Below are 121,896 nucleotides of genomic sequence, written 5' to 3' on the forward strand. Positions count from 1 at the left end.
AGCAAATCCCAGCAGAGCTGGGAAGGGCAAGCTTACCTTGCCCATCTCTTGCCTGCCCAGGCCCAAGTCTCCTGGGAGCACTGCTGCTGCGAATGACTAATGGTAGGTGTCACAGGCTCTGCTGAGGAATGCCACTCTTGGGCCAGTCTGTGGTGCGCTGGTGCCTCAGTGAGAAATCTTCCAGGAGGAAATCTTTTTGCTTTTAGAAAAGAGATCCTCCTCAATGAGAAGGAGAGGTGGTGGGGGGCAGTCACCTCTGGAGGCACCATCTACACCTACAGAAAAGAGGAACAGCCAGGGAACATCTCTAACACTAGACAAAGCAGACCAAGGTCCCAGGCTAAGGGGCGTCTTCTCCCATGTCTGTCCTGGGCAAGCACACATGGCTCCCACAGATGTCCACGTACACAGACAGAACAGCATTCTGCAGTGCTCACCACACACTATGCTCCTCGTCTTCCTGGCAGCACCAGATCACCTGGCTGCATTTGGGCAGGTCCTCCTGGAGCAGCAGAGGGGCATGGCACGGCACATCTGCATCTTAGCAGCAGCAGCACAACAGGGGAGTGAGAGACAGGAACTAAATGAGCTAATTTCATTCTGAATACATGAGACTTGACAAGTCTATTAAAGGGCTGGAGCCTAATGTGTCTCATTATGAAAAATTAGTGCTGTCCTGTAAAAATACTGGAGACAGTGCATCACTTAAGGAAGGGATGTCTTGAGGATGCGGTCTTTTTTTAATAGGCCCTACATCATCAGGGACATACAAACCTCAGGAATGAGCCAAGGGGTTTTGGACCTGGGAGCTAGTACTTCTCAGGTCTGACACTTGTATGATACTTCAGTTTGCCCTTCTCTTTCTGCTCAAACAAGGAGAAGCTGGAATAGCCAATGGACCAAGGAAGGATTTGGTTTGCTTGTTGCAGCATCTCACTGAAAAATCCAGTGAGAAAAACAAAAGGCTTTATTTAAACAGAAACAAAATGTTGTAAATTTCAAAATAAAAATAAATCATAAACATATTTTATTGGTCCAATCCCATATTAAGTTAACTGAAATACGTTTTATTTCTTCCCTGGGTTATTCAAGATGCTGCCTAATCTTTCAATTTAGATCAGTGTTAATGTCATTTCAATAAATGAGGTATTTCTGTGGAAACAACATCAAAACTAATTTATTTTTTATCTTTATTTTTGCTAAAATTCCTTGCAAGAATTGGCCAAGATTATCCAATTTTGCCATCCCACCTCTTTCACTACTTGTTAAAGAGTTTTGTCTGGTTCTGTATGCAAGGTTGAACCTTCTCAAGGCTCTGGGAATTGAACAAAGATAAGAAAAAGGATGTTTCACTTTTTCTCTTCTCCAGCATTTGGGAAGGACCCAACACATCTCTGTCCCATCTAGCATCTTGCTAGGTTTGCTATGACCATGGACAAACAAGCATGTCAACCACATGGAGGTGAATGATCAATGGAAAGTCCTATTAAGTTAGGCATCTTTACTGGAGGAATGCACGGCCAAAAGAAAATTAGCTGCCCCTGCTGAAGCGTGATAAAGTCCTGCCAAGAGAGCTATGGCTATAGCACACAGAAGGGATGCAACACGTCATGCAGCAACAGAAGGGTGCTGGATTGGTCAACACCACCCAACATCAGATCTTCACATCTCAGGGATGTTCAAACACAGCATAGCACTGCATATTTTGCTGATTTCTACTATTATAATTAAAGCAAAAAGACTCTGTCTGCTAACTACCTCTCTAGGAACATTGTCTTCCAGACAGGCCAAGGAAAGAACATACATGACAGGTGTAGGAGCTCAGAGAAACCTAAGTGCTTTGTCTCACAGGATAAAATACAAACGAGCAATCTGAGCACCATCAAACCTGCTGTGAGGAAGAGAGAGAGAGGTAGGATCAAATCCCTTTAGACTATAAGCTCCCTGGAATTAGGCCACTTTAAGAAGAAAAGGGACCACAGTTTAAAGGATTCAGGTAATTTCCCATTTCTTGAGACAACTCTCTGACCTTTGCAAAAGAAACCACAAAGAACCCAGAACATAAAGGAATGAGACTTCTCTGTTGTTCCTTTTCTTTCATTCCTTCTCTCAGCTTTCTCTGTAGAAACAGGTAATTGAGCTGCCCTTTCTTGGAAAGATGCAGTTGTCTCTCAGTTCGAGCTTCATAATACAAGTGCCACTACTGTTACCACTGCCATGACTGGGAATCTGAATGGAGAATATAGCTGTGTGAGACTCAATATTATAAATAAATAAATAAATAAATAATTGCCTCCATGGTATGTTCTGGAGCAGAGTCAGAGAAGACCCAGGGGCTGGGCTCAGCAGTAAGCTAAACCTATTGAAGTCTTAATCCTAAATCCACTGAAACCTAAGACAAGTGCCCTAATGCAGATAGACAATGGGTAGCACAAGTTACTCCCTCTATTCAAATACTTTACAGCTACGTAGGCACGAAAAGGTCAGTGGTGTGTGTTTGAGTTCTCCTGGGAGCTGGTACCTTGTGTCCACTGATGGTCCACTTGGCTTTGAACCCAGGTGAGGAGGTGAGGCAAATCCATCTGCTGAGATGTGCTTTTCTGTCAGTCTGCCACAAGGATTTACACGCTTGGAAGAAAATCCAGACATAATGGCTAGTAACAAGAAGACTCGTACATGAGCCACAGGAAATGGGCAGAAGATGAGATGGGAAGGGGAATTAAAGAGCTTGCTTGCTATGGAAGGAAAGAATATATCTCATCCACACATGCACGGTGTGGCTGCAGGAGTACCTGTCATGTATACAGAAAAGAAGGTACTCCTTGTGGGACCCCTGTGCCTACATACACACAGCTTACAAACAGGTGAGTAAAAACACTCAGAGGGACACCCTAAGACTGTCTGTCTCTGTGTCTCATACACTGACAGCTCTTAGCAGAAACTCAGGTGTGCATAAAAACTTCTGTGACTGTGCAGTCATTTCCACAGATACAGCCAATTCCAGACGTGCAGACCTGCAACCACATGCAGAGCCATGCTACCCACACTCTGTGTCACTGATCCCACATATCAGCACACCCTCTCAGCAACATACTTAAGTTCCTCCTCCCAACACATTTCTTTGTCTTTTTTATAGGTTTATATAGAGATTTATGGCACTACAGCAACACAAATTCCCTGCCCTAGACAAGTTTCCATGCAGGCTCAGTAACAAACATCCACACATGACATTGGATCACAGCTGCAGATATTCCCAACGCTACTCTATGTGAATGTAGGTGGATGGGACACTCTTGTCCAGCCAAATGCAAACCAGACACAGGCATAGGAATACCTGCCTACCACAATACCTGCCACAGTGAATGATATATATGACCATGAACCATAGCCTCTTTGGTGAAGTTTGAAGGTCTCCCTGGTTCCCAGGATTTGATTCCTTCTCTTCAAGGTCCAGCTCCTTCATCTGCTTGGTGCTCTTCTGCACCTCCAAAAGCTCCCTCCCTCCTTCCCTCTGAAGCTCTCTTTGGAGAAGAATAATACAGCATACAGCGGACTGATGGCCTTCCCTTCATACCTGCCACTTGCCCACATGGGAACATTCACGTCTAGCTGCCATTGCAGCACAGTCCAAAAACAAACATTAAAAGGGAAATGAAAGGGACAAAAACTCTGGGGGAAAATCCCTCACTGGGTGCCAGGCAGATGAAATCAACAGCCTAACACCAAGTTTGAACTTGGCCCAGGGTGTTGTTTTGACAAACCAAACAATTAATTAACAACTATCTCCCCAGCAGATCTCTTCTCGCGGCACAGTATGTGAGGAACACACAGACCCATGTAAGGGCTCTATCGCCACCATTACATGCTGCAGAATAGCGTCTAATTAATTATAATGATGGCAAAGATTAGATCCAAATTCCCCTACACAGTGTGTACACAGCCCAAACAGACAAAATAAATCAGAGAGCCATACCCTAATCCACCAGCTTCAGAGGATTAAATAGGTGCATTCTAATCACAGGCTCAGAGCAGTCCCACTCAGTATGCACAGAGCTGCCCCCATATGCGGCCGTCTCTCTGAGAGATCCCAGGAAAGGCATCTCACTTCAGAAAGAAAAACATAATTTAGGCCTTTCCCACCTGCTGTCATTTGTGATCTCCTGGCTTGCTTTCCCTCCCCACGTTTTGGTCTGTGCATCACAGGCAAACACCAGGGGTAATAATTTATCACTCTTTAAGCCACTCCTGCAATTTCAGATGGGGAAGACATTAGTTTTCATTGCTCTGCTAGCATGCTGCTGAGCTGTGCTCCGTTGCTTAACAGTAGGTGCTCCATTCCAGGGGTGGCAGCATTTCAGACAGGAGGAGGGATGTTTTATTTTTATTTTTGTGATTGAAGTTCTGGAAGTAAAGATGCTTTCTTTTGCACAACTTCATTGACATGAGCTATATAAGAAGGCTGGGATTCTACTGCTCATAAAGCAAGTCAGTATGTTCTCTGTTCATCAAGGCTGATTTCCAAATTCCAGTGGAAAAAAAAAATAAACTACTTCTCAGAATATAATAAGAAAAAAAAAAAAAAAGCCCACAACAACACACATCTTTTCATGCAACAAGGGTAAAAATCATTAATTGTGTCACTAATCATCGGGTTAGCTCCACCCCTGGGGTGGCAGAGGCTGAATCAATCCTATTACACCTACTGTGAAACTGAGCTCTTATGCTAGCTAAGAATAGAATTGGGTGGTCCAGCCCATGAAAAACACTACAATTTGCAGAATGAAAAGCTTAATTAATACACATTTTTCCAAAGGAACAATTTTTTTCTGAAAAACACAACCGGAAATACAGTCATTTTTCCAATTCTCCAATCCAAACAACGCCTACTGACATTCCTTGAAACCAAACATTTTGTTCTGGAATGTTATACTGAATGCTTCAATAGCCCTTTTTCTCTCCTGTGCTAGAATTGATCTTCCATAATGTCTGGCTGCTCTCTGACTTTACCCTGCACCGTTTGGCTCACTCAGAGCAGATCTGCTGCATGCTATTGGAAACGTACTTCAGACAAGCAGACGGGTCCATGAAAAGAGCTGCATGCACAACGCATCCAAACTACACCTCCCATGAGGCACCACAGCTCCACAGGCAGGTGCCACTTGATGTCAAAGAAATGCACAGCAAAATGCTTTGATTCCTTTCAGCAAGTGCAAATGTTTGAACCAACCCAAGTCAAAACATTCTGTTCAGATTCTAACATTTTCAAGCTGTCAAACGTTGCTGTGTTTTGTGATTGTAAAGGAAACGGTGTTTTCCCTTGGAGAATCAATTCCATGGGAAATCTTATGCCTAGGAAGCTGCGGCAGCTAAAAGGCTTGATAGAGGCTCCTCTTCTCTTTCACATAGGGCACATCTTCACTGGAGGGGTAAGTTGCAGGAAGCACAGACATGCATGAGGTAGTTTGTTCTCACATGCAGTTGATATGAGTGCCAATAAAATTACAAGAGACCTATGCAAATCCATTTAAGAAGCTTTGTAAGTAAACTGATAGCCCATACTGGTAATCATGAAGCTCACCACTATTGACTTTAACTTAGCTTACTTTTATCCATCCTGAAATCATGCTTTTGGCTGCAACACAGACATGTCATTCACAGGCAGACTCTGTATCCAGTAAATAACAAGAAATAGTATCAAGAACTTCCTAAATGGGTGAGATAAGAACTTCCAGGGGAAGTTTTCTGAGAATACTTACCCCATGCATGACCTTAAGGAAGGGGTGGCAGAATAAGAGGATACTAAAGTAGGATGAAAAGTGAGCATGGATCCTTAGGGCTCCATAGCACACCAGAAAAATTCCATCCACCTCAGGAAAAAAAAAAAAAAAAAAAAAAAAAAAAAGAAACTAAATCCACATGGATGGTCTTGCATCTCTTCCCCTCTCTTTTTGCCTTTCTAAGATAAAAGGTATAATATAACCTTCCATCATTTCATCACAGCCTCACGCTGCAAGCCAATCAATACTTTTTATTATCACCTATTATCACAAAAGCTGTAACACTCTCTGATCCATCAAGTACGGAGCAAGGCCCCATTCCGCTTGGTGCTGTACACGCATGGAACAAAAAGATGGTCTTTGCCTAAAGGAAAAGATAAATATAAGGCAAGAGAGTGGGTGGCTGCAGACAGATGGGGAAGAAGGAAGCAATGAGACCATACACGCCACTGTTAACAGGCAGACCTCTGCACACTGGGTGCTTAACAGTTAGCTTGCTTTGGTCTGGGGTGGATTATTTTGGAGGGGAGGGAGGTAAGGGTAATGGAATATGTGCTACAATAGAGATGGATTTGAGGGTAGAACATGGCAGTGCCTTTGCAGATGGCAGAAGGGAGCAGGAAAGAAAGCAGGAGGATGCTTTCCTGGCAGATGTGTGACTGGTGGCAGCATGGAGAGGCAGAGCTGGTTGGGCAGGGAGATCATGATGGGCCTTGATCAAAAGGAAGCTCATTATGTTAGAAAGGGTCTGAGGAAGCCTGAATTGAGCAGAGCGAAGCAGCAGAGGGTAGATTTTACAGCAGTGTCCTCCAAAGTCCTTGTCAAGGTCCGAGCAAAATGTACTATGACACCCAGGGGAAGGGAGGGCTTAGCTGGGCCTGACTATCCCCAAATACTGTTTGGGAATGAAGAGAGATAAGCTGAACATTCAGAGGAGAATCTACTGTTTGTTCCTGAGGGACTGCTTATTTGTTTTTCACCAGGGGCTCCCGCCTTTTCATCAGCCTGAATCAACCCCATGATCCCAGCCCTAGGTTTCAGGGGAGCTGTGTGGGTCGAGAGCTGGCTATGCGGCTGAGGGCTGGATGTCAGGAGCATGGTCAGACCAGCCTGCAGTGACAGTCAGGGCTTGTGTGCAGACAGCAAGAAACAGCTTCTTCAGTGAGCACACTTAGCAGGGCAAAAAGAGGTGAGGGAGGCTGGTAGCTGACTGAATGGCTGTTAGCTGGCAGTAAGCACCGCTTGCGTCTAACACCAATAATCTTCCCATCAGGGTTGGGAAGGGATTGATGCTGCACAATGTCAGGAGCTGAAAGGTCAGGAAAACTCCAGCAAGCACCCCCTTCTCTGCTGCACTTCATGCAGGGCAGTAACGTTACCTTATCACCTCTGGAGAGCAGAGTGCAGAACTGCCTGGAGTGACAACTAAAAGGAGCGGAGGTCAGCCTGGTCTCGGCTGAGGGTGGCGATGCAGCCACGTGATGAAGTTGCAGCTCAGTCCCACACAACTTGTCTTCTCTCTGTTTCAGCCTGAAGCTGAAGCACGGAGAAACTCAGGAAAAGAAAAGTAAAGCAACGGGCAGGAAAAAAAAAAAAAAGAGTAAAGACAGGGCAGGTCTGAGATTTCATGCCAGAGCCTGGGGTGGATGAAGAAATACGGAGCTGGAGCTGCAAGCAGATGTGCAGGTAACAAGGACACTGGGTGAATCTGGGCACCATAAGCTCAGAAGTGAAGGAGATGAAGTTGAAATCAGGTTGGCAGGGTCTGCATGGAAGACTGGGACCAAAACACTAGCTGAGAGGTACAGGAGAGTAAGAGGGTGAGGGAAGAGACACTGTACACAAGTTATGCTGCAAGAAGAGAAAATGCCTTAATATCAAATTGGGGTAAGGATGGTGAAGAGGCCTTTTCTTCATAAAGGCAACTCTGAACAGGTAGTTCTTATCATGCCCTGTCCTTTCTGCCTCTGAAAGGCGCACAGCAAACAAAACCAGGACCAAACCCATGGCACAGAGGATTGTATTCTGAAATCTGAAATGCACTTTAAACAGCAGCTTTCTCAGAGCTTTTTCCTGGACTGAGCAGAAAAGCATTTGCTCTGCCTTTTTTTTAATTCTTTCCCTCTGCTTTTTTTTTTTTTTTTCTTTTTTTTTTTCCCTTTGTGAGGGAACACTGAAACCAGAAGGATCTCTGCGACACCAGGCCTGACCAAGCGTGGGGCAGAATCTGCTCATTCCAATTATCTGCCAGCCTAATCATAAAAACATCACGGTGCACGCTCCATATGTCATTTTTATTGAATTCATTCAGGAGTTTCTCGATTAATCTTTTATTATTCCTTTTCAAATCCCAAGGTTCCCATAACAGGGGCTGATCAGCTAAAGCAATTCTTGCACAGGCTGGAAACAGTGAGAATTATCTTGGCTCTCACATCCTTCTGTCACGTCACCAAAATTCCCTCTGGACTCTTCTTTGAGCACCTCCTGCCTGAAAAAGACCCTAGGCCCCCAGTGCCTCTTAGCCCCTTGGCCCTCATCCATCCAAGCAAGAGAATCTGACACATCCTGAGGGCCAGTGGTTATGTACAGTCTGAAGAGGACCCCACCTGAAGGGGGAGAAACGAACACTCTCACTCTGAATACCCCTGAAAACAAGAGGTCCACTCTCATGCTACCAGTTCCTGTGCAGCAGCCTGTCATAGTCCTCTTGCCCCATACAAAACTTGCATCATCTATTCCACCTCAATAAAAAAAGGCAACAAAGGAGTTTTACATCCGACTTGTAGACACCTGTGTCGTTCCCTTCAACTATGCAGGATGAGACCAAAAGGTACTGAGAGCTTCCCCAAGGAGCAGTGTTGCTGGGGAAAAATTTACTACTGGGAGAATAGTAACTAACCATTTATTATCTCTGGGGTAGGGTATTCCTGTCCCAGTAACTTGTTTGGCATCTTCATCACCACCTCATTAAAGCTTCAGCTCATTAATTAAATATTTAATACATTAAATGAGGTTCCTTCTGTACTGAGGAGCTGAGATCTTGTTGCTGGTATGCGTGATGCTGTGTATCCTCCTGGGAGGCTCCAATTTGCCATACTAATTGCACAGAGACTCTTCAAAAAGGCCTGCACTGAGTCTTTGGCTGCTAAGCAAATTGTACATTCTGCCTCAGCAGGAAAGGAGCCTTAGCTGGCAAAAGGCACAGAACAGCAACTTACCCTTCTTCATGGCCCCTGGCAGTCTGGAGAGCTCACCCATCTGACAGGACGCAGAGCGAGGCAGCAACTCCAAGACAGAAAATAACCTTCAGTCCTCATCTACACTGGCATGCAGGGCAAGATGCAGCAGCCCACAGCTTTGCTAAATCAAGCACAAGGCTTGCTAATTCAGGCTGTTAGGCGGGAACCTGTTAAGCTTTCTATTAGCATTTTTAAAAGGTCCTGCTACCATCCTAAACATTTCTGTTACCTTGGTTATGTTTCAGCTCAGCTGGCAGCTGACTGAATGCAGCAAAGATGGACAGAAGCCTCTGGTAAAAGTTCCACAAAGGGGAGTGTGAAAATAGGAAAGGGGGCAGGAATCTCCCAAAGCAGATGGGCTACTAGTGGAAAAGAGATTTAGACCAGCTGTAAAAAAACATATTGCTGCCCTACTTTGCCCTCATATACACTTTCTTGCCCCCAGCCTGCTGTCTACTTCCACCTCTGTCGTTATGGTGAGAAATCAACTATTCACGTGGCCAAGCTGTGATAGAGAGGGCTGATGTCTCTGGCAAGAGAGGGCAGAAAAGCTAATTATTTTTGTAAACCTTTGTTCGGCCCCTTCCCTTGCGTCTCTCTCACAAACCAAGCCCTGATCACACCTATATGGAAAAATTAACAGCCTTCTTTCTATTGGTATCCACACAAAGCTATAAAGATCCAAGTTCCTCATGGAAACTGCAATACCATAAACATGGTTTACCTTGTAGGCCCTTTTCCTACATTGATTGAGGGATGCATCATTTCTATACCGTGTGAACAGCATCATGTTGGTGTTCTGTTAGAAATCGAAGTAGCTATACTGAAATGTCTATGAAAAGTAGAGATTGAGACCCCAGGCCTCCAGCATCAGAAATGTGGATTTTGCAAGATAAAGAAATCCTCAGTGAACAGGTCATGAAAGGATCTGAAAGGAGCTTGGCTCTTCATGGGAAAAGATGGCATCTACATGTGTAAGATTTTTAAGGGCAATATCTGGCTATGAAGGTTAGGTAAGGAACATAGCAAGAAGGAGCTTAAAAGGGTTATTGGGCTTGAGTTTTCAGGTGGGATGGCTTCCCAGCAAGATGAAAATGTAACTGGATTACAGCTATTCTCTGGGAAGGAGAAGGGGATGGAGAAGGAATGGCAAAGAGAACGCATTAACTAGCTGAAGCAGTGAATACTGATAAAGAAAAAAGGAGGCATAACGTTGTCTGTGTCAGAACAGGCCACTTTGTAAAGAACAAAATCAGGCTGTTGGGACAGGACTGGCAAAGCATGGAGACAATGGTACAAGAGTTTTCCTCCCTCCAACTACCTGTAGCCTCAGAGCTTGTCTTGGCTGCAAGGCACATGCCCCAGACTAATTATTCTGCCCCTGCTCTTCAATCACCTTTTCCAAGCTGACATCAATCCAGCTATATTATCTCTGTCTTTCGTCCCCCATTGATGAGGGGTCTGAACTAGATGGAGGAGAGAAAAATATCACAGGATGTAGGTTACTGGGCAGTCCTCCCCAGATCACCCAGATCTCCAAAGAGGATCAACTTCCTGGAACAGAGAGGGCATGCATTTTAGGGCAGGAGATTCTCACTGGCTTCCTTCTGCCCTGTCACATTTTTCATTTCTTTTTTTTTTTTTTTTATATTCTTCTTTTTAACGTTGCAGTAAGAAAAGGAAAAGTAGCTCTATAAAAATAAAAAAAGCTGAGAAATGGGGAGAACATTAAAAACCGCTGGAGCGTTTGGGTAAAGAGAGAGAAGCGATTGTCCTTTGAGAATGGGAAGGCAGCGAGTGGAACACCCGTCGGAGAGACTGCCTGTGGCAGCAGAGGGCTGCTCTCCCTTGGGGTGAGATGTAAAAGGGGTGCTGTCGTGTCCCTTCTGGACACCAGAAAGGAAGCAGAGTGCTTGGGCACTGGGGAAGAACCACAACAACAGATAGAGTGGTTGAAGACATTCCTGCACAGCTAATAAAGCACCTCCATGGGGTTAGGTACCCTGTGGTCCTTCATAAATAATGTTTAGTACACTGACACTATACAACACTTGAAGGGCTATTCGGTCACGGGTAAGGACCATTAGTTACAAATGTAGGAAGTAAATCACATAGATGACACAGGCCTCATCCAAGGTCACGTTGCAGATCAGTGATGAAATCAGGGATCCAGCCCAAGTCTGCTGACTTTTGATCTCCTGCTCTGTGCATGGGAACAGGGAATGGAAAATACAGAGTCTCAGGAAGCACACCGCCTCTCACTAAACCCAAGTCCCAGGTACAGACAGCCCTACTGAAGCCAATACTATTACACTGTTTTGTTATGTTTTGTACAACTGAAAAGGAGTTGTGAGGAAAAAAGTCCTTCCTTAGCCCAAAAAACAAGCTGGGGGAGAAAAAGGCCTGTTGGTGGGGATAGGACTGGATAAAGGAAAGTTTACTCGTGAACCTTTGTAGGTGCTAACAAATGTCCATCAGTCTTTACAGTCCTCAATTTGGCCCCTTCCACATCGCTAAATTCACCTGAAACTATGCACACTTGAAAAATCTATGATGTCCAGCTGAACGTCTTTCTCCACTTACTTCAGAAAACATCATCTCCCATGACAGTCTAAGATTAATTTTCTTTGCAGAGAACATTTTTCTGTTAATTATTTTAGAAAGAAGCATTCTGATGCCACAGATCTTTCTCAAGTAAAACTCCTGGTGTAGTAGAGTCTAAATACATAGTCACGTATAGGCCCAATGGGTATGTCATGGACATGAATAGCAAGGTCAGCTGTAGTGGACTTTGGAGCAAGGTCTGGGTGTCTGGAATCACAGAACGAGATGTGTCTGAAGGCAGTGGCTAAATAAACCCATTACATGGAAATGACCACGTACCTAGATTTCTATTTGTCAAAGCCACTGTGATATGTACTGTCCAAAGCAATGGATTACTGGGGAAGGGGAGGTGAGGGTTTGCCAAAAACCACATATATTTTTTCCCTGCTAGCTCTAAAAAAAATAAATAGATGAGGTTTACAGCTCTTACCACTTTGGATTGACACATTCTATTTGCCTGGATCTAATATTTCTCATGCCCTTGCTGCTGATACTACTGCTGTGCACTAAAGCTGTAATAAGTTAGGTAAATCCCAGACTACTCTTAAACAAACACAAGCTCTGGGTTACGAGCATTTCATTCTCAGCCCTTTTTGGGGCAGAGAAGCAGGAAGGGAGTTTTCTTTGTTCCAGATCTTCTTTTCTGTAACACCAAGTTGCTTTGAAAGACTCTCCTCATCTGTTTTTATAGTCCAATTAACAATTCCATCTCTCTATGCTCCCTCTTCCCCAAAGATTCTTCTTTTTAAGGCTGTTTTTTCATAAAGAACGGGAGGCAAAATTTTCTCAAGGCATAACCCAATGAACTGACACTAGTGGAGAATTTAGTTGTACAGGATTTTAAGCCCATTAGATACCCAGCTCAAAGCCTTGGCTGGAGTGAAAAGCTATGCAGTCAGTGCCTGGGCTGAAATGACAGCCATGATACTTTCACATCAACAGTCCGCACTCGGCAATTTATTGCGTTTGGATGCAATTGCTGGCAATGACTTAACTGCCAGCATGGACACGACAAATCACTTTCAGCATCATGTCAGCCTTCTGTGATTAAATTGTGTATCTTAGATGGCCCGGTCTCATGGGATTGGGAAATAAGGACAGACAAAGCCAACCATGGGTGTTGCCAGGATCATATTCAGGAGAAAAATGGACAGGGCACAGCTTTGCACAGCCACAACCAGTCTTGTGGCCCATGACTTGGAGCATGATGTCGGGCAGAGCTAATGAAGGGGAACAGACCTGTCTGAGCCCTCTCCTTCAGCCCATGCAGGAAATTCACTCCTGAATGTTACAAGAGAGATTATCTGTTTGGTCGGGGTTGAGGGTATGCTGCCCTTTAATTTAGGGCAGTTCAAAACAAGAAAACTTGGGGAGGTGGAGGTTAAAGCCAGAAGCAGGGAGCTAGTGGGGAGTGCATTCTTGTGCTTGTGGGTCTGGACCAGGTGGGATCAGGAGGGAGGATGAGGAGGAACTGCCAGCTGAACGTGGAGACAGGCTCCAGGGACTCTGGCTTCCCTGCTCAGAGAATGAGAGCGAGGAGGGGTAGGAAACTCTTGCTGAGTGTGGACCAGGGCTCAGTCACGAGAAGAAAGATTAACTTACAACTCAGGGACTGACTAATGGCAGCAGCCAGTTCAATCAAGTCACTTCCAACACACAGTAACAGTATTTATCAAGTGCTTACAGGCTACCCTGAATCATAGTACCTAAATGCTTTCTACAGATGGTGGCAGATCATCACGGTTAGCCCTATGCTATTTTGCCCAATGTACCATCCACAGTACATTAGCTATCCCCCTGTACAGATGCCTATAGGGAAGGCAAAGCTGTGTGAAACTGCTAGAAAACACACTCTGCAACAGAAGGCTGGTTCAAACAAGTCTGGACTTCCCTTTTGTGTCCATAGACACCTGCTGCAATGGGCCATCCATGCAACGTCTTGCAAATCCAGAGTAAAACATGCTTTGCAAATAAACAGAACTTGTAAATTAATGAAAGATCAAGCAAAGATGGTGGAAGTAGGTGAGATTGCCAAAAGTAATCCCCCCTTCTTCTTTGCACAGACAGGATGTAGCTAAAGAAAGACAGAGGCTAATTCTCATCTCAGTTACCCAGGCACAAGCCTAAAGGCTGTCCATAGTCCTTCAGAAGGGCATTGGTATGAATGCAACAAAGACCTATCCAAAGGCTACTAGAAGGGAAACTAACTTTTACTCTTTAAATACTCTAAATATCAAAGAATAGTTGCAGCAAAAGCAGAAGCATGGTCTCAGGTAGACAACACAGAATTTCCTAGATTTTTGTATCAAACCTGCCCTTAGCAGTATCTCTAACAGTGTGCGTTAAACTAAGATCTGTGCCACAACATTTCCCATAGTTTGCCCAGCAGTTTTTTTTGCCCCTTCTGCTAAAAATTATGAATTCCCCACAATCCTCTTCATTTCGTTTTCATTGTGTATACTATGAGCATTTATCCCAAGGCGAGTGAAGGTGTGAGACAGAAAAGACCTCTACAAATAGTTGGGTTATTCGAAGATGCTGCCGTCTGCAGGACGTGCAGAGCTGGAGAACCCACAGGAGAAGTTGCCATGTTCTCAGACCTGCCAGTAAAACGGCTTGTGCGATCGTTCCCTAACACATGGCAGTTGAAACAAAGCAGATTAGAGCTGAGTGGGATCATTTTGATGGGCACTGCTTTGGCACGCTGCTCGCACTAACATTTGTGTGGCATGGCTGGCTGTAAAGGGTGAGCAACCTCTTCCACAGCTCCAGCTGGATCCAGAAAAGGACATGCACTCTCAATCAGACTAGGACTAATCTTCTTATTTCTAAAAAGAATCAGAGGCATCCTTTTGGCTTAATCCCTTCATCTTTCTAGCTACTTTTCTGTCTCCCAGGACATGCTGCTGCCAGTTGTCTGAGGAATGGTGATGCACTCCTGCAGCACAGGGGCAGGCTTACAGGAAAAGCCTCCAGATCGCCTGTCACAGTGCTGAAAGGCACAGAAGCTGCACAGAGAAATCCCATTCTGTCTTCCCCTACAGAGGTTATGGGGGCTTGAGTCAGCTGTTTAAACACAGTCATTGAGAGCCATGGGACAACATCCAGATGAACAGAAGCTATTGCTCTAGAAGGGCACAGGTGCCCTACAGGTCTTTGGTAGTCCACCAGCCTCACAAAGCTGTCTCAGACACCCTAGAACATCCCAAGCAGCACAGAGATCTAAGCAGGGGAGCAGAGATTACACTTTCCTAGGCAGAGACCTAGCACAACCGTAGTCAAATGGAAGAGGGAAGGCCACACAGCTTCATCCTCTGCAGCTGGTGCTGCACATGGCTCTGCTGAAGGCCCTGAAACATGGGCAGCTAGGCAAACCAGGCAAGGACAGAGCCACTGCATCACTACTGATACTATGCAATCATCTCTGATGATTACTTTCTACGAGTGCAATGGGAGAAAATTATTTCAGATCTTACTGCAGCAGATGACATCACCTTTTCTAGCTGTGAGGCCTTAATTTGATTGCCAAGAAAGAAAAATCAACCCTAATTTCACTCCTCCTTGTTCCGCCAGTTATTTATTCTCTCTCCCAAAGGACAATGACTTACCAATGCCTTCTTCACACTCACCCAACCAGAGGCAGGGAATAAGGACGCCAGTGCCATGTGAGGGGATCTGACCAATCTTCCTTCACCATGGTGATACCAAATGACAAATATACTTAGGAAATCCAATTAGTGGAGAAGCCACAGGTTGCAATTTGTTCATAAGCACCTCTCAGTGAACATGTTAGCAAATACACATGTAAAATTAAAGTTTGTTCAAGAGCAGATAAACAAGCTGCATTGATTAGACAGTCAGCTGTTAAAAGTTTGCTTGTCTCTCCCAGATTAGTCAAACGAGAGGATAGATAGACAAGCAGATAGGCTGACAGACAAACAGATAGATAAAATTGTTCCTGCAAACCTGAAGGTTGCATTTTCAGGGAGGCGGTTTGGGTGAAATCAATAAACCAATTTCTGGAAGCTGGAGTGCTGCTAGTAATTAGAAAAAGGCCTCTGCAGCCACCCCATGCTCAGCTGTGAGATCTCCCTTCATGGGTTTCAATGAGAGTGAAATTGAGTGACTTCAATAATTTCATGCCGGGTTATGGGAGGGAGGTGAGGAAGGGTGAGTTCCCAACCATCTAATAGGTCTCTAACAGCTCGATAATTGGCCCATCCCGTGGGTGATTAAGGATGAAAATAACTAATTTCCGCTCATCTTACAGACTAATCAGATCACCTCACCCCTATCATTTTCTCCTCTATTTAAAGAGACAGACTCTTTCTTTCTGGCATCAAAAGCTAGCAGGATGCAATCATTTAAGTTAGTAAGGAAGCTAGTTCAGACCAGGCTGGAGTTAGCGCGTTTAAGATACCAGCTCTTCGATTGGTCGCTCTGTAATAAGCCTTTTCGCTTCTGATTTCTGCTGCAGTGCTCCAGCCTCCTCACTTGCAGCATATGAATTCTGTTTCACGTACTGAGAGCTGCGCACTGCAGAATGGGAGGCATGGGCTCAGACCTGAACCCAAATCTGGGTGTCACGATGCTTGGGAATCCTCCCTCCTCTCGACTCTTCCTCGCCACCCTCTCAAGAGCTTGTAGCAGATAATTCCTTGTCAGAAAGGCCATCCTTCAGCACTGTTGCTGTCCCAGTCTTTCTGCATGCAGTAAGTTAGATATGAGCATCAAAGAAGTACTGAGGTCCTTCTTCACTAGAAAGATTTGGGCCTTCTTTTACCAGAGACCTTCATAGCTCTCGGGAAGGCCTCATGGAGACCTCAGAAAAGCACAAGCAGCTCCCTCAAGCACACACACCTCTTCCCCAGTGGGAAGCCTGCAGTATGCTGTATTGGTGAGCCCACAGATTTCAGTCTCCAAGCCCCTCTGCAGGGTGCCCTGGAACAGTCCAATCTCAGGAGGTTTCAGCATGGGGTAACCCATGCCACTAATCAAGAGGGAAGCAAGATTTTCTTTTTTTGCTGAAGAAAAGAGAAAGTTTGTCAGAGAGATGTAAAAAGCTAGCTGTTAGATTCCTCTTCCCTCTTCTTTTGCAGGCACATCTTTCATCACGCCTGCTATGGAACCAGAATTTCAAACTCTTCTCAGCAACAAGCCACTGATACACATGGAGCTCTACACATGTTTGCAAGAGATAAACAAGGTTGTAGGTACAACAAGACAAAACTTCCTACCCTTCATCCCACCCTCATCAAAAGCACAGCTGTGCTCAGGACATAACAATCCCATAGCAGAAATACTGCTGCTCTGCAATGCTGGATTTTTCAATCAGGAACAGGCCTGGACGTTAATGGCAAACATGCCCATGCAAGAACATCTCCTGCTGTCCTGAACTTCAGTCTGGGCTCCCGTGTGTTTACTACCACCCTCAGACAGCCCATCAGCACAGATGATGGTACAAGAGCCAGGGGCTGAAGACTGGATTCAGCTTTGCCAAGGCTGTTGTGCCCATGACAGCGTGCGAGAACATTTGTGGGTGCCCTCCAGGCAATTGTTTCAGGGATGCAGGGAACCACATGGCTGTGGAGCTGTCACCACCTGAATGAGGGAGAAACACGTGGATGAGGTTTTAAGCTTCTCATCTGAAAAACATGGCAAAAACACACCTCAAATCTACAGATCTGACAGAGGAAATCTCTCCTGCTCCTCCCAAGGGCTCCCGTGTCTCAGAGGCAGTGGAAAGGCCACTGCTGTTAATTATTTCACTGCTGCTTGATAACAGAAGAAAACAAAAGCACCATGTCAAGAGCTACAACATGGATTTCACCTTGGCACCTCAGCATGGCATTTGTAGTCCACAGGGGGAGCTTGGCAAAGTGTTTCCATTTTTATTTCCTTTCGGTTGTGTGTCCTGCCTGCAGCATTCACGTGAGCTTGAAAGACCACAGGCAGGCTGGGGCCCCTTGAATTAGCCATAGGGTTATTTCACCCTTCACAAACTAAGGCAAATTGAGCAAATTATTAATGACAAATATTTCACTCAATGAAATTTGAATCTTTTTTTTTTTTCTGCTCTGTCCCAGTTTGTAGAATATCCTTGTGCAAATGGCAATTTCCTTGAATCCACATGTTATTGGAATTTATATGAGAAATATCCACATTTGATCATGTATTTTGGTGGTAGAGTAGCCCCAGATATTCAGTTTGTGAGCTACAGTGCATAGTCCCAATTGGCCAGGTTTGTCACTTGGTAACTTCCTATTTATCCACTGGATGGGCTGATCAGCATTTCCAGTGAAAACCTGCTTGTGAGGTTTCCAAATAAATTTGCTCAGTTGCAAGTTCTTCCTGTGAGTCCTCAGGTTAAGTGACTTAGCAATTCACTGTTAGGTACTTCTTTCCATAAGTGATACCTAACACCCCTTGTGTTCTCAAACAGCGCATAGGAAGAAGGGTCTAGAGAAAGGGAAAGAAACTACGTGCTTAACGAGTCCATTTTGTATGCTGGAGGAGACGATTGAACATTATTATTATTATTTTAATGGCTTGCCAAACACCAGGGTGGAGTCAGCAGCAAGACAAGAAATGCAGGGAATCTCACGTTCTTTCAGGTTTTCTTGCAAATAACTCACACAGCTCCAGTCCTCTGTTAACACTTAGTATGTGATCAGAATTGTTCCTCATGCACAAAAAGCTTTTCTAGGAAGTCTTGTCATAGCAGGGTCTTCAGTGTATGCACAGAGACACATGCGGATGTGCCCTGTTGAATAAAGGCAGAGTGATGAATCAAGGCCTTCATTACTAATGTATGCATGTGTGCACAACACACACACACATGCAGGATGCATGGCTCTGTCCTGCCTGTTCTGCTACATCCTCCCATGGGAGTCATCACTGCAGCTGGGCTCGCATCCCTTCTCCAGCACAACACACCACATTCACTTACAGAATTGATTTGCCCTGAAAACCACTTCTCTCACATTTCTAAATCTCTTGGCGTAAAACCTGTTATTCTCTTGACATTAGGCTATTCAATACCTGTCACTTCCCCCCCTCAGAAAAAATTGACTTCCGAGTGACATTATATGATAAGCAGTTATATACTGAGACTTCTAACCAGATGGAGCCTTTCCATCACCAGAGACAACACGGAGCACGTGGGATAAATGCTCCCTGTCGCATAGTCCCTCTGCTCACTGCCTCACAGAAGGAGCTGCTCCTTGCCTTGCAAAGCCCTGGCGTTTGAACTGGCTTCACAGCTTTTAGGAACAGTGGACATCTGTGACAGTCCCACTCTTGGAAAGGCTGGTGCCCTCTAGGGCATACTCACGGCCAGACTCAAACCCTCTTGCTTCTGATAATAAGTCAGGACATATGCTGCTGTGGTTTCTCTCCCTGTTCCTGTTTCTTTTCATTGCTACTCTCAGACAATTACACTGTGGACCAGCTTGCTGGGAAGAAGACCTCTCTGTGACAGTGTACAGCTGGATTGACCTCTTCAATCCTTTTGCAGCAGTCTCTATGCAGGCTACACATCTGGATTCTTCCCTGCCAACGTTCCCATGCAGAGGCACACTCCATTCCTAGGTAAAGGTAGCACTCTCACACCCTTACTCTCTTGCTAGAACCTTCCAGAATGGATGGTAGGGAGCTGCCTGTAGATGTGGGCAGCTTCATTGGACAGCAAAACCAAACAAACAATGGTTTTCTTCACAGAAATAAAACAAACATCTTATAAAACCTTTCCCATGTAAACATACATTTCGGAGCCTGTTTCAGGATACCCATTCTCTTTTTTTTTTTCCCCCCTCTTCTGTCCCATTTTATCAATTTATTTGATACTTGTCAAGTTATTATATTAACATCAATGCATTTCAACCAATATTGTTGGACATAAATCTGTCTCTGCATCCTTTGGGGATGAAGCAAGATCCCTCAAGACTGTTCCCGACCTGGAAATGCATCCTTGGTGTATCTCACACTGAGGAAACCCTCACCTCTTTCCAAACAAAGGAGACGTCAATAATTCAACACAACAGAAAAATGCAGGTACCTCCAGACTGTAAAGCAATACAGAGCCATGCAACACACAAGTCTGGACTGAAAGCAAAGCAGAGTTAACACTTCTCTGAGAGTGAACATCAGAGAGATGTTGGCTACAGCCAAGACGTTAGGACTCAAACCTGAGTTTTCTGGTTAGTAGGTACAAGAGGTCCCATGATGTCACTCGTGCTTTGAAGCTGGTTGTAGGCACTTCTGTCAGCCTGCAGCCCTGTCCTGCAGTGCCAGGCTGGAGCACTTGTATTTAGAAGTCACCTCAGCCACCCCAGATCTCCCACACCATCTTGTGTTTTCACAGGAGTTACAGCACCCCTCAGATTCCTGATGGCCAATAATAACTATTAGTATTATAATACTGCACAAAACAAGGAAAACTAACTCATACTTTCTGCATCTTAAAGTAGAGTTTTCTGGGTTGTAAAAACAGCCCACCCAGCCAGTCGTTTGTCACGGAGCTTAGTTCTGCCATAAAATACTAATCAGCCTGAACAGTCACGTCCCCCCTGCGCCATATCTTTTTATGAGCACATTAACACGGTCGTTAGGGAGAGGGGACTCGTATGGACACAAACACGCACTGCCATCATTTATTTCCCCCTCAAACTCCATCCCCAGTGACTCTAATTCATTTGCAGGAGGCAGTTTTCCTTCCCCTCCACTGAGGTGGTTCCTTGTTCCCCCTGCCCCAGGCATGGGTTGCCCATCCCACCACGCTGTGGTGTCACCATGTTGCATCACTCGTCCCCACACACACAGACATCACAGGAACAGGTAGAGCCATCTCCTCCAAAAGCACAACTCATGTGCTATCTGCAATCTCTACAACGAGTCATGTCACCCCAGCTAAATGTAGGAAGGTGGATCACTAGATGTGGCTACCTTTTGTAGAGAGTACAGGCCTGGCAAAGATAGGATGCCTCTGTATGTGATAAAAATAATGCCTCTATATGTGATAAAAAGATAGAGCTGGGAAGAAAGTTTGGTAATTCAGATGCAATGATACAGGTCACTGCCACTCAAGCTAGGAGAGAACTAAAGTCAAATTCAGCAGTAGAAAGCTGAGCTCTAGAGGGCACCTTCATACACCCAGGCAGCGTGATGCAGAGTAAGGAAACAGAGCAAAGAACACAAAAATATTTGTCTCGTGGGCATACCCCCCGAGTGCCAAGGGAGACAGGGACCACCACACCTGCATTCATGGCATCCATGACAAAAGCACTGCAAACAGACCCCGGGTGTTACTGCATCCTGCTTGCTCAGTCCTCTTCTTACCAGAGCTAGCAGCATCCACTTGGGTGAAACAAGAACAAGGCAGTAGTAGCTTTAGTGCAAATGATTTCCTTTTTCCTAATTCTTTCTTTTTTCCCCATCAGTGAATCGTCCCCTCCTTCCATCTCCTATTCACTCTCTATCTCACTGTATGCAAACCACAATCCCTCTTTTCTTCTTTCTGCTTTATTTTCCTGAACACTCATTAACTACTCACAAAGGACCGTGCCTGGCGGATCGGAGCTGCAATTATCTCCTGGTTCTGACCCGTGTTCAACGGTCAGAGATTAGCATCAGCAATAATAATGGAGTGTGAGATGCAGGCAGCTGCATGCTGGGGATTTGACAAGTATCCAGGCTGCTGGAGCCAGTGCGAGGGGAAGGGAACCCATGCAGAGGGCTGTGTCCTCGGGAAGGTGGACAGTTTTGTGATGTCGGGGAAAATTCCAACACATCCCTCATGCCTGGGGTGGGAAAACACAGGTCTTCTTGCCCTCCCATACTCCAGACATAAATCCTGCTTCTGCTTCCACTCATTCTGGTGTGCCCAGGAACCAAAGGCAGGCTGGATATCTTCCCTGCTGCAATTACCCTCTGACTTTTTCAAACTTCACACATTTTATTCATTTGCAACATGCAGAAAACACCTGGAAAACAGATCACTAAGTCATGCACATTAGCACGGAAATATCTCCTAGAGCACTAAAATAAACAGTCCTGCCTTGTTCCACCCCCCAAAAAGGATGGGGAAAATATTAATCTGATTCTTCTACAGTGCCTCCCACTGGGGTCCCAGTGCACTTTCCATTCTTTCTGTCCACCCACTCATCTGTTTAAGACATCCATCTATCTCCCCTGTCCCAGCGCACCATACTGCAATTAAGATTCCATAGCAGGCTCAGTGTGGGTTTCCTTCTCATTTCTCTTAGTTTTTCAGTGGCTTTGTTTGCTAAATCGTATGGTTTTGTTTGTATACGGGTTTATGATTTCTTGTTTTCACTTACTGCAAGCAGACTGACAAACAGGCAAGTCCTGTAATATGCTTGGGAAAATGGTCGATCTTTGGCTCAGTCTATCTCCTCTATCTATCAACACTATTAGGGCTGTCTCTGTCACATCCTTAGCTGACCCTTTGTCAAAATAAGTCCAGGGTGTCAGAACTTCTCATGCAATGTTAAAATTTATCAGTTAATGTCTTCTGGATACTACACTATTTTTTCTTCAATGGGGAATTTGCGTACGAGATTCCTGAGTTCAGGGACATATGAATTCAAGACAAAACTTCATTTGTTTATCTATTTCAGAATGGCATTCTAAGTTTAGCTGACAGACAGGAAAAAAAAAAAAAAAAAAAAAAAAACAAACAAAAAACAATAGATGTAGGTACAGCTGTTAAAAGCCTGGCTCTGGACTTTGTTAATTCCCATTTCCACTTAAGGCACTTGATTCAGTCCTGACCTCACTTGAAATATCCAGTCTTCTAGAAAACTGGAACAGAATTTTCATCAGAGCAATCTTTTTCAAGAGACGACTTCAAATTCATCCTGCTCCTGGTTAGTTCAGAAATAACATAAGAATAAACCCTACCAGAGCACATCAGTGCTCTCTAAATCTGCTATCTGCTGACACCTGGACATTTGGAAGTGTAGTGATAATGAAAAGAAAAAAAAAAAAAGTTAATTTAAACTTTCTGAACCTCAAAACCTATTCAGTTTAAAACTTGGAAGGAGTTCAGATTCGATTTGTATTCTAGATGATTGAGCCCGTTCATCCTAAAAATACCCCTAAAAATATTTTACAGTTATAAGATATCCAAAAATAATGCAACAAAAATGCTCGGAAACAATTGCTTGGATTAGTCAAATGTATGCAATTCAAGTGGCCTCATACCCTCTTTTTGCTCATTGCTCTAATTATCAAATGATTTCTTCTTTACCGGCACAAGAACTTTCAGCAATTAAAGCTCTGTAGGCAAGTATTTACACCAGGAGCTCCTACCTGCTTGCTGCCATTAAGAAAGCAGCAATATTGTGAGTTTGCTGACCAGTCACTACTCTAGACTGAGAGAAAACAGAAAGTGCTATAGGAAAGTGCAGAAGGAAACAAACAACAAAAAAAGGCAAAGTAGCAGCATTCCACATTTCTAAACATACAGAATATGAGTTGAACAGTGTCAAATTCATAATCAATTCCAACCTGCCAATTTCAAAAGCAAAACAGGTTCAAGGAGATTTGTAGCAACATCCACAGCTTTCTGCCTGGAGGACACACATTGCAGGCCAACAGACAGAAGCAGCAAGATACATTTCATCATGCAAACTCTTTTTAGTTACTGTAGCGAAATTATTTATTGATCTTTTATTGCCCCCTTAGAAATGAGTGAATAAATGACCATCTCTCCTCTTGTCCTTACTCCTCAGAAGATCACCGGATTTTGTCACTGAATGGGCCAGGGAGATAACCCAAGGCCTTCACAAATATGCAACTTTCTATTTATATTAAGTCCAAGACACGCTGCTAGCGCTGAGTGGAAGCCTGCACTCCCACGCATTAGTTATTCCCATTTGGTATGCGAACAGAGAACGCTGCTTTGCAGGGCTGTCGATCCAGCATGAAGCTCACTTTGGAAAATTGTTTTTAAAGAAGAGAATGTCTGCATGGGGGGAGGGAGGAAGGTGGGGGGAATTAAATCCCCTGGTACTTTCGTTCATTATTTAAAGCAACTGTTATTTTCTCTCTCACTTTGGCTTTTGAGTTGGATATCCAAGAGACAAGATTTCTTCTACTAGGCACCACTGGGGGAAACAGAATGTGCGATCAGAGTTTCAGAGAACTTCTTTCCAGCATTTCAGGCAGGAAGCAGGTCCAGAGGAGATGGAACAAGCTGCAACAGGGAATCTGAAAAGACTTTGAAATGCTGCTCTGATCTCTGCTGGTTCAAACCTCACACGAGCCACTGCTTCAGGTGCCTATGCATCGCATCGAACACTACCAAATACAAAATACAACGAAGGAAAAGCTAGGGAGCGGGATCTGTTAATGGCAGGGAATTTATCGGGGCACATCCTGTCAAATGCCAAGAACCCTCTCAGGCAGTCACTGTAATAAGCATCCTACCAGCACACTCAGCTCCCCACATCTCTGACATGGCCTTCTTTCGGTTCAGCAGTGACTGCTCTGCCCAGGTCAGGACTCACCAGGCTGTGAAGTAGAAACATTGCAGAAGCCACTTCTGACAGTTTCAGGAAGAAGCTGATGGATACAAGCAACCCTGCTCCTCAGAGATCTTCAGGTGGTGCTGGGTCGGTAACTCTCCTCACTGACAAGCACAGACTGGGCTCAGACCTGAACTGAGGGCCTCAGAGTCAGCCCCGATGATACTTGGGTGCACTGTCTTAATTGGACTTTACAGCTGGTCCTGTCCCTGTAATGAACCAAACCAGTACCCATATACAGATATAATTCAAGGCTAAGATCCAGATTAAGTTTTATTGCTATTGCTATTTATTGCTATTCTTTTTAGACCAGCAATTACACAGGGATAACTCAGGCACCACAGAAAAGGCCATCAGATAAATGCAGACTGCATAACCCTGTATGCCTTGAAGAGACAGGGGAAAAAACAGTATATCATGGGATTTCAGGTCGGGAGTACTGCCATCAGAAAGCTGGAGGGAAGAACATTATTAATGAAGCACTTTCATTGAGCTACTTCGTAACTTTGGATGAGGTAAGCAGAGTCTGGAGGATATGTTAACTCCATGCACACACAGAATAGGCAAGCCTTGTGGCTGTTAATGGCTTTGTTAAATCATTTCTCTTAGTGAGTCTGTCGGTAATAAAGGATTGCTGCAACTTCCCTAATTTTTTAAGCTACTTTGAATCTTACATATGAAAAGTATTAAGTGCTGGCAATAGGTCTTTAAAATTAAGGTACTAAAAAGGTCAAAGTCATCAGCTTACTTTTTGTAATGAGGATTGAGCAACACTGGGATCTGAGGGTGCCTGATTAGTTGGACACTACCATTTTCTTATAGTCAAAGAAAGTTAGAACAGACAACATATTTTCTCTCCCAAATGTTTGTGGATGCATTAAGTTAATTCTGTTATAGCATAAAGTACCGTACTGCCAAACTGCAAGAGTAAAGGGATGCTGTATATTTAGGTCTGCAAGCAATATCAGCAGCACTAGTTTCTCTGTCCACTGACCCATTTCTCTTTCCCTCACTACTTTCCTACCCTATAAAAAACAGCAATTAAAATTGAGAAGGGATTCATAGAAGGAAGAAAAATCACAGTATGTGTCCCATTCTATCCCACCCCTCTTTGGCTAACCTCCCAACAAGAAGGCTATTTATACTAGCAGAATTTTTTCAGGACGTGGAAGAAGAGCTCTGTTATATCTCATCTACCCATCTGAAAGGCAACTTATCAGCTATCAAATCATAATAATTTTCAGATGCGGAGAGCGTTTAGAAGGCAAAGGTGAAAATCATGAGGTATCCTGGCAATCTGCATACATGCAGCCACATGAGCACCTGAGTTCTGGAGGTTAAAAGATAATATCCACCAAAGCGAGCATGAGCAATGAAAAACGTGAACAGAGCAGCTTGTATTTTGACCATCATCTCTTTCTTCAAAGAGTGCTTGAAGGAAGCAGAGATGTTCAGATGAACAGGCAAAGGAGACAACATCCACTCCAGCACACTGTCACTGAGCTACACCCATCCCAGACCTTGAGAAGGCAAATGCCCTTTTAGTGTGCTACACAAGATAATTAAAATACCAATAATTTTTCAGAGAACACTAAACCTAATCCCCCAAATCTATGGACTTTGACACCTTGGAAATCTAACTTCATTTGATTAACATGGGGAGTCCTTGTGGTTATTTACCACAAGGCAAAAAACCTTGCTTTGCAAGAACATCAATCCAGCCTGAAACTTATTGTGTTGAATGGAAAGGAAATCTGCATGGTGAAAAATCCAACAGCAAATCAAAGACCTCCTTAAGAAAGTTGACAGCAGGGGAAGGAAAGATGTAATTGTTCTAACTCAAGGCAGGGAATAGAATTGTCTATGGCAGGCAGAGGAAGGGAGAAATAAACACACTGGAGGAATAGTTCTATGAAAAGTACTCAAGCTTAGGTTTCAGAGTAAAACGAAAAAAGTCAATTAAGATGAGCAAAACATCTATATACTCCTTCAGGGGTTGTTCAGGCTGTCTCAAAATTCATATGGATACCACTACCCATCAAAGTTGATTTCACTTCTAAGCAGGACTGGAATTGCACAGGGCTTTCTATGTCAGTACCAAAATTTATCACAGATGTGTCTTCTACAGTCAGTGGACTGTATAACCTGTCTGATCATCTTCACAATCCTTGTAGCCACAGAGACATTCTCCTCTTGGGCCCAATGATCTTCTTTCTTTAAATTCTGATTAAGAATCTAATCCTTCTTGTAGCCTCCCAAGAAGTAAGTGTAAAAGTCTTTCCTCTTAAGCAACAACAGGTGGCAAAAATATCCTAATATGAAAAACAACATGTAAATACAAAAGAATTCTTCTGGTGAATACCATATTTCTCCCTTCACCTATAACACTGCTGGCTCCACTAGTCTCTGGAGGAAGACTTTTCTGTCCATGGCTGTACAAGCTTACGTCCCTCTTTTCCTCAAAGAGGAGGACGGGAGACTAAGGCCTAGCTCCTGTCATCAAGCAGCCTGGCTGAAGGGAACTGCCCTTTGGCAATGACAATCACAGCAGCTCTTCACAGAGGAGCTAGGGTGGTAAACTCAGACCTAGACATCTAAACTGTAGGAGTTTAAAGTCTAGATAGGTAAAGCTCAGCCTCTGTCTCCCATGATATATATTATCAGTTTCAAAAAAGTCAGGAATAGAGTTTATCTTTTGGAACCCAACTTCAGCAACACCCAAAGTACAACTTCCTAGAGCAGCACTGCAGCATCAAACTATCCTGAGTTTCAGACCAAATGTTTCATTTTCCTCCTTCAGAAAACTGTGCTACCACCAGAAAAATTGAAAATAAAAAAATAAAACACAAGTTTTGCAATGAGCTCTTGGAGAAAAACTAGTCTGACAGAAGTCAGCAGACATAAGGATTACTTCTGTACATCTTTATCCAGCATGTAAAGTACTGTATATACAAACACCCACCACAGAGGAGACAAATAAAAATTAAGGGTAATTAAAAAAATAAGATGAATTTTGCAGAAAATTTGAGACTATTAAAATATTCTTTCTAACATATTCAGAGAGCCTCTTACAGGAAGAAAAGGAATCGATGACCTGTGACTCATCTATACTTGTCTCTTCTTTTGCTGTGACTTATAGCTTGATAATAAGTGGAATTTTATTTTACTGAACTTCCCTTGAAGGGATCATTTGACTCAAGAGATCAAAGATGATTTCCCCCCCAAAATAGTCTGTGCGTGGGTAGATGTCTTTGCCCTGTTGATTATTGAGCCATCATCTTGATCAGATTGGAGATGACTTCTTTCAATGCTTTCCAAAGACAGGGAAGAATTTGACATCTCCTGTGTGAAGTCCACCTGGACAAAGGGGAAGAGCACCACAGCTTGTGGAAGTGTGAATCAAATGCAATCAGAACGTGACTGACCCATGCTGGTATTAAAATACCTACAGCAGAACCAAACAGTCCCTGCAAAAATGGGAAAATGCTCCAAGCCACATGTCAAAACATGCTTAAGTCAAGACTCCGAAATGAAGGCACAGGATGTCTCTTCCTTTTCAAGGCTATACACAGGTTTATAGGAGAAGCAAGACATACATGTAAGCTGGGTTCTCATAAGCCCTAGACTGATACAGTAACCACAGGGTCGCTCTCTTCCTCTACTGACTGAATTACAACATGTGTTGTTACTGCTGTTGTTAAAGCTGAGGAAATACTACAAAACAGTACCTGAAAACCTTCGTCTGAATAAGGCCGACCCAGCCTACTTCTTAGGATTCATGTGCCCATATTCTTCATTTATCTTCATTTCACACTGCTGTTCTTGCCAGATAAGTTGTCTCTGCCAGAAAGCTTTTGGAAAGAGAAAGTGTCATGAGAACCACTGCAATTATACATACAAACCCACACCAGCTGGGTCGGTGCAGCCATTTTGAAAACTTTTTTGCAGCTAGGACTGTGTATTCGCTTTTGTATACCTCTATTTTCATGCACGTCTTCTACTTTTCATTATTGACCAAAGGCTACTACTTTCTGCAAATTCACAACAGTTTTCTGGCAAATTACAGCAGTTTAAAAACAATCTCACCATGCAAATGCTGACTTCTGGTCCATTTTTGCATGGTGCTCCTTGACCTCTATATGGGGAGATAATGAAAAGCAGGTGGACGTGGCCTGGAGGAGGCTGCGACCCATGGAGAGCCCCTGCAGGAGCAGGCCCCAGGCCAGAGCTGCAGCCCACGAAGAGGAGCCCACGCAGGATCTGGGGGTCCCGTGCTGGAGCAGTTTGCTCCTGGGGAATGGACCCCATAATCCCGTTTCTCACCCTTCCCATTAAGGAGGGGGAGTGAGAGAGCACTGGTGGTGGAGCTCAGCTGCCCAGCTGGGTAAAACCCCAACATATGCAAGAGGAAATGAGAGAGGTGCAGCTCACAGCCTGAGCAGGGGCCAAATGGAGTCAGCGAGGCAGAAGCAAAGGGTGGAGGAAAGTTTCTGGCTGCACCAGGGTGAGCCTGTTCCACCAGGCCCCTCCATGTCATCCTTGCAGCAAACAAGCCCTGAGCCAGTTCTGGTCTGCTGACTTACAACATTTAGAGGTGTTCTTCTGGAGCGTGCTCTTGAGCATATCCACAGCATTATGCTGGCTCATCACGCAAAACCCTCCTGGATACTTTCACAAAACGGAAATTCAGGGATGAAAAAAAACAAACACAATGCTTTCAAAAGGAGTTGGAGCCTGATTTATGGCTTTATGTCCAACCCATGCTAGCTCAGTCCAGAGAGTCAGAGTTTCTCCAAGGAGAAGGTTATTTCAAAACCTCCTAAAATTTTCTGAGCCTTTTTTTCCTGGTGCCCTCTGCAACAGTCCCACAGTGAGATATTTGATAGCCAGCAGAAAGAGGAGTTCAGTCTGTCTGCATCAGCACAGGACATACACACAGCAGTGAGTTACAGATCAGGCTAGGTCAGAGAAGGTAGTGTGGGCTTGTCATCGCTAAAGCAATTTGCCCATCATGAAATGGCTTAAGGGCAGACTTTTTTATTTTTTTGTCCCCTATTACTCCACAACCTGGTACATCTGCCTTTGTTGTTCTACCTCTCCAAGATTTCATGCTACAAGCTTGGATGAGAAAGCCTACTAAGATCAGTCTTGCCACCCCTCCCAGCATGGCTGTCTTTCTCGTACCCTAACTGCGAGGAACTACAAGAGGAGACTTTTTTTCAGAATATTTGGGTATTGCAGTAGGATGTACCTTGCACAAAACATATCCTGAGACAGTCCTGGCTGCCAGTACAGCATGCTATCCTCACCTGCACACCTCCAGCCCTGTGCCACATCCACACAGACATTCCTGTAATTCTTCGAGGAACTATGACTTCTAGGACAATAAACTGGGTGCACCTGTGATCATCCCACAATTCCCCTAGCACTCCATCCCTCTGTCCCAACCAGGCATAGATGAAGTGCAGTGGTTTCAGAGCAGTACTTTAAAACCTCATGAGTCAAACCCTAGTATCCCTTAATATTTGATCCCAGCATGTAAGTGGTGCCTCATGCTGTTTCCCTCTGTGACCTCAATATCCAATTCCCGTTCCCCTTGGTTGCTTCACTTGCAAGAATAATGCCATCTGTGTTGAAGATAATACCCTGTAGCAACAACTCAGTACACTTGGTCACTGATTTCTTCCACCAAACCCCCTAGAAGGCAGAGCGAGGTGCCATGTGTAACCCACATGTTCAGCTAATACAAAATCTGTAACAGCAGTTCTTCTAAAACCTCAGACTAATCCTATTAACTCCTAGCAGCAGGTGCAAAGGGGTTGATACGCCCGGCCCTATGCCTCCCACAGGTACAGAGATGCACTTGGGGCTCTCATACCCTTAGAGACAAGCAAACAAATGTTCTCCCACACACAGACATGTTCACACACCCACCCCACGCAGCGCTCGCATGCAGTTCTGCTCGATAGTGTTTTACTGGAAGAGAGAAGCTGTACGTGCATTATTGTGGTGTAAAGAGAAAACAGAGTTCCAGGTCTCCATCAGAGGTAGGCACAGGCTTCTCAGAGCAAGGCTTCAAAGCACAGCTCTGATTTTATCTCCCATGTCCATTTGTCATTAGCATCAATTCCTGATTTGGTGCCATGTGGATAGCCTGATGTGATCTCTGTTCTCTCTTTTTTCCCTCGGGTTTAGGAACTGCTTTTTCTCATTACCTTTTTGTTGAAAAGTGTTTATCATGGCAGATAATCTGTGAAAAAGCTCCTTCTTGAAACTATTTGTCTTTTAGCTGTGGGAGTAGGAAGTGCCTCACAGTTTCATTCCCTCTTCTCATTTTCGAGTCGTTCTTCTCTCTCATGGTAGTGCACTCCAGCTCTGGGTGTCCAGCTGCACTTGTAGTCCATATTCTCGCAGGTGCAGCCAAAAATCAGTCTTGGATAAAACTTTTGGATGTAGGAGTGAAAAAGAGGGTGCACTCCTTTAGTTCAGGCTCCATGACTGCCCGTAGGACCAAGTCTGTTTGCTTTCACATGGTAGGTTTGATGTTGGCGGTGGCATGTGCCCTCATCCACATCAGTAGGCATCTTCTTTACTGTTTAAAGACAAGGGTAGCATGGTTAGGTGAGTGCGCAACACCCTATGGCAAAAGACATTGTGCTTTCACTCAGATTTGGGTTTTTAGCTTTTGACACTTTGGAGCACGGACCTGGCTGCCTTAAATCAAATTCCACCGCATGCAGTTGGCTCTTCTGCATTTTGATTAGAAGTGAGGAAGGAAATTATCCTGTTCTGTAGTTAATTTGGGGGGAGTCACTGTGTAATGCAGAGAAAAAGCAAGTGAGGTTCAGATTCTTCATCTCTTGAGAAACCTGAAGATTTTTTTTTCATCATAAGCTGGTGAGGAAAAAATTAATTTTATTCTCTTTCACAAGGAATGGAAATACTGATACTGAATGTTGACTTTTTTTTTTTTTTTAATTAAAAAAAGATTTCTGATGATCTCAAATTCAAAGCATTTAGTTTTCCTGAAGTAATATAAGTTGTTCTATTTTAAGGCATTTCAACAATGTCCCTCTAACACAGCTGTTTACAGGAATTAGCTGTGTGGTTGCTTCCTGGCCTGATTACGGCTCCGATAACACACTCCAAGGCACAGAGCTCACACAGGGTGCTGCCTCAACTGACCAGACAAAACTGACTGCATTGCCTTATGGGTATGCAGGCTTTTGGTTGAACCTAACATAGAGTGGAGAAAAGGGTGTTGGAAAGGGAATCTGTGAAAGCAATACACCTTAGGGAAATACAGCTTGGAATCAGTTCAGAACTAAACTGCATTTTTTTTTTCCCTGGGGGAAAAAGAAAAAAAATCTTTCTTGAGGAACATTTTCACACAGGTTTAGTATGGGGAACGCTGAGGAGGGAAGGGAACAGAAGGTGTATCTTGTGCAAATATATCATTATTGAATCCTACTGGTGCTGTAATAACAAGTGTAAGTTGTTATCTTTAAAATGAGCCCCACTGTAACCCTGCATGGCAGAGCAGACCCACAAGCCACGTTCTGTGCACAGATGCACAAGCAACATCGTGCTTCTACATGATCATACAGATCAGAGTTCACCTTGTGATAACTCAAACCTACACCACAGAAACCTGCAGAATTCACAGACACCTTGGCAAAACTGAAGAGCAGGAGTAACATATTCTGATGTCCTATACCACGTGCAGTCTTGCACAAAAGGTGCGTGCAGGGCTTGCAACACGTTTTCCTACATTTTCTTGGAATTGTCCTTGGACCAGAGACACTTACTCGTAGATTTGATCCCAAACACACACAGCCTTCCTTCCTGCCACTCACAAATCACCCTGGCTCCCTTGGGAGGGCAGATCGGGCAGCCCTGTCTCTGCTGAGACACAGGCTGCAGTTTGTGCCAACAAGGAGAGAAATCCCGCCAAAACCTTTACAACAGCCCTGGGCTCATTCACATTTTCTTCTGTGCCTGAGGGAAAAGGAAGGAGGGGAGAAGAAAAAAAAGAGAAAAAAACCATCTGTGAATTTATTGACTCTCCCTTAAGAATCTCTGGAGCTGTAAATTCCACCTTCATGGTGCTGGCTAATTAGGCATTTATTTAACTCTGTTGCTGTTTTTTTTTTTGTTTTTTTTTTTTTTAATGACTCACTGCTGTTGTTTGAAGTTCACTGTCTATTATTTGTAATAAAAACCTCTGTCATATCTTTGCCTCATTATTCCTAACAAATAGTGCATTTCCTGTCCCCCCTCTTCCCTCTCCCTCTCTCTCCCCCTCCTCTCTGCTCCCTGCCACCATCACCTCTCTGCCTGGCGCTCCTGGAGTTTCAAAGCCCAGCTGTTAGCATTTTGTCGGCAGAGTGCTTCTGAGAAACTTCTGTCACGGGCTCCAGCACAGCGGGGGCTGCTGAATAAAATATCAGCCCTTCAAAAGGGAATTAAGGCAGAGAACAAAAGCGGCAGGGAGAACAAGCTGATGAGGGGCCAGTTCTGCAGTCCCCTCCCGCCCAGCAGTTTGAAGGAGGGAGTCCTTTGGTGTCACTCTGCAGCAGTGACCTGCAGATGCACAGGACAGCTGTGGTGGGCACTTACTTGCTGATAACTGTCCTTGATGGGAGGGAAGAAGCGAAACATCCTTATTTCAGCAGTGTCAGAGTCCTGAGCACAGGTTTTACCTGCTCTCAACTACAGCTTGCAGGATCTGTCCCCAGTCACTGACTTCCTTGCACTTGCTGAAGCTTGGCTATAGAAGCATTTCTTACAGTCCAGGAAATTGCTTTAAAATACCCCCAATGTTTTATTCCAAGAAAGAGACAAACTTTCCCCAACCAATGAAAAAAAAAAAAAAAAAAAAAAAAAAAAAAAAAAAAAAAAAAAAAAAGGAAGCAAATTTATGCACTAAGTTCATACTGACAATTTCTATTTCTGTAAACATCACTCTTACCTTCAATCTTCAAGAACAAGAAGGAGATTTGGGCAATTAAAGGCCCATCAGCCTTACCTCAGTTTCTAGGAAAGTGATGGAGCAAACATTTCTGGAACCCAGGAACCCATTTCCAAACACATTAAGGACCAAAAAAAAAAAAGTGATTGGGCATAGTCAGCATGGATTTATGAAGGAGCAGTCGTACCTGACCAACCTCATAGCCTTCTACAATTAAATAATTAGTTCAGTAGATGATAAAAGAAAAGAGATATTTCTTATCTTGGCTTTAGATAACATTTTAAAACCATCTTCCATAATATCTTCATTGGCAAAATGATGAACTACAGGCTAAGTAAGTAGAAAGTGAGACTGAAAAGTGACTCAAATGCTGGGGCCAAAGGGTTGTGATCTTTGTGGGCACAAAGCCCAGCTGTAGACCAGTCATTAGAGGTGTACCCCAGAGGGACCAATAAAATTCAATTTCTTCATTAACGATCTAGACTACAGAGCAGAGTGCACCCTCAGCAAATTTGCAGAAGATACAAAATGAGGAGGAACGGCTGATATACCAGAAGGTTGCGCTACTTTCAGACAGACTCTGCCAGGCTGAAGAATTAGGTCAACGTGAACCTCAACAAGTTCAAGAAAGTGATTCCTGCACCAATACATGCTTGGGTCAACTGGTTGGAAACGAGCTCTGCATCTCCACAAGTCCCCAGCAGCGTACCTTTGCAGCAGTGGCAGTCAGCAGCCTCCTGTGATGAAGAACATTGCCAGCAGGTTAAGGGAAATGAGCTTTTCCTTCTAACCCACACTTAAGATATATCTGGGGTGCTGTGCTCTAATCTGGGCTCCCCAGTACAGTAAAGACACGGACATATGGGAATGAGTCCAGCAAAGGGCAACTAAGATGATTAAGGACTGGGAGCTTCTGATATATGAAGAGAGGCTGACAGAACTAGGATTGTTCAGCCTCAAGGAGGAAAGACTCAGGGTGAATCTCATCAATGTGTATAAATACCTGATGGCAGGCAGTAAAGAAGACAGACTCTAGTCAGTGGTACCCAGTGAATGGGTAAGAGGTGGTAGGTGCCAATTGAAATATAGGAAATTCCACTTCAACATAAGAATTTATTTTATGTATTTATTTACTGTGCAGGTCAAACACTGGAACAAGTCATTCAGAGAGCTTGTGGAGTCTTCAGCCTGGGGTCTATCCAAAACCCAGCTGGACACAGCCTCGAGCTACCTACTGTTTGTAACCATCTATTCAACAAGGGAGTTTGACTAGACAGTCTTTGGATCCTCCTTCCACTCTCAACAATCCTGTGTAACTTGAGGTTCTGAAATTTTTATGAAGTGTGGGTCAACAGTTTGATGAGAACTAGGAATCCAGAATTTTTCATTTAATGTAAAAATGACATATTTCTTCAACTTGGAATCAATCTGAATATGAGGAAATAAGCAAAATTCACCCCTTTAATCACAGCTTCTCTTTAAACATTTTGAAATGGAAAAGTGACTCAACTGAAACCATTAAAAGTCTGCTTTGCTTATGCTCTGCCCTTATGCAGCATTTTTGTCTTGAAGAAGGTATATTGTCTCACTTTTAAACCTTGGCCAGTGCAGCAGTGTTTCCACAGGGAAGGATATACACCCTTATTTGCTGCTGTGCTCTTTCAGGCACATTACAAATGCCCCATGCCACAGGATGCTTTCTGTCTCTCCAAGGAGAACAGTCTGCAAGTTAAGATATCTCATCATCAGTGGAGCTTTCTGCCATCAATCATGAAATTTTACTTTAGGTGCCTAGTCAGTCCTGTGCTTTCCAGGCTTTACAGCTCTCCAAACATCTTGACAGTTAGAGTAAACCCTTTTTTCATAACTTAACCAAGTTGTACGTGTTTAAGTCTCTCCTTGTAAATAAGGTCATGCCAGCCTTTAATTATGTTCTCATGCAGCACCCCGTTCAACCTTGTCAGACATTCTGGAAGTGAGGTGTCTAAACTGCAGTGCTGCATTTCAAAAGTGGCCACACTAGAGCAAAGTAAAGAAGGCTTTCCTCTCTGCTCCATGCCATGACACCTTCAGATATGATGTCCCAAACTGGAGCACTCTCAGATTTACTCCCTTACCAGCTTTCAGCATCAGCAGCTGTTTTTTTTTTTCCATGTGAAGTACGTGCATGTTTTGGATGGAAAAGGCACACTTTTTGTATAAATGTGTATGGACATTAAAATATATGTTTACATTCTTCTTACATTTGAAGAGAAGATTCAGAGAAGATTTTGAGCAAAACATTTCTGGAACTCATGTCCAGCTTACCCAGGTGTACTGGTTAAAGAGGAGTTTCAAATTTCACCATATCTCACTTCAATGTATTAAAAGTCCTATGACTTGCTCAGAAACAACATTTAGAATTCTATTGCTTTTTCTTAGAACCTTGAAAGCAAAACAACAAATAATTTTACTCAAAACTAAAAATGTACCCCGTCCCTAAATAAGACTGAAGATTTCCTCAGCTCCTCTCAAAGGACCTATAATTGTTTTAAAAAGAAGAGCACATTTTTTTTTTTTCAATCCTAGTTCTATACTGAGCCTTCATCAGTTACAGTGGCTCTTATTTACCATTAGATATCATTAAAGAAAACAAACTAGTGAGATGGTCTAGCTCCAATTAGTGAGTTTATACCAACTTTTCCACCATATCAAGTGCTGTCAATTTATCATTTGCATTACCACACCTAGTTTGGGGACATCCTGCCTCAAGTAAGACACATATCAATTGTAACTATTCCAGTAGAGAACAGGAATTATTGGAGGATTACATAATAGAACTATGAATAAAGATCAATACTGGGGCTTCTTCACCAGAAAAAGAGACAAGGGCAAGTCACAATGCCTCTTAAACTTCATTAAAAAGTAGAATTAAGTTTTTGTATGTTCATTGTAGAGTAAGCAAGAACCTACAGGATATGACTGCAGAAAGAGATTAGTTTTAAACCTTAGAAAAAGCTTTGTTGCTGAAGGATAGATGAATACTGAAGCTACTTAGCTGGAGATGGCACTGCAGATTCAAGTCTGCACAGTGAGTCACAGTGAGTCTGCACAGCAGAGTCAGCGTTTGAGCATGGTGGGATAGCAGATGACGATGCAACATTGCAGCAATGACATGAGACTTCAGAGGAGAGAATATCTTTGTTTTCAAACCAAACCTGATTTCACTCACACTACCTCCTTTAAAGAACTAACAGTGACTATAATATTGTCTCAGCTGTATGGCTCATTAATATGTGATTGACTTTTGTCTCCTTAACAGGGTGTTTTAAGGCGCCAGTCCTGTTCTTCATCTTCATGCCACCATTTCTTCATAACTTGAAAATTGTCCTTTTCATTCCTCCAAGACCTAGGGGTCCTGGCAAGCTGGAATTAGGTGGGCTTAGATGTGAGTGACCTGCTACTCCAGGTGACATCAACACATTCCACTTTTACAGCCCACCTTCTCCTGGTCATATTGGTCCTTCCACATGAAGTCAGTCACCTTTCTCCTTCATTCACATCCGTCGTGGCATATCTACTAGTTCTCTACCCATTTTTATTTATTCTTTGTTACCTTATTGTAGTTCCTCTGATTCTAACATAGGCAATGCATATTATTAGTGTTCTACTTCCCAGTTTCCCGTCCAACAACTAGGGAGGCCCACAGTGCAGACAATACAAAGCAAGCATCATTGTCTGGGACAAACTGAAAGAGTTCATCCCAGAAAGCAGAGGAGAACCTGTTTTGCAGGTAAAGAAGAAAAATGGCAGGAAGTAGAAGAAGAGTACCAATACAAGAGTCTCTCCTAAAATTAATCTGTAATATATCACAGCCCAAAGGCATTTTCACTCCTTTGTTTCTGGTTTAACGACACGAGAGCTGAAGAGCTACACAGGGTATTTTCCTTCAAAGAGGGCTAGCCAGAGCAACTCTGAATACCTAAGTACAAGATGTCAGCCTCACACAAATAGCTGGATGGGCATGCAGGGAACTCAGGCATGAAGTCTTGCCCCTGGACAATGCAGACAGCGTAGCTAGAGAGCAGCATTAGCAGACATGGCTCTATGGATAAATTTTTTAACTTGTTCTCCGGGACAGGTAAATAAGCAGGAAGTTGCATTTCTGCCTAAAAGAAATAAGTACAGCACTAAGGGACATAAACGTCAGGGCAATCCACAGCATAGTGAATGAATCCTTTTCTTACAGAGCTTTAACACATTGATGGGAAAGGCAGAGTGGAAAGACCATGCATTATTTCTGCCTATAGTCTAACATTACTTTTCAGCTTGATCCTTGGAGCTCTGGCATAAACCATTCCCAGAGCAATCTGAAAAAGCTGACTCAGAGAATCAAGCTTATTATCAATTTGTTTAATGCACTGTACCAGGATCTATGCCACCCCTGCAATAAACACTTTTCAAATGATAGGACAAGGGGGAGTGGTTTTAAACTAGGAGAGGAGAGATTTAGATTAGGTGTTAGGAGGAAATTCTTCACTCAGAGGGTGGTGAGGCACTGGCACAGGCTGCCCAGGGAAGCTGTGGATGCCCCATTCCTGGAGGTGTTCAAGGCCAGGTTGGATGAGGCCCTGGGCAACCTGATCTAGTGGGTGACATCCCTGCCCATGGCAGGGGGCTGGAACTGGATGATCTTTAAAGGTCCCTTCCAACCTGAGCCATTCTATGATTCTATGAAGTGTTCACAAATGGAAAAAGGCTCAAAATTGCCACTCTAATGATGATATTTCAATTGCTGATCAGGTCGGGATTCGGGAAGTTAAAACTTCAATTCCAACACATAGCCTGAGGCCATGGTATGTCTGAAGCACAGGTGTGACAGAATGGGCTCTCATAGTGCTTCACTGACTAATGGGATTAAGGGGTTTTCATTAAGTCAGTTTAGTTATAAGGCTTTCACCTTATTGCACTTGCATATAGAAAAGGTAAGCATTGCTCTATGACTTGATAGACTTGACTTAGAAAAGATTAAATGGAAAACTTCAAACTGTCTGCTGAAGTAATTCAGTATCAAAAGTCTCACTTGACCCCAAGAATACAGTAGTGGAGTTGTTTTAAATATTTATGTCCAAATCCAAGCACCAAAATTCCTTTCTGACCACTCTAGCTGTTTTCAAATGAAAGCTGTCCATCTCTAAAGTTCCTAACAGTCTGTCTATGAAGACTTTTGTTTTATGCCTGTAAGTACTCCAAATTATGAAAGGAGTAACCACCTCAAGGTAAATCAGGTCACAGGCAGAAATGTGGCAACTGAAATGGTTAAAAAACAGCCGGTGTAATCCCTCACTGGTCAGTCAAATGCTGGATTTTCTCCATTACACTAACTACACTAAGCTCCACATCTGATTTACCACCTGTAGCTAGTCTACCACTGGCAAAAATAATTCTAGAACTTCACAATGAGTTTGATGGTCAGACTACAAAAGACACCAAGTGCAAGAAACTACCTTGACAGTGGCTTATGTGGATGAGGAATTAGAGGATGCAAGTCTAAACCTCAGAGTACTGTCAGTTACTTGAGATCATTTCAAGCCCATGATTTCATTTCTTCATTGCACCAGAGGGGAGTGAACTAGCTATGAACATGAATGAAAAAGCCTCAGAGTGTCTCGAGGTACTTCATTAGGCAAATATAAGGGGGGGGGGCGGGTGGGGAGAATTTATTAACATACACCTTTCCCCCAGTGTACCTCCTCAAGTAAGGGGAAGGCCCTGTTGTAGCTACATAGCATGAAGTTTACACCTGCCACAGGAAAGATGTTCAGTTTGACAGCTGCAGCCTGACTAAGCATCTCACGCAGGTTGTTACTGAGCTACCAGCATTAAAAGAATATGATACCTTTTTCATTGTAGTCTCTGCCTACTGAAGCATTTGAGAGACACATTAGAATGCAGAAAGATGTACATGGAGAGAGCTTAATGTTATATTAGAAAGCACCAAGATGTCCTCAGGCAGTTATATCAGCAACTGTATATTATCACTACACATTTAAGGAAAAAACAGTAAGTACCTTTTGTCGCAATCCCCCATGGTCACAGCATTAGCTGTAGTTCCTAGCCAGAAGCTACCCAGACTATAAATTGTAACCCTACCACTGTCCTCCTTTACCCCATCCTTGGGCATCTTCAGTCTGATTTTTCTGGCACGTAGGTGGTAGGGCAATAGTCTTAAGCTACTCTGGAAGAGCACAAGTTTGAAAGTGTCAGCAGATGTTTTACTGAGCATCTTGAGCGAATTTCACAGTACATGGCTGTTACAATTTGCAGCAAAGTATTAAAACAGAATATGGAAGTATTTGGGAAAAAAAAAAAAAAAAAAAAAAAAAAAAAAAAAAAAACAGCTACGATGTACTGCAAGATCCAACTCAGCTGCTCTGCTTCCTGCACAGGAAGCTCCCTCTCTGTCACCTATTCCACACCCAACTGCTGTATGAAAGACCCCCCAGAACACAGATCTATGCCTTTGCAACAATATTAATTAGAGATCACCTCAAGAAGAGCCAAAGTCAGTATGTTATACCGCAGATAGAAGTCACACAGGATATTCCAAAGGATAATTTTATAAAGAAGACCGCCTCCTCCATGCCTGAAGAATTTTTTGTCGTCTCAGCAAGACGCTCTCCCTCTTTTCACAAGGACAAGGGCTGCCCATTTTAACTCTGTGTTCACTGGAACAACAGACATACGTCTCCGCTATAGAAGAGTTGTGCTGGATGGTATGTCATGCTCAGAGAGCTCTTAACCGCAGGGAAAAGGAAGATTAGCAGCTTCTATTGCCTGTGTCATCCCTTTCCTTCTATCCAGAAGATTTCTGAAGCATCACTCCAAACACTTCAGTTCAGCCATTTGATGTTTTCATCGAACTAGTATGGTCTTTTGGCTACTGCCCAGCTTCTCCGGGAAAATAACCCATGTCAAGGCACGGAGCAAAATATGGGACAGTTACTAGAGGAAAGAAGAAAGGCAGGAAAATAATCCTGGGATGCTTCTTCACATACAACCACTCCTTTTAGAAAGGTAACCGAAGAAAGCCATTGACAGCAGAGGTGAGAGGGAAGGAAAGCATATTTCAGTAAAGAGATTTATTAAGACCTGTCTTTTCTTTAACTGCAGCTGTACACAAGATTGACATATCCTGTAAGCTACCTTTGATGAAGTCCCTAGTCTTGCTGCAGCAATGCAAGGAAGGCCACTTCATCTGCAGTGCATTTACAGCTCTGGTTTACAGGATATTCTACTTTCATACCCCAGCCTAGGTTGCTAGCTTTCTCAGGTCAGTGTTTTACTAGCTTGTAGTTTGTCAGCTAGTGCCTGCAATATCCACTTCCTAACAACTCTTCCAAGATAAAAACAGAATAATAGAGCAGGATAGAATTTGGAAAGCAGATGACTCAAACCCTGACCCCAAATGGAAGACCTACAAGTATATTTCAATTACATTGGTCCGTAGATGAGCAGAGACTGTAAGTTCTGTGTATTGCCTCCAATACTAGCACCTTGGAGCGCATCATAGCCAGAACAGTCTTGGCACTGTGGCCACTGTATTGTCCCTGTCCAATGAAGACAACTTACAAATAGAAAGGAATAAATGAGAAGCTGGCACATGCAGGCCCCAAAGCCACTACCCATATTTTTCTTGAATGGCAATTTTGATTTAGAATTTAAGAACATCTTCTCAAGGTCAAAGTTATGGTACAATTTAAGGATCATAAAATTATAGGACTGGAAAGCCCCTCCTATCCTTCCTTAAGGAAGAAGAGACTGTCCTACCTTGGTTATTTCTACAGATCTTTATCTAACCACTTAAAAATAATTAAATGAGAATGATTCTACTGCCTTCTTGAGGCACCTACTTGAGTGCATTATTTGCCCTTTCTTCATACTCTCCTCACACTCACACAGCGTAGGTTACTCAGCATTCTCCCCAAGTGTCCTGTAAATAATCTCTATTATATTCCCATCCGTCTGTACGTTAATACTTCCCACGAGAAGCTGTCTTCACATTACTCCTTTTCCCTAGAACTCATTTCTCTGAAGCTGTTACAAAGACTTTGCAAAATGCTACAGACAAAGCCTCCGTAGAAGTATTCCCCTCCTTCCCTCTATATAAGCATAATTTTAATCTTTCCTTCAGGACTGTTTCTTCCCTCCCCCCCTTTCCCCTTTGAAGATGGAATGATCCTCTTGCCATTTGCAGATCATTTAATCCATCAGGTCTTCCCTAGCACTGCTGCTGAGAGAGTCATTCTCCATTTGTATTCATATATTTGATTTTTCCTTCCTAAGGGTAAATCTCTACACTTGTCTTGAATTCCATCTGTTTCATTTTGGACTGCATCTCCACTTGATCAAAATCATTTTGAATTCCAAATCAATCCTCCCAAGCCCTTGAAGTTTGTCCCAGCTAGACAAAGTAGTCTAAAGCCAACATGAAAGGAACAGAGTAAGGTTGCACTTCACTAGAAGTGATATCATCAGGCCTCAGGATAATCATAGAGTGTCACAATAACTAGTCACAGACAGCTTGAGTTGTGACAAAAAAGAATCATGATCAACAGTTAGTGGCAGCACATTTTGTTGCTGTTATAGGTAGAATTTCTTAATATTATTGTTACTAACTGAAAGGAAGTAGAGGCATTGCGTGAGGTGTCTGACACATGAAATGAGCCTTCTAACAGATCTAGAACTCAGCTTTCAACCCATGGGATAAAATGCTTTTGCAACCTCATGAAAAAATTTGCTTGGGTTTGATTTTAGAAGAGCCAGAGCTCCAGTGTCTGGATCTGAATTATGTTTCTACCCCCTGGAATGGTGGATTGTAGAGAAATCAGGGTACCAACATGAACATTTTGAAGTGCTTCCAGTTATTTCCATATCTGCTTGGGCACTAAAGCACTTTATGTAAATTATTCTTCATAGCTGCTCAAAGGAATGAAAGAACATGATCAGTTGTGGTCAAAGTGGAAGCTCCAGGTCACTGAAGGCAATCTACATGTATTTTTGGTTTGTTGCTACTTGCTCATTTGTCATGATTCAGAAAAGAGACAGCCCTTACTGTATAGAATAGGGTCCTCCCTACATGCAAGCCTATTGCAAGCTACCTGAAGTCCCTTTATTTTGCCACTTACTACCCTACCTCAATGCTTTAAGCACTAGCAAAAGTCACCATTCTGAATTACATGACTGGCCCCATCAAGATAGTATATGGCAAATGAAGCAACTTGAGCCATCTGTTACCTTTCTAAAGGCAGCTCTGGTCTGCTCCAGTGCTACAGAAATCCACAGGTACTTGTGTTATAACTTCGGCTTCTCACAGCATTACCTGGGACTCCACTTGCCTTTGCCTTCCCCCCCCCCCAGTCCCCCCTTTCCTACCTCTTAAGAGATAGCAGGGAGTCTGTATACAAATCATTTCATCTTCTTTGGGGAAAAAAAAAAAAAAAGGGTATGTTTACTGAAGAGAGTCTTACAACTTTTTTCACTGACCCAAAGCCCCATGCAATCTTTCCATGCCATATCACAGCATTGCTCCCAGTCTTTATTAACCATGAGAATATTTTTCCATTAAAAAAAAAAAAAAGTTCAAACCCTCAGACAAAGCTCCTCTTTCCTCCCCAGTACTTATGCTTTAACTACTTCCATTTTAGTTCTTGCACCCATATTCTGGTGCAGTATTGTATATGTCATTTTAGATGGAATGGACGTGACTAGAATTCATGTGTCCCTCCAAAAGAAGACACTTGAGTTTCTCCATTCTGTCACCATCCTCTGTGATAATATCAAATAGGCCTCCTCCACACAAGTTAAAATATAAATAACTCAGAGAACCATGGAAGTTTACCAATATAGGTCCTACCGCATTTCATTCTCAGAGGACATGATGTTTGAGTGAAAAAAACTGTATTACCCCACATCTGGTTTCAACTACAGAGGTTCAAGAAAATTCAGAGAAACTTCCTGGAAAGCTAAGATAAGCATACAGCTACAGATACCCTTCATCTTTTAACAGTGTGTGGTTTAAAAAGTCCCTGCACAGAATTGCCTACATCCAGCCTCAGCTGGTACCCTAAATATCAGAGCACAAGGCCTTTTGAAGCCACACCTTCACTACAGAGACTCGTGCTGGTGCCTCCCATTTTCTTACTGCCTCCAAAGTAAGCTTCTACCTCTCAGGAGGTCAGTGAGGTGTGCAGGGTTTCATAGTATCTGAGACACAGGCTGATGCACTACAGCGAAAGCAAACCTAGGAGGAAAGAAGCAGAAACAACTGAAGTGAATCCACACGGGCTATTAGCCCCACATTAATGCTTAAATAGTGCATTATTTCATCATTTGCCAAAGCTCAGGTGAGCTCTAACTTTCTGCAGATAACTCAGGAGGAACTAAAACTGTGGGGGGAGCTGGGATGGTTTTAGTCATTTGAAAAACCAATGTGAAAACTGCAAGGCCTGGATCAATAGACAGAAGTTCAAGGATATTCTTAAAGAGCCTATTTTAAAATCAGGAACTATCTCAGGCAGTTCTTATCCCAGAGCTCCGTAGAATTTCTCCACTGGAGTTCAGTGCACCTCTACTATGCCTTACAAGTGACTTAAGTGCACAGAACTTGTGCCCAGGGTTGTGACACTTACCCCCAGTTAAAAAAAAAAAAGGGCATGATGGGCATGATTACAGAAAGAGGTTGGAGGGCTTCTACTAAACACCATCAATTTCTACTTGGGTTTTATTTTCAACCAAAGCAGCAGGTCTTATGCAGGTGGAAGAGCTTATCAGACTTAGATAAATCTTATCAGTCCATTAACACCTGCTGGAAAGCAAAATTCACCAAAGCCAAAGTGTTAACAATTAAGCACTTTTCAGAAGAAACTTGCAGAGAGAAGCTTTTCCCAACTACCTGTAGTCTCAACATCCATAGAAGAGTAGGATCATCTATCCTTAACACCTCTCCTGTACAAGTCTTTCAAAAAGTTGTTATCTGAAATTATTATACTGTGCAACAGTGCCAATATTCTCGCTTCTCATATTGCTGTCTGCCACTAGGTGATTCTCATATCCCGTGGTCTCCAACCTTCTGCACAGGAGGGAGCAGAAATAAGCATTATCTGAGGGAATGTCTTGAAGCTTCAAGAGAGGAGGTTGGATATCAGGAAAAGTTTCTTTACTAAGAGGGTGCTTGAGTATTGGAACAGGCTCTCTGGGAAGTGGTCACAGCATCGAGCCTGATGAAATTCCGGAAGCATTTGGACAACGCTCTCAGACATATGGTCTGATTTTTGGGTGGTCCAGTGGGGAACCAGGAGTTGGACTTGATGATCCTGGTAGGTCCCTTCCAAATGAAGGGTTCCAAAAAGTCATGACTACAGATGCAAGTTCAAACACTCTCATGAGCATTCATCCCTTAATGTCTACTGACTTGGGAAGGATATAGAAAAAAGTAAAGTCTCTGGTGAGACTTTCAGGACACTCTCACTACAGAAGTCCAAGCCTCAGACTTGAAAAAAACTTCTCATTGCCATTTAAGTTTAGAAGTGCAGCTAAAAAAGATGAAGATTATTATACTGGATTTCTTTTACTTTTTTTTTTTTTAATATAACTTAAAAGGGCAAAAATCTATTTTAGTGCTTTCCTCAAGGAACATCATCTTTTATAACCTATTCCAATCCTAAATTACATGGAATATCAGAGTTAATAATATACTAGAAAAAAACTTCACCAATCTTTTCTTACCCAGAAAGTGGTTTCACCAGGATAGAGTGGGAATTGATACTGAACATTGGAATTATTTTATTCACTGGCATTATTTTTGATGGCTGGTCAACAGCTCTCACCATGCCTCTTGGTGAGCAGCAAGTCCAGGTTAGCGATGCAGCAAGTCCAGGTTAGCGATGGCACGTTCATCTCTCAAGAGACCAGAAAGCAGTGACCAACAGATGCACACTGGATTAGCACAGAAAGACAGCAATCAGCCCTTGTAAGACCTCATTTGAGTGGTGCCATCTGTCATCTCCTCGTAGTTCCCTTTGGTCACTAAGAAGGAGAGTAGAGCCAACTACAGCATCTCTCTTTCTCAAGGACCTGCTTTACACATATGCCCCTTTCCCTCAGCAATTTAGTTTTTCCTACTACTAGCCAACAAGCAATCAGGCTACATTCCTCTGGTAGGTTTCAAGAGAGGGAGTGTTAATTGCCTGCAGCTCTTCAGGACAGAGATTGTGTTCTTTTAGGGTAAGTCATACAACATAGGACTAGGAGTTTAACTACCAGCTGTAGCCAACAGCATATTGACTCTGCCAAGTCTGACATATGTTAAAGAAATCTCTCTCTCATCATCCCTGAAGTCTGCAGGTGCTGCCAATGCCTAGTAACAAAGGGTGAGGTGATTTCAGGCCTACCACAGCTGGTTCTAATGAAATTGTCTTACTTAATGACTTCTGGAGTAAGGGTTGGAAAGCTATCAGAAAAATGACAGTTTCTTGCCAAAAAAAAATCAAATTGTGTATGCAATATTATATCAGTTTTGACAGAAGAATACTTCTGTGGTTTAAAAGGGTGGGGGACAAGAATCATAACAGAAAAGCCAACATCCCAAGGATTGCACTTTGTGTTTCACAGCTACGTGCCCCTGCTCTACCAAATTCAGAACTAATGCATATAGTATGGAGGCACTGCCTGATGGCAAAAGTAAGCCCAGAGGTCTCTGCTTGGATGGTTTTATTTTGGTCAACTCCATCTTAAGGGGAAAACTCAGCTGCTTATCTGACCTTTCTGGAAATGGACATGGCCAGCAAGAGAGTTAGGTAGAGGTGTTAGTGTTTTTTGCCTCTTTTTTTTTTTTTATTGGTTTGTTTGTAAACCAGCAGTTTATTCTATTACTCTCCCATTTTAGAGACTTGAGATTATTTCATTGAAGTTGTGGGAATAATAAAGTGCTTTCTTGCACAGTTCCAATCACTAAACATTATATTTAATACTGCCTCCCTCCCAGGGGAATATTGAACCAGCTCCTTCCTGAATCAATATGAACTTCACAGGAAAGGAGGTCTCTGCTTCTCAAATTCTAGTTGGAAACCTGCTTGGGGCAGGAAGGGAAAGAACATATGACTAGCTGTAGTTCATTTTCAGTAAAGAACATAGTTTTTAGGAATTAAACCCTAAGTCCTTTTTTAAGGCTGGTTAGGAATACTGTCTAGCTGCAGCCACCACTAGAGTCACACAGATGGGTTAAAACAAAAGACACTGTATTTTAACTACTGAAAAGGTACCACAGAATTGGCATTATTTGGTTTAATCCACAAACCCTTATGGATGCTCCAGAGCTATATAAGTGTCTCCTTATGATGGAAACAGAATTGAATTTATTTATTTATTTTTGAGATAATGACATTCTGTTTTTATAGCATTAGCTACTAAATTGGATGTTTCCTCCAGATGTTCCACTTAGTGGCACCAGCTCTGTATTGAGATGTCTATAGAATGATTTCAAAGACTGAAGAACTCTCATGATTAGGCCTTAGTATCATGCTCCACAGGAGCATGTGAATAGCTATTATTAAACTCATTCAGTTCTTCATTACTAAAAGTCCTTATCGTTGTCATTCCCAGCCACCTGTGTTACCATACTGACATAGAGAAACCCTGTCACTTGGGTCATACCAGATGCCTGTCCCCTTGCATCCTGCCAAAGAGAAGAAACAATGCAGTGCAAGGCAGCTTGTATGGGACAGAACAGCATTGCATAGGCTGCTTCTGGAAGAGTCTAGAGCCACAGAGAGGCAACAAAAAGACTTATGCCAGCTTGAGACTTACGCCACTATGAGGCATGCTTGTGGTTTGCAAACTATAAGACATCCTTGTTCTTATCATCCTTACCTTAAAAAGCATCTATGTTGTTTGTTTGTTTTTTGTTTTGTTTCAAGTACAAAGGACATCTCCACAGAAGTTCCTCACAACATTTCTAATGTTCCTACTCTACAGATGTTCTAGCTGACATGGTACATAGTAGTCTCAGCAAGCATTTCAGTTCCTCTCCCTGGAAAGATATCTTTTCCTTTAAAGAGTCATTGTAAAATATTCCAGAGAAAAGAAAAACAAACAGACAAAAAAAAAAAAAAAAAAAAAAAAAAAAAAAAAAAAACAAAAAACAAGTCAAGACAACTGTGTGTCCTGCCTAACCTTTAGCTTATTCATACGGAAATGCTACCTTTTTTTTTTTTTGGTCCACCTAGATATCCTCACCTACCTCCATTTAAACCCAAAGAAGGTATCTTTTTCCTTACATGAGCGATCACTTTTGCTTATATGGCCATCTCCAATGTACAATTTGGCAACCTAAATGAGACTAGTACCTTGTCTTTGCATACCAAGAATCCTGCTGAAACTAGCCACTCATGCTCCTTCCACAGAGACGTCTACTTGTGGGAGGAAGAAGCAGCAACTCTGTTCTTTCAGAACAGGGAGCACAGGAAAAGCTAAAATTACTCATTGCAAGTATTTGTGCAGGGCTGGGAGATGCCAAACACTTTTTTATTGCTACCATCAATTCCATTCCTCCATGACAGGGGTATACATATCTATTTTGGCTTCCAGTGACCACAGCTGGTTTCTATCCTCTCACCCTAGGCTATTGAGTTCTTATCTTCAGAGAAACAGTGAGTTACATAACAGCAGCTGAGACCACCTTTTTTATTTTATTGTTATTTTTTGTGAGATTCTCAGGAGTCCCACCATTTAGGCAACATTATATGACAACATTCATTATCTTTCCAAGGTGAAAAAAGACACAGCCAAAGCCATCATCCCATGGTTTATAGGCTTTTGTTTTCAGCATAAATGAGTCTGGAGTCAAGCTTTGAACAAGTAATATGCTCAGCCAAAAGGTTAAGAGCCAGACCCACAAAGGAGACTCTTAAACACCTATTTTCACTATATCCTAAGGGACTTGACTTTGTCTACCTTTGATCCACATGGTCTAGGAAGAAGCAACAGGCATCAGCAAGTCTACTGTACTCACTCTTGTGCTATCTATCACGTGTTCTCCCCAACCCAACACTCAGAGAATGGCAAAGATGCCTCAACCATTTAAGCTAGTAGTGCCAGTCATCCAGCCATTGATAATGGCTTCATAGCATTTGAAGTGGTTAAATGTACAAGTCTAGCAGTCATGAAAAAAAGTTGTATTCTCTAGCTTAAAAAGCAGGAAAGATATATATATATATATATATATATATATATATATATATATAAATATAAACACACACCTTAACAGGAGGCTTAAAGCTCACTCAGTTTAAGAAGCTAACACCTCATTTCCATCCCATAGTCTAACATCTAAACAAGTAGTGTGATGGAGTGGTCTACCTTCTAGGTCACTTAATACATAGTGTATACTTAATACATAGAAGATGGAGCTGCTCAAGAAAGTCCAGGTGGAGAATCCTCAGTCAAAATGCTTCAGATTCCTACACGGTAACTGTAAGACAACAGCCAAGTTATCCACCTACTCCTTCGTGTTCCAAAGGGAGCACTTATAAGGCCACTTCAAATACCTAATTATATATATATTTTAAAAAGCAGTTACTGTTTCTCATTCAGGTTTCTGCAATCAAGTATCTTTATGCAGAGAGAAGGTTTGTTAGCGTCAACCCCAGGTTTCAGTTTTATCATTTCCATTATGAGAGCTCAGGGGAGATGCCTATAAAAGAATCGCAAAGGCTGCACTTACAACTACTGTGTGGTCAGACAGCAAGAATGGTTTTGGAAGCTTGTGCTTGTCCCAGCCCTGTCGTCCTTTCACCCAGAAAGGTCAAAAGTGGCTGCCCCATCATACCTGTGAGTTTTAACTGCTCATACATCATGCTTTAAAACCTACCTCTGTAGCGAGAGTGTAAGAGGGTTTTGTTTTGTTTTTTGGCAAAATAAAGAGTTCCAGATCATATTACAGTCCTGGATTGGAAAGAGGTCATTTTGTTGACCCTCCATGATTAAGCTGGTTTTACCACTGAGACTTCAGTAGCACAGAAACCTGTTACAAACCCTCACTTACCTACAGCGGAAACAGGGACTTAGTTTAGCAAGCTGACACACTACTCCAAGAGTCCCACTCTCTGCCTGTATGTTTTCTCCTCCTTCCAGCCATACAGCAATCTCAGGGACTTTCCTTATAATTTTCAGCTCACCTGCTTCTTATATAGGATCAATTGCATCTAGAGTAACTGGATGAGTGATAACCAGCTTTTGTTCCTAGCTGCTAGCACAATGCACATCCCATCAGCTACTCTTCTAAGAGATCAGGCAGGATCAAGCATTTGAGAAGCTTACAGCAACCAGAAGCCTAGCTGGTCTAACCAGACAGGGCTGCGTACCCGCACTGAATCAGAAGGCAGTACACAGACCTTGCAGAAGGAGCCAGATGCTCCTCAGCTTTGTTCACATGCATTACTGGCTCAGCCTTTCCCCATAGAAAAAGCAGCACAAGACCTGCAATGCTCAAGAAACAGGAAGAATAACAAGGGTAGAAAAAAAACCTGCGGCCCTCTGGGCCACAATTTTAGCAAACAACAGCCGTCTCGGTGGGCCAGACAATTCACACTAAGGAGCTAGCTGTCTTTCTTTCACACTGCCTTCACACCATTTTAAACTGTGGTGAATCAGGCCCCACAGGTACACCACGGAGAGCGCTAAGGGAGGGCAGTGATAGATTGCAAAAGCAAAGTTCTCTCAATTTTACACTCGGTCACCCAGCTTTATCTAGAGACAAGAGGAAATCTCATTCCATGTAATTCACTTACCCACAGCACTCAGAAGGGAAATCACTGCAATGCTGTTAGCGGGAAGGGCGAGAAGCACGCTTTTCCATCCGCAGCAAAGGAGGCGATGGTCTCCCAGCATAAACATATCTTTAAAGCTGTTAGAGGCCCTTAGGACCAAAGAAAAGAAGCAACAGAGCATCCTAAACATACCGCCCAAGGGAGTCCCTTTCCACTTTACTAGCTCCATCCTCTTCTTTCTGTCCAACAGCTCATAAAAAAGAAAGCCCTGCTTGCAGGGGAACGCTTTTATACTCTTAATTGAGCTGCAATTGGACATAACCAAGGCTTGTGTCCTGCCCTTTTCAGGGAAGACTACTACATCCTCCACGGGATGGACAGTTAAAAAATCAATTTGCACCTTGCAGCCACTCTCCCCATTTAAATTCTGTCAGCACCTGCTCTGCATTTATCCAATTTAGTTGTTCTGAGATTAGCAAATAGGCCTGGATTTAGGAAACTAAAGAAAAATAAACAGATTTCAGGATGGTAATAGAGGAGGCAGCATCTGAAAAATTCTCCCCAGTACCATTACTTGGAAAGAATAATAAAAAAATTTATGGCCCCCTCAAAAAAAACACAACACAGCAGCTAGATGAATGAATGCAGAGGGAAGGGAAAGGCCTGAATCACATAAAAGGTCAAGTTTTTTATTGCCTGATTACACAGTGCTGAGCAATAAAACATACGACTTGACAAATAATGCAAACGTTTCCTATAATCTTATATGCATGTATATGCAACATTTTTACATTCCTATCTAAATAGTACAGTTTGTGATCGTATCTCAAAAAGAACCTGTTGCAGACAGCACGTGAATGCATAGACGTTAAGTGTGAAACACAATATGTAAGGAACATCAGAGGCACTCAGTGTAAGAATTTGGGAGGTAACCTCACTACCACAGCCACACTTCTGCAGCCCCTCCAAGCCTCTTGTTGCTCCAGGGTCAAGGGGGTGCACAGAAAGGGATATAGTCACTGCACCTGGATGTTAGATGGTTTCAGTTTGAGATTCAGGGAAACAGCAGCAGAGCAGTGGCTTAAAACTTTAAAAGCTTGTGTGAGCAGAAGTCACATAAATAAAATAAAATAAAATAAAACAAAACAAAACAATTAAAATAGAGAAAGCCTAAGATAGCACAGAAGTCTGAGGAAGGTAAAGAAACTAGAAGCAGCAGCAGATCTGCAGAAGTTGTTCTTCTCACTCTCTTCACATCCACAGGTAAGAAACTCTAGCTACCATGATTGTTCCAGGATAACATTTACAATAAAATAAGCACAAAAAACCCTGCCACAGTGTAGATCAAATCTACAGCAAATCTACTATTTAGCTTAGAAATAGTGATCTAATCACATAGTGATTTGTTTATGTTGATGTACATAAACAAAGAGCACCAAAGCCAGCTCAGCTAGGTGCAAGTATGGAAAATAGAAAACGATTCTTGCCTACGTCGCTAACTAACAAAATAGTCTTGTGGTGTGTTTTAAGTTTCCAAGGTATCTCTGCCTACAAGAACCAGAGTCATGCTGTGAGGCAGAGCTATGCAGATGTCACAGAGGAGGCAGATGTTTTGATCTCTTCATCTGAGACCTCTTTTCTTTTTCTGCTATTTTAATGTAAAATAGAAGCACTTCAGATTGAAAGGGCATGGAAAAGTCAAATAAAAAGTCACTAGTTTAGTTATGTTTTCCAAAGGAAGGAAACAGAACAAATAAACAAATGACAGATAGGAAACAATGGGAATTGTTTTTTTAAAAAAGCTTTCTAGTTTTAGTTATCTGTGATATTGTTTGTTTATTTTGATAGTACATTTTGTCTTTGAACTGCCTGTCTTATGTGATTAAAATCTTCACCTCAGGGATCTACTATAGATTTTTTTTTTTTTTGCTTGGTGAGTGGGATTTACAAAACACTTTAACATTAACTCAGTTCTGCTCCCCCCTGAAGTCAGGAAGTGGCATTTTATCATCAGTGACAATTAAAATAAGAAGAAACCGATCTAGAGTACTTCTAAAAGTCACCTTCCCACGTTTTCCTTTGCTGATGCTTTGCACCTGTGAACGTGCCTGCACCAAACATGCTGGGTTGCTGAGGAATTTGGGACACAAAAATAACATTTGTGGCTCAGGCCCATGCTGAATAAAATAAATAAATAAATAAAAGCATTTCAAGGAAGAAAAAATGTAGGAATATTACGTAAACCTGAAAAAAGTGAGAGTTTTTGTTCAGCACTACAGAAAATGCCTCCCCATATGAAGAGCTAATGAAGCAATAGTCTGATCCAGGGCAAACTAGTTAAGGATAATAGGATAAAATGAATCCAGAAGACATTTAGTCTGAATGCTGGCAAGCCTCCCCCTCCATGAGCTTTGTAAGCTAGTTGTTTTTTTTACAAGAGGGAGTAAAACACATAAAGTTTTGTCCCATTTGACAGTTGCATCCAAAGAGAGTGGCACAACATTTGCTATCTGCAGTTACAATCCAACATCCCCAAACAACCCACCACAGAGTGTAGTAGCCTCAGAGTTGCTTTAAATTGTGCTGGCTGCTTGCAGAGGAGACACAATATTCAGCAGCACAAAATGTATGAATATTATGGGTGATGGCAAATTCCTTACTGTATGTCTTAGCAACCCGGTACGGAAAAGGGAAAGGATGTGCCCAAGTGCACTTACTGCAGTCTGAACTAGCTCCCAAGCCCACCCACATTTTTATTTTTTCCTGCACCCAGCAATAACCAGGGGATTTGGGTTTGTCAGGCTTTTGGTGTATCGGTGATGGCTGTGTGTCCGCAGCAGCAACAGAGCCCAGACACAGCACTGAGGCTCATTTCACAACGCGTCCTTGTGGTTGCAACAGGGCACCTATGAGGCTGCAGGGACAAGCTGCAAACACACCTCACCTCCCCTGCCAGGTGTCCAAGCCTGGGAATGAGGGTGGGGAAAAGCAGAAAGCATTGCCTGGCATTCCAAAGGAAAACCTGAGCACATCGGTGCCTCAGAAGGCACGGTCAGCACAGCCGAGCGCTCAGACATGCTGCTGAGAAGCGGGGTAAGGAGAGGGGGGAAAGGGATTGGGGAGATGTTTGCCAACGTCAAAAGCATCTCCCGGGCGTGCGAGTGTTTGTTTGCTTCTCTGCTGCAAGGAGAGCAGCCCCTGCCCCACCTCCCTCCCTCTGATCATGCAATATTCATCAGTTTCTTTTCCACTGCTGCCTGCGGATATGTGGGGCTCCGGCAGCAGCAGTAGTCATACATCCCTCCAGCACCTGAATGCCCAGCAGCACATTTACAGGAGGCAAAAGCTAAGGGCACTGGGGAAAGCCTAAACTTCCAGAGCATCCCTCATTTGCCTTGGGATTGCAGGCAGCAGTGCTGGAAAGGGCACAGATCTTGGCTCATTTACTCCTCATCTTTGTGAAGCAAAAGGCATGGGTTTTCCTGGGGGCTGCCAGCATGTGAGGTTTATCCTCGAGCTAATGCACAGCAAAGGCAGGGCACTTCAGTTTTGCCATGAGACAAGCTTGCTGAAGCCAGGTTCCTCCTTCTGCCTGGGGTCACCGAGCTGAAGTGGAAATGCTGTCTTTTCATTGCTGGTGTGCTCGTGTGCATTGTTACACCAGGGCTAAAACATCCTTTCACACAGCTATTTTTGACTCCATATGTGTGTGTGCATGTGCGTGTAGACACAAACGTAAACCTAGGGATTGCTCATCCTCTCCTGTTTCCTCCTCCCCATGGCATCTGTTTTCCCTCTTACCAAGGCAGGAAGATATTAATTTTTTGCTCTGCTAGTCAGAAGATTAGAACTATTAAGATGTATGCAGCATAACAGTGTTTATTTAGGGTTTCCTTTTTTTTTTTTTTTTTTTTAATCTGAAGGCCAAAGCGAACTTAATTTAATTGGTGGGAAGATAAAATAGGGCTGCATTTACAAACAGGTTATCTTTCTACTGTCAACTCATCTCGCCTGCTCTGTCAATTGGTTGAATTTAATTGTTCCAGGCCTCCCAGTCTTATAAAGACTCCCCTCATCCCAGTTACCCAGCCTCCGCATAATATATTCTCCTGGCAGGTGACTGTGGGTTTGTAGAAAAGTCTTGTAGGAGAGCATGATTTAAAAACAAAACAAAAAAGCAACACGTTAAGCAAAGCTGGAAAAGCCCAGGGCCAAACGGTTGCTCATACTGTACTAATATTTCACTTAGAAGTATAGCACACTCTCCATCTGCAGCTATCATGTCCTGAGACCTGTTATTTTTCCGAGAGCTGTACACAATTTTAAATGAAGAAGGGGAGAGCTGATGGGTTTTAAGACTGCATTTTCTCGCATGTCTGAGGCTAAGTCTGAGACTAAAGTCCAGACTTTTGTCTGAACTAAGGGGAAAACACGAGAAAGCTACACAGTTCAACTAGAAGCTGCTTTGAAAGCCATAACTCCCTCCCACATGTGTTTCCACCACAGCTGGGGCTGTATAGAGCCAAGCCTGCCCTGTTTCACAGGTAGGTTTTGCAGCCTGGCCTGAACTCTCTGCTGCAGCAGCTCCAAGCTTTCAGTGTGTAAGCCAGCAAATGCAAAGCTAATTCGAGTACAGCTGTAGGAGCTACAGCCATATCTTGATTAAAATTAGATTAGCCTACCCAACATTCGGTAGACTTCAGCCAACTTGCATGTGCTTTGGAGAGTTATTTCCCCAGTCTCGTTAGGAGAGCACTACCAACATTATCAGGTTTGTCCGTACTTTTCAAAGGTTTGTCCACATTTATAATGGCTGTACCCACGCTGTCCAAGGGGAGATGCAGCCTGGGCTGGCAAATGACTTCTTGAAATGAAATAAAATAACTCACCAAAGGGCTTGATAAGGCCTGGGTGCACTCATATGTATTAACATGCCAAACCGATCATTTGAACTGTATTTTAAGTGCACTGCAGTACACACAGTATAGGACAGAATAGCAGGACACTGGGAACTTTGCTCTCCTACTTGTACTGGTGTTTTAAAACCATCATAGTCTGCTTCTCAAATCTTGTTTTGGGCACTGGAATACACCCATGCTTACATCTCAGGTTGACCCAAACGTTAGAGGCTCCTGATCGGTGCTGTCTCCATACACAAAGCTTGAAGCTTGAGCAGTTCTCATGTTCCTTCCCTTCTTCTATCAACCCATTGCTACCACAAAGACAACAGATGTTCACAAGCAGGACCTTACCTAGCAGTGAGGAGTAAAGGCAATATTCAACATTTAAATGGGACTGGTGTGTGAGAGAGGTGTGAAAGCTGAAAAAAATCCTACGTGTTAGTGAATGTCAAATGTGATGGATAGAGCCTGAACTAGTCAAAGCAATTCCTACGAGTTCAGCAATACTCTGATTATGAGCATGCAATATCCTGATCTCTGTCTCTTTCCTTCACACTGAAATTAAGATGTATACTGAACTACTGCCTTCCTGCTCCGCCTGACTCACCTTACCTGGGATTATTTACCCCAAGAAATGTACCGGGAATCTGTTGTGACAGTTAAATTCCTCTTCTTCTCCCTTTTCTCTTTTTCTCTTTCTAATTAAAGTTAGCCTAAATGAGATCAGAGTCCTGCCTTGATTTCCCTGGTGGTTCAGCTATGTTGGAAGCACAATGCAGAGACCAGTGAGTCAATGGAAAGTGAAAAGAAACAATTCACCTTCCCTTTTCCCTACCATCCATCTCCCCACCCTCCTTTGCATGTGAAGAGGAAGCTACAGATCTCTCAAGAAATATGTTCAGTGTCTGAGTTGTTCTCCACATTATAAAAAAATGGTCAAAATCTAACTTGTATTAAGCAGGGAAGAAAGGAGAAAGTACAGAAGTAAACACAGGCCTCCAAAACATAGCTACTTTTATCATATAATTTCTCGTTTGCTGTAATGAACTTACAACGTTGCGCTAAAAATGAGAAAAACTGAGGATTCATTTCCATACTGGAGATGGAGAAGACATCAGAACATCATACTGCAGAGTGTTCCCTGCAGTGCAGAAGCTAATCCTCTCCTGTTGTAGGCAGCATGTTAGATAAACACCTTTCTCGATTGATCAAACATCGGCCTAAACACAGTTAGGTCATTTTGCCTCCATCCTAGCAAGAGCAGTCAAGACCTAATCATAACGGGGTTGGGACAGAGAGAAAGAGGGAGAAGCACTGCACAAGCTCAAGCTGTGGGAGCACTCACCAACCACTAATGGGGAGCACAGGCACTCCTCATGCCTCCACCTTTGTAAATACATGCCTCATCTACACCAGCTCGCTAGGCTGCTCCACAGCCCCGTTTCTCTAGTGGTTAGTCCATCTCCTCTAATTTTCTGCCCATTTTTATTCACAGCCAGTTTATACCCATTTGCTCTTGTGCCAACATTGTCTTTTAGCTTAAATAGCTCTTCTTCCCTCCTTGACGTTTATCCCCTTAACATGTTTATAGAGAATAATCATATCCCTTCACAGCCTTTGTTTTGTTAGACGAGTGGAGCACTTTTGTAGTCTCCTCACATAAGACAGGCCCTCCATCCTCCTGGACACCCCCATAGCTTTCTTCAGTATCCGTCCCTGCTGGAGCTTGTCTCGCCACGTGACTGCCTGGTGCTGAAGACGATGTTCCAGATAAGGCCTCAGCAAAGCCGTATACGAAGACATTAAAAATTCCCTGTCTGTCTCAGAAATCCTTCTCATCCTAAAATTGCATTTGCTGGTTTCTCACCTGCATCCCAGAGGCAGCTCACAGTTGTACTAGCTGATCGCAGGATGACTAATACCCTGGTCCTTTCCCCCTTCTGTCATTTCCAATTTATGCATTTATTTATTCTGGCACATAGCAGAAATTCTCATGTTAATCCCGAGAATATAACCTTTCACTGTGCTCTGTCTAATTTCCTGCTGTTTCTATTATCCTTAAGGTCACCCAGTACTTCCTTCACGATATCTCTTGTCTTGAAAGTGCCTCAGTTTTGTTTCATCAGCTAATTTCATCAGTGCACTCCTTCTTTGCAATTTTATTCCTAATCCCTGTCTTCTCCAGCCTTCAGTAGTAATTTCCCATGTGGTATCACCTTTCTGTAGTCCAAAATAAATTAGATTTGACATATTTTTTTTTTCTCTCTGGAAAGTTTTTTTACTTTCCCAAAGAAGGTACCTGCTTAGTTTGTAGGGCTATACTCTGGCAAACCTGGGCTGCATTCTGCCATCTTGCTTCCCTGCCTGTAAGTACTTTTACCTTCACACCTTCATTTGTATACATTAAAAATGGGCCTGCACAAATAGATATAGACTTCTGCACGCAATTAAAAAGAAGAATAATCTTAAAAGAACCAAAAATGTGAAAACAGACCAAAAACAGGCAAACAAAAATATATAATTTCAAGCTGAACCAGGATATTTCCAGGTTGTTATTATTATTATTATTATTATTATTATTATTATTATTATTGTTTTACTTGCTTGGTTGGTTGGCTTTTGTTTTTACGTTTTCATCTCACTGCAACCAAAAAATAATCTGAGAAACTCTTACTGTGGTCCAACCCAAATGATTAATTTCTTGTTCTCCTCTAAATTATACTGTACATTGTTAGCCTGACACCACTATAAAACCTTAGGAGTTTTACAAAAGGGCTCTTGAGAAGATAGACATTGCTCATCAAGAGGGCTGCTGGAGAAGGCCAGGGTTGAGGTGTGGGCATTGTTGGTTAGGAAAGGGAGGAGGGGGGCAGGTTATCTGCATACAGCAGGTATTTCTGCCTCCTTTGAGACAGTAGGAATCCACATGCTTCATATAAGCCAGGAGTTTGTTCTCACAAATAATGACTTGCATTAATAACGTTGTCAACCCCCAAGTGTTGGTGGCCTGTTTCCAGGTGCTAGTGGCTGAATTCAAAAGCCTGATTCACATAAGGCCAGGAAAATAAAAATCAAGAAGCTTATCAGAAGCTTTAGCAACCCTTTTCAGCAACCTCATTAAGCTAGCCAAAGGAAATATTTTAAATCCCTGCCACCACTGGAGACCTGTAAAATCAGCTGGACAACACAGAGGTGAATAGTCTACGGAGACCAAGTGCACAGGGCCTGATAGGGAGAAACCTGATGAAATGGCTTAGCCCTTAAACTAGTGCTACCATGCATTAAATTCTCTCTCCTAAATTGCAGGTGGGGACCCAGTGTACGTCACCCACTGGTGTACACACACTCCACGTGTGAGGCCATGATCCATTCAGCAATGAGGACTGTAAGGGAAACCTGCAGTGTAACATCTACTCTTGTGCATATTGCCAGCACAACCTCTCCCCAGCCTGCCCTCCTGAAGGTCCAAAGGCACTCCTCACCAGAAGAGGTGACTGATGAAAGATGATCCTGATCATCCATAAACAACATCTGGTACTGCTTTCTTTTACTCTGATGTTCTTTGGATCGTGTGATCATACTGTCTGTATGCAAGTCTCTCCTAATAACTGCCGTGTCTATTGGCCAGTTTCAATTCAGTTTGGCAGAGAATCACAAGTCTCAGAGATGTTTAGCTCTGAACAGCTTTGTGCCAAAAGCCAGGCAAGTAGAGGAAGACCTTTTAATGTCTTCATGGACAAAACAGGTCTCAAATGTGCTTGCCACTTAAAAAACACCAGAAGACACACTGGGACTCAATCTTAAGACACAGACCTGTAGAAAACTAAGCTCCTTTGGTTTTACTTTTCACAGAATTAAGGTTTGCATTAGACATTCAGGTCTCATCTGCTCTGGGAAGCTGAAGAAGTGGATGAATTACATCTTTATATGAGACAATAAAGCAAAATTAAAATGATGGCAATAAAGACAGAATTCTTGGGCAGGGGTTGGGCTCTGAACAAACCCCAAGTCATTATTCCTGCCCTTTTATACCTGTGTATAAGTATATTTCTATGCTGTGTGCCTTAGGACAGAGGGAAGTGCAGGAGCTACATAACAGACACTGATTTTTTATTTTTCACAAGCCATCATATAAAAGATGCATTGGGTTCCCACAGATGTTACTGCTGAGATACTGGATGAGAAAAGCCTGAAGAAGTTGCCGTAAGTTTGGTCACCAGACTACGGCTTTTGTGACACAGACTTTTCTCTCAGCCTGAAGTAAAGCCTAGTCTTAACTCTCAGCTTCAGCCTGTTTCTGTCCTCTGTACAGCCAGGAGGTACTTGAGAGACCCTTCTGTTGAAAGCAAGAAATGTCCCTGTACCCATGCTGTGAGCTATATGGCTGACTCCTGGAGTATCACACCATTGAACGAAAACAAATGGACCTTACGGTACCTAAACTCTACCCTGTGTTTTGCTAGTTGTTCTAGCCTTCATATAAACATCTTACTTTTCATACCCACTTTTTTTTTTTTCTTTTTTTTCCAAAACATGTATTGAGAAAATCACAGTTAATTTCAGAAGCTGTTTAACATCCTGATAACAGGAAAACCTTTTTTAAAGAGTTCACATCCATATCCTGCCACGCTTACAGTAAATATCCTTAAGGTTTTCTCTGCTAAAATGGGACAACGCTAGCTAGAACACCTCCAACATTTCTAAATATTTGCCCACACTAGCATATACATTGCTTTAATGTTGTAAAAGCAGAACAGCCCCTTAAGGCAGGCTCATTTCTATTTGCATACAAGTAACAATCCAGTTTGACTAAGCTACACATCTTTCCAGCACTTCCACATTAGTGTGCAACTGCATCCACACTAAGGGTGGCTGATAAAACAGCATAAAATCACTTTTCTAAATGAACAATTAGAAATGGACACAAAATTTGCATAGAGATAGCAAGCTAGGGAGAGATGAAACCCTTCTCCCCATTGGTTTCTCTTTGTACAGCAAGAAAATGAAAATTGGTGCTAATGTTTGTACAATTCCATAGGCATATGAAGCAGTACAAAAGTATTACCAAAAGGTCAGGTATCAGCATTAATGTTATGACATATAAATTAAAAAACAAACAAAGAAACAAAACAACACCAAAAAAAACCCACAACATTGTGGTTTCAGGTGCACCATTAGACAGGAGGGCCTTCATGAGTAACAAAGCAGAGATACTCATTGGAGTGAAGTTGGAGTCTGTCTCTATCCTGACAATTTCATTCCTTATTCAAAGCAATTGTTTCTGCCTCTTATTTGCATAAGCACTTTGCTCATTAACATGCTATAAAAGAAAAAATGAGCTGGGGGTGGGGAGAAGGACTGGGCCACTGATAGAATAAAAAACCTTTTAAACCAGGGAAGCAAGAAGGTCACATCAACCCTAGGATGATAAGAGCTGAGGTCAGCGAAGGCCATGGCACCTCACTGTCAAAACCACTCAGAAAAAGGAGATGGAGCTGATGCTCATTCCTCTCTCTTCTATATATGCACTTCTATCTCACCTCTCCAGTTCTCCTTTCCTCTCCCGCTCCCTCCCACCACTTTCTCTCCATGCTGCTGTGTCTTTTAAGCCAGAGGCTTATGGGCAAATTCTGCTTGCACCCCCGTTGGTTTCACAGAATCACCAAATGGTTTGGGTTGGAAGGGACCTTAAAGACCACCTAATTCCACACCCCCTGCCATGGGAAGGGAGACCTCTCACCACATCAGGTTGCTCAAAGCCCTGTGCAACCCTGGCCCCAGAGCTGAACGCAGTGCTCCAGGTCTGGTCTCACAAGGGCAGAGCAGAGGGGGAGAATCTCCTCTCTCACCCTGCTGCTTTCATTGAAAGCCTGGCTTTCTGGGCTGCAAGCGCACATAGCTGGCTCATATTGAGCTTCTCATCAACCAACACCCCCAGGTTCTTCTCCTCAGGGCTGTTCTCAATCCATTCTCAGCCCAGCCTGTATTTGTGCTTGGGATTGCCCTGACCAAGATACAGGGCCTTGCACTTGGCCTTGTTGAACTTCATGAGGTTCACACAGCCCCACTTCTCAGGCCTGCCCAGGTCCCTCTGGATGGCATCCCTTCCCTCCAGCGTGTCAACCACAACACACATATTGGTGTCATTGGCAAATTTGCTGAGGGTGCACTCAATCCCACTGTCCGTGTCACCAACAAAGATGTTAGACTGTGCCGGTCCTAATAGTGACCCCCTTGCGGAGCACTACTTGTTACTGATCTCCACCTGCACATCAAGCCATTGACCACAACACTTTGAATGTGACCATGCAGCCAGTTCCTTACCTACTGAATGGCCCATCTGTCAATTCCACGTATCTCCAATTTAGAGACAAGGATAAAACAGGGACAGTATCAATGGCTTTGCAAAAGGCTTCGCATCCAAGTAGATGAGGTGATTTTCATACACACAGTCCATTTTCATCTCCTACAGCAGATAAAGAATCAGCCTTCCATTTCTTTAATATTTTTTTTGTTGGTAACTGCCTTTGAGGGACAAGCCCAGACTGGTATAAAAACTATTACACCAGTTATACAAACAGGTGTAAAGTGGAGTTCAACAACCACCCCCAAAACGACCCCCCGGGGGCACTGAAAATGCAGTTTGGCCTGTGACAGCTGCTCAGCTATGGTATATGTTAAGATTCATGCTGGATTTGTGGTAAATATGGCAAGCATGCTCAAGAGGGTGGAAGTCAACAGAATCCTCTGCCCCCCATGCTGCAAAAAGGAGATGTGGACAGTTCATACCCACAGCTTGTGGGCACTGGCTTGAGAAAACATCTGTATTTCTCACTCTTGCTCCTTTCCACTGACTTTCTCTTACTACAAAAACAGTTTGCTGCTCACATGGTTTCAGCCCAGGAAATAACTCCATTTTCAGGCTGGCCAGACTCAAACTAAACAAGAAAGTAAATAATTAAAAAAAAAAAAAAAAAAAAAAAAAAAAAAGTGAACAGAAAAGTGGCATGTAGCGCTACACACTACATAGTGCCATAGATAATAAGGCTGAAAGACCACACCAAAAGGCTGAAAGACCATCATAAGACCACAGTCCTTTCTGTTGTTCTAACCATCCCCATAATACTCATACTTAAGAAAAAAACAAGAGATGAACACTGCAGCAATTAATGAGTTTGGCAAGAATCAAGGGAACATGGTGCCCGTCTTGATGGGTCACACATTTGTCCTAAACACAGCAATGACATTTCCCAACTTTATGTGCTGGAACAGAATATAACTGGTTCAGTGGTCACTGTGATCTATAAACTCTCTTTAACTCACAATAAAGAGTTCAGTTTGTTTAAAAAATAAATAATTAAATTAAATGGCCTTTACTGCTAATTACACAGGTATGAAATGATGAAACAATCTCCACTCACAGCAGCCTTTGCTTAACTCCACTCAGTTTTAGGTATGGTTACATCATGATGGCATCACTGAAGGAGTAGTAACAGCACACACACACATACCTATGCTAGCTTTCAGCAAAGATTGAAGCCAATGCAACATGGAGCTCACTGAGAACTGAGTCCCTGGAGAAATACCCAAGAGTTTAGAAGCTGGCACTGAATCCAGGTGCTGCGTTATGGTTGTTGGAACCAAAGACAGTATGCAGGGCAATCCACACAGCCACCGCATCTCTGTGGAAACACAGTATCTCTCCAGTTCTCTTAAACCAATGCAAGTTCTCGTGGCCTTGGGAACTGATGCTCACGTGGCTTAATTCAGCAAAGCTCCACTGCACTCAATCACGTTGCATAATTTGCAGCACAAACCCAGCCTGTGCTGGAGAGCCCAAACCAGATATTTATTGAGCAATATGGAGGAATGGTGTCATCCTACAGTAGACAGAGAATTACTTCATTTCTATAGGCAACATTATTATGCAAATAATCATTTTTGCTGTCATAAACTTGATAGATCAGGACATAAAATTTAGGACGTGATGAGCTTAGCATGCTATTTTCTGTAAGTGCAGGTGTAGCCATTGTGCCTGTGGTTTGTCAAGGCCATAAGAACAGTGCCCCTCAAGTCTCCATGAGAGATTCTCAGTAATATCCTGCAGCTTTGCTGTTTAGGTGCTGCCTCTTTGTTTTGTTTTGCAAAGGATCAGCAACATATTAGGCTCACAACAGCAGCCTTCAGGCAGCCTGTCACCGCAGAGCTGCTGAAGTTTAGGTGCAGACAGCTTTAAAGCTAAGAAAGTATTTTTATGGGGTGTTAATAGTCCCAAGCAGTTGACTTCCCCAGTGACCCAGGCAAGGTGCAGTAAATGAACTGAGTTGTTTTACTAGATACCACCAACTGTGATAGAGACAGTGTCTAAATCTTCAGAAGTGTTCGATTGGAAAGAAATCTTATTTGTCATGTAGTCAATAGCCCAGTGAAAGAACAGAGTGTTGTCCAGCAATATCCCCAGAGGTATCTGGCACATATAAGAGAGGCTAGGGATAAAAAAAAAAAAAAAAATAAACCCCAACTTGGATTTCCAGAATGCTAATCAGGTTGACATTTCATTGGAGGAAAACAGTAGTTTCTAGTTTTACCAATTTCCCAAGGCTGCTAAGAGACTCCAAACCTGTCAACTAACCAGGACTAATTGAGAGGTATGGTGTTGCAGAGGAACCATCTAAGCCTACGTTGGGCAGAAAAGCTACCGTAAAAAGAATTAGACAAACTCTCCAAGTGGAGCTAAACAATGTGTATTATTTGTTTGGTGGACTGAACATTGTGTGACATAGTCCATAAACAGTCAATATCTGGATGCTAGAAGAATGTCCCAAGCAAACGATTCATCTATATTAGCTTGTTTTTCATACACTTTCTAAAAAACCCTGGTACTAGCTACTGGCTTCTTTATCCTTGTGTGTGTTTGTGTGTGTCTGGTTGTTGTTGCTGTTTTATTTGAAGGTATTTTATTTTAAGAGCCCATGTTTCAAATTGTTCCATTTCAGGTCCTTAATTGTGCCTAAATGAATGATCATTGTTGTTCCTTCAAAAGATGCTTCCTTGACAATCTTGACAACTGTTTTATTGATAGATTATTATTGTGGCTCAAAAGTAATGACATCACTCTCTTTCATAGCTTTCTCAAATATCTGCATCAAGTCACAACAACTTACACAGCGACATTCCTAAGGGATAACAGCTTTAAAGTTTGTAGAGTTGGTACCTGCTTCCAAACAGCATTACACGAGTCAGCATCCAACACTTTCACATGCTGCTCCTGCCTCAGGGCTCTATAGATGGATACACTTCTGGGTAGAGGCAGACTGTAAAATTTTCCCACTACAGTGCTTAGAAAAGGCCGCTACATACTACTCTGTTCACTCAAACTGCAATTTCTACCAAAACTCTTGCCTAGACCTTCTCTCTCATTTTCCCTTGTGTCCTCTTCACTCTCCATTTGGGGGATGTCTGTAGCCAATGTGCAATGAAGGTTTGCTGCAGATCTCTGATGCCTCCCAACCACAGCCCCAAGGAAAAGGCAAACAGGTGTTTGTGAGAGTAGGGAGCAGATTTCACAGCAAAACATTCCCAACAGAGCTTATAGTCAGGGCCATGTGGGCATTTCACTAATTGATGGACTGGCAGCACTACAATGCTTCAAGCTATTAAAAAAAAAAATAATCACAATGCATGCTTGGACAGAAAGAAGGGGGGAAACTACAAGTGACAACAGAGCTGTGTGCAAAGGAGTTATAAAGAAAGGGATGAAGCTGTTGGACAGCACACTTGAAGAAAGGTCAGACAATGAAATAACATGAGGGGACAGACTGCTTTGCCCTCTTACTGAATATGGTGTGTCATCCTTTAAGTCTAAGCACAGGTATGCTACAATCACATACTTCCTCAGCATCACTCAGTACAAACATGGAAGCCAGAGAGAAGGAATCTGAGGAAATTTCCTGGAATCCTGCATAAGGGATTGAATTTAGCTTGGATGACTTGCCCTTCTTACTGAGAAAAAAAAAAAAAAAAAAAAAAAAAAGTTCTCTCAAGATATTAATTATTGACTGCTTACATAATATTATTGCCTTTCAGTACACACCAAAATCCCAAACCTGTCATGCTGCACAGCCTATGTACAATGAAAATCCCTTTCCCATCTCCATGAGACAAACTAGGGTGGGGAAAACTTACCACAACTTGTGGTGCAAGAGAGGTAATAAAGCTGGTCATGGAATTTTCTGTCTCTGGCATCTTCCCATGCCATTACCTATTTCTGTCTATGTGGTGGCAAACTCCAAGCCACAGTGAATAATTTTTCACCTCTTTACTCACTGAGCCATCAAGTTGAAGGAAATGCATAAGACTACGGAAAGCTTTCAGTTTATCTCTCCATTAATTCCTCTCTTTCGTTACCTTGCGCTATGAAGTTGACAGTGATGGGTTTAGTTTTGACCTACTGAGAGAAGGGCATAAGGTGGTGCTGAAGCACTATAGAGGATATGGTCCCTTCAGCTGACACATGGGGACTGGTCACTGGTATCCTCCTGCTCCAAATCCTGCACAGGAATAGCTTATTTAAGCTGTCTGACTTTGCTCTGAAGCAGATAAGGAATGCACATGAGCTGTGCTGCATAAACTCTGCAGTAACAGCTGGAAGCTCTTACTTTTCTAACCTTCTAGGGCAGACACATTAGAGACCTTCCTTTCACATTTTAAAAGCCTGGACTTTCAGCTGAGTGGTCCCAAATCTTGTGATGGCATGGGTTTAGCAAAGAAGTCTGTGGGAGCTTCCAATATAAACTGAAGCTATTTGCTCACCAACAGTGTATGATGTGCATTACACATGACAGACAGCAGGGCCTGGAGACACAGGACTATAAGAATCAGTAACAGCCCAGACATTGAAAAAGCATGCAGACCTCGAAGAAGTTAAAAAAAATATCCCACTGGTTCCATTTCTTTGTTCCCTGGGGGCATCTGCTCCATTTTTAATTTGTGGTGTGCTTTGTTGCTGACCAGAGGGTGCCACAAGGCATCCAAGACACTAATCTTTCTAATAAAATATTTCCTTCTGGACACAGAAAGTGCCAGCTGTTTAAAAAAGGGAGAGAAAGAGAGCAATCTCAAAATCAACTTGTGACTGAGAGGAATAGAAAGGTCAAGTTCCTCTCGGCATACCCAGTATTTGCTTTCATATTCACATATCATTGCCTCGCGTCAAGAATAAGAAGTGAAAAACTACTCTCACAGATCAGCGAGTGTCACCCCCCGTGAAAGAAGGTTCTGGGCCAAGACTCCAAGCCTGTGAGCCAAGACAATTGGGTTACCCAACTGCATCTGTCAGTGACTTGTAAATCACCTTCTCCGGCAGCCTCCTGAGGTCTCAAACTCCAAGACGGAGCTGGCAACGCTCCGCATGCTCAGAAGGCAAGTACTGGTTGCAAGAAGTGGAATCACAATCCCAAAGCGTCTTCAGCATCCAACTCCATCGTGCAACACGCAGAAAATCTGAGGCCTTTTATGGCTGTTCAGAAAAGGTGTGGCTAAAGCAGTGTCAGTCAACAAAAGAGACAGGAGAAATAGTGAAACGGTTAGAGAACAAGCCCCTGCCTGTCTCAAAGAAGAGGCTCTGTGAGGTATCTTAGTTTTGCTCAAGGTTTGCAATTTCAAACAGGAGCTGTGAGTAGCAACTTTTCTGGAAATTGGATCCAGAGTGCCTCAAATTAGCGATGTAATGCCTCCATCCACCTGCCACCTCTAAATGAAAATGTCAGCCTTAATTCAGGAACGGTTTTTAAATCCTTTGATGGAAGGGACTTGAAAAGCAGTGGGTATTATCACAAGCATTCAGAGCTGGTATCAGGCATGCGGCTATTTTATGAGAATTCGATGCCTTCCCCCATTCTCCCACCCTGGAAAGTTATAATGCATCTCTGGGGCAGGTTGATATTTGCACTTTGTTGACACCTAATAAATAATAATCCAAATATTTGCACACATGGAATATTTTGTGACATTATAGAGCTGACAGACCCTGACTATTCGGGATCTGCTTTGTGCACAGAACTCCCATTGGTTTCAAAGTGAGTGCGGAGTTCAGAACAGCTGTGGAGTAAGACCCATGACATTTATGTTTATGAAATAGGAGAGACCTTATCATTTGCTGGTTCTGTAGCCACAAAGCCGGAATAGCTGATGAGGGGCCTGTGCTGGTATCTTCGGTATAATCGCAATGTACACAGTTGAGGTGTCTTGGCGAGTAGTAAGTGAGCCAAGGAAAACAAAGGGGGATTAGCGAGGGGTGCTGCAGGGCAGGAGGGGTGGAACAGCAGAGCTGGGGGGCAGGAGTGGAAGCTGGCAGCATTGGATGGGGACCCCTGGGCTGGGAGATGGGGGGGACTGCGAGGCAGTGGGTGGTGCTGGAGGAGCCAGGTGAGGGGCTCTAGATGAAAACAGCAGGGCTGCTTTGTGGGGGGCACTGGCACAGCCAGCATAGGAACTTGCAGAGCTCGTATGCCATCTGCTGCTACGCTATTAACTGCTATTAGTCACCGAGCTTCATGAGCATGAAATTTCCTTAGTTGCTGAAAAGAAGGGAGAAAAGCCTAGAATGTGGCTTAACTTTGATTAAGCACCAACAAATTTGGGACAATTCAAACAAGAGGGATTTGGAGCATCTCATTGAAGCATGTTGCAAAATTCCCTCATTGCCCGGGGGAGGTACGCGCACCGAGCGCGCCCCATTGTACTTCCCCTTCCACAGCACTTTTGTCAGCAAGATAAGGAGAAAGTATTTGCATGTGGTTAGGAAAGGAGCTATGGATTTGCTAAACGGATTTGTATCCTGTTCGGTTAGAGTGATATGGTTCAGCACGTTCCAAAAAAGATGGAAGTAGACAGTAGTATGAATAGAAACAGCTTTCTCAATTACGCTAGTTAAGATAGATGTTGGTGGGCTTATTAATCCTCATGCTTCAGGGCTTTTGCCGATCAGCAGCGTGGGTCAGGAAGAAACATCTTACACCTTGTCATGGTGTAATGCTGCAGAATTAGAATTGATTTCTCCTTCTCGCACGCTACCTTTGGCTACTCACTGTGGTAGGACATGGAGCCTCTTGTGACCACACAAGGGAAGGTTCAGCTCCCAGAAATGCTCTGGAGGTACAAAGGCTACGTTAATGCGCACACAAAGACTAACTGAAAAAGGAACCATGAATTTTCTCCCTGTGAGCCAGACTGAAAGGTGGGAGCCATATGAAGGGTGGGAGCAGAAGCAACCTGACGTGACTGTCACCCGTCACCCAACCACAACACAGTGACATGGCTAAATTTAACAGCAGACCAGAGAACTAAGGGGTTTACAGGTAAAGGCTGAAGGCATAGCTTTGAGAAACGACTAACCTCTTTCTTCAGACAGAGGAATAAATAAAATGCATCCACCAAATTATTAGCTGTGAACAATTTGGTCGGTGTTATGGAGAACACAACATGTATAGCAGCTGCACTAGCCCACCTGGGTGCCAGGTGGAGAAAACTGAACATTTTGGTCTGGACTAAAGAGGTAAATCTGGACCCGGGGCTGTTTGAACTGGATCAAAGGCTCTGCAGCCATGTTGAGCCAGCCACAGAGCTGGTATAAATTCACTCTGTAAAAAAACAAATTTGTCCAGAACATTTTGACAGTGCAAGTTTGGGCCTTGTGAGATCAGCTACTGTCTTTCTGCACCTCCCTAGCTTCACAGTGGATTGAGTGTCATCTGCCCTTCTGTCATTGGCGTGCAGTCAGCATAAAAGCATAAATCCCTTAGAGCATCTGCATCGTATGCTCTAACTCAGCAGAGACATGTGTGTGCCACATCAAAATTGTGCTGGTGGGTGATTTGCCCAGACCAAGCTCCAGCACAGGCTGCTGTGACACAGGGACTCACATCCAGCCTCCCCCAGTCTTCTTCTGACTGAAAACTATAAGAGATCCAGTGACTCTTTGTACCTGTGTTGCCCACAGCATCCAGGTTGGGGTTTACCTTGTGCAGCAGTCAAGAGCACAACATCTTTGGCACAGGACAAGGCAACTGGGGATTCAGACTTTCCCCACTAACCACATCCGAGCTGAGGCACTGAAGGAGGCTCTTCTCCCTTCATGACCATACATTACAGCCATTGTTAGTCAGTCATTGTAAAGTGCTCTTGGAGCAGTGGCAGATGTCCTATTACACTGAGATAAGTAAGACACCTGGGTTCGTTACCACCTAATTAGGTTCTCCATGTGATTAACTACTTGTGCAGACAAAGAAACAAACTACCCAAATGAATGCCAACAGAAGACAAGCTGGCATGGCAGCAGCAGGCACCTGACAGGCACACAGAGATCTGCAACTCGCCTGGCTTCCTGATGGAGAATGAAGAATTTTTAGTAAAAGTTGAAAAACTGTAATCAGAAACTCTGACAGTATGTTTCGCCTGAGTCACTGTTCGGTCCTTTGTGACCCAAACCCACTGTTACTGCAGATACAGAATCCATCTTGATGCTACCTTCTGGCTCATCTGACGTACCTAAACCTTCATGCCTCCCCTGAAGGGTCTTCAGCCTCTCCCAGACTTCTTAGCACCACTCACCTTCAGAGCCACCTCCACCATCACACAGGGGATGCTTCTCCATATCTTTCTGTCCTTCACCTCCTCTCCTCAAAGCCTATGTTGTTCCTCTGCACTTTTGCCCTATAAGAAAAGCTTCAGCTGGGGAAGCCGCTTTGTCTAGTCCTGAGATTTGGCTGTTTTCCTCTTCTCCCCATTGTCTATACCCAGCAAGGTGACAAAGCCATCCTGCAAACCTGGCCATCTTCACTGAGAGCCTCCCCGCCTGCTAGAGCTGAGGCTGCAGTACGTCCCACGCAGGCCTGAAGGCAGCAGGCTGGATTTCCTCTCAAGCGCCTGATCCAGCCAAAACACGGATCCACATTCAAACTGTCTGAAGCCTCCAATCAATCAGTGAATTGCACTGAATGCCCTTAGGAAAAAAAGGATCTTTGATGAGGCTTTGCTGCTAGCAACCAATCCAAATCCATTAGCTTTCACATCTGGAGTTCCAACGAACAATAAAAATGAGCTTGATGGCCTCAATCTTGTCCTCATTTTTCAGCATCACAATAACCTGGCTCCACTAAACACAATTCAGCATGATTGGCTGCCTCTGCTCAGACTTCGGGGATACCCAGCACCACTATAGCTGCCAGAGAAGAGGGTCAGGGCAGAGGGTGTGCTGGGCAAACTCTCTGTGTGCACATATGCAGATTTGGGAAAGATGAGAAGAAACGGAATTGGAGAGGATGCTGCAGGGTAGGATCAGCAGTATTGGCAGAGCTTTATGATATAAATCCACTTAGAATTTTCTGGGTAATACATGAATATCTGTGCAGGACTATTGCTTTTAAAATTCAGCCACCTCTTGCTCAATTTTTGCCACTTCTTCAAGCATAATCGTTACTTTCTCCCTTGCAGCCATGACTGCTGTCTCCTCATGCCTACCCAAGCCTGCATCTCCACCCGCAGGCAATAAAGGGCCCTATTTGGCTGTAAGGAAAGAGGCACTGGCTCAGGGAGGAGAGCTCTGCCTCCCTGGATGCTCACAAGGAGGATCCAGCTTATTCCAGGTGATCCAAAATGCAAAGAGACAGCAGCACAGCGCAGGCTGAGGCTGGGATAATTGTGTGATTTGTGCTCGTGATGAGAACCATTCTGATGCCAGCCTGGGCCACGCACGCTTGGACTGGTCCCAGTGCTCCAAAGAGCCCAGCATGGCCCTGCAGCTGTCAAGCCAGTTGCCTGGCAGGCAGGCAAAGCCTGCAGTCTGGAGCAGTCTTCAGTGGGTTTCTCCAGGATCTTCCTATACCACTAGCAGTTGTTCTGATTTAGTTTTTTTTTTTTAGTTGCATTTCTGAGGTGATCTTAGTGGCAAAACAAGAAAATGGTGTGCTTGCCAAGAGCCTGATGGCAATTGGGTGAATGCACTTCCACTGCTGGGTGAGCAGCCGTCGCTGACCCAGAACTCAGCCAGTTTAGCTCAGCCCAATTTCCAATTATCCCTACCCACACAGACTCCCAAAGAGCTCTGCCCCTCTTGGGTGAAGCTCTCCAAGACCTCTGCCTCTCTTCCGTCTATCCACACTGCTGTCCTTGTCCAGGCTCCTTAACCCCACCCTTCTCTCCTTCTCTTCTGACAAAGAACGAGCCCAGGCTGAGACCTATGCATGAAACCATCTGCTAACGGGCAACCTAATAGCTGTTTAATGGGCCTGGTAAAGCTAATAGATTTGTAAAGAAAATATGAGTGACAGTAGCCAAAGAGAAGCACTCAGAAACAGGCAAAACTGGCAGGGTCTCTCCCACTTGGACTCAAGCAGCTGAAGCAGTGCCTGCAGCCAGGCAGGAGCTTCGCTGGCTTTCCAAAGCCGCCAGGCATTCCCAGGAAGGAGACTTTGTCTGAGCATGACATTGCCTGCCCAGCCTGCAAGGTCGCGTGAAGGATCCTTAAGTGGCTTGTAAACATCTCTGTCAGATGTTACCATCTCGGGAACGGAGCAGACTTGACAGGCAGGAGATCACAGCTGGATTCAGTGCTTTTAATATACTCACAGTGCAGAGAGAGGTCTGTTAAGGTCTCATCCCAGACTCCTCTCCCACAAACGCTGCTGAGCCTACCTATCAGAAGAAGCCAGATTTATTTGATCCTGACAGAATTTACACCTAAATCTTTGAGTACTTATTTGCCTTATGTGTAGCCAAAAGTTTTATTAGACATGCTAACCCCTGCTCAGCAAACAGACAATATATTTTGAAGGATACTGTATAGAGTTGACATATCAGATAAATTTCCCTTGCCACCCCTGTGCCCCCCTCTCCTTACACTGCCACCATGGAGTGACACCAGCCTGTGTCTCTCCAGGGCTCCTACAGAGGCTCTTATCATGCTGCCTGTGCACAGTTACCCAATCTGGAAATAAAAGCTGAGTTGAAACAAGTTGTCATGTTATCAGATCATCTCGCTGTTCTGGTGTCAGCCTTAGTGGCACCACCAAGATAGGCTGTGCATGGTCTTGACAGACTTTTCCACACCTCTGGATGATGTGTGGGGTCAGCGAGGAAGCCACACGGTCAGAGATGCGTGGGCTCGTGCATTCTGTGTAGGGCATGGGTATGGGCTATGAAATAAGGATACCATTCCTCGTGCTACGAGGCAGAAAAAAGCATCTTTCACTCCTTTTCATCATAACGTGAAATCTCTGAGAGACAGGTCCTGGCCCTCAGCAAGATCAGATTGATTGCCACATAGGGAATTATTGACAGGAGAGAAAAGAACCATCTCTCTTCTATCGCTGCATCCTAAAAGCTCACCAAGTCCTCATCCAGGAAGTGCAAGAGCACAGCAGTGGTGTGACAGATGTAACAGTTTGGCCCATTACTAACAAACAAGCACACCGAATGTGATCACATTTCCTTTTGTAGCTGAATTTAGCGAACTGTAATTGCCCTCTGGTTAAAATAACTCTTCACCATCTGAAGGAGCAAAAAGCACATGTTTAGTGCCTATAAAACCTGAGATTCGGGGTTGCTGGTGACTCCAGTGGATTATTTGGACCTGATTGCCTCTTAGTAGACCTGGAGGAGGGGTGAGACCCTTTGAGCTGCCATTAGAAATATTAAACGCAGGACCACAGCAACTCTACAGAGAGGAGCACAGAGGTTGTGCATGCATGGGAGACCATGTGCATGTCAATACTTGAGGTACACATGCTCCTCTATGCCCATACCACCCAGCCCTGAGCAGGTTTTGGCCTCTAGGCACCTCGGGTACACCCTTCTGGGATGGCATCAAGACCTTCAGCAGCAAAGGGGATCACAACCCCAAGTATGCCCTTTTCCCACGGAAAACTGGAGACTACCTTTGCCTTGGCAACCACGAAGAAGACTGGGATTCATAACTGTAGGAGCTCCCTGCAGCCAGGAGTTTGAATAATTCACTTCCCAGCAAGAGACATCAATCCTTTCTCTGCAACCCCTTCTACCACCTCGTAAGATGTATGAGGTGAAGGTGGGAGGCATTTTTATTATTTTTATTTAGTTTGTGGATGTTTAGTGTTCCTCACTATGGGCTATATTCAGTCCTCATGTGCATGATATTCTCAAAACCTTTATCAGTTAACTATCCTTGCTTTAATTTTCCCCCTGCTCTCACCCTCACTTTCCCCTCTTTATAAATTACAACATTCAGGCCTTTGCTGGCAGTAGAGAGCACTACATTGTTCTGGAATAAAATGGACTTTATTCCATTATAATGACTCTGCTTCCAAAGGGGAGTAGTTATACTGGAATAAAAGTATTTTTTATGCTCCAGTCTGGAGCATAATTCAATCATAAATTACATCAGAAAAAAATAAACCATAATAATAAAATGGCAGTTTGTGCATTGATTAAAGCGAAAACACTCTTCATTCTGGAATATTCCACATATAAAGTGAAGTTAGTGTGCAATAAGCAAGGGTGTGATTTTTTATAGCACACCAGCTACCTTTCATTCATTCCCTAATGGATACCCTGCCAGAAAACAGGAGTGCCTTTAGGTGAGGCAAGTTTGAAAATGGAATAAACTACCACGCATTAATGTGCACTAGGATCATTTGTTGGGGAACGTGGGGAAGTAACTAGTGAGCTGAAAATCCGCCACTAAGCAGTCCCCCCAGGGACACCCCTAGGGAGTCCAGGCAGGTCCCAGGGCTTAACAGAATAATTCTTCATGCACTCCCATAGTAGGAAACTTTCTAATGTGGATAAGTCCAGACCCCTTGGTGCATTCAGTCTGGGTCTTGAAACAAGCCACGGGGCCTTGAGAAGAGAGGAATTCGAAGCTAACCTAGTCTTGGCAATGGGGACATACCACCAGGAGATGTGCACTGTCAAAACCTTCCCTTCCAGCCCAGCATTGGAATGCAGAATACGCTTCAGTCCCCCCAAAAGTCCCCAGAGCAGCTGACCAGCCAACTCAATAAAGATAGGGCTTTGTATCTGTGCTGGTACCTGAGAAGGATCAAGCAGCCAGCATCACATATATACAGCCAGGGGCTATACTTAGGGCAGTTTCTGTTCAGTTCTCTTGTCAGACATTAATACAGCATTTGTACCCAGCATCAGTTTGCATGAACCAAGAGCTCTTGATCAGACTTCAATGTACCCCATGAAGCATTTGTTTGCAGGGAGCAAGGGAAGTGATCTCCTGGCTAGGAGACTTCCCAGGGAGTCTGTGATGCTCTTTGATTCCTCTTTATATTTTCCTTTGTATGAATTTACAGACTAAGGGAGTTAAAAAGTATTCACATTGTCTAGTTTTACCTAAAGAGCAGTTATACGCTATAAATAGTCCTCGACTGATTTCTACCAAGATCTGCTGGAAATGTATATCTATATGTACTCAGAAGGGAGGCACCCACTGCCCCCACAGCTGAGGAAGGGTAGATCTGAGTTCAGCAAGAAATTTTGGGGTCCTCCTGAGAACAGCACTCATACCATTGACAACACTGGGGCAAAATTTGCTTGTGGTTCAAAACTGGAATAGCCTGCCACTTGAGAAGCCTGATTATTCAATATGTCCATATTTCATTACCAAGGCCTGGGCTGCCCACAACCAGCATGACCATTGCTTGCAGCCCCCCAGCTCACCCAGTCCAGGGCTCCCTAGACTAGACCTGCATTTCTTGCTAAGGCTGCTGAATTACTGCCACACCAAGAGCTACCCTTAGCTGTCTCCACCGGTAAAAAATATCCTCAAAGTCTAATTACTTAACACATTTTCACTAATGTGTTGTTCAAGTATCACTCAATGCCTCATACAGAAAAATGATATTCCAACACTTCAGCTAGTCATGACTAATGCTAAGGTGTCTTGACAAAACCGTATTTCAAACCATCGCTGCCCTTATGTATGCTAAAGGGAACATTGCCTTTGAGATCATATTAGTTGCAAGTGTGTAGCTGTGCTGATGCTCAACTTCCATCGACTTCAGGAGGAGTTAGACACCTGGAGGCCTCTGAGCACACTGAACTTCAGGGTGTGGGAAGGCAATTCTTATGAATCCACCTATTTCTGCATTATTGCCCTTTGTGCTGAAAAGTAATTTAAGCTTAGCTAACTTCTTTTGCACTGAACAGGGTCAGGAGATCTCTCACAATCTCCTGCCAAAAGCTTGGCTGTCAGGACAGTGACATTTAATGAGGGGAACAAAAGCAGTGTGGGGAACAGGGGGAGGGCGATTAGCATGTTAGACTACCAAATTGGGTTCTTGAAGTCTCATCTTTTCCCTTCCTAGCATATGCTTTCTATCACTGAGCAGAGACAAGGAGGATGTGGATCTAGGATGCAGCTTCACTGTCAGATGAGCACAAGGCCATCAAGCCCATTTCTCTCATGCTCTGATCAACAGCTGAGTCCAGTGCTATGCACCAACATGCTTGCTGTGCTGCTCAGACCCCTCCCTGAAAGGTTAGGGTGAAGCACAGAGTGAACACAGAATTAAAGATGTGGATTATATCAACAATTACAGGCTGCAGCATAATTCAATTATAAATTAAATTGGAGTAAAAAAAAAAAAAACCCGTAATAATAAAGGGGCGATTTGTGCGTTGATTAAAGTGAAAACATGCAGTCATTAGCTTGTGTTTAAATCTTGTTAGCTGCAAGCAGAGCTGCATATTGCCATTAACCTGTGAGTGCCTGTGGGAAACGGACACTGCTCCAGCATAGATGTACATCAGGGCTGCTGCAGCCCTCTGCCACCTTGACACTGGAGGTCAGGCCAGAGAAGGGTAAGTATTTACTGGTAAACATTCACACTTTGAAATGTTTTTGCACACAGTCATTTTCAGGCCATTCTCTGAGACTACAGTTTGTGTAAGATTCCCACTTTTAAGAGGGAGGTATGAAACTAAGGTGAAGGCAGTCAGCGGGATAAAGTGTCTCTGTATACCACAGACCCGCCTTGCTGTGGCTTCGGGGTTGCACAGTGGGGAATTGCAGTCAGCATGTGGTGAAAAGCATGAAGTCTTCAACCATCCTTGGAGAATCTCAGTAGGGGCACCAAGTGAAGTGCATATCCTCTGCCAGTGTTCTGCAGGCCAGGAAAGCATTTAAAAAGACCAAAACGAGGCAATCCCCTTTGCAGGGATTCCAGATGCTCTCAGCCTCTGCCTTACAGCCCTGGCATCTTCCTGCTCCCTCTGGTCAGCATTGTGGACAGGGCAGAGATCTCAAGGAGGCCAGATGCATCCTAGACCTCTTTCACATTCACCATTAAAATGTCAACACACCTTCCTCCCACACCGTACATGTGCTGTATGTCCTTCCTCAATGCATCTGTTTTGCCCCACTGGGCTCGGGAGCTTCTGTCTTCCATGCACATTTTGAATAACCTTCCTGAGTAAACCTGCTGGGGCTCATAAAGGCTCCTTGCAGCCCCTTCTTTCTCCTGTATTTCATACCTCTCCTGAGCCAGGCACACTGTGTTCCCATATTATGAGAGAATAATTGCTTTTCCCCAGCTCACATCCATACTATTTTTTTCCTTTTGTTTTACAAAATCCTCTCCCAGAGAAATATGTCCCTGCACAAGAGCATTAGATCGAATTTTTAGATCAAATTATCCTTCTGTTCTATAATGCTATCTGTAATTACTCCCTGTAACTTTGGTTTTGCTGGTGATCTCAACCATCAGGCAATTTTCACACATCTTGCCAATAGAATTCAAGTACAAGCAAATATTAGAGTGAGTGTGAATTTATTTTTATTTATAAATTGCTTAACATAGAAAAAAAGAGAGAGAAGCTCTGAGCACTTAGGAAATTACTGACTTGAAATAGATTTTGCAAAATTTCCCTGTTTTCTCCTATGCCGCACAATAATAAAAAAAAAAGCATATGTGCTCAGATGCTGGGAAGAATGGAGAGGAGCTGTACAAATCATGGCATATTTCACAGTGCATGGATGCAGACAGAAGTCTGTTGAGTTTTCAAAACAGTGAGATTATTCAGCTCCCACAAGCTTAGACAAAGACTGAAGATACCTACATGTGAAAGGCAAGCTTAGTATTTCACCTATTTATGTGTCTGTCTGCACTGAATCTCCTCTAGGCTCTCACTAGCTTCATCTGGGAGCTGCTCAGTTACTTCTGACTTTCATTTGGTTTGGAAATTATTTTTCCCCAGTTTCTTGTCACTTCCTGTAAAATTTCACCCAGAGATCTGGCCAATGGGGAACTAAGCTCTAAATTAGCACAAGTTCAGTAGAAAGTGTAGCATAAGGAAAAAAAAATCCAATAAAAACCCCACTCTTGACACCAGCTCACAACGTTCAGTTCCAGAACTGAATCCAAAACCAAACTTCATGGTTTAGACCCACCTGCTATGAGTCCTCAGCTTGCAGGTGGAAGCCTGTAACCTGCTGCCAACAAGGGCATGTTTCATGAGATTGTAGCGGGAAGACTTGGCTGGCAGAAAATGTCAGCGTCTGTATTCTCTGGGGGCAATAAGCACTGGCTTGCTCATACTGAAACTGGACACCAGGACAAGTAGGAAGAAATGAAGACCATTGCAAAATATTGCAGTACACTTTTTTTTTTTTTGGTCATTTTGGCCAGGATATTCCAAGCCCGAAGGGACTAATTGACCAGGTGTCTTAAATGAGCTTCTCTTACTATCACCAGCAAGCCATAATTACGATCAGCATGGATTGTCTAGACTAACAGGGTGGCAATGGGGTGGTTGTAGGAAGGACAGCTTTTGGATAAGAGAAGTCCATCTTTAAATCACAGAACTGTCTAGGTGGAAGGGGATGGGGAGCAGAATGTGGCCCTCACTATCCATGATGAAATGGTTGGTGACCTGCTACAGCACTTGGATGTATGCAAGTTGATTGGGCCAGATGGGATCCACCTGAGGATACTGAGAGAACTAGTGGAGGAGCTGGCCAAGCCGCTTACCATCGTTTATCAACAGTCCTGGCTATTGGGGACTGGCCCCAGTGGACTGGCAGCTAGCAAACTTGACGCCCATCTACAAGAAGGGCTGGAGGGTAGACCTGGGGAACTACAGGGCTGTCAGTTTGACCTCAGTGCCAGGGAAGCTCATGGAGCACATTATCTTGAGTGTCATCACGCAGCACTTACAGGGCAACCAGGTGATCAGGCCCAGTCAGCAGGGGTTTATGAAAGGCAGGTCCTGCTTGACAAACCTGATCTCACAGAATCACAGAATTGTCTAGGTTAGAAGAGACCGCAAGATCATTGAGTCCAACCTCTGACCTAACACTAACAAGTCCTTCACTAAACCATATTGCATAAGCTTTACATCTAAACATCTTTTGAAGACCTCCAGGGATGGTGACTCCACCACTTCCCTGGGCAGTCCATTCCAATGCCTCACAACCCTCTCAGTAAAGAAGTTCTTCCTAATATCCAACCTAAAAAACCCCTGGCACAACTTAAGCCCATTCCCCCTTGTCCTGTCACCAGGCACATGGTAGAATAGACCAACCCCTGCCTCACTACAGCCTCCTTTAACATACTTATATAGAGCGATAAGGTCGCCCCTGAGCCTCCTTTTCTCCAGGAGAACATGCCCAGCTCCCTCAGCCGCTCCTCATAAGACTTGTTTCTCCAGACCCCTCACCAGCTTCATCACCCTTCTCTGGACTCGCTCGAGCACCTCGATGTCCTTCTTGTAACGAGGTGACCAAAACTGAACACAGTACTTGAGGTGCAGTCTCACCAGAACCGAGTACAGGGGGACAATCACCTCCGTAGCCGGGCTGGCCACACTGCTTCTTATACAAGCCAGGATGCTGTTGGCCTTCTTGGCCACCTGAGCACACTGCTGGCTCATATTCAGCTGACTATCAACCAATTCTTCCAGGTCCTTCTCCGCTAGGCAGCTCTCCAACCACTCATCTCCCAGCCTGGAGCTCTGCTTGGGGTTGTTGTGCCCCAAGGTGCAGGACCCGGCACTTGGCCTTGTTGAACTTCATACAGTTGACCTCAGCCCATCGGTGCAGCCTATCCAGATCCTTCTGCAGAGCCTTCCTACCCTTGAGCAAATTGACACATGCACCTAACTTGGTGTCATCTAATGTTGTCCCTGCACAGTCTCGCAACATCCTTGTAGTCCTCCCGCGTGGCCCACCCTCTTTTCCAAAGATTATAAACCCTCTTTTTTCTCCTAAGCTCAAGCCACAATTCTCTGTTCAACCAGGCCAGTCTTCTTCCACACCGGCTCATCTTTGGGCATGTGGGGACAGACCGCTCCTGCGCCATTAAGACTTCCTTCTTGAAGAGTGTCCAGCCTTCCAGGACTCCTCTGCCCTTCAGAACCACCTCCCAAAGGACTCTGCCAAACAGTGTCCTGAACAGCTCAAAGTTGGCCCTCTGTAAGTCTAATACAGTGGTTTTACTGGTCCCCTTCCTGGCTTCTCCAAGAATGGAGAACTCCACCATTTCATGGTCACTCTGCCCAAGACCGTTTCCAACCACCACATCGCCCACCAGTCCTTCTCTGTTTGTGAAGAGAAGGTCTAGCAGGGCACCTCTCCTGGTAGGCTCACTAACCAGTTGCTGTCAGGAAGCTATCTTCCACACTGTCCCAAAACCTCCTAGACTGCTTTCTCTGGGCTGTATTGTGCTTCCGGGATATATCTGGGAAGTTGAAACCCCCCATGAGTACAAGCGCTGACGATTTCTCAACTACTGTCAGCTGCCTGTAGAACTCCTCATCAGTCTCCTCATCCTGGTTCGGACTTCATTCAGGCCAGATGTCGAAAAGAGAGCAGGCTTACTGACTTTTGGCAACCTTCCTGTCAACCATACTGCAGGGCAAACGAGGTGGTGGGATCTGTGCTCTTAGAGGTTTTCAAGACTCGACTAGACAAAGCCCTGGCTGAACTGCTCTAGTATTGATGATGGTCCCAGAGAAGCTAGATTACATGATATCCAGAGGTCCCTTCCAATCAGCATTTCTGCAATTCTGTAGCACAGATATAGCTTCCTTGAATTGATTATCTGTGTGTATGAGACAGGTAAATTAAGCCTGCTCCATCCTTCAGACTTTCTGACAACGGTGAATTGTATGCTCATAGAGTAACTTAGATTTGGAAACGACCACTGCAGGTCATCTGGTCCATCATGCAGGCCCAGTTTATATCATGTAAGGCCACAGGAGTCCAAGGAGAAATCACCAAGTATTTCCAAAGGTCCACCAAAATCAGGAGATTTGGTTATGCTAATGGTAGCCTGCTGACAAATAGCTCCCTAAAAGAGCTCACACCTCCCCCTAAAATATTCCAGGATTCCACAAATGAAATACAAAATAAAAAATGAAGCAACTCCAGCCAAGTTCCATTTCTAGAGGAAATCACTGTGGTCATCAAGAAAAAAAAAAGAATAAAAAAAAAAAGAAAAAGAAAACCTCAGGAAAGTTCTTCCCTCATCCCACCTGTAACCACGGCAATCCTAATCAAGATTATCCTTAAAGTTTTATGGTGAGAGAGACCCCCATACAGCCTGCAACAAGCCTGTTCCATTGTTTCATTCTCCATCCTATTAAAATGTAGGTGTTTTAACTGAGTCTCATCTCCTATAGAACAACAGAATGTGATTTTCCCCCCCTCTTTTTTGGTAGATCGCCTTCATCTGCAAGCCCTGCAAGACAGAGACACCCCCTCACAGATACCTGTACAGCTTCTGCACAACTGGATGTGAATCAGCGCATTTGCCTCTGTATACTACCTGTAAGACCCAACTTGCATCAGTGAATGCACTGACCCCATAAAGCAGGGAAATGTCATTTCAGAGATGAGAAAATGAAGCAGAAAGACAGGCCTCAGAGCAGCATGCCAAGGTTTGCATGGAAAGTCAGTGCCAGGCCTGGGAATCAGGCCTTAGTCTAGCATCTTAATGTCCTCTCCTCTCCTTTTGGCACTGCTGAGATATGAAATAATAATAATCATGAAATGTGCCCAGACACTAAGAAGATCATCACCTTAATGCAGATAATAGGAATAGCCAGCATCTGCGTAATGCAGAATCAAAATGGTTTATAATGGGTAGAACAAGATGTAGCTTAGAGTTTAAAAGTAATTAAAATTTCCTCCCTAAGTTTCTTTTCCTTAATGTACTTCCAAAAAAGCATTCATCTGCTTGCAAATACCTGACCCTAGGAGTTCAGGTTTCAATGCAACGGAAAGGCATATGTTGGCAGAATGACAGCCACTGAACGGCATCTCATCTGGATCCAAAAACGTAAAGAAAGGGAAATACTCATTATTCTAGAGGCTCAAAGACATTTTCAATCCATTTTAACTCTAACAGGTCCCCCTGTGGCCTCTTAAAACCTACTGAATTGGAGCAAAGTAGTGTAAGCGGCAGAGTTTCATCTTCAAAGGTGCAGTGAAAATATCCAGGTTGACAAGAGGGCTCAGTTCAGGAGGTTTTGTGGGGTTTCACTGTGGACTTTTAACAATACTCTTCTGCAGCACCTTTTATCTGTGGATCTTACTGCACTTTAAAGGTATTGTCTGATCTATCATCACGTTGCTTCTGTAAGAGAAGTATTATTATCCCCATTTAATTAACAGGGAAACTGAGGCATGATGAAAAACGCAATTTGTTTGGGCCTTTACAGCACAGCAGTGGAAAAAGTGGGATTACACAGAAGATCTCTTGATGGTTTAAGTCTCCCTACTCATTTTGTCCTGTTCTATTCCTGCTCATCCCTTCATCTGCAGTGTCTCCCTGTCCTCCCCCCCCACCCCAGCACAAGCTGTCAGGAGCCCTGAGGGACGTTTGAGGTGTGTTGAGCCAGACAGTGATCGCAGCAAGGCAAGCAGCAACCCTGCCTTCTCATTCAGACCAGACCTGAGCACGTATAGATAAATCTCACCGGCCCAGAAAAAGACCTCATATCTCAAACAGCCCCATTCCTAGCCTACCAGTCATCGTTTGAACAAGAGTGCAGCAGAATGAGAGAAAGATTCCTCCTTCCTCCCCCGTTACTCTAGTGCTGCACAGTACAACTGCTGTGCTGGAGAATATATGATTTTCCCTGAAACAAAGCAAAAATGTTTGAGGCCTGGAGTAGGGAGGAAACTAGTCATTCTGGAAGCTGTTGGCATTCACTTTGCACCTCTACAGAACTACTATCAGCCCACGGCCACACCTGTTGTATAAAACTGTATGAGCTATGTATTTATACACACATATATATGCATATTCTTTCAAGCAGTTGCGACTGGCAGGAGTACAACTGATGCAGAAATAAACGCTTGTGCTACTCTCCAGAGAGTAGTGAGGAGCAGCCCAGTGAAGAGAATCACTACTGTCACCCAAGCAAGGTGTTTCACTTAACACGCTGGCATGATTAGCACAGTTTCATGATATTTGAATAATGTGGACAAGTGTACATAGTCCACATATCCCTCCCTGCCTGCTGCAGCTGCCCTAGCAGGAGCCAGCCTTTGGACACATGAAAATATTATCTTGTGTTCGGTTCTCACACATACAAAAATGATGGTTGCCAGCTCAGATCCAACCAGTTCAGATGAGGGTTTTCTGTTTGTTTTGATTGCACTTGAACTCGTAAATGTGCCTGTTCATGGCAGAGATAAAGTGGAAGGAACATCCCCTCAGTTTACCTTTATTCCATTGTTCTCCTGATAGCATGTGAGCTACATTATATATATATATACACACACACACACTTAGGATGTATAATATATATATATATATTATATATATATAATATATATATATACACGCACACTTAGGATGAAAGAGCAGGCAGTGAAACTTCCCCATGCTTGCAATACAGGCATTAATAGTATTTGATAATGTCATTTTTCAAAATATCCCTCTGTGGAGGTTGGGCTGACCTAGCAAAGGAGCTCTTGAAGAAACCGGATCTAAGCTGAGGGAAAGCACAGGGGCAGTCTGAGTGCAGCATGTTGCCAGCTATGGCATTAGGGAGATGGTCACACAATCATAATAGAGCATCTGACAAATGTGATTCAGAGGACCAAAGGCTGGAGTTTACATTATTTCATTACTGGAGAGAAGCAAGTGCCTCCAGAAGGGAATTCAGGACTCCTGAGGTAAGTGCATAAATGTGCCTTAACTCACTAACAGCAAGCATAACCCAAATGGCTATGTATGAAAGATACCTCTGTTTTTCATTTCCTTGTTCAAGAGAAACTAAACTCAAAGAGTCCTTGAATCTATTCCAGGGAACGGGGAAGCCTCCCACACAGGGCTTCTTCAGAGGTAAGGCAAATCCAGTTCCCTCACAGGGCTGCAGGGAATTAATGCGAGTCAATACTGGAGACAGCTAAGACACTGGCTGCCCAGCCAAGCTGCTTGCATCCTGCTTATGGGTTAGAATCACTATTTGCTAATTGCGATGCATAGTCCGCAGTTATCATAATTAAGGGTGTGCAGGGGGAGTAACATCTCCATTAAGTGGCAGGTGACTGTTCTTTTGGAACAAGAGGACCTGAGTTATATCACCAATGCTTCAACAAAGATAGAAGCCACTGTGATGTACAGTGTGGAGACAACCAAAAATTATTCCTGCGACCACAGATTCATTGAATTGCCTAATGCCCTCGCACAGAATTCCGAGTTTAATAATGTTAATGAGGTACTCTGAGATCCATATACAGAACTAAAGGAGAAATAAGATCATTATGTTCTCCCACTGTCATCTGCAGGTTTCAAAATATATTACAGTCCTTCACTAATTGTCAGAATGCCCCACTGAGTCAATATTATTACAATCATTTTGTAAGTGCCAAGAAACAGATCCTGATCTCACACACATGGGTTCAGTTGCAACACCATATCCTGGTTAGAGGGCTGTCTTCTGCATTTCAGAGCTATGGGGACATCATGGGTTGGAAGCTTCTCCTGTAGAAAAAAAATCAACTGGCTTCGACCAGAAGGAACCAGATCAGGAGACTGTAATGCTGCCTTGTGTATGTGGTAAGTCTGACCCACCAGCCCCATCACCTTCATGATGCTTTACAGCAGAGGCCCTGTCTCACAGGAGAAATAAGCCAATATATTTCATGGTGGTGGGGTTCTTCCAAATGGGGATGTGGGAGCCAACCACAGGGCTTACAGCAGAACCTTCATTTACACCCTACAAATTAGCAACAATTTGTTCAGGATCATGCAGTGGTATCAGTAAAACCTGTCAGAACAAGAGCCAAGGGTCCTCACCTCTAAGCAGCAGATAACCCTTCCCTCACTGTGTACTGGACTGCTGACAGTGCAGCAGGCAGTACAGTACCCAGCTGTAGGCAGGGATAGGGAGTTAAGAATTCAATTTCCATGAGTTATGAGAGGTCCCTTGTCAAAACACTCACCTCAGTGGGTGACCTCAGTATTCATCTCCATAAAATGGGGAGGAGAAAACATTCTTTATACCATGCTTTGAGATTCACAGATAATACACGTTTTGTAGAGCTCTGACTCTTTGTTAAAAAAATTCATAGCATCATTTTCCCTTCTGCCCCTCCACTTCAGCTAACCAAAAATTTAAGGTTTTGAGGGTTATTCCAGGGGAATCAAGAGCTGGAAAAATCTTTTATATACATATATATATTTTTCCCCTCAAAGAATGCATGAAGCCTTATTTTCTCCCATGCAGAAGAAATCAAACAAGCCAGAGAGAGTTTCTTTGCTTATAGCATCAAACTCTCTAAGCTTTTCCTTAGGGTCAGGCTACCAGCTGCTTAAACAGGCTGTGCTTCAACTCCCTTCTTTTCCCCATGTTTGTGTTGAAGTTTGTTTTTCTCTCACATACATATACACCCTATCTTTCCAGGGCCCAGTGAAGTTTTCTTCCCTGCATTACTAGAGTGCCCGTATGGCCTCTGGTTTGGATAGCAGCCTGCTGTCATTTTGTAAGACAATTTAACCATTTATCTACAGTGAAAAATGGAATTTAACTCAAGTTGAAATGGCACTGGTGATCTTCAAACCTTAACAGCAGCAGCTAAAGCTACATGGTATTCTGCTTATATACCTAATAACGCATACCATATACCTAATAACACAAACTCCACACTTGAATTATTATGTACCTGCTCAGGAGAATATCTTCCCTGCAGTCCAAATGTTTTTCTCCATGGCTCTGACAGATGCCTGAGGAAGTTCTCTGAGGCTTTCTGAACTAAGGCTCCTCTGCTAAGTTATAGGGCATGTCTTTCTTCCCAGCAACACAACTAGAAAGTCAGTCATGAGAGGAAGGATGCAGAAGAGAGGATGAGTGTGGAAGTGTTTTGTGTTTTTTTTTTTTTTTTTTTTTTTTTAAATGCAACATACATGTAGCAGAAGCAGAAAGATGCAATATTTGAGCATCTTGTAGGGAAGAGGAAGAAAATCACATTGAATGTTATGTTTGTCTGGTACTGAACTCTATAACTAGGATTGTGAACTTGGTAAGGGAAGAATGGAAGAAGAAGAAGGTAGAAAAAAGCTAGTACAAGCAGGAAGATGCATCTGGGACACATGGAAGAGGCATCAGAGGAAGAAGATGGGTGAAAGCAAGATTAGGGAGGCAAAATCTGAAAGGTGGGAACCCCCCTCAAGAATAGCAGAAAGGTTGCCCATACAGAGAAAATAAGCTAGCTGTGGAAAGAAAATAGAAAAAAAAAAAAAAAAAAAAAAAGAAACCAAGTTTTTACCTTAAGAGCTGAGATTTTAGGATCCTACTTCCAACATCACTGAAAAAGTGGCCTCTTATTTGGAGGTAGGTTTGAATTTTGTTTTGGGTTATGTCAGAGCTCCAGGATACTCAAGCCCCTCAGAGTTAGCTGTCAGTTTTGGAGACACTGGCTGCACTGGCCCTGCTTGCAGCATAATAAGGAATTGTGATGTCTAAGAGCACCATCAAGTGGTGAAGGGAAGCCGATATTAAAGCAGCCAAACAGCTCTCTTTTGGCGCAGTAAGTTCGCATAATGGAAAACTCCACAGAGCAATTTATTCCCATGTAGCATCCTTCACACAAATAATCCTGCACCTCCTTACAGAGGAGAGTAAAAGAACAGATAAAGGTCTGTGTAGCCAGCTACAGTACTGCACACACAGCACGGTGATGAGGTTTCTGACTGCGGGTAGAAAGGTGGGGAAAACAAGATGGGAATGGCCTGGAGGAAACAAAAGCAGGGAAGCAGCGGTAGTAGGAATGGGCAGAGAAGGAGCAGCCAGGCGGAAAGTGTCTGGGGACAAGCATGAGTGCAGAGGAAGAGTAAGGAGCAGCAATGAGGAATGGGGGACAGATAATGTGATTGTATCACTGTCAATCAATGACCCACGTCACAGGTCTTCACAAGAGGCTTGGGGAAATCAGGAAAGTAATTCAGATCTTGACTCCTCTCTGAGGAATTACCTCTCTCCCATGCTAATTAACCTTCCTTCAGAACTGCAGTATTCCTGACTGCTGGGGCTGTATCTGGCATGGCTTTGGGATGAATGCCATAAGGGGTAACTGTGAATAGGTCAAAGAGCAACAAGTAGATGACAATGGTTCTTAAAGGTTGAATGTGGCAGAAGCAACTTGTTTGTGCCTGGGATGCTGAAGCATGAACCTGACAGGTGGATAAAGTAGTAATGAATAATGCAAATATGACATCTTAATAAAAGGTGGTGCTAGAAGGACGACTGACAATTGTCCCTCACACTTATCTGACGGTTTGCACTTACAGATCTCAAATATTGTAAGACAGATCACCATCACCCCTATTTTACACATTGGCAAACAGACATTGAGAAACAAGCATTTGCCCAAGAAGCATAACAAAGCACAGCACCAATGGTCCTGTGATGAGTACCCTGCATAAGTCCGTGTTGTCTCCACACAAGAAGGAAGAACATTTCACCTGGGCACAGACAGTTCCTAATATGAAGCTTTCTGAGGCAGGAAGTTACAGCAGAGCTGAGATTTGGTGAAGTCTGGGCAGACAAAAAAGAGAGATGAAAGGGTAAGCTGGAGGAGATGTGAGAGTTAAGTGTCGCTCACACAGGAGTGACAACACCAGCTCCACAGCTAGCACTGGCAGAGGAAAACAGAACAGAATTAACGATGAGTTGTGTCAGGGAGAAGAGGAAAGAGTCAAGGGCCAAACAATATAGAGCAGAAGCTTGTGAGGCACAATTCACACCATGAGATAAAATAGAGAACACACAAAACTACCTTAATAGCACTGACCCATGAAGAAATCACAAGATGGGGGGGAAGGGAGGTTCTCTCTCAAGATATAAGGAAAAGGACACCCATCAAGCATTATTACATGAGATTCTGATTTCCAATGGGCAAGACCTACCTCACCACCAAACTCATCTACCTCAGCCAGAGTCGAGCTTTGAGAAAGATACTACCACCTTCTCTCAACTTTGGGGGTGCCTTAACATCACTTTTTGTTTCACATGGTTCCTGTTTAGATAAGTCTTATCCAAGTTGCTGTCTTTGGGCCTATTCCATAGTTTGGCAAGGAAGCATCCAAGCCCACAGAGAGCTTTGCTGTCTCATCCACAAAGAATTTCTGCCATGGTGGTTTTTGGGACAATGCAGACTTTTCTGAAACACTGAAGACACACGGAGGGCTTTTAACTTGTCTTATTAACCAGGAGGCCCCTTTAGGATCCAGCTGCCTCAAGAGCACTGCTGAGGTCAGGTTGGAGGAGGAAGATAGAGATCTCCAGCACGTGCTTGCACATGGCAGGCAAAGGAGAGGGATAAATCCTTTTCTCCAGTGGGCTTCAGAGCCTGTTTAAGATGCCGTAATAAACCAGTCAAGTATTTCCTCAAATCAGACTCCAGAGTCTCGGCTTCCCACCAGACAATTTTCTACCTCTTCCATCATATCTATTCCACACAGTACCAGTAATTCTCCTTTCCCTCCTCTTCTGTTGAGGTAATTCATTATTAATTACTATTAAAAGGAAAAGGCTGAGGGGGCCAACTCCCAGTTTTGCAACCAAAAGACCAAAACCGACGCTAATTATAATCCTAGTCACTTTTCATCCTGCTAGGCAAAGCCTGGGTCTGTGCCAAAAGGTTGTGTGTTTGCTCCTGACTGTATCTCGGGCTAATGGAACAGGGATGGATAAGGAAATGCAGCGGATTCTCATGAGCATTAGAGGGAGCTCATATGAGGCAAGGCAGAAATGAAGAGGTTTGAGCTTTTGGAAACCCCTTTTGAGAGCTCGTCAGAGGAACCATAGCAGAACTGACTGCTTCTGACTTCTGCTAATACCCCATGCTGAATATTAATGATAAACATAATAAAATATGTATATAGTGTAATAGGAATGAAAACGTGCATCTAGCACCACAGATTTATAATACTGTTTTACATACACATTCAGACAGCTGAGTAGCTGTGGTGAATATGGAGCCTGCTGCAAGGAATAAAAACAAGGTCCCTGCTCTAGATGACTGGCATAAGCATGAATACGTTTTCCACATAAAGCACAGAATAGGCCTGCTGCACAGATTTCAGGTCCCTTTGGTTTTCAGTTCTAGCCCCTTCACCAGTGGGTCTACACAGAGCAAGTCCCACCAGCCAGGGATACCACACCACAGAGATGCTTCCCCACACAAGATGTGGTGAATGGGAATATACCCTATTCCAAATCCTGAAGTCACCTACTGGAACCAGCCTGTGAGAAGCCTGAAGAGAAGTCTGAGAAGAGCACAGAGCCTTTAAAGTCAAGAGGCTGTGGTGGCCACCTCTCATGGTCTCCAGCAAGGACCACATTAGGTTTTTGGCTGTTGTGCCAAAAACCCTGCAGAGTATTTTTCCAACCCTATCAATTAACACAACAAAAGAATCTAACTTTTCCTATAAACTTTACCTTTCTTTTCACTCCCAGGGAGTGAGTTTGATTCTGGATGAGAGCACCTGTAGGCTCAGCCACAAGCCTGCTAGATGCCCCCCAAGTCCCTTGTCTTCCCATGCCTCTGATTCTGTCTTAGCTCATAATTTCTTGAGGCAGACACAGCCTTAGGATGTATAAATGAGAGGTGTTAAGGAAAACATGTAGAGCAATGGTAAAAGTAATGATTATGAGTAATAACAATGCAGACAAACTATCTTAATATGTGTTTACTAATAACATCACTATCCTGTAAGTTGCTTGAGACATCCCCATCCCTGTAAGGTGAACCTGTTCATCTAACACTGTCTCCAGGGGTCTGACCTGTACCACTGAGCTGCTTCAGTTTGGGATTAGACCTCCCCTGGGACTTAAAGCTCTGGCAATTATTTAAAGTGCTTGCAAGCAAATACATTGTGCCTATCATGCAGATCCCCAGAGACAATAGTAACACAGGAAAAATTCTTCCTGTGGTGACTCTGACAGTGATCCTGAGAAAACACCACAGGAAGCAAACAACTCTTCACCTAAGCACAGCTAGAGTTGTCTACTTCCATTTTCTGCTCTGATCTTCAGACCCTTTGCTTGCTGCCTCTCCAAGGAGCTGTCAGCAGAAGTAGCACACGAGGGAGACTTTTTTTTTTTTAGCTGTGTCCACAGACTTGGCCAACTCAGCACTTTTATGGAGTTATTTTGTTCTGAACAACTCCTAGGGGGTTTAGGTACCAAAAGAATATGGTACCATTCCCTAAAGCATTTAAATCACTGAGGCTCGATGAGTTACCACACTGAGTCACGGCATCTGCCCAAATGCAAGACTAAGACTGCAGACGGGATATTCTACTGCATCCAGTAAGCCAAGGAAAGGGAATTCTGCAGTACCCTACCCTCCACCAGAAGTTATTGCCCAGTCTGTTCTGGCAGCCTTGGGATTTGCTGTGTTAACTCCTGAAGCTAAACCAGCTCATTTGGACAGAGAGGAGTAATGGGACAATCAGCTCAACCAGCAAATCTCAGAGCTGGTGGTGCCCTTCTTCTATGCAGACAGTGATAATAAATCTCCCATCAACTCAGCTCCATCATTCTGTGCCTTCAGCCCATCCCAGATGGGGAATGAAATCTGTGCTTACTGGAACAAGTGTTATGGCAATAATTATCTATTCATTTTGTGTTTGAGCTAATAGGCTGACTAATTTAAAAAAAGCTTTAGGTATCTGAGCAGACTTGTACAAACCTCTCCTTTGTTTGTGCTATCCTGCTTGGCCCTCTACTGGAAACATAACCCCAAGAACATGTGTAAAAGCAGTTTCCACAAGAGAGGTAAAGGAACCAGTTTAACCATCTAGCTTCCAGATCACTTGCATTCAACCAGTACAAGTTCCTTGCACAAGCCAGATCATAAAAAAAAAAAAAAAAAAAAAAACAAACACCCTCACCCTTAATTAGTAAAAATGAATTCAAACTGTGAGAGCAGGTGAGTTTGGCATCTAAGCTGGTAAGATCAGACAAGTTTGATAGAAAAATCTATGCACACAACATATACCCAGCAGGATACACAGAGAGCCTCCAGAACACAAGATGGAAGAATTTCCATCATCAAAGCAGAACATCACAGGCAGCTGCAGGCAGCCTCAGGGCAGGACACAGTTGCTAAGCAACTCTTCCATGGGTTGGATGTCACATCACTCGCAACCCCAACAACGCCAGGCACATCGAGGATGCTTTGCACTGGGATTTCAATAGGAAAGCAGCCAATGAAGGGGGTTATTTTCCTTCGCTTCCCCAGTGCTTTCCATGCTTCACTCCAAACAAATCCAAAAACTCCCTTACTGACAGTCTCCTTCCAAAAAGGATCACTGGACATCAGTATTTGGGAGAAGTATTTGAGTGGACCACTTGCCTGTGGCATAAATACTGACATCAGGACTATGGAGGTATGCAACACGCCCACTGGTGCAAACATGGAGATGTTTTTGTCTCGACGGTGTTTTACACACGTACCCTTCTAGAAAAAGTTCAGACAAAGTGATGGTAAATGACTGAGAGAATGGCTAAAGCTAGCCAGAAAAGACTGTTTTTCCCTCCTACCTACTCCCCAAAAGAACTGTGGGGGTTTTTTTTGGTTTTGTTTGTTTTTGAATGTTTTTGTTGAAATGGGGGGGGATGGATGGGGTTGAAATCTACTTCAAGTTAACAAATGGGAAAAAAACGCAAGTAGGTTAGGACATTCCACATTGTCTCAAGTGCTTGGCTCCAAGGCGTTATCTGCCTAGGATGTTAAAGAGGACTTGCTGAACTTGCAGAAAAGAGTCCCTGGACAGCTGAGAAGTTTGAATGATGGGTGGTCTGTCAAAGCTGATTGAGAGAAATCTACCTACAAAGACTTGAGAGTCTCAACTCAGTTGTGCCTGGAAACACAGAGGCACCCAGTGCAGTAGAAGACCCTTAATGGAAATAGAAGTCATTAACAAAGCAGGGAAGTCAGAAGTGAGGGAAGCAGCTGACTCACAGATCTTACAGATGCAATACACATGCAAGCCAGGAAGCATACCTGTGCCTTCTTTCTGCTGCAAGCTTTGGCAAAGCCCGTACCTCAGTGCAAAACATCTCAGTCCACCATTTCCTGAACAAACGAGGAAAACAAATTTCCTCATGAAGATTTTCAGACTTACATGGCAAGACCTGATTATGTGCTGCTGCAGCGTAAGTAGTGGAAAGTTTCCCTCCCACTTACATTATCTCTGGTCTAAGCCAAAATATCAAGGTATTTAAAAATGCCTTTTGGCTTTGAGGAGCAACTGAGACTCAAGTGACCAAGCTTCTAGCAGCCCTGACAGCAGCACCTTAGTTCTTTTAGGGAGAGGAAAAAAAAAAAAAAAAAAAAAAAGGAATGGCTGCCCATGCAGGTTGCAAATATTAGCATTCATTCCCTCTGCCCTGTGAGAACTGAGACATCTTGTCTGAAGGGTATTTATATTCCATAGATCAAGTTTTATCTAGTGCTCTGAAACCGCCATAAATTCTTTCACACCATCCCTAACCTACTTCTACTTAAATGTTTCTGTGTAATTATTCATCAGTGCTCACAGGTCTGCTGTGCCATGCATGGGATAAGCACATACGGTAAGACACTCCCAGGCCATTAAAGGCATAGATGCAACAAGAATTTGGCATTTTTAACTTCATTTTGTATATGAGCAGCTGAAGTTCTGAGATACTTTGGAGGTTAAAGTCTTTTGGTATGCTCAGGGGAGTGCTGGACACAGTCCCCAGATTGCCTGAACAGCACAGCAGTGTTTTTCCCAGTGCTCATTATTCTTCCTAAACTGTTTTCCTGTGAAAATCCAGACATGTTATTAATGAACTATTTATTCATTAGAAAGCTAGCTGGCCTTCTGTTGGTATTCTAGGAGGCCAACAAAAAGGCCAAAAACATCCACATGCCCCAGAAAAAAAGAACAGGGCAAATCCTCCCACCCTCCCCTTCGCTGGAGCTTAGGACTGGAGGAATAGAAATATCAGCAAGCCTCCCCATCAGCTGTTCCCTGCAGTTGTCCATCAGGGTGTTTGTGCAAGTCTGGACCTCTGAGAGACTCTCCCAGCTGGCAGGGCTTTCACAGGACCAAGCTCCACCTTCCTGCCAAGGGCCTTACAGCTCTGCCAACTCCAACAGTTCTGGACTTTCCTCTCACTGCAAAGATTTATTCTGTCCCTTGGGGACAAAATAGCAACGTATCTGGACAACAGGCAGACAGCTTCCAGATAAACAAAATATAACTTCAGCCTTTCAGCCGAGTCTTTTTTTTTCCCCTCCTTTTATTTTCCTTTACAGAGAAGACTCTGGACGGGGAAAGAGAAAGCGAACAGAAACATCCACACAGAGATGAACACATGTGGGGGGAGGAGGTGAAGGGAAACAAATTAAGATGATGGATAGAATTTGTGTGTAATAGTGCATTATTTATAAAGACAAGTTCAACAGAAAAAATATGCCTGTCCAGGCAGGGAGAGAGAAAAGAGATAACTATTTTTAGTTCCCTATGTTCAACAGTGCCATCATCCTGACCCGAGTGCCAGATGTACTTTCTGCAAACTAACCAAGGATCGTGGCCTCAGCCAACCACACTTTGCATGGAACATCTGTAGTTTACAGGTCAAGATTATGAAAGAAAGTTGAAACGTTTTGAAAACTCATAGGCAGAGCCAAAATCCCCATATAGCATCAGCCTCTCAAGCGTAACACTTGCTACATGAGCCTGCTCTGGAGAATAAAAGCCATGCTGAAATATTAGGGAAGAGAGACTTCACTTCTGCTGTGATCTTTTAGTGATACTTTTCCAGGAACTAAAAAAAGAAGGAAAGTTTTCAATTAGCATCAGAGATCTGAGGAGTCAAGCTCCAAGTTCTCCCTTTGTGTCTAGGGCAGAGATATGAGAATTCCCTGAAGCTACTGACGAGCCAGGAAAAGGATGGCTCCCTTGAAGCTGTCAGTTTTAAAGGAGGCCTTCATTTCCAGTCCCCAAGGACAGCTTTGGCTCCCTTTTCCAACACAGTTCTCTAAATTCTCATCTAATGCAGAATATAAAGCTATCAAATATTTTGCTAGAATCCACATGTGCCATACCTGACCTTAGTCTTCCAAACTTACACTCTTCCAATATAAAAAGCACTTGCATTAGCCCAGCCATGGGGTTTCTCTGTAAACTTGGGCTGCCTATTACTTGGAATTCCAGTACCTATGAACTTCTTGGTGATTTTCCAAATATTCCATTATTTTGCTGAGGACAGAAATTAGAATGAAGAGATGGTAACTGACAGGATCACTTTTCAGTGGTTCACCCACTTTCCTTAAGGCTTTCAGTATCTCCTCGTGTCTCCCTATTTTTCCAGAAATAATTGCCAGTAATGCAGCAACTTTAACAGATTGGCTTTAAGCACCCTTGCATCCATTTTTTTTTGTGTTGACCAGCTGGTCAGTCCCTCCAGTCCTGAGTGGACTTGCCACTAAACTCCATTTTGACACAGCACTCTCACCTTTTTCATTTTTTTCATTTTCGTCAAAACCATTCTGCTACTGCTCCCACCTACCTCTCCCTCCTCTCAAATCTCTTACAATCCATGCTCCCTACAAAAATGAATAATCTCCTGTGGTCATCCGCCACCTCTGCTCTGAACCTTTTACAGAGGCTTCTTGATGATACCAGCTCGGTCTGGGTAGGGCTGGATGTGTCCCAAAGGGCCAAAGCATTCTGGTACAGCACCTTGCCCAGAGCAGCTGACCTGTAACACATCTCATTGCAAGCCTCCCATACCTGCTCTTCAACAGCTATTTTACAGCTTGTCATAGTTTAAAAATTAATCTCACTGAAGATGTTTTTGGGGGAGGGGAATCAAATTCACTATCTCAGCCTTTTTTGAGACATCATTAATTTCTTCCCCATTCTCATTTACCAACAGACCTACTTTGTCTCTACTGCTACTTTTTAGTCTGATTTGTTTGAAAAAAAAAATAATAAAAATCTTATTCTTCTTTAACCCATTAATTTCATCCTGTTACTCATCTGTCAAGCCATACCTAATCCTTCTGCTTACACGTTTTATCAGCTAGGAATTCATCTTGTTTCTTTCTATTATGCAACATTATCTCAGCCGCTTCTCTGAAATTGAAGCATAACTGATCTCCTGTATGCACTTTTATCATCTAAGGCTCAAGGTAATGCCACCAGGCTTGCCTGAACTGTCTCACTGAGGTCAGGCAAAGAAAGCTGGAGAGATATTTTTAAAGACCCTTGTTCAGCAAGGGTAGTTAAAAGCTCATTTGCTGTTTCTATGTGTGTGTGGGGAAAATGGAGAGGACAGGGACAGAGGAAAAAACTCCAAATTGGAATTGTCCGTATTCCTAATTGAGGGACAGTGCCCATCCCTCTACTCCTCCACTTCCTTGCAGAAGAAAGAAATCAGCCCAGAAGCCTTGAAAATTCTTTAAGGTCTGTTTAGATTCCTGAGAAACAGCAGAAACCATGGGATTGGCACAAGGGTTACTTACAGATGTCAGCTTCATCCCTGGGGCATTTTTCTCTTTGCCAGCTGCCCCCCCAGACCAGCAGATACTCTGTGGCCTGAATGGGGCATTTACTGAGGAATTGTTATCCCACAGGCTGCTCCCTATTGGTGTGCATCTGTGTATGAGAGGGGTGGGGGTTGAGGAGGGTGTGTGTCTTAAGCAGTTGATATTGAAAAACAACCCTGCAGGAGGATTAATTATTTGTGTTGGAGCAAAGGAATTTGAGCAAAAACAACAACAACAACAAAAAAAAAAAAAAAAAAAAAAAAACCACATTAAGATCTTGGCCACTCTCTTGTCCTACCCCCTGCCTCATTTTCTCATTTGGAAACTCTCAGATGACTCACTCTGGATGTTTTGATAAGATCTTTTCTTGTTTCTTTCCCCCCCACCCCCAGGCAAGTGTGATTTGATTTCTCTTTCCTCCCCTCCCCGGTTTGAGGTGTGCACTGGTGGCTATCTGTTCAATTCCATCTCCCTGCTTGTTCATTTTCTATACAATTCCTTTACACACCCTCCCTTCAGCCAAATGGATTTTTTAATCTACCTTGTATTTTAAGTTGTCTTGATATTGTTAGCCTTTGGGCTTACGAGACTGTTTTTAATACTTTCCCATCCTCTCTATGCCCCGTCTTCAGCTCATACTAGAGGACAGCTTTGCATTCCTTTCTATCAACTCTGTAATAGGTTTGCAGAAAGTTTTAGCATCCTTATTAGAGCTATGTCAGAACCAATACCGTGGGCCTGATTCCCCAGCAATAAAAGGTAAAGAACTACCAAGGCAATGAGAACCATTTATCACCTGCAAGGGCAGATTGAAACCACTGCATCCAACAGCCCATTTGAAGTTATGGGGTCAGCTTCCCCTCTATAATGAACTCAAAGTCCAGGCAGAAATGTTTCCAGATCCATACCAGGCTACGGATGAGGTGGACAACATTAAGTAGATTGGAATGTTCAGCTGGATATGGCAATACACCCAGAAAGCTCACATACTCCTGAAAAGTGGACTATCGCATTATATGGACACAGTATGCCAAACCAAGTAAACTTCAAGCCCCTACTACTTTCAACCTACTGCAGAAGCTGCCCCTCTCCAACCTTCTTGTCATCCCATTGACCACCAGCTCAGAAGCCCATTCCTTTAGCTTTATTTTTAATCTCTTGCAAAAGTACTGCAAGAAACAGAAAAGTGATTTTTTTTTTTGCTAGTGTTTCCTGCTCCTACCATTAACGTTTCAGTAACGCAACAAAATTTTACTTTGATTCTTGTGTACCTGAAAGCTCTTCCATTATTTTCCGAATATTGTGTTTTTTTTGTTTGTTTTTTTGTTGTTGTTGTTTTTTTTTGTTTTTTTTTGTTTTTTTTTTGAGTTCTGAACCTTTTTTAGCAGTATGCTTGCGACCACTATATAAAATATCTTTATTTTTACCACACTTCAGTACTGAAAATTCACAGTTTGTCTGCAGGGGCAATTGGTATATTCATGACATGATATGGCCTGTTTCTTTGCCTCATTTAACTCTGACATACTCCAGTGTGGGTAAAACAGATGTCATCATTACAAAAACAGCGCTTATGTTTCTCAATCAATCCCAACCAAATTCAGTGGGTGAGCATGTCTAAGGAGATTTAGTTTGGCCATCAGTGGAAACATAGGTTGGGATCCGTTAGTGAAGCTGAGTGCCTTTCATTTTTGTGCTTTTGCACACCTCCGTAGCTATTTTGGGCCCTCAGGGTACTAATGAAAATAAAAGCTCTGTGCCTTACTCTAGTGAACCAATCTCAGTGTGATGATGCTCTGATAGAAGTCTAAGTTAGATGGAGGAATACTTCAAGTCTTTTTTTTTTTTTTTAAACCCATAAAGGCTGGAAGGAGATCAGACCAAAAAAAATCTATATAAGCAGCAGTACTCTCTAAAGTTCTGCTGACAACTCTTACCCTGTCCACTTGAGATATCATAAGACACCTTCGAGAACAGGGATTTTTTCAGTCCAGTGAATCAATTATTTTGGCTCCCCTTCAGCTGGTGTTGTAGAAAAATTGATATCTTGTCTTCCAGTTAGTGGGATCTGGGGAGAAGTGGGTGATACCTGCTCCTCACCACTGTGCAGCTCTTCAAACCCTGAGCACGCATCTCCTTAGCCTGCTTTAATTTATTTTTTAATCAATATTATGTTACCAATTAAACTACTGTTGTTCAGGTGAGTATAGTATTCTAGATCAAAACACTTTCAGCATTCCCAGGTCTCCTCTTGGACAGTAGGATTTGGTTCGTTTTCTGACAATTTTCTGCATTCATAGAGACTTCACTTTAAAACACAGTTATGGCTAAGTTTCTGGAGTTTAGAATATTAACCAGAACAGAAAGAAAAGATTGTCTTGCCAAACATTTGCAAGCTCTCCTAATGTTTGAAGGGACCCATCATTTCGCATCTGCTTGGTAAAGAGACCATTCTGAGTTAAAAACTGTGGCATTGCTTGAATCTTAAATCCCTCAGTAATTCAAAGTCCAAGCTCTCTGGGCATGGAAATTAACCCTATTACACATAACCTATTTGAAGAGGTCACATTAAGTTCTGTCATGTCTATCATTACAGGATCTCAAAGCACTTCCAAAACATTTGCTAATGAGTCCTCACATATCTCAGCAAAGCTGATCAGCATTATTTGAAGCAGCCAATCAATTAGAAAAGTAGCAGTGATTTGATCAGGCTCATACAGTCAGTTGGTGGCACAAATAATTGAGTGTTCTGATATATAACCCCTCCCAGGATGGTCTGTGTAGTAAGAGCTAAACTGGGAAGTTTGCCCTGTCCTGCTTTTTTGAACAGGTCAGCAGCAGCCCCAGCCCCACTGCTTCCAGAGAGATTTCAGGTTTTTGCCCTTTATTGGCTGAAACCATACTAACTCTTTGTTCATCTTGCTGTAATTATAAGAACATAATTATAGGATCACTTGAAAAAAGGGTTCTAATGAGTCTTTTTTTTTTTTTTCCCAAAATGATGAATCTTTATGACCTGGCATTTTCCTCTTGAAATACAACAGGTTTGTTTCATAGATTTGAGAATCTCAGGTCAGAAGTTCTACACCAGGGGTAAATTTGAATCACTTTTTTGATCAATCATAAAACCTCATTTTCTTCTAGCCTATTTTTACCTCTCTGTTGACCATATTTTCCTTTATTGGTATTCTAGTCACATGTATTATCCCATCCAGTTTCTGTAATGCCAAGTAAATAATTGGTTTCATGTATGAGAACGTCTCACCATTCCTGCTTAGCCATTTCCCAAATCCCTTGCGTTGAGACACCAAGGGCATAGTTTTGCCCGTTTTCTCTTGTACTCTTTCATCTCACTTTTAGTTGCATTCCCTTTTTCTTAGTCCTGGATGAAACTTATGAGACTTACTCATGCCGTACCTCCTGCTCACCTCTGAGTGCTTCTCTTAAACTTCAACAGCAATTAATATGCTTTATGCCTGACTGCAGCTCAGCTTCCCCTATGGTTCGGTCTTCCCACTGAGAAATTACCAGTGCCCTCCCTCCACCTCAATTTTCATCCTAGATGGCTTTCTAACATCTCTTCTGTCACCTATTTCACTGTTGTTAGGGGGAAAGGCAATAAAATTTTCATTTTTTTGCCCCTCCTCTGGCACCTCCAGCCCTGAGAAACAGAAAGCACCATGCAGCCCTGCAAGAAACTTCAACGCCCTCTTTTTGTGCCCACTCTCCTCAGTAACTCCCTTTCCCACACACTCCCACACTACTGCTCTGGTTCACTCATTCACTTTACTCTCTTGCATTCTCTTCTTGAAAGTCTAGGTCTAAGCCACTAGAGCCATCAAGACTATTTTCCATTCTCATACTCCCAGTAAAGTCAGTAAAGGAGCTCTGTGGAGATCAGAGAAGAACCTAGAAGTATATACCCTGCCACCAAACGCTCTCTAGACCCTCCAACTCCTTCCCTAGTAAGAACGCTCCTTATCCAAGGATGTTTCATGTCAGGGAGTTTGCCTGGTTTTGCCCCCACCCTCCTAAGGTCATGTAATTAAAAAGAAGAATTCAGGGTTATGATTTTCCCCACCATGAATATAACCTTTTATCTCTGCTACAGTTGTTCCTCTTACTTTCTTGTGACACTTTCAGGCACTGCTTTCGTAGAACTGTTAAGATTGGAAAAAGACCTCCAAGATCATCTGGTCCAAACACAGCATTGCAGTCATCCAGCTTTCTCTAGTGCTCTTCCTTTATTTCATCCACCCATGATCTCCTGCACCCACAGAAAAAAGGAGTGGCATCTCCATGAAACTTGCAATTGGAATTTTTAATACTACCAAAATAATTTAGTCCATACTACAGGTAATTTCATAAACAGTCAATATTTCCTAGCCTAAATGACAGATTTATTACTGCACATTATTTTTATTATTGAATGTAATCATATCCCCATGCTACTGAAATCCCCTGGGCATCCACAGTGTTCTAGAAGTAATAAATAACCAACGCACACGAGCAGAGAAGAACTTTGCTAAGGTGAATTTAAGGTTGTAGGCATGTATCAGTGGTTTGAGTGCATATTACCTCTCAAGAACATTAGTTAACAAGTTGTTTGCAAGCAACAGCACAAAACAATTCTCATTTCTTACCCATTTCTGTCTCAGATCCCATATAGCCCTCCACCATAGGGTTTCTCCAGCTATTCTCTTATCTCTCCTATGGGCATACTTTACCTGTGCTGCCTCCCTGTAGCAGTTATCATAAGTTAATCCTAGCTGTCTGCAGCATTTACAAACAAACTTTGGTTAACCTTACAAGATCATTAAATAACTTAGCAAAACTTAGTAAACAAGAACAACTTATTTTTAAGAATAGAGGAGTAGCTTAAACAAGAGTAGCCCACTAAAATGCAAAGTTGAAAGAGCCACTTGTTGCTCACCATGAGCAGATTGAGAGGACAAGGAGTAATGACACTGTCTGGAGTCAATGGGGAAGGACAACCCAAGCAAGCCCACAACCCAGCACCAGAACTGTGTGTGGAACACCTGGAGTTGCTACTCTGACCCATCCAACATTTTTGCTGGGCTGCATCATCTTTCTATCAGATGAAAGCAGCTGTGTAATTCATGAAAAAGCATGCATCTGATTTAAGTGTTCCAGTATTTAATTCAATTTAGTCTCTGCAGTATCATGGGGTCCTAAATGGCAACTTCCCTGCCTCCCTGCATGCACATGCATGCAGCATCCCTGTGGTCACCTAACCAAAGCTGGAACAAGAGGCAGCACATACTATTTGCTTTAAGCTACACACGTGCTGATCAGCCAGATGGCAGGCCACAGCATGGAAGTTACATTTCAGCTTTCACCAGTCTTTTCTCCCAGAGAGGGCATTCATTTAGGTCTGCTTCCTTTGCCCATCCTGATTTTCACAGTACTTATAGGAACTTTTTTTTAAACCTCCCTCATTTTCTGAGGCTTAGCTGAAATTAGCCAACTGATTCCAAAGGACTGACAGGTTGACATGCAGGCAGACAACATGATTGCCTGTCTCTTGTTTCTTTAAGAAATCAGGTTATAAAAAAACCTAGAAACCTAGAAATCCCAGTTAAGGTGAACCACTCAAACAGACCTCCTGATACTGCTAAAACTGTATTCCTACACAACATCATTTTACCACTTCCCCTTCACTGAAGAGTTTTAAAGCTATGCACCAGTGGGCAGACAACTATTTGTTTTCTACTCCAAATAATAAGCACACTGCTTTGTTACCACATTAACCTTTGGTCTTTTTTTTTTTTCAGGTAAAAAAAACTTATGTCTCACAATCAGAGAAGATGAGGTTTATCTGCAGAGGCAGGCAAGTGCTGCACGCAGGAGCACTCGGGGAGCGGGGCATGAGGTGGAATTGTCAAACTTAACCTTGCAGGCTGCTAAATACCTTCCAAAGCAGCTGCCTGACCTCGGCATCTGGCAAGGTCACAGCCCTGTGCTGCACAGGGAAAGGCTGCCTTCAGCATGCTGTTTGTGTAAATGAGGATGTGTGTGCTGTGCATGACTGTAAATAAAGCTGTGAGGCTCCACGCCTGAGCTTGGAATATTCTGGCTCTTTATAGCTGCACAATGGACTAGAAATATTTGCAACTAAGCTCAACTGTATTTTGCCTTATTCCAATGCCACTCCACAGTGAAAAAGGGACAAAAAATAATTAAGACATCTCATCTCTCCATTTCCCTAACACTATTTGCATTGTTTTTTAAAGCACTTGCACATGTTGCATGCTCAAACCACACCAGTGAGCCTGCAGTGAGAGCTGAGCAACAGATGACATGTCTACTGTTATGAGCAAAAATGTTCCTCCTGCTTTCAGTGCAGCAAGAGTGGAAGCAGCGATACTCCCAGCAACAAGGGGGAGGGAAAAGAGGTTGTTTAATAAGAAGACAATACGTTAATTTCAAGCTAATTAAATGTGAACAGCACTTCACCTTTCAGGGGGTTTGAGACCACTGTTCTTCACACTGGCCCACACTCCTTGCCTGGCCCGCCTTTCCCATGGTGCTCAATAATGAGAGAAATGCATGGGAGATGATGGACAAGCTATGACATAGGTGCACCTACCACCCAGCTTCCCTCTGGACACTTCATGCTCTTCTATCATGCAACGCATCATAAAACAACATGAGAAAACCCACACGTAATTCCAGCATTTTTCCCTTTACAGATCAACATCTATGAGTTCTAGAACTTCGTGTGTTATTAAGCACCCATGCTGCTACATGGGAGGATAATGTTATTCTGCAGTAATTGTTAATAGTCACAAACAAGAATGTTAAAAACATTTAAGTATTTTTAAACATCTTCTGAGCTAAGCACTCCGTTCAGTGGGATTTGGGTGTCTAAGCAAATAGGGTCCTTTGAAGAGCTAAGGCATAAAGAGCTTTGAGATCCTTGAATGAAAGAAGCTATAAGTAGCACAAAGAATCATTAGATACACAGGCAGGAATTGTCATTATCATCTTATTTTGTGATAGCAAAGCCCTGTACAACAGTTCAACATATCAGGCATTAACACAGAGATAGAATATTCCCTAAAATAGGAAGCTTCCTTTACTAAGACTCTGAAAATTGCTGAGCTGTTGGATAAATTTGTATCTTAATGCTTTCTGTATTAGATCTTTGGCCCACTGGCATATTATTTCTCAGAGCAGAACTGGGAAAAAAGGTTTCATGATAACAAGTGTTTAGTTGTGTCACATTCGTGCTCAAAAGAGTACTGTGCAATACACCAGAACATGGTCCATATGAAGAGGTCAGAGTTGGCTTGGGGGCTGGCTAGGGCAGTGAGTCCCTTTCAACCCCGAAGCTTAGCACAGCCCATGAAGCCAACAAAGAGCTGGGAGGAAGAGAAAGACGCATTACAAGAGAGAAAGCAAAAGGAGGACATTTGAATTTCATAAGACAGGTTAACCCCGCAGGGCTGAGAGAAGCAAAAACAACTTATTCTGAATAAACATGATATGGAAATTGCAGAGATAAATTCATGCTCAATTCTATCTAGGAAGCTACAGCACAAGTTGTTATGAGATGCCATCAGGAAAACACTGAAAACTGAAGACAAGAGAAGTGGTCTTAGCCACCAGGTCTGAACCGAAGATTCCCAGTTCCCACAGCTCACTCTTTTGGTATGAGAGGTGATGGAATAACCATGCCTCAATCCAGAGGCGGCTCCCACCACAGCCCCCTTTGCTCAGCCATCACACTGAAATACACAAGGCTCAGGGAACACGTTACATGCTCTGTGTTTGCTAAGGATTACCCAAGTAATGGGCAGACATAGCTAGCACCTTCCTTCAGTCTCTAAGCCTCCCTGTGAAAATCCAAATGGGAACACCCACTGTGCTTGCTGCATCAACACATGTATAAGAAGAGTGTCAGGGAACACATCAGCCATGAAGCAGCAGGGACACCTGTGGGCTAGGGCAAGTCACCAACCCTAGGTGCTACACTCTTGAGAAACTGGGAGAAACAGTAAGAGGTAACACAGATGTATAACACAGAAGCAGACACTACAGTGAAGCTTCATGTCCTTGGCCCAAGCTGTCCTCTTTAACATGACTGATGGTCCTAGGCAAAACAGAGCAAGCATACACCCATTCTGAGCATGTAAAGGTATTTGACAGATGAGCTCCAGAGAGCCTAGCTGATGTGATTTAAGATGTTACCTCTCCCCAGCTGTCTGCCCTGTCCCTCTGCCAGAAGTTACTGCCCCAGCAGCAGGTACAGCAGAAGAAATGTGTGCCTGCACCTCAAATCCTCCAGTTCAGGCTGGCATATTAGCATAAACTGCCAATGAAGGGTGGGTTTGTGCTAATATATCAGATGATAGCCGCAGCCACCGGAGCACACGCATATGTCTCATTCTGCCAACTCTTCTCCAGTCATCTCCACATATGTGCAGAAAGGACAGCTGAAGGTAGTAAAGTCATGTGTGCTGGGTACAGATAGTCATATATATTGTGCTCTGTGATGAACACGCACTGTTTTCAAGTCCATTTTCCTAAAGCTTGGTAATCTCCAGACCCACTGATGCACAGCCTGGTGAATGACTATCCAGCATTGTAAGACAAGCAATCAATGCTAAGGAGTGCACTTGAAACAGCACAGCTACAAGCACACACAGAGCAGGGAGGAGAGGGTGACTGCAGTCACCTCTCCCCCACAGACCTCTTAAACCAACTTGGAGACTGTCAGCTCACACCCTGGCTCAGCATCATCAAGAAGGCAGATAGATATCTCCCTGCCAAAACTTTAGAATTACAAAACTAACAATTCACTGGAAAAATTCCAGCAGCCAAAAAAAGCCAGAAAATCTGGTCAGCCTGTTCTAATATCCATTTCTGTTATCAGTGTCGGTGATGCACATTTATGCTAAATATTTCTTTATCTCATATAGCGTAAGACTTGCTTTTTACATGAAAATCATTTGTGCTTTGGAAAATCCTGTAATGCGCTGATTTGCTTTGCTTTCTGTTGTATGCTCTCACTTTCTTGTTTGTTTTGTGCTTGTATCTCTTGCTTATGATCGCTCTGTATGCTGAAAATCCAGTACAAATATTTAGTAAACAATAAGCTGCTCTTTGCTGCTGTCAAGCAGAAAATTTGCCACTGCCTCACATAACATCTATTTTGGCTTTTATTTAATTTCAAAATAATGCATGAATTTATATCTGTAGACCAGATCTTTCCTTGCTTAAATCCTACAGTGCTGGGTGCTTTATGAAAGTTAATATAGATAGAATCAGCTGTAATCCATTTATGGCATGCTATCATCATTGATCAAATGATACATAAATTGTTCTTTTCATATGTAACAGAGTATACTCTTTTTTCACTACAATTTAGGAGCTTTAAGTTTTGGTGAATTTAAGGACCCCTAGACCATATTCTCTGACACTTTGAACAGACCTGAACTGGAGACCACAGAGGAAGAGCCATGACATGGGTGATACCCAATTAACTGGTATATTCCCTCTAAACTGTTGTTCTATCAGAGACTTAATAGGTAATATACAGAGATGCAGAATGGAGTCCTATAGCTCTCCTTTTGTAGGACTGATTTGTTATCCCAATCAATCTGTTATAGGTAATTCAACCTCACATTCTTAATTTTCTCTGCCACTTCAGTTACAGCCCAAATGCTTTTGAACACCAGTGTTGACATGTGCTTATCCTTGTGAAATCTCAAGTTATTTTTTTTTTTTTTTTAATAGGTAACCTAATTTTGACAAGTCATGTTCCTCAGGGGTCAGTATTGGGACCGGTGCTGTTTAACATCTTTGTTGGTGACACAGACACTGAGTGCACCTTCAGCAAGTTTGCCAATGACACCAAAATGTGTGGTGCGATCAACACGCTGGATGGAAGGGATGCAATACAGAGGGACCATGACAGGCCTGAGAGGTGGGCCTGTGCAAACCTCATGAAGTTCAACAAACCCAAGTGCAAGGTCCTGCACCTGGGCTGAGGCAATCCCAAACACAAATCCAGGCTGGGTGGAGAATGGATTGAGAGAAGCTCTGAGAAGGACCTCGGGGTGTTGATTGATGAGAAACAAATCATGAGCCAGCAACATGCGTTTGCAGCCCAGAAAGCCAACCATATCCTGGACTGCATTAACACAAGCATGGCCAGCAGGCCAAGGGAGGTGATTGTCCCGCTTTACTCTGTTTTCATGAGACCCCACACCTGGAGTGACATGTTCAGCTCTGGGCACCCCAGCACAAGAAGGACATGAACCTATTAGAGCAAGTCCATAGGAGGACCACAAGGATGATCAGAGGGCTGTAGCACCTCTGCTATGAAGACAGGCTGAGGGAATTGGGATTCTTCAGCCTGGCTCTGGGGAAACCTTATAGCAGCCTTTCAATACCTGAAGGGGGCCTGCAGAAAAGCTGGGGATGGATGCTTTGTCAAGGAATGTAGTGATGGGACAAGGGGTAATGGCTTTAAACTGAAGGAAGATAGATTTAGGTTAGATATTATGAAGAAATTCTGTGCTCAGAAGCCGGTGAGGCACTGGCACAGGCTGCCCAGAGAAGCTGTGGATGCCCCATCCCTGGAAAATTTCAAGGTCAGGCTGAATGAGGCTCTAGGCAACCTGGTCTGGTGGGAGGTGTCCCTGCCCATGGCAGGGGGACTGGAATTAGATTATCTTTAAGGTCCCTTCCAACCCAAATCATTCTCTGATTCTGAATATCCATCTACATAAAGGTGGCCACAATGACTTCACTGATTATGGTATCTAAATTCAAAAGGCAGATGTGAATCAAAAACTGCCTAGGATATACAGCTGTCAGACAGCCTCTGTCTACAGAAAAGGGAGAGAAATGGTCATCTTTGAAGACAAGTTTGGAGTAGAGGCATGCAACTCTTCCGAGGACAAAATCTTAAGCAAGACCTCAGTGTACCTGAAGAAATAGTCCATTTGTTGATCCATTCCCATAATTTTCCCTTAAACTTAGAACCCAAAATGAGGCACATCTGTTCTTTTTACACATTGCAGGAATTGGCTTGAATGGTAGCTATCATGTCACAGCCAGAAATTAGAGGTATCTAAAAGCAGAAGCCTTTGCTGTAAATGTTGATCTTGGTTGCAGACTTGTAAGAACACAACTCCCATTTTCTCTGAAAGGGGTGTTGAAGCAGTGGGTGATACAACAAAGCCTCAAAGACATAAGAATCACAGCTCCTCCTGCCTCCTTCTTGCTTCACAGCTGTTCATTGTAAAGAATTTAATCCTTTCCTGAGGTTTAAGGAAATGATCTCTAAGTGATGGGAGAGCCTTCCCCATTGAGCCTTTCCTAGGAAAATTACCAGTGTTTCTATACTTAGTTTGAATATAGAAGAGTTGTTGTGAAAATGTCTTTTTCTTCCTTCTTTGGATGACAGAAGCAGCATGGTTGTACCAGTTTGGACTGGAAGCAGAGGACATTGAGGCTACCCTGGGGGCCTGCAGGCAGAATAACTGTGAAGCTAGAGCTATAAATTTAATCGCTGTTCATTGATGTGGTGATGTTGGGTGTATTGATGTATTTTATTGCTAAGCAGTGCATTCTGCCTGTGTTTTTTTCCCCCCTTGAGCAGATTAACTGCAGATTCCAAAATACTGTCCAGCAGTGTCATGCATGTCATACTGTTTTCACTTTGCTTGCCTCCCACATAAAAGAACAGCTGTGAATGTCAGCTGAGGCTTATTCCTCTTGCACCATGGCCTATCATTTTTATAAAAATAAATAAATAAATGGCAATCATTCATTTTTTTCACGGATATAAACACTTTGGGTCAAACTCAAAGTGACTGAAATGATATTGCATTTTACCTCTGGTTGATAAGTAGTTGTAATTTACAGGCCAATAGAACTGGGTAGATAGAAAAGCAACTACCAAGTAGAATTAAGATAAAGAACCTCCCACTCTCACTTTGTCTTACACCTTTCACTGAGCTGCCTTTGCTCCTGCATCATTTATTTCCTGACTGTACGGTCTTGTAAGTTACACTAAGCTGCTGCCAGGTAACATACAGCATCATTTATATCACCTTTGAGCAGTGCCCAATTACACAGAGCAAGGCGATGGAATCACTGGTTCAATCCCAAATATACAAAGAAACTTTTTCAGTGAATGCACATACAACATTAAGTTTTTATACAAAGATGCAGAAATCACCAGCACAATTGCTGGGGATTATTGGTCTAGATGATTTTTTTTAAATGCTACCCACATATAGATTTTCCATAATAAAGGAAGATTGTTGTGGGAGAGGCTATAAATATCTAAGGGTATCTGTTATCCTTATTGTCTGCACAGAAGTCTTAGACTTCCAAGTGATCTCCAATTGATTGGATGTACCAGCTTGACACTGCATAGCGTTGTGCAGTTCTTACAACAGATCTCCAAAACAGAAGAGCTTGCATCAGCAAGATGCTTTGTTTTCCCGTCTAGAAAAAAATTGATCAGTATCAGTTTAGCATCTCTGCACGGCAATCTTCTGTACATCACAGAAGAGCCCTGAATGATCAGGCTACAGTAGGTTTGAATAGCAAGGATTTTCTAAATTGCATGGTATGTTCCTGTTACCCTTGTTTGGATTTCATCTCAGCTTGTATTTAAGTTGCTTTGGTAAAGTCATTTCTCATTTTTATCCATCCATTTCTACACCCCTAGCATGAAGGTAATATGGAACCTCATGAAGACTCATGAAGGCAAGCACCTCAGGACCACATCAGTACTGGGACTTGGAGTCATGCATGTAATTTCTGTATCACAGTTGCTATTGGATATTTATTTTTCAGAATTGCTTCTGAGGTTTTTTTGTTTGTTTGTTTAATATGATGAGCAATGGAAATATTATATATACCTGAAAAAACATGTTAACACTGGCAACTGTTAGCAAATGCTAAGACCTATTTGGTTTTATGAGTTCTGGAATAATACAATTACATTGTCTTGCATTAATGCCTGCTGCAATGGTTCCCCCTTCTTATTAGAGGCTAGAAATATAATAATTTGTGGAAAGCTCACTGAAAATAGAGTTCCCCGTTCACATTGGGGCCAACTACTAACTTTTCTTCCCTGAAAGCCTAGAGACCACAGATGCTTTTATTTACTATATCCTTTGCCTTAGCAGACCTCAGTGAAGGGACACATCTTCAGGACTTCCTCATAACACACAAGTGAGAGAATAACACTAAGGGATATTTCTAACATATGTATGTATAATGCCTGCCATTTACCAGATGAGTGGCTTTCAACTTGTGGTCTGCAGACCTTTAGGACCTTGGTCTATTTCTGTCTCTGATGTGCATGGCAAGAACCATGGGAGTTTTCTAAAAGTGTCTGTACATCCCTTGCAGAAGCACAGGGGACAGCAAATGGAAAAACAGATAAAGTTTGTACATAAAATTTTTGAAGACAAAAGCAACCACAATAAGACTGGAGAGGATAGATACCTACCTGAACACTAGCTACACATGACCCCAGGAGCTCCAGGTATTGCTATAAGCAAGGACTAAGGCCCCGTCAGCCTCCTCCTCCTTCCCCTTTCCTCCTGTAAATCCACAACTGATTAAAAACATTAATTAACTGTCAAACCCTCCCCCACACTCTGTCAATTAAATCTGTTTTATGTCCATTTTATCTATCTATCCAGATGCTTTAATTAGTCTCCATGATTGCAATTCATCAGCACTTCTAGGAGTAAAACACATCAGCTGTATTCTCCCTCTCCCTTTGTGCAATCTGCACAACACCTCACCTAATAGGGCTCCCAACTCATGTTTTGGGATCAACTACAACACAAGTATCAGTAACAATAAGTACAAAGGCGAGTCTTTCCATTGCCAACTAAAGAGTTAATATTGTGTCTTCATAACCCGCTGTACAATGATTTAGTGGTGCCATTTGTGTCTACTGATTCCCCACATGCAATGACTTAGTGCCACAGGGATGAGCACATTATCTCTTGTTTGTAAATTTTTAGCAGGTTTATAAATACAGCATGGCCTTACTGTGCAACCTCACGATCTCTCTGAACCCAGAAAAGTTTAAAATTAATAATAAATGATAAAACTTGGGGAAAAAATGAATCAGGCTTCATTAAATGATAAAATCCATCAGGAGCCGAGGGCAAGGACAGGGCCAGGGACTCAGTTAATTTGTGAGAGTAACATAATTTTGAATTATTGGAAAGATAACAGTGGAAACTTGTAACAGTTTTAGTTTGGAGGTCATCTCAAGGAGAGAAGGCCAAGTAGCTATCTGACCTTCTCCAAGAAAGAGAATATTTTGTCAGGACCACAAAATTCAATGACTATGATCTTGAGCTGTAAAGATTAAGAAATCAAACAGTTCTAATATCTGAGCTGCCACCATTCCCACTTCAACAAAGTCCTCCATACAAACCTTCCAGCTGGAAAAAACACAGGCAAGCAGCCCAGAAATTGCCTTTCTTCCCCCTATCTCTACCCCCCTCCCCATCACTTGTTCTAGGCTTTCCACAGAAAACTTCAACATTAAAATTCCAACTCCACAACCAAAGTTTAGACCATAAAGGCTATCCTGGTAACTCTGCCCCGTGCCTCCGTGACAATGCATTAAAGCAGTTTGCCACATACCTCCTACTTATCAGCCCTGTGCACTCAGAATCACATTAGTTCACTACATGTTAGCACAGGCTTCCTACATTAGATGTCTGAATTTTAGACAGTAATTTTTTAGACAATATTTGTAATGAAGCAACTTTACTTCTCCCCCCCCACCCCAAGTGCAAGCAACTACCACAAAGTTCAATACCATCAGTACATCTTGGATTATCTCTCGGATGCCCACTCTAGCTCAAAGACTCCAGTGCACTAGCCACTCTCTTCAGTAAGATCCCACAGCAAATGTGTACCCATTATAAAAAGTTGCCTCTTATTTCCTATGTATTTTTTAATTCAATACTCAGCTTTTGTTTTCTTATGACTTGGTCCCTTTGGAGGGGCTCACACCATTCCCAAGATAGTAGAATGATGTGAAAAAGAATAGGTGTAGCATAAAAAGAAATCAAAACATACTCATTTTGAGCTGCTAAGTGCGGTGGTAGCATAACAAATCCCCTCCTTCTTTAACCATGCTTGGTGTTCTTTGTCTCAGGGGGAGGAGGAGCTTTATATTCCAGAGCTGAAATCTTCAAAACAGTCTTGTCAGATCACCATTTTCTGACAGAACTGAACTTCATTGTGTCTGCATGAATACATTAACTGCATAAAGACTCGCTCAATATTATCAAAGCCCCTCTGAGTGTAAATACATTTCACAAAATACTTCAGATACCTTTAAAATATTGATGTTGCAACTAAACTAAAAACATCTTATGCCTATTTCATAAATCAAGCCAGTAAACCAACCAGGGCTTTTCATCCCAGGTTGTGACAAAATAAAATTTTGAAATGTCAAAAGTGCCTCCAGGACAGAATTTCTGTTGCCAGCTGTCATGATGGCCCTCAGTAGCTGCAGACCATACTACTCTCATCTCTCCAGGTCAGGAGCTTTTGATTACAGCTTCCTACCTGTTGCCTATTGCTCCCACTTTCATATTGGAAAGAACTCAAGATGACAATGTGTCAAAAAAGGTCTGTTATTCAGCAGGCAGACAAACCAACATTCTTCACCTTGGATGGTGCTCACACATCCTATGGGGGCTTCACCTGGGGGAGTAACAAATAACCAAATCCTGCCACTTATCCACTGCTGGAATTTCTAATGTCTGATCTCCTGACAAGCACATGAATAATCATTCCCTAACTATTCAGTTTAGGTATCAGTTTTGTCAAGAAATAATTACACATGTAGCTATGCCAACAGAAGTTGGTAACTTCTGGTGATGAGCAGCTGAGATCACTAACCCCTACCCAAGATCAACTGCTGCTTTGATTAAAATCTTCAGCTGCAGGTAAACTCCATATCAAGGTTTGGAGCTGCAATGAGTAGAGAAATGTAGGTATCACAGAATTATAGAACCATGAAGGTTGGAAAAAACCTCCAAGATCATCTGGTCCAGCCATCCCCCTACCACCAATATCACCCACTAAACCAGGCCAATAAGCATGTAGTTCCCCAGGTCCTTCTTATAACCCTCATTATAGATGGGCATCACATTAGCAAGCCTCCAGTCATCTGGGACCTCTCTGGATGACCATGACCACTGACAGATGAAGAAACGCAGCTTGGCAATCAGATCTGCCAGCTCCCTCAGGTGGATCCCATCTGGCCCCATGGACTTGTGACAGTCCAGGTGGAGCAGCAGGTCTGTTTCCACCTGACTTGTCTGTGGTTTCTTCTGCTCCTTTTTCCAGACATCCAGGTCAGGAAGCTGAGAACCCCAAATATAAGTAGACTGGCTTGTAAAGGCAGATGTAACAGTCATTGAGAACCTCAGCCTTTTCCTTATCCTCAGCTGTCATGTTAGCCCCCGCATCCAGTAAAGGATGGAGATTCTCCTTGGCCCTCCTCTTACCATTTATATATTTGTAAAAATATTTTTATCCTTAACCGTAGTGGCCAAGTTGAGCTCATGCTGGGCTTTGGCCTTTCTGATTTTGTCTCTGCATATGCTGGCAACTTCCTCATACTCTCCCCCAAGTTGCCTGTCCCTTCTTCCACTGAACATGAACTCTTCTCCTGGATACCCAGCAGACATTCCATGTTCAGCCACACCAATGATCTTCCCCTCCAGCTCATTTCACAGCACATGGGTGAAGCCTGCTCCTGCACTTTTCAGACTTCCTTCCCGAGGAGCACCCAAACTTCCTGGACCCCTCCGCCCTTCAGGAGGGACTCCCTGGGTCCTTGATGTCCTTGGGTCCTAAGGAACCCCCACACTGATCCCCTGCTCCACTACAGAACGCATCCGCCCCGGAGCCGATTGCCTCAGCAAGTACATGCAGTTTGCACTGTGTATTAAGCTCCTTACGTAAGCCAAGGCTTTCTGACAACCAAAAAAGTTGCATTTCAAAACCCACATCAAATACATCAAAAGAAATACATCAAAACACAGCTAAGTATGATCACCTTACAAACATACATCATGTCTGAGTATAACCCAGAGAGAGGGCTTTCACACTAATTCTGCTCCCCTGGAGACCCATGAAATACTTCTACAATTCCCTTAAAGATTAACTAAGAGTAAAACTCATATGTTAATTTACCATACAGGGGTCCTCAGTCTCAGGAAATTTTGCAGGGATTTGCAAATTAAAAAAAAAAAAAAAAGATTGAAAACCACTGTTCTCTATCAATTCCCCAAGAATCTATATGGTGCTGATTCTAAATACCTTCATATATTATTTGCATACTCTGCAGATGTTTGCATGCTGTGATTATGTAGAATAACATAATGCCCTGAATCTGTAAAACACTGGTCTTATTTATACACAATGCCATACTTGGTATTTTATGTTGATATTTTCTCCTAAGCCACCTTTATATATTGCATTGGTGGGAAACTATCAAAACAGCTTTGAAAACAGCAAACACTCAATCACAGGTCAATTTTTCTGCCAATTCACTTTTATGTTTATCTGGGGAGGGAATCTTGGCTTCAGTGGTGTCAGAGCGAATTTCCTCACTGACTTGAATGGTCCCAGAATTTCAGTCTGTGTTATAGTATTTTTATTGCATCTCAGGCAAAGTAATTTCTAGTCTTTCCTTTGGAAACTATTTAATAGCTCAATGAACTTCACCATAAGGGTTTTCTCATTCTGATTTCTTTCCATCACTGCTAGCTCTGCCCAACACACATAACTAATTCCTTCTCCACTTGGTGTTTACACACTTCAAATATTCATAGAGGGCTACATTTCTCCACACTCCCATCACTGCCAGACACATTAACTTTCATTTTTGCCAAGTTGAATCTTCATTTGTTTTTGTACCAAGTCTCTAATCTCTCTAGGTATCTTTGTATTATTACTATTTAATTTCTGTTAAGTACTGACAGTATGCCAGGTGCCTTCGGTTTGCCAGATGCTGCACAGAAGAGAGAGGCACAGTTCTTCTCCTGTGGAGCAAACAGTCTAAAATACAAAGCAAAGATGGGACAAAGTGTCCTTGCAGCTCAGAGCATATGGCTACATTTAGAAGATGGGTGCAGTTGTGAAACTAGATTGAGGGATGAAAATAGGTAGGTCCCTTCTACAGTCCTGGTAGGAAAAATGGGTTTCCTGTCAGCATCAGAAGGAAGGGTAGTGTTAATTTTGTGCTTTTCAGGGAAAAAAGGTGGCCCAAGGGTGAGAGGATGAAGTCAGGGAGCATGGAAAGATGTGGTACAGAACCAAAAGCAGTGCAGGAGCCAAGACAGTGCCTGTCTTACTAGATAAAGATGCTCCAACAAAGCGAGTGGTAGCATGCATGAGGAAAGTACCCTAGGGTCCCCTCTGCACAAGTGAAGGCACCACCTCTAGAGGCAAAAAGACAATGAAGTGGTAATTGAGGGGACAGCCAGCCTGAAAACACACAGGGAAGGAAATGACAAACTAAAAGAGATCAGCCTGAGAGGATCAGGGGAGACTGGAGAAGTAAATGCAGTCCAGAGCTGCCAACCGAGGATAGCAGCTTTACTGTCCTGCCTTGCACCCCAGCTGTAGTTGTCTTGATAGCATTAATGCATGAGAAATGGATGTGCAGTTAAGTCCTCTTTCTAGCTATAGACAGGCCCCTTTAGAGCAGTAAAGCTTTTTTTCTCCCCAATGCATAGATCTATCATCTGACCAAGAACTGCTCCTTCCCATATGCCTCCAATTTCAGAAAAAAGAGGTTTCACAGAAGGATTCCCACCAAGGCTGTTAACATTAGAAAAGATATATCTTGGCTCTTTATTCCTGATACAGGAAAGCACACTGAAGGAAACTGGAAGCTTCCCCATGGAGAACAGTCTAGATGCTGTCCCAACTTGCTTTCCACAGTCTGAAGGAATGGCTGAAGAAAAAACAGTACTTAGGGGAATGCATTTCCCCTAAATGAAGCCGAATTCTGGCAATGGCTCCTAGAAGTACCAGAGATCTGTTCTGTTATTAGGAAGGTCTGCATTGCTTTCAACAGACAAATACACATGCAAGTAGTATGTGCTCATTACTACTCTCAGCACTTCTCATGTGTGCTTCATAGGCAAGCTGTTCCTATTCCCTGAGTTTTTACCTCAAAACAACATTAAAGCTTTCTCCACCTTTTGTGAGGAGATCTGGAAAGCTGACAGTGCTCCTTGTATATTCTCCACATTTACACCTTCTCCAGATAGTGAAACTTCCCACTAGTGCTCCAGGCTCCTCAGTTCTGTGATTATCACGTAAATCCCCAATTTTCCTCCTAGTTCCTGGTGGCAGAGAGCACTGAGCATCACAATATTTGATCCACCCTCTCCCTTCTGCTCCCAGTTCACCCTAAAATGGGTGAGACAGTCCCAAAGCAGGTCCCACCAAAATAGACATGAAACATATGTGCAAGTCTTTAGGAAGCTTCTGAGCCCCTAAAAGCTACCTTCAAGCATCTTCACACACTGCATACAGAAGTTGTGGCCCTTAAGGAAATAGAATACATATCATACTGCACAGATATAGAACAGTTGAGACTGGAGTCTGTAGCAGAAGCATCTCTGACTGTCAAAGCCAGAAAAAAAAAAAAAAAAAAAAAGGCTTCTGATTTTATTTCTCTCAGAAATAGCACTTTGCAAAGAGCATCCCCTCCTTTCAAACATAACTATTTCTTCCCTCCCAGAAACCTACAGGCAAGGAGATAAACTGTTTGTAAATAGCAGTTTCACACCAATTAGCTCCTACTCTGCAAACAGCATTGCAGACTCAATGTGCTGTTTCTAAGGGCTTGTTATTTTAGAGTACTACATATCTATTTCTATATAATTGATCTGTTCTACTTTAAAAAGACCATCAGGAAGATGTGGGCAATTTATTGAAGAAGTAAGAGGAGGAGGGGCTATAGGAGTTAACCTCAGATCACCCATGCTTACACTACAGCATTTGCAGTCCCAGTTCTTGGAATGAGCTCAGAGGCTGCACTTTTCTTCCCTGCCTCCCCAGCACCCCATTTTCCCCTGGAAGGAAAGGCAGGCATAGCAGTAAAAGTCAGGAGACCCAACCTCACAGCTGTGAGGGGGGTTAAGATAGGCACAGAGAATACTCTGCCCCACAGCAGGGACACTGCCACTTAAACACAGGCTTCTAGTGCTGGAAATCAGAGTTCAAGAGAAACAGCCTAAAGCCATGACCTTGTGTTTATACCCTAAATTAAGCACCATCTGCATATAGCAACCTGGCTCACCTGACCAAGATGAAAAGGCAGGCAAATATAGTGGAGCAGCTCAAAGAAATGCCAAGATTTGTGGCCTCAAATCCTTCAGTGCTCTGAATATAGAATACTATGGCAGAAGCAGAACAGGCATGCTGCAGAATGGCAAATTTTATCATCTTTTGTTACCCAGATACAAACAAGAGCAACTGAGGATATTTTGATCTTCCACAGAGCACAGGGCACAACCTGAGCCAACAGTTCCTGCATCACACCCATAAATTCTGGCTCATGCCATGCAGCCCACACTGAAGTCTGCCAAGGCCAGACTGGAGACTTGTGCTGGTGAATTCCCTCACCTTGCAACTGAGCTCTTCCAGCAACTAATTATTCATCTGTATCTAATTTCCACTCCAAGTTTGCCTAGCTTCCACCTTCCATTTCTCATAGTTCTCTTCACACCTTTTATTGCAAGATTAAAGAGCTGCCTTTAACCAGATGTTCTTCCCTTGTCAGCTTTATTCCATAATCAAGACCCTTCACTTTGATAAGCTAAATATACATGCAGTGCCTTCTCTGCACAGGAGAGCATACCTGTCCCTGCATCTGATAGTGGACCTTGCCATTTTCAGTTTTTGACCTCTGGACCCCAGAACTGAAACAAGACCTGGAATGAGCACCCCAAAATACACTCAACTTGCTCTGTTTTATAGAGGGCAGTGCAGCAAGGAGCAACACACCAGTTTAGGCTCCACGAGGCCAGCTAGGAAACCATATGCTTGCATCACACTTGAGAACGAAACAAAAGACCGAAAAACTGATAACTTTATTTCTCCAAAGAATGTGGGAAATATCACATATCTGGGATCACGTTGAGGACCACACAAAGCTGGCTTACAATCAGAATCCAGACAGGGTCAGCTGTTTGAAGGGTTCTGCATCAGTTCTCCCACTGTAACTCAACACCTCACAAGGGGACCACCATGGGCATCTTGCATCAAGGTCAAAATTTCCACATCTGGCTGTCCACTGAGATGAAACCCCTCTCAAAACAGAAGACAGGGCAGATCTTCCACCTGCCTCCCAAAAAGATGTCCCTGATAGTGTTCCAACAACGTTCAGTCCATTAATAACCGAGACACCAGAACTGTTTACCTAGTCAGTCCAGCACATGACACATCCCCCAGTCAATCCCCTAGTCTTTTTTTTTTATATACCTGGTTTCACAGGGTTAACATATCTTGTTTACTAATGCATACACATTGCTCCACAGAATTAACCTAATCCTGCTATTAGTTAACATGCCACCTGTGTTACGTACAAACTTCACAAGCAGTGACTTTTATCATCTCTTCCCCACAGACACATCTGTTTTGTTGTTGTAACCAATGAACTTTTTCATTTCTTTGTAGGGGATGGGGAAAAGGTCTGCTAGCTTTAGCATAAAACAGCAGCTTGATGAACAGACCTTACAGGAAGGTATTAAAAGCACATAAGGGTGACAGGAACAAAAACAGACCTGTCAGTGAAGGGAGAAGTTGAAAGAAGAGATCACCAAGGACAGATCAAGGGGAGAAGCTGTAAAAGCAAACTCAATTGGAAACATAAGCAGGAGCCATGAGATGTAGGGCCCTGAGAACAGAGGCCAATTTTGATGCACAGCACAATGAAGAGGCACTGAAGTGACTTAAGGAGGCAACTGTATAATTAAGAGATCTCTAGGCACCTTCTCAAAGATGTCATAACTGGTAGTCAGGGTGAGATAACAGAACAGCAAAGCAATACTGCAGGGGCCATCAGCTTGTTGCTTTTCCCTTATGCCAGTATCCAGAGCTTTTATATTGTGCTGGAAAGGTTCAAAAGAAAGGAAACACGGGAAGAAACATGATCTTCCCTCCCCACACAGCCCCCACTCCCTTTTAAAGTTATTCTGTTACAGCATCGTGGTGAAAAGTTCTGTGGAAGGAAGTCAGGGGTCCACACAGAAAATGCAGAGGAAAGACACCCATTGGATAGGAACAATTTAAATATTTGATGGCTAATATATTAAATGTTAATTGAATACTACAATGATTTTCTCCCCTGGACAGCACACAATTAACATTTAATTTGTTATAAAATATTTAAAGTTATGAAATATCCGAGGGCAACAGAAATGTCTCTTCTATGAAATTGTCTTGGGACAATGCGTTAAGGGGACAAAAGGTCAGGTTAGCAATTCATACTCCTCCAGTGATCTGTACAAGAGACTTGGGAAAAGGTTTTAGGATTGGCACAAGGTTCAAGGACACAGTCAGGGCACATGAGGGCATGCACAGACGTCTGACCATCCAGCCCAGACAAAGTGGGATCAGAAGTCCTCATGGCTACAAAGCCGTGAGCTTGAGAAATACTGTGGCAGCTATCCATTCCTCAGAGAAAAGCAAATGCTGTGCATTTAGACCAAGCATTTATCTTAATGCTATTATTTGTTTCTGAGATGCCAGTGAGGGGCTGAAGCCCTAACTACTCCACGCTCATTTGCTCTAAGGCATATTGACAAGAACAGCATTCAGATGATAGAGCTACTGCTTTGTCTGTGCTTGACAATTCACTAAGCACAAAGGATGGTAAATCAGCTTGGGATGTTAATATTAAGCCAGTTGTTTATGACCTGAACATGAATTTATCTGGTTTGTTGTAGCATTCAGAATTGAAAATCCTAGCATTTCAGCAGCTTACCTTACTCCAGTGTCTTGTTTAATGGGAGGGGTAGGAACCCTTTGCTAATACTTAAACATGGAAAGGGACCTATTAATTAGTCCAACAGTGAATCCTTCAGCAAACCTAGGAAAGCACAGCTTCAACAGTCCTGATATTTTTTACATATATTCTTGAAGCAAAGAGCAGAAAAACACTACAGAGTTTCACTGTGCATTGTTCAGAAGACAAAGGGGATTCATATGCAAGCAACCAAACCTCTTTCACAGGCACCCTTAAAGTTACTTCTATTGCTAAGAAATCCTGAATATCCCCGGCTGTACAGAAAGTTCACCTACTCAGCTCCATTTTTCTCAGCCTTACCCTACCAGTGCTTTAAAGGGAAAACACGCTTTAAGTTCAGTTCCTTTATGTGGTTTCTCTTCACTTCTTGACTTCCCTGGGCTCAGACCTTTCATTTACTGTTTTCTAAAAACATGCTAAACAAACTCTAAGCTTTAGGCTTATAATGGATTATTTCTACCCAGAAGACATCCCACTTCCAGAGGCTTCTCTTACTCGTTGCTTAGTAAGGTTTGACTAATACTGTGGGAAGACAGACAATTCATGACTACATTGAAAAAGGTTCTGGGGGGAAAAAAAACAAACTTGCATCAAGGATTCCTCTGTACCATGCTGATAGTCTCAGGCCCTGGCTATAAGCTAGAAGGGAAGCTTTCTGCTTGGTGGAAGTCTTTTTTTTCACTGTGCAGCACAGAAAAGAGGGTTAGAGTATATGGAGAATGCAATGGTGCCTGTACACTCAGGAGACTGTGGTACTCAAAGGATGAAATATTGCACATCTGAGAGCATGGTCATGATTGCTGCAAGAGATGAGCCTGGCAGCGTGCTTAGAAACACTGATAGAGGCTACATATACGAACAACTGCAGGAAGCAGAAAAGAGGTCCTCAAAAAACTAGGATTTGTCAAAATCAGTGCTGACTCGCTGATTCAGAGACTTGTAATTTCACACACTTGAGAGCTTAGCATGTTGGGATCCAGCATTTTCATTCTGACCTGTTAGGGAAAAAAGATTTCCCCCCCCCCCCAGTTTATCCTCTTGCTCTGTGAGTCTAGTAGTGTGGAAGGTCTTGGAGGACTTTTACTCATATATCCAACATTTTAGATATGTTCAAGCAGATTACAGCAAGAGACATTAAATATTTTGTAAGGAACACTTCTGCAGAATGACTGTCCCTTACTGCCAGTGTTGTAAGACTACCAAACACCTTTTCAGTCATGAGAAGACCAGGAACAGTAACATAGGAGTACTACAGACAAAACTGGTATGCTTTTTCAGAGCTGGGCAGAACAACATGAGAATACTTCAGCAAGAAGGAAGGTGGTGCAGCACACGAGTGATGAGCATGAGAAGATACAGGTGGAGAGAATCTAGGATAAGCTAGCAATGTTTTTTGCTTACTTGATTTATCAGACATATCTGATCATATGTTGGGCTTCTTTATTCTACTATGTCAGATTGCCCCTTCTTGTTTCTCTGCTCTTCCCCAAAATAGATTTGCCCAAGCACGGCCTGTTCTCCTAGCATGGTGGCTGCTGCTTGTGCCACTAGCCTGTCCAGTGGATCCAGCCTTGTGGCAAGTTCCCGTAACACTGTAGTACATCAGTGTCATACCTAATTACCATTCTCAGAGGAGTGAGCCCATTAACGAGCTGCACTGAAACTAGATCTGCATACTAATTAGGGAGCTGCCTTGGAGGATATTAATTAGGGGTGACACTTTCAGGGCAAGTTCTACTTTCCTTCTTCATATCCCATTTGAGACATGGCTGGGAAATGTGAGTACAATACAAATAGAGGCAAGCTGGGGTGTTATGCAGAACCTGTTAGAGCCTCAGAAGAGGACAATAGAAAAAAAATACAGTAATATTCCTTTTAGAACCCACTATTGTCTGAAGGAAAATTCTAGAAAGAACCTAAACATTTTCTTCTAGCATTCCTCCTAACCTAGGAAAACTACATTATAAGGAAAGTTGTTCTTCTATCCCTACAGAGGGAATTTCTCCTGCTCTTTTCATTTACATTCTCCTTGGCCTTTTGCAGTCTTAATAAATGTTTGGGGCATATGCAATGAGATCAAGCACTCAGTTCCCTTGTCCTGGGTCTGACACTGACTACATACTTGTTCCTTGAGTTCTCACTTCTGTTTATCATCTTTAGTCTTTAGTACAGCACCTTCCTCACACAGCCCTGAGCATGGCCTGGTTTCACAGCCTTGGCCCCATTTCCATTTCCTGCTGCACCACCCTGCACCTACAGGAACCTTGGACAGCCAGCAAAAGAGCAAGTTTGCACATAACAGCCAAACCTGGAAGCTGGTTTTACAGCACTTCACAGATTGCTGAATTTTATTGTTAAGACTGGAGGTGGGAAAATAAGCAGCAGGAGTGAGAGAACACCACAGCAAGACAGGCCCTGTTTAGAAATGTGTGACACTCACCTCTTCAGTGCACAGCTTCATATATTGTGTTTGTGCACAATTCAAGCAGCTGTCAACGCATCAGTATACAAATACTTTCATCTGCCACTAAATTGCTGCCACCTCACTCTCCATGTTCTGAATGCATCCCCTGTTGTTACTTTCTGGGTATCTCACAAAATGAGCAAAGAAGCAGAACAACTACTAGACCAGATCACATCTACAGGCCATGAGGTGCGTGATCCTGACTCCAACTGTGAGCAACATGAAATGCTGCAGAGGAAAGCATGCAATTATGCAATTAACAACCTGCCAATAGTTCCCTCCTCAATGCCATCAGTCAGCTGATAACCTCAAGCATGAAGGTTTGTAGACTTTATGCATTAACTTGCTTGATATAATTGTAGATGCTCTTGCTGGTTGTTCCAATATCCCTTCTATTTCTGAATTCTTCTGAGTTTTTGACCTCTAAGTTATTAGATAGCAATGAGCTCCACAGGTTAGTGACACTGTAAAATGTACATTTTCCCTCCCCCCAGGAACCATATGCATACCTTCAACTTCACCATTTTTCATCTATAACACAGATTTCTCTACACACTTTAATGCTCACATATATGCTTCATTGCAGCTTCTTTAGGAGCCCAAATTCTAGCTGCTCATTTGTAAGACAGACTTGTTTAAGATACTGGTGTCAGAGAGAGCAGAAACAAGTGAATAAAGCAAAGAACACTTCTTTCCCACATGTAAAAAACTAGGAATCTGTCTGTCATTTCCTATTAGTGATCACTAGCTCTGAATCCTTTGATTTCCACAACTGAAGCAAAAATGCACAGACAAATTTTTGGGTCAGCAGCTGCTGAAGAAAACAACCAAACACTGCTTAGTCTTCTGAACCCTTTTCCCTCCAAGATGAAGTCACTTACCAATACCAGAGGGAAGCAAGACCACAGCTGCTCCATGAAGGAGGACAATCTGGGAGCTGAAAGTACCCAAAGCATAGTATCTCTAGCTAGATCACAGTCCAATGGTACCCAAACAGAGCCAGGTTGGTAGTAGGAGCAGGTTCTGTTGGCAGTCCAGTGAGACGAATCACATCCTAAGACAGAGGAAGACCATCCAACAACTTGGAGCAGAGAGACGTGGAGATGAAGCTACCTACAACATAACTCAAACCAGAAGCAACTGCCCACCCTGGAACCTAAAAGCAGCTCCTGGACCAATGGCAGAGAGTTCATTGGCCAAGGGCCCAGGTGAGGCTTGTTAGGGTAATTAAGCCATGCAGGTGCAATTGGGGTCTTGATACAGGAGTCTGTGAGTAATAGGAAGTCACATCTGTGTGTAAACCTCAGTGACACAAAGTAGGCCTTTCACTTGCTGTGCTAAGGTTCTGTGAGACATCTGCAGGTCAAGCAAGTTGTTCTGATTTTATAAATTCCTGTAAATCTCAGTGGATTAAAGTGAGTTGGGGTCACAGTTGGGCAGTGGGGAAGGTTAGCTGCCTTGACTA

The 121,896-nt window shown here is 43.2% G+C and overlaps 1 long non-coding RNA gene across 2 annotated transcripts; it reads right to left on the reverse strand.

Moving 5' to 3' along the window:
* Positions 1 to 27,075: 27,075 nt before the first annotated feature.
* On the reverse strand, positions 27,076 to 121,564 carry LOC311437845. 2 transcript variants are annotated; one of them, XR_014693751.1, is made up of 3 exons: positions 121,313 to 121,564; positions 30,384 to 30,760; positions 27,076 to 28,019 (listed from the first exon to the last, which is right to left on the reverse strand). It is a non-coding gene; the product is annotated as an uncharacterized lncRNA (long non-coding RNA). The 2 variants fall into 2 exon arrangements; XR_014693752.1 differs by lacking the exon at positions 121,313 to 121,564 and adding an exon at positions 49,966 to 50,340.
* Between the last annotated feature and the right edge of the window lie 332 nt (positions 121,565 to 121,896).

The sequence above is a fragment of the Aythya ferina genome (assembly GCF_964211825.1).
Source record: "Aythya ferina genome assembly, chromosome: 1".
NCBI lineage: Eukaryota > Metazoa > Chordata > Aves > Anseriformes > Anatidae > Aythya > Aythya ferina.